Consider the following 122,915-nt stretch of genomic DNA (forward strand, 5'->3'; position numbering starts at 1 on the left):
GTGACTTGTAATCCACAAAGGATGGCACGCTGTCTATCCAGTCTCTCTCTCTCTCTTTTTTTTTTTTTTTTCCTCTGACAGGAGAAGAAAAACAAGACGAGAAGTGTTGGCTAACACAAGATATAGTTGTTTTAAAAGCAGTATTCTTCGATGATACCCGAGATAAAAACACAAAAGTACGTGACACTTACTTTCTCTGTATCTACCCGATCGAAGACCGTTCAGAATAGATGACAGCGGGTGGATATAGCACTGTAGCTCCATGCACTAAAAATGAAAATAGAGTCAGATGTAGGTTATACGGTATATCTGGCAGTAAATGTGTAAAAAAGTCAAAATAGTAAGAAAAAATAAATAAAATAAACCCCCCCCTCCCTCCCTTATGTTGATTGACTAAGTTCAACTGGTGATGGGATGACTCAAGTTCTTTAGAATGGCATGACTAACTCTTCCTAAGGAGCTATAGGGGAGGACCATTAACAGGAAATGTCATGCATGAGACATCTGTAAAAACCAGCAGGGGAGTCGATGTAGGTGACAGGGCACGCTCTAGTTTTGCTGACACTGTCCACCGCCTCCTGTGGGAAACGCACACAAGACACCGAGGTGCTCACCTTGCGGCTGAAAAGCTGTTTCGTGTCTGAAATGTTGGAAATGAGCTGCTGTTTCTCCTCTGTGAAGCTGCGAGGCCTCTTCAGTGCTTGCTGAGTGTTCTTGCTGTTTGTTTTTCCTCCTTGTTGTGTTTTATACAGTCCATTGGAGCTGCCCCATGTCTCTGTGCAGCAGCCGAGGGGAGGTCCCCGGCTGGAGGCCTCCCTGACCTCGCTCCAGTGGCTGTTACCCTCCTTCACCTCGCTGGCCCGGCGGCAGCTGCTGTCAGACGGGCCCAGGTGTAGAGGAGTGGTGCTGGGGGGTCGAGGAGCGACTGTCTGGCTGTGCTTTGCGGAATAGTCTGATTCCCGTTCGCTCTCATTGTCCTCATTGTCACTAGCCAGCCAGTCAATGGAGTTGTCCGAATCTGTAGCAGACATCCTTGGCTGCAGGCTCTAACTAGCACTGACCATCACTGACCTGCAAGATAGAAAATCTTGATTACTTTCAATCAATGGAAAAAATTACGTTTTTTTTTTTAAGTAGCAGTAAAGAAGATGAGAAACTGTATTCACAAGGCAATGCATTCAATACGATAGTGCAAAAGCAGACAAAACAGTTTTTTTAAATGTCCTTGCTCAAACACTGCATGTTAAGTTGAACAAAAAAAAAAAAGCTACAAAAACAAAACATTGGAGGCCAGCAGTGATGAATAAAGGCAGCGAGTTGCGCGGAGCAGATGGTGGCAGTGAGACCACAGTTGTTGAGACCACAATGACCTGTTTGTTTTGCAGCTGTAACACCTGAGCCAGTAAACACAGACCAGCCACCATCAGAGGCAAACACCAAACATTTGAGTCTCCACAGTGACCCATGATGAGCACTCAGGGCCTCAAATCTTTGCCTGTCACAATTATTGTCGCCATAAATCATCTCCACATCAGGACGTCACACAGCAGCTCGGTTCTACACTTTAGCCTCAGCACTTTGAGTACTTTAACCCTCCATTCAGCCTCCGCCGGCTGCCAATGGCAAAATCATTCATAGACATTGTTAGCTTGTTTATTCAAAGGGAGCAGGAGTCTGCCACCATGACGACCAGCACCTTAAACTGCCCATCAAAACAAGTTGACAGTGGAAAAAGGGGGAAAGGATTTTTTTTTAATCAAGTAAGCGGATGCACAGTTTGTTAACCAGAATGAAAGATGCCTCGTGATTAAAAACAACCTACAAACACTCCTCACAGATGCTTTAAAGCTTGTGAGCGCTATACGTTCCTCCCAACGTCTTTCCTCAGTGATTAGAGCGTGAAGGAAGTATGAACTGCAATTTTAACCACAGGAACTATTTTTGTCATTTTGAGCCGTCACGTCTATACATCTATTATTCCGCTTAGTCAGAGTGAAGGGCAGGAGAATGAATTGCCCTTTGCTTCTTTGTCTAAGGGTGACCACCTTCTGATCCTTTTGTTACAGAAGAGGGTGGAGCAGAGATCGATACATTTTTGTCGCTCCCGACATATCACGAGCAGACCAAAGAAATGCTTCAGTGTTTCCTGTTGAAGGTTATGATGTGCCTTCTGGGTAACAGAGAAAACTGTTATATTCAGTACTGATGACAAAATACTGCCATGCTTGAAATGATCAAGAATCAACATTTAAGACGTCTGACATGAAAAAGACGTGATGAAGCACGTGATTTCCAGATTTTGTGTGTTTCAGAAATGTAAGAACACCACACAACGATGAAGCAAAACACTGAGGTCAAATATGAGAGAAATGTATTATATTGGGATAAGCCTCTTGAGGTGTCTCACCTCGTTTTCAAGGGGGTCCCATGTCTAACTGAATTTAAAACACCCAGTTATATCTAAATAGTGAAATGTTCCCTTTATTAAAAGTGACTTATTTCTACATCTTCTTTGAGAAATACTTTATTTTCTCTAAGATCTCAATATATCTGCTACACGTACAAAGTGTCCTCTATCAAGCCTTTCCATTAGGCTATATATATATTAATCTATCTAGCTCTATCTTTATCCCTCTTCATCCTCTTCTACAATCATATTTTCAGTCACAAAACTTCCTGCAGCCCTCAAAAACAATACCTGGGAACAAAAAATTAAACACTGACTATTTGGGGGGGAATAAGTATTACAGTACGCAGCTCATTCAATTCAGCAATATGAGAAAGAGTATGTCAGATTTAGCATTCATCTGATCTTATAAAACATCCCACACATCAAGTACTACACTTGTTCAAAGATCCACTTGTCCCGGGCCTGTGAACGCACCTCACAGGTCTGCAGCTGAGTTTACGATATGAATTCAAATAAGCTGTTCTTGCTCTGATAACAGGAACAAGTTACACATGTCTTCTTTTTTTTTTTTTATGATTTCTTCCATAATATAAATGACTATGATATATGCTTAATGCGCTGCATGTCTCCATGGTCTACCTGTGAAGGTGGGGCACATGAACAGAGATGCCGAGCACCACACAGGCCAGATTTAAAAGAGAACAAAAGGTGAGGAACATGAACAATGTAATCATTCTTTCCTCAAAAAAAAATTTCAGGACTCTCTTTGGTTTAAAAAAAGAGTGAATGAGTCAATTGGCCTTTACATCAGTTTGGTACAGACACAATGGACTTCCTCATCAGTCATAGTAAATTTGGCAACATGTCCTGTTAGATAATCCAATAGAGAACCCCAAACACAGTATTAACCATCATTAAATACTTTTAAAGATGTCAACATAAAGTGTGTGATTCAAATTCCTGTGGAAGATTTAGAAAATAATAATAATAAAAAAAATCGTCTTACCGAGACCAACATGCACCCAATAAAAACGCAGTGATGTTTATCCGGATGCTGTGGTGATGAAGATGAGGGTGAAGTACCTTCGCAGGATGCAGCAGCCGGGTTAAACTCCTCCGGTGCTTGGTGGTTAATCCAGCAGGACTGTTGCGCAGAGAGCAGCTGATGTGTCGGACGTGCGGCGTGTGAGTGAGGGGAGTAGGTACAGCCAGAGATCGGCCCGTGTTGCTTCTCCCAAGGCAACGTGTCTGAGCGGGGCGGGACTCACGCGCGCGAGGCTCTCCCATTGGCTCCTCCGACGAGCGCGACCGACAAATGGGCTTCTTGTCTCGGTGCAGCTGCGGAGCGATAGGAGAGGGCGGTTTACATATGCAAATGACATGGAAATGACACAAACACGTGAACACGCGGATCGGTTACATTTTCAGCAGCTGGGCGAGAAGTCCGTCCAGGTCTAGTTTTGGTCATTCTGCAGGCATTCTTCCTCATTATATCATCGGGATAACGAGGATGCCTGACTTGTGGCGTGCCAGAGAGCAGCTGAACAGAGCAGCATGGTAAAGGCGCGCTCAGCAATTTCAGTAGCAACTGTGAGGGGTTCATCCATGCAAGAGTTGGCTCAAGGACACTCCAGCAGGCTATATTTGCACGGATTGTGTGTGGTTATCTGGTCTAGACAGACCTTTCCCCCAAAATGAAGTGGTGGAAGCAGTAAACCTTTTTAAATAGTTAAGGGTAAAACCCCACTTACATAATAACATTATAATAACATTACAGCAAAGATATAGTAGGCTATATCACTAATAATAATAGTGGTAGTTAGTTACTTCACCTTGGTTAACTATCACAGTACTGCTCAAATGAATGTGTCACCATATATTTTCAAATGACAACATGTAACACTGTATTTTTTTTAATAAAGTACATGCTAGATGCATGATTTTTATTTGAATTACAAGCTTGTCCCATTAGTAAGATGTCCAGAAATAAACACGTCTCATACATCATACGTCTTTACATTTTTATTTAGTCACTCACCCATTTTCATTTTATATGCAGGATAAAAGTTTCTCGCTGTCATCTCAAGCTTTTTACCTGTTAGCTTGACTAAAAGCTTGATGGTCAGCATTTACAACATGGCAACCGCCATAGATGGGCCTCCAAACAGCCCTTCAGACATCAATGAGTGACGTCTCTCAGACTTTGCCCATGTTTATATACAGTCTATGATCTATCATTGCTTCAGTCATGATCCTAAAACTGAAGTGCGGACAGTTAGATTGATGTTTTTATATTTTGCTCTTAGTGTAGTATTTATGTGGCCTGTGTTATATCTGTGCTAAATGTACGCATCCCACTGCTGTACTTCTGGGGACAAATACGTTGAATAATGATTGATTAAAGTCACTCTTAGGGCTTTGAGGAAAGACCTGTAGCAGAGTACAGAGTACAATATTAACCTGTGAAATGTAAAAATCAATATCATAATGGATTACTGTCAAATAACTCAAATGTGTTCATTTGTATAAGGTGCTTTATAACTGTTGATGGATTTTAACATCAATTACAATAAATGGCTTATTTTTCATTGTAGTTCTCCTTCAAAGCTCCAGTCTGTAACACAGTAGGTACAGACTTTTTAAATCCAGTTTGTCTGGTTTTAAGAGGAAGTCAACATGTAGTGAGAGTTATGCTTTGCACTTTTTTGTTGTTTGTTTTAGTTTTGTGAACACATTGGCACATGAAAGGAATGACTCCCAGGACCTCCATTTGACTGCCGGAGAGGGTGCAGATTAGGAGCGCTCTGTCAGAGGCCAGACGAGGACCTGAGCCGGAGAGCCGGTGAGTCACAAACCCTCACACAGCAAACATGATCACGTGCGGATAGGAGGCACCCACTCAAAAGGCATTACAAGTCCTCCTGTCATCGTCTCCCTCCATTGACGATGAGAACAAACACGATTTAAAACGGCAACACATTTCTTTCCCTCTATTCTGTAGGGCAAACAGGTCACATGTTTAAAGGCACTGTGAGATGTTTACTGAGCCAAAAACACTGCTCCCTATGTTACAACAGCTGGGTTCAAATCTGTCTGACACAAAGTGCAAACTGACTTCTTGGGTTGTTTTCTGTGCTTTATCAAAATGAGCGTGTGCCATTGTGATTGCATTCTAGGACTTTGTGGTCATGTGGACATAGAGGAGCAGTATGTGACTACTTTGTTTGTTGTTGTGAGCAGTTGGCAGGACAGGGCCTCATAGTCCCGGGTTCTAATGGAAGGATTTCTCTTTGATTTGCTCTGCGCCTTTAATCACTTCCTGCTGTGAGGAATCCACACCAAAGTCAGTCGTGGTGACACGCCTCCTGGCACAGCAAGCCACGCATGTTGGATTTTAAACCGTCCTGTGAGCTGTTGCAATTTTTTTATTACGTCCCAAAACAGTCTCATGTCGGAGCTGCTCCCCAGGACCAGATCCTCTGCTGACCTCAGACTTTATGACGACCATACATATTCCCAGCAAACTGTCATTTCCTTTTTTTTGTCTTCGAGGCCTCCATGTCTGCGCCAAATACATCACATGGACTTCAAAGCAGAGGAAACAGACACTCTTATGGGAGATTATGGAGGTCATTTATGCACAAGCTTGCAGCAGTTTTACCTCAGAGACTTTGTATACAATCTACAGTCTCTGTGTATTTACGTATTTATGGGACAGATACCTGTTCAGATGTCTTTAGTTAAAAGTGCAAGGCCATGTGATTGTTCTTAATGTTTCCACATTTCTCCTGTATGGTCTCCAGGAACGTTTATGCCTTTACAGTAGTCCCGCTCCATTCAGTTGCGCTGTATTCTGTCATCCACATAAAGACACAACGGCAGCAATTTGCAATCTCCTCACAAAAGGAACTCTTTTATCTGCGCATTCTGCTGTCAGGATGCACGGTGAGTCACACACAACACAAACTGGCACTGTGATTTTCAATTTGTCAGAGAGGCTGGCTGATTCTGTATCCCACAGAGACTGCATGTCTCCCGCTCTCATTCATAAAAAATAAAAGCCAAATCAGAGCCTCACGCCCACTGTATTACAGGGCATACAGCTAACATCTGCTCAGATCAGCCCTTTTAGAGAATCCCAGCACATGTTCGCGGGTGAGCATGAATGCCACACCTCAGCCAATGGGCTGAGAAAATCTGCAGCCTATCGCTTCGCGCATTTGTAAGATCTTCAAAAGAAAATGGGGGGCTTTTTATGCTTCTTTATATAAAACAAGAGACGAGGTAGTAAAAGAGAAAAAGATGAAGGACATGCAGCAAAGTAGCCAAAGGTCAGATTCGATTCGATCCTGGCTTCCAGCTTGGGGACTGTAACCTCTACTGTATATGGGGGGGGGGCATTCACTGTCAGGTCTGCAGATAGCCTACGTTGACCCTGCTGTAAAGTGATCACACGTCCTTAGCTGAAGGTATGATGCAAGACACGGATGTCAGTGTGATCGTGTTTGGGTGCTGCTGCTCGGCGAGCTTGTATGTATGTGTCTTTTCTTACTAGCAGCTGTCCACTGCAATGAGCTGTGTATATGACTCAGCTCAGTGTACCCTGGCTGTGAGCCAATAGCTGCCCTGTACCCAAATCTGGACCTTGTGACGTGCGTGTGTGTGTGTGTGTGGTGTACATGTGTGTTTTTGTTTTTAAATTCAGACTGACCAGTATTGTCAGACTTTTCACCGCATTGTCCAAATTATACCTGTGAACCACTTATTGCCTGAAGTGTAACCCAGGCATGAGTTTTAGTCTTTGCTCAGAGGGGAGAAAAGACTGACTGGAACGTGTATAATGTGTTAATGGAAAGTCAAGTTGCTGCAGGGGAGACAAAACATAAACACAAACATGTGCACAATGCCACAGTGAATCAGACTTTTAAGACACATGAATTGGCTTCTGGACACAATTGAGGTTTGAACAGAATATTCAGCCATTGTAGTTTTCAAAGCTTTGAATAATAACATTACGTAATCGTTTCCTGTAAAGTTGAAGGCGTTGGACCCCGCTTCTCGAGTCATGTCTCGTATTCTGAATTAAATTGAGCATGTCTGCCTCAAGGAAGGATTACAACACCGAAAACTCTCCAAGTGCCCTTGTTTCATAATGATCTCATATGCAGCACATGACAGTCACAGAAAACCGGAGATGTGAAGTGTGCTTCTTGCATAATTTGGCCGAAGCTTTTCTGAGTCTGGACTCTGTAACTCTTGTTAATCTTAGTTAGAAAACGTGTCCTCCACTTCTCACTGGTGTAGCGTACTCCTCCAGATATGTCATCCTGTTACAGTAAATGCTAGTTTGTGCAGAGTTAACCCCGCCCACACACCAGAAATGTGACTGCACGTAGTGTGGGCACACTGCAACAGCAAGTGTGTGTGTGTGTGTGTGTGTGTGTGTGTGTGGAGGGGTTGCCAGTTGTGTGTGGCAGGACTCAGCCAATTGCATTTAGAGCCGATGTTAAAGGTTATGCATTTGGAGGAGAAGTGATACTGGGCACATTTTTGTTTGTGACTTTAAAGGGTTGGACTCCCCGCACCCTGTCATGTACCCTCCCTTCTCCCTTTGTGGCTTCTTCCCGGTCCATCTCCACTCAGTCACATGCGCTGCACTCACAGAGAAACCTCCCTGACTATTTTCCACACACAGTTCACATGCAGGCAGTTGAGAAAGTCTGGCAGCGAACCACTGTCAAATCTTTTGTGTGTGTGTGTGCGCGCGTGTGTGTGTGTGTGTTTATACTCTCTCTAATGTCTGAACGGCTGCCAAAGCAGCTCAACGACAGTGGGATATCTATCTGCAGGACTGAACGTTACATGTGACTGGGGTATATTTTAACTGGGTTATGTAAGTGCTCCAGCCTGCGCTCTCCACGCACAGATGAGGCGGGCTACACATGATGCAGAGGACTGTGAGCTCACCACAATCGTTGCCGTTGCAGCACATTGAATAATTCCTGCACTCAGCTTGTGCTCGAGCCAATAGGCATTTTACAGGATCTGGCTTTTTCTAGTGCCAGGATCTACTTCAAAAACAGGCTTTGCTCTCTTGTGATTCATAGTTATCGCAGGTTATCTTTGCCCTTAGCTAATGTGTTAATATTACATTCAAGTGATGTAACATTTTGAGTGAGTGGCAGTGTAATAATCTTAATGTGAAGGTTAGGGTTATATAATGGGATTTATAAGAGAGAGAAAAAAAACACAAAGAGGTCACAGAAGTTAACCTTACACAAGCACTGACTGCTCTGCGCACACTCATCTAAGGCTGTGATCGTGGTTTGTTTTAGAAGCAGATAATCGGTGAGTCATTACATGTGGACATGAAACAGATACTTTTTTTTTAATAAGCTGATCAAGTCTTTACTTGAGGCTCCCCTGTGGAGAGTTGATTAGATTGCTGACAACAGGCTAGCCGCCAAATCTATGTCCAGTGTAGAAGCTGCCCACGCTCCCTCTGCTAGCACTTTTATGGGATCATTATGTGGGTGTTTTAGCGTGAGATCCAATCTAGAAGTGCTGCGATATGGGCTGATAATTTCTTAGTAGGCAACCATCCAACCTCACTCAGAGAGGAGCTGATGATCATATCGCTTTCATAGCAGAGTTTTGACCCGAAACCTCATCACAGGCCGGCTCCGGCGGCTTCGCAGACGAGTGCTTTATCATTCTTAAAGATTTTTTTTTTTATATCGGTAACAAATGTTATTTTAAGACCAGTGAAGACCAAAGCAGCACTGTATAGCTTTAGACTAATCATGAACCATTAAAGTTTGTTTTACTCTACCTAAGTTCATCAATGTCATGAACAAAATCAAGGTTGTCTTCTTCAAACATTGAGTGCATTGCTTTCATTTTTTTCGTTTATTAGATTTAGAAAATAATAAGAAAATAAATTAAGCCAAATACTTGCAGTCTTAAAAATGTTTCCAAAGCCCGACTTAATATCTAAGATTCTCATCTGTATATAACCTGCTTTACACCAGCAGAGCCAATAACAGTGGGAGACTATTCCTGTCAGACAGGAGGAGGGTCTCAGGCAAGACATATCTGCCTTTATATTAATGCTTTATTTACTAAAATAGAATCACAATATCAACACATAATTGACAAAGAACATACTGGCAACAGTACATGTAATGCAGCAGTTTAATTAAGTACATGGAGGATGTCTCTTGTGTACGGTCTATGGTGGCGAGTACCCCTCCCAGGCACTCGCGGTGAATTCTCCTGATGTCCTGCTGCGTCTCACTTCAGCTTACTCTGACTTTCTGCAGGGAAAATAGGCGGCAGGAAGGAGAAACTCTGAATAAAGTCTGAGTGGAAAAAATGTGTCTGTTTGAGTTCACACATGCAGCTCACGCTGAAAACGTCAGTAGATCTTTCAGGAGTTTTGCACATGAAAGCACTGTGAGAGTGTAGGCTGTGTCCTCGTTCAGAAGTCAGAAAGCCAGAGAGCAGTTTCACCTTCAGATGCCTCTTATTCTTACCTCTCTATGCATTAGTCAACCATTTCAACCATTCAGAATAACTATGGTGCTGTGTCAGACCTCAGACATATCGAACAGATCTTTGGTAGCGGGGGTTGTCTGTGGCTAACACGTGTCTTTGGCCCTACCTCAGGTGTGAGCTTCCTGCTTTCCTCGCCAACAGGAGCACAACAACGCTTCAACATGGGCTTTGTGTGTGTGTGTGTGTGTGTGTGTGTTTTGCTGCTGCAGTCATACACTTGCATAACATCAGTGTGAGGCCCACATTAGGACACATTACGTCGACAGCTCTTTGTTTGAGCATCATCCCAACCTTTTAAAGTAAAAAAACAGGGGGAAAAAACCTGGCACTCATCCAAGAAGAGCAGTGCTGAGATTCTGCCTCAGCCTCAGCGAAGAGTCTACTGCTTCTCCTCCATCACATCCTGTGAAGGAGAATAAGAAGAAGAATAAGAAGAAACACCAAGATGGCACCCTAAGTGACGACTGTACCCTATATTTAGCCTCAGGACACCTACGGGACCAGGAGTGAGGCAGTGCATGTGCTTGACTTTCAAATGTCAACTACATACATTTACAGTAATTCTGCATACCAGCATGTGCACTGAGATTATGTCATTTAAAATCCTCTAGGTAGACCTTCACTGTTTGGCAGGCAGCAGAGAGAATTATTGCAACAAGATGGATTTGATGGGGATTGAGAGCTGGACAGTGAGAAGAAAAAGCTCGGAGGCGAAGTTACATAAGGCAACAGGGAGGACAGGTGTCCGTGTTCTTGATACAGAAAGTTCATACAGAAGGAGAGTGTAGGACCGGCGGGATTGAGGGTCTGTTTTGCTGCTGCTGCTGTGTCCAGAGATCGCCCCGGTGCAGCTCTGTTCTCATTCTGGCATACACGTGACTCTCTCTCTCTCTGTGTCTCTCTCTCTCTCTCTCTCTTTCTCTATCTCTCTCTGTCTCTCTCTCTTGCTCGCTCTCTGTCTTTCTCTCTCTCTCTCTCTCTCTCTCTCTCTCTGTCTGTCACTCTGTCTCTCACTCCCCTGCTCCCAACTTTCTCTCTCAAACACACACATACCTTCTATCACTCCAGATACAGTGCACTAATCCTGCTCCTGCCCCCTCACTGCCCTCTCTCACATTCTAATTCCTTCAGTGATCCAACAGTCACTCCCCCCCACCGCCACCGCCACTAGCACACACATGTGCTAACAGCCGCATCCTTCCATGTGATCTTAAGCATCATGTCTTCTAAGAATAAACCCTACTGCTCGGTTGTACTTCATACATATTTGACAATCTCTGGAAGGAAGGCATGATTCACCGCCTTTCTTGCTTTTCATTTTTTGGTACATTTTGTTCAACTTCACAAATTTCACAAAAAGTGTGAATGTTCTGTTTTTAAATGAAAACACCATGACGATGATGAAGAGAGCAGATATGACATAAGCTGCAGTGTGCAACAGTTTTTTTTTGTTTTTATCAGTGCAGTACTTGTGACAGGGAGCGTTCACAGTTAACAGTTAAAATGCTCCAAGATTCAGAGTGTGAATTCTGCTGTCAATCAACGTAAAGCTAATAACCTGAAACATATTGTTTTTTTGTCATCTTTATTTAGCCTATAAGCCCGTGGTCACCTATTAGAACAAAATTATAGTGACCATAAACAAAGCACATATCTTGTGCGATTTTACTGAACTGCAGGTCCTCACATGCGTTATATATACAGTACATGCAACCTGGAAGACTTAACATTCTTCTGTATGAAAATCTATAGTCAGTAGTGATCAAAAAAGACGGCAGTTGACACAGACACAGCAAAGATCACTTTTCTGGGCACACTTTCTGACGGCACGCAACTAAGACATTAAGGTGTTACTGGTTTGGTTGCTTTGTTTCTGTAAGCCATGAAAGCAACGTGTCATAGAAGTGATTAAAGCATTTTAAAAAAAGCTCCTGAAGGTCTACTTTAATATGTGAATAAATGAATGTGTTAATGAGGGTTTATTTGAGCTCGGGACACTTGAACACACTTGAACTTGAAAAAACTCCAAATCTATATATAATGCAATTATTAATGATCTGCTGTAGTTTTAGAGTCTTGGTATTGTTCAGCCAACAACACCATCAAAATTGTATCACATGCTACAAAAAGGAATAACTGTGTGAACGCGTGCTCAACCCCACAGTGCTGGAACGGTACACACCTTCTTATAAAGCCTCCATGATTAAGGTTTATAAATCATGAGTAATCCTTTCTGCATGCTGAGAGATTCAAACTAACTTAAGCTAATGATAATGTCTCTTTGATCCCACGAGAAAATATTGACAAAATTAGTAATGTATCAATCAACATTTGGTTTATTTAATCAAAGCATTGAAGGAAGAAAGGTTGTAAGAAGTGCTTTCTATATTATAAGACAAAAAATAAACCTGTCACACCGGCTTTAATGGTAATGTCAATATTTGAGCACATGTCAGATATTGTTTTCACTATACTGTCTACACATGTCACATGCTTAAATGACATTTAGTGTATTTGTAAAAAGGATTAAGGCAGGTAGCAGATGCTTATTTAAAACAATATTCTACAAAAGTATAAGAGCCATTGTGGCCATCTTTTGTTTTTTTGGGATTATCACACCGGATGTTATTTCAGTTTAACTGTTCACATTCAATTCTGCTGTCAAGTTGCTGTTTAGGGTTTTGTGGGACCATGGGCTGTCTTAAACTTGGACTTTGTCTTGGTGATGTCAGATATGGGTTGTTGAAAATAGACATTATGAAGCCCAACAATTGAAATCTACAAATATACAATTCGAATTGCTCACACGTTTGTCCAAAGTGATGTACATCAGAGAGTGAGAGCCCATAAAGAAGAGGGCTATTTAGACCATTCATTTTTTGGAAACGGGCTGTTTGTTTCTGCTGTAAAAACGGTGTTTGTTTTGAATGGGTGACTAATGAGGCTTTTGCAGCCAGCCTCAAGTGGGCACTCGATGAACTGCAGTTTTTGCACTTCTACATCGGCTTGCTGCCTGATAAGGAGTTGCAGTTGTCAATCCTTGATACCACAAAAGCCTGTACCAGGAGATATGTTGAACCCTCAGTAAGGTCGGATCCAGTATTACTTATATTGTACAGTGCAGTTGCCATGTTGCTGGTCACCATATTGAAAATGCTGATTCTGACTAACTTATGGCAGCCAAAGAGGTGGAGTAGAGGCAGGCTGAATGATTATCTTTGTTCCTATATAACACACAGTGAAATCTAGCCTCCTGACAAACCGCTACAATATCAGTCAAATTAGCTATACCAGATTAATGCCTAAATATGCATTACGCTAAGCCTCAAAATAATAAAAATAGAGTTTTAAAAAATCTAACCCTTACAGGGTCGGTGTTGGAGTCTCAGAAATAACAAAATCCTGCAATCAGCTAGATGGACTCAGCCCAGGTGTGTTTGCCATGGTTTCTTTTTGGCAGATTTGCCAACCAACTATGTGCATACGACCACTTGCTGTATCGGACTGTGTACATACGCAAGTGTACTTGGGCACGAAACAATGGTACTAACTTGAATGTAGACCTGCGGGGATCAATCAGGCCAAGGCAGGGCACGAAACAATCATACCGAATGTGAAAACGCCCTCAGTATCTCTCTACAATACATTTCTTGTACAGAATATGGAGGCGTTATCATTAATAATGGATAAGAGACCACGTAAAACATACCTGTGTATATGAGACTACATCAAATACAAATTCCTGAAATATCCACAATTTAAGCTAAAGAAGCATTTCATAAATTGAAGATGGTGATTCAGAGTTGCATGAAGGTGTTGAGGTCCATTTTTCCTATAATAGTTTGGCCGCCCAAAACGTTCCCCCCCATCCTCCTCTGTGGGCACCAGCTTGGCCTGTGACCTGGGTGTGGAAAGTATGGAAAATTCCAGGTTTTTCCGGAGAGAAGCAGTTGTGTGTGTTTACTCCTCTATCCCTCCAGAGACATTAACTAGGTCAAGCGCAAATGAATCTGCCAAATGCCCAAAGAGTAGTGGTGACGAGGGGGGGGGGGGGGGGGGGGGGGGTATTCTATGGACTTTGACAAATCTCACACTCCGGATGAAACTCTGTAACCTAATTTTAGCTCGAACTTTCCCTACGACCTATTATTTTCTACGGAGGTCGGAATTCTGGCAGTATTAATTAATTGGTAATTATCTACTGAAGGTGCACGGTGTAACAGAAATTAATATTGGTGTTGTTTGTTACATTAATGAACAAACCTCTGACACATTTGTCTACTGGTAAAGGGGTGTGAACAATAGCCTTTAAACACCGCTCAGCACATTGAGTGTGACAGCTGATCCTCAGGAGGATACGTTTGAGCCGTGCGTTTTAGGCTAATTTACGGCTCTACTTTTCCAAAAGGTCAGCAAGTTCAGGGTGTCACAGATGGCTGAGCCTAGGAGGAGACAACAAGCTGGTATGTCTTAGCAAAGAGAAACGGAGAGGGAGGTGGTCTTTCAGCGGGTCACTGGGGTTGTGTACATTTGTGTATAAGTGTCTGTAACATGTGTGTTAATGTACTGTATGTTTAAGGGGAACGTGTGTTAGTGTGTTTGCACAAGTGTTCAGATTTTTTTAAGAGCAACCACTTAAAAGATTCATAAGTATTCATGAGTAACCCCCCCCCCCCCAACATATACTAATAACTGAACATGAAATAACATTGTCTCATTTTAATGGCATCTAATATTACAGATCGAGCTCAAGATGAAAGTTTAAGAATACTTAATGAGAAGTCATTCACTCAATCAGTGAAGAAATGACGAGGTGCACGCAATAGTACACAAAAAATGATGCTGTGTTTTAATAGCTCCTCTACAGGGAAACACTTGAGGAGTAAAGTGACTGAGCAATTTACAGTGATCTCTCATTGTCCTTGGCCTGAGCGGAGCCTTTTCTGTTCTGCTCTAAGGAAAACACCAGCGACTTTCCCTTCTTCCTTCAGCTGTGACGCAAGTCAAATTCCTGAGATTGTTTTTTTTTTTTATATATATATACAGCTGACTCAAACCCTAATTCCCTCTAGACTGTTTTAATCAAATGCTCATGAGTAATTGATACATATTCTATCTACTCTGAATTATGCCATCATTTTTATCATTTAGACTTATTCTCTTACCTTCCATGAGTTCAATGAGAAAAATGAAAACACGTGCATGTTTGATGGTAAACATAAAAAGCAGCCACTATGAGCCAGCTAGTTTGGCTTAGCATGAATATTGTATGCTTATGGAAACAGCTGGCCTTCCCAGATGGATTTAATGGAGATCTTATCGAACATCTGTTGGAATCTTTTACTCACAGTTAGCCTGTTAGCAGACTTATGCATGACTTGGCAAGTTGCTGTAAATCTCCAGACATTTCCTCTTATTCAGATTAAGCTGGAGAGTAAAACTTGTGATCAATGTTTCTGAGTCTAATTTTTGTAAGGGGGGTCAGCCATCTTTAAATAAAATCTGCCAATGCAGAAGGAAAGTTAAATAGCATTAAAATTTGTCATTTCGTAAGCAGGTGACTTCCTTTTCCATCGTATCATTGATAAAAAAAAATTGAAACAATGGGTGCTACAGAATTTGTAGAAGTGACAAAGGCCACTGAGCTCCTGCTGGAAGTTATTGATGTAAAACCCTATTCTTACCTCACCTGACCTCTGGCTTTGCTTTTTGAGCAGCATGTAACGAGACACGAAGTGAATTGCAAGGTCCGGTCTGACCTGTCAGAGAATTCATTTTCTGAAGCATTGACAGAGAGAGAGAGAGCTCAGCTAAAATGTCACAGCTGAACCACATGTCATCATGTGAATGAGGTCAGAGGTCTGCAGGGTTCACGGAGCAAAGCATCATGTTGCTCCATTGTCACAGAGAGATGGTGGAGCGTATGCTTGCTCAAGTTCTGTGCAGTTTTTATTTACTTACTTTACTTTTACTGGACTAATCTCACTCTCCCAAGCCATATTATAACAGGTTTAAAAAGAAAACCTGTAAGCAGAGAAGGAATTTTTCCTCCTGTTCATTTTGTTAAATGGCAACTTGTTTAAAACAATTTCTATAGTAAATCCCTCACAAAAAACTTGAGTCAAAATTAGTAAATTACAGTTTAAACCATTATTGATAAAAATCCCACTGCACTTTAAAATAGTGCTTTTATGACTCAGTGCAGGTCTAACTGGCCAACATTGACAGTATCAAAAGTGATGCTTCATATAAATAAATCCTGAATAATTGCGATAACTGAAAGGGGAAGATGAGGCACTTTTCATTCTTACTGTGCATAATGCGTAAGTACGATTAAAAGCACTTTTCTGAATGCACTGTTTTAACATGATTACATTTTGACCTTAAGCCAAGGTCCTTCAAACGTCTAAGGTCAACACTGATTGTAATGTCTGGTGGCTTGATTTGATCAAGCAGAACTAAATACCAAAGCTTGTTATCCATAAGCTCACATGCAGGTTTGCAGGTCTGGAAAATGATTGTGGTCACACAGCAGGCTTAAGTCAAATTAAAACTCAGTTCACATGCTGGATCATCTACAAGAATGAAGCTTTGCAAGAACAGTTTAAGGCTTTTACTTAGAAAAAACATAGAGTCAGACAATCAATATGCATCCTGGTTGTAGCTTCTTCATCCTGTGTTATATTCAAGCGATTGCCTGTGATTGACTCTTTGCCACAGTGAACATAAAGAAGACAACAGAGGGTTCAAACAGGAAATCAGCCTAATGCTGCTGCATTCACCCAGGTTAGAAACCTATTACTGCTCTCTGCATTCCTAATAATTTCCCTCCATGTTCCCCCTGCAATTTGAGAGCCAACAACAAAAGAGCGAGCGCATGATGAACTCAAGTTGAAAGCTTGTCATTATAAGCAGCGCTCATGTGCCCATGCTGTGACTCATGCGCACGCTTCATTCAGCCTCCCACTCCTGCACATGTCATCTGTTGCTCTGTCCTCCAACTGTGCTAACGTCAGAGGAGGCTGGCCGTCCTCCTACATCCCCCTGCAGAGTGCGACCAGTTGGATAGGCAGCCGGGTCCAAGTCTTGCAGCCTCTCAATAGTGGGGGTGATCGACAGCAGACACGAGGGGCCCTCACACCGCCTGTCTAATTATCAGGCCACATGTGAGACGAGGAAGCGGCACACGGTGAGTGCTCGCAGCTCAGTGCGCTGCTTCACGTCCTGCTCAGCACTTGAATCTGTCCTTGCCTAAAGCTTGCTTGAGGAGCATTCACCATCTTCCCCTTTAAAGTGCTCCAGTTACTCCCCTCACATGAGCTCTGGCCGGAGCTCAGCAGCCTTTGTGGATGCTCTGACAGACGGAAACAGAAATAGCTCCACAAATAGACTCGTACTCTGAATCACAGGGGAGCAGTAGCCCCACTTCTGTACGCTCTTGCCTCCTTTTCTGTGCGTGCCTCAGGCCAAAACAAGTTAGCTAGGAACCACAGGGAAATCAAATTTGGATTATTAGATCGTACCAGAAGTATCATGGGAGAAAATGATATGTGCACATAAATACATATTGTTAAAAAAGATCTGCTGTTATCATTAACAAACTGTGGAACTTTTTGTTTTGACATAAACAACCTTCAGAAATTGAGTTTATCTCACTGTGCATATGATAGATAGATAGATAGATAGATAGATAGATAGATAGATAGATAGATAGATAGATAGATAGATAGATAGATAGATAGATAGATAGATAGATAGATAGATAGATAGATAGTTAGATAGATAGATAGATAGATAGATAGATAGATGTTACATGTGCTTGTACAGTGGTGTTTGAGGTAGTGCCAGAGGTGTGAGTACAGTCATTAAACAGTCAATGCAGGGATGCAGACTGGGCCATTAAAGTGCTCAGCAACATAAAGGAGCAGTGATTAGCATTAAGTGTCCAAAACAATAAGGTGAAACCAGGAGTGATTAGGGTGATTGTCATTAAAGTACCCAACTATTGAGGAGCAGATTAGCATTAAGTGTCGAAGACAATAGAGTGAAACTTGACCTAGTTAGGGTGATCATGTCAACCATTACAGATGTAGCATAACACAACAGTAGGATGAAACCAGACATGATTAGGGTGATTATTTCGTTAAAGTGACCAGTGCTCAGTAAGGTGACTATCAATATGCATTAAAGTGTCCAACTGGAGGCTGACTCTGAGGTCAGCAGTGCAGATGAGGAGTGAGAAAAAAGTGAAAAATGAGTCCAGGGTTCACCGTGTGCTTCTTCCCTGCCGTGACAGTGAAGTGTTGTACAGTCTGATGGCCAGGGGGACAAAAGAGTTCTTGAGTCTGTCCGTGGAGCACGACTGTGACAGCAGTCTGTCACTGAACATGCTCCTCTGACCGGTGAAGGTGCTGTGCAGAGGGTGGTGTGTGTTGTCCACGATGGAGAGCATTTTGTCCAGAGTCCTCCTCTCTACCACTGTCACCAGTGAGTCCAGCTCTGTACCCACCACCTCACCAGTCTGTCCAGGCGTGCTGCGTCCCTCTTCTTACAGCTTCCTCCCCAGCACACCACGGCGTAGAAGAGGACACTGGACACCACAGACTGGTAGAACATCTGCAGCAGCTTTTTGCAGTTGTTGAAGGACGCCAGCCTTCTATGAAGTTTCCCCATAACTTTAAGTCTTTATCATCAGCACAATACAGTGAGAGACTAGCTAGCTCAGAAGATACATAATGAAAAATTACATTGACCAATAAGTCTTCTACCAATTCTTGATAAGATAATAGAAAGACAGTTTGAGTCTTATTTTCTAAAACAATGATTAATCACTAATTTTCAGAACGTTTATAGAGAAAATATCCTGAAGCCTTTGCGTCGACCAAAATGGTGGATGACTGGTTTCAGAATTTGGATGAGAGAAAAGTATGTATTGTAGAGCTTAATTTCTCTGCAGGATTTGATAGAATTGATCACAAGTTTCTCTTCAACTGCATTATTATGGATGCATCTTGGGCCACTCCTGCACACAGTCCTCACTTTGTGTTCTAACTTTTTTATTGGAAAAGGAATGTAGCTCAATGTATACTGGTGATTTAACTATAGCAGAAGCTTAAATTAGTGATTTTGGGCGCTTTACGGCACCAGCACCACCGGCTAGAAGCCTGTTGTTGTATCTGTGTAGTTTTACAAGTACAATTATTTAAAGGAAATAACCCACAAAGAAATGCTAGTAATAAGTACTAATTCTTTTTAGTGTGATGGTTAAATTAGCTTTCATGCTAACGTGTATTTAATGACATCATAGATTTATTTGGAGCCTTTGCATTGTGAGTTGTCTTTGATTTTTGTCTTTTTGTGTCCCTTGTTATTTAAGTTACCGTAGATGAGATGTTTTTGCAATGCTTTTTGTACATTTAGTGACAATATTAACTGCTGACCCCAGAAAGAATAGGCTTCTGCTGAAGCTAATTTGGATCCAAAAAAAGCTAATTTAAAGCATTTATCAGTTGAAGCGAATGGATTACTTCAGAGCGTCCTCTTAATTTAGACATTTAAACATGATGGTTCATGGGAGATACGAAGAAAGTATTTGAAAAAGTGAACATGCACAAAGCCTGTACAAAGTGGAAGATAGAAAGCATTGAAGCCAGATAGTACCTTCCTCCTACCTCTTTACCAGTTCATGTTTTTAAATCAAAGAGAGAGAGCGAGTTTGCGTTCAGTGAAGCTCTCAATCTCAACTCACGTTCACAGCGTGTTAAAGTGGGAGGTGTGAGACTGTCAGTGACCGAGTCAAACCTCCATCTGTGCTGTGGCTCCTTCCTGTTTGATAAAATTGTGTCTTCTCTGGACTCTTCTTGTCCTTGAGCCTGTATGAATACTGATCTGCATCATACATTTTCTCTTTTTATCTTCTTCTCTGCTGCATGATCTCAGTTCAACAACTTGCATAATAACAGTTCTTATTCTTGTTCCCAGTTTTAAAACATTGATATAATCCTGTGTGTGTGTGCTGGATTGGAATCATTATACAGTGGATTATTAATGTATAGAGAAATGAAAGACTGCATCTCTCTCAGTAATTCTCCTCCACGGCCTCTGCTATGAGGCAGAGACTCCAGAGATCCACCCCAGGACCGAGGCCTCAGGCAAGTATCCTTTGAGTTACTCCAGCAGGAAACATGAGGAATAAATTATCCCAGGACAAGAGAGGGGCTTCAAAGCTGCACTACATCATCAAAGTGGTGTCTCCATCTGCAGACTGGGCCCCAAGGACAGATTCACACCAAAAGGAGCAGGTGCAAGCAAGCATTGACATACACACACAGATGCAACAGGCAACAAAATGTAATTTAGAATGACACTTAAGGGCCAGAATTCTCATCAGTTCTGTGCGGATGTCTCGGGTTCAGAGACGTTTACAGTCATCACTTCATATGTTTTTTTCAGATAAGATTTTTGTGTGAACATCCAAACACTTCTTTGATGAATAGATGTCAACATACTTTTTGAACCAAAATAAAAACAGCAATAACTAAATCCTTTATTAAAAGTCAAAGTTCTGAATTCAAAACTTCTACATAGAAGTCTAAGTACAGTAGCCTCGGCTAACCACCAACATGGACTTTTATAATCATTAAAATGATTTGACAAAACAACGTCATTATTAAATTGTTAACACTGTGTATGACAGAGAAATACAACTGTAACTATAGACTTAATACAGACTAATGTTATTAGTGTGCAGATAAGGTGAGCTACAATGCTAATGAAAACGCTAATGATTCTTAATGAGTTGGAAGAACTAGGAAAGAGGCTGATTATTACTTTAGCACAATGTTACATAGTCTTCTACCACCTTTAGTCCTCTATTATACGGGGGGGGGGGGGGGGGGGGGCTCGGTACCTTGGGCTGCTACCTTGGGATGCCATAGTAACAGCGCTTTAAACAGGTACTTTATTCACACAGAGTAATGAACACATCACACAGCCCCTCTCACTACTTTAGGGAAACAAGCTGATTTGAAAGGACAACTTCTCTCAAGATTAAGCAACCAAGTAGATGTGACAGAAATAGCCTCTCCTTTAAGAACAAAGTCTTTGTTTTGTCTAGGATGGTGGAAGTCCTACTTCTGTTTGGAATTATCTTAATCCGTGAAACATGTTGTTTACTGACATCCCTTTTTCAGGTGTTAAGTTGTAAAAAACAAAAAAAGGTCCAAAGATCGACATAATAATAATAGTACATTTTATTTGTATAGCACTTAACATTCCTAAATCCTAAAGTGCTTAGCATATAACATATAAAACACACAAAAGAAAAATTAGCAGAAGGCCAGTTTATTTATTTTCTATATGCATTAAAGAACACCCAGCGGCCTTCAAGTGTTGGTAAATGCATAAGAAATATAATAAGTATATATTTGGGAACCATGGTGTCACAAGTCTTTGTGTGTCATATCACGTGATGCTGTAGCTGCAAGTAAATATTGATATTGCAACATTGTCAAATTTCAATTACACCTGACTTTGCTATCAGATAAGCTCAAGTTATATTAGTACCATTCAATAAATGTTTAGGGTCTGGGGAATTTACAACGTATTTATGTCCTGTCTCACATGATAGAAGATTACCACTTCCACTGTCTACACTGCACTCATCCCAAGCGTACAGTCTGAGGTTACAGTCTATAACACAGACTGTAAAAACATAAAGCTTTGGGGTTGTAAAATCGTACAGTTACTGATTAGCCACCGAGAACTAGATAAACTACATGTGATATCAAAAGGAGGCTCAGGTGTCCTCTGTTGTGAAAGATATGGGGGTCAACATGACCCCTCCCAGAGTCTGGCCGTTCTGTGACGCACTTAAAAAACAAAGAAGACTCAAAGAAACTAACCCCTACTTCTCCTTTTCCTTCCTCTCCTCTGTTGAACCCTCAACGCCCTCTCCTCCCCTCCATGGGTGAGTTATCAGTGGGTGGACACTGAAAATGCCTCCCTAGTCTAACCTTATAAGGCTGTCAGGAAACTGCTGATTTCAGGTTTCAAGGCTCAAATAGCTACCTCCCTTGTTACCCCCATAGCTCCAGTGTGCCCCTCCCTCTGTTAGCACCAGCATCCTGTCTTTATTGACTCATATTTCACACAGGGGGAAAGGTTTACTATATAGCTCTACAAAGACGGCCACACAGTATGAATTCTTAATAACATTCTGGATTGGTCTTCCTGCTTTCATCCTTAGAACATCTTCTATGGAGAATCTGCCCTGCTAATAGCTATGTTTTACTCTTCCCTCCCTCCTCAGTAAAGGTTTCCGCTGTGTTCTCTTCAAGTTCTTTTTGTTCTGTTTAGTCTTAGTACGTTCAACCTGAAGCAGGAGGAGGTGCAAAATAAGACCTGATAGACAGCATTGTTTGGGTTGCAGAGACATGCAGTTATAGTCCTTTAAATTGGTGGTTTAAAAAAAAACACATTTCTGAGATTTTTTGATAATTGTAGCCATTGACGTAGTGGGAGATTCAAAAACCAATCCAACAATGGTCAGGCCAATGTTTGTACATTTTTGTAGGTATTGTGGTCCAGAGGAGGATTCCAAATGATGGCAAACTACAGTTTAATGATGGGGAAGTCACGCTACAAAGTTTGTTTACAGGCCTGGGATTACTGCGGCTAATGTGGAAAGAGTTAGACAAAGTTGTTTGCTGCTCCAAAAAGAGCTGTGTGAAGTCTGTTAAGTGTCATTGATTGAAATTGAAGACTACAAGTTTCACAATGAAAGACAAAAAACAAGATTAGAGGCATTGGGTACGCCTGAGGCTTGTATCTCCCGACCCCATAAGCAGCTTCTACTAGAGCAGGTTCTCTGAACTAGCAGTTGGTGGTTAAGATGCATTGTGGGTTATGAAGGCTTCTGGTTTTGCGAAAGATAGACAAAAATTTGACTCTCAGGTTTAACAATTATTTTTCTTAATTTTCTTAGAACTCATTTAGGAAAATATTTTAGTTTAGTTTATTATTTCGTGGATAGTCCTCTTTTACGATAAAAGGAACAACTTTAGCCTTTGCTGTTAATTTCCAGCTGTTGTACCCGGCCAGTTGTGAATTAGATGAAGATCTTAAACAAACACATTTTTTGACAGACGATAAAAAAAAAAAAAAAACTATATATATATATATTGTGTGTGTGTGTATATATATATATATATATATATATATATTGTGTGTGTGTATATATATGTATATATATATATATATATATATATATATATATATATATATATATTGTTGTTGTTAATCTGTATCTTATGTTTGTATGTTTCTCACATTTTCTATTTATGAATTAAATAATTTTAAAACTTTAAAACCAAATCAAACACACATTCATTCTTAAAATGAAGATTAAAACTGGCCTCCCAGAACTCAAATTAAAATGAAACGTGTCTGGTCAGTCCTCTCTCCACATGATGCCACTTGTGGATTGCAGAGCAGCTAATTTAAATCAGAATCAGTTGTTTTCCTTGGCAGACATTTTTAAATTAAATTTTGTTATTCTAATGGGGGAATACAAACACGTTTACCACCAGTGTTTTCTATCAGGTACACAGAATAACAATCTTGTTGTCTTTTTAGTTCACATGTTTGGCAGTGTGGCAATTTAGTATTAATCTGACAAATAACTAGAGTTACATTCAGAAATTGGCAAAACACACATAGCAGCTCTTTTCTCACCAGCGAGAGGTATTTCCATCAGTTTAAAATAATCCAATAATTGACATGCTACGTACTATTCTGGTGATGTTACTAGATCTACTGGACTACATCATAGATTTGGCTAAGACTTTGAAAGCACATTCGCAAACAAGTGGATGCAATGATTTAGAATTGGTTACATAATAAAAATGAGAAGTATGTACGTATGTATTTATGTATGTATGTATTTATGTCGGTATGTATGTATGTCGGTATGTATGTACGTACTGCTTTGCCCCGTGGTGGACTTGAGCTGAGCTCAGCTGTCATTGGGTGCGAGGCGGGGTACACCCTGTACTGTTTGCCAGCCAATCACATGGCTGACATATAGAGAGATAACCAGCAACATTCACACCTACAGGTAATTTGGAGTCACCAATTTGGAGGACATATATGTCGAGTATGTCTTTGAACTGTGGGAGGAAGCCAGAGTACTCCAGAGTGAAGAGAAAACGTTTAATCTTAACTGATATTTAAGCCAGAAGGCTGTTGGCTTAGTACTCCTCTGTTCTGGTAAAGGAGGGATATAATTGCAAAGTGTGGTCTGTTTGAAGGCATCGTTTGTCGTCGTCCCCCCCCCCACACACACACACACACACACACACATCCAGCAGAGTGGCTTTAATGTGTTTCAGCCCCTTTACAGTGAATGCTTGGGAAAGCAGCATGCATCCACATCCGAACTTTGATGACTCACATCGTACAGACTGTCTCATGTGCTGTACTTAACTCTTTCAAGCCACCAGATTGTGTTCATTTAGTTTTACATTTACAGTGGATGTAAACAACTAAACAAAGCTAAAATATCAAAACACAAAAACTTTCTTTCTCACAGTATAAAAGGAAGTCATCCAACATTGTGGTTATTCTTTTTCCGGCCTAAACTCCCCTGTTGTTCAAGCACAACTCTAATTCGTTCCTCCTAGACTCCACTGGAGTGAAGGCTGGACTCCACTGTATTACATTCTTAGTCGTTCAAGTAGCTTGAATGAGCTGTTTTGATGAGGAGTCACACATTTGGCATTTTGTGAGATACAAAAAAATGCTTCATCTGCCTTAGCTTTGCAGCATAAAGTTTTCAAAGACAGGCAATTGGGCAACAGTTCTTTTAAAGTTTCCCCTTTAACAAAAAAAAAATCATTCAAGCATTAAAAAAATCCTGCCTGTGGCTGCGACCAGCAGAAGAGCAAAGCTTTGATCTAGACATGCTGTTACATGTCTGCAGTCCTGTTATTGTGTTTGAGTGCTGTAGGCAAACGAATGTGCCTGAGGTGTCCCCCACCTGGAAAACATAACTCCATGTTGTCAAGACTTTCCGATTTAGGCTTATTTCTTTACAGTAAACAATATAGCACGTGTTGTCTGTCTCTTAACAATGAGCCTCTGTCTCTTTGTGAAATAGCTAGTTTGTCTATCAGGTTGGTTCTTCTTTGGAAAACAATGAATGACTGTATATTAAGACCGTACATGCTATACTATCCTCATCCTCCCCTGTGCCTGTCTTTTGTCACTATAATGTGCTGTATTGTGGTTTCAGTAAGCCTGGTACATACTGTGTGGGATTATGTGGATATCATGTGTCCACAGAGCTATCAGGGGAAGAGAATCAAACAATGTGATAATACGGTGATGTTTTATACATGCGTGCCTCCTCACAAAGCTTACATGCTCTGAACGCATTGTATCATGGAGCTCTGAGTTTCATCACAAACTTTAAATCCCTCACTCATGTTGCCTGTTGTATGAGCGTGCGTGAGCGACTTCTTTGACCATGCACAGACATACACACTGTTGTATTTTTTACCTACATGTCTGTCTTAGGTCTTCTTCCCTTATACCTTCTGACATTTATCAGTCAAAAGTGTACAGAGATTTATAATCTTTGATCTCAGGTCCTTTTCCTGTTCCAAAAGTCAGAACTGAACTGGGGAAAGAGGCGTTTGCCGCTCCTTTCATTTGGAACAAGATACAAAAATAGCTGAAACTAAACGATCTGCTCTTGTTGGATGCTCTTAAGAGGAAGTTAAAGGACTTGGAGGCGGACACATCAGGCTGTAGATGCTCTCCCTGATGTGTTTGTGGATGATATGGACAAACGTTTGCTTTTAAAATGTGTTATTTGTGTCTTTTAACGTTTGAAGGTTTGGCTGCATGTTGTTTGTGTATAACTCTGTAAATTGTGCTGTTGTCTGTCTTGACCAGGACAGTCTTGAAAAAGAGATATTTAATTTCCGTACCTAGTTAAATACAATGCTAAAAAATACTTTATTTAAAAATGTCCTGACTCTTCTCAAGTCAGTAGGCAATTTTCGGTCTCACTGGGAAGTGACGTTTCATTCATTTGAGGCCCATTGGTGGTTAAAGTCTTAATGAAGGTTTTATCACTAAAAATCACTATGAAATCTTTATGGACTAATGGAATGAATAAACCTATAAAAGCTCTTTAGTTTGAGTTCCACAGAGGATCATGATCATAATTATGTATATATTATTATTTAAATCAACAATAAAACCTCTCAGATCATTTTAGTGTAATCTTACTAACTTGCGTTATTATTAAAAAAGACTCACATTCACATTTAAAAAAAGTTTATTGTCCATCCAAAATCAATGGAAAATTGTTACCCACACATTTGATAATATAGTAAAAAGTACAAATCAAAAAAAAGTTCATAAAAAATCAATCAATAAAAAACATTTTGTGATGATGAAAGTGAAACAGAAAAAGGAAGTAGATATCTGCCATATTTAGTAAAATAAATATATCCGAATAGTGCACAAATGCTATCAAAGAAAAAAAAGTTTCATTATGTTAAACTGCAGTATAAATATAAAACAAAAATGATGGTTATTCTTCAGTGATGCAGTTACAGGATGGCGCGACCTTGCAGCAGCAGCCTGCAGTATATTTGTCACATGGGCTTTACAGACAGACACACACCTAATCAACCTACTTTCATACATCACCCAGTCTTATATAACTTGAATCCAATCCCAGCTCAGGCACTCTTTGCCCTCTGAGAACCCTTCCTCCAGCTCTGACATGTCTTACTCTTACACAGACGAGCAAAGGGTGTCATCAGGCGCCGTTTGTTCTTCCGCACAGTGTGGGTGTGAATGTGTCCTCAGGCAGAGGTGTGAGCACTATTTGACATGCCCATACACTCAACCACACACCCATACACATTCATGTATATTATTACTGTATTATAATTACAGAAATGACAATATGCAAATTTTTTCCGCTTTGTAAAATTTGCTCAGGCTAGCTGTTGCCCCCTGTTTCCAGTCTTTGACCCGAGCTAAGCTAATTAGCCTCTGGCTTCAGCTTCATGCCTGCAAAATGTATTGTTTGGATGTTTTCCAAAATCTTCAGCAATGTGATCATACAGTTATGTTATTAATATCCCTGTTTGGTGATTAAGAAAACGTGTTCAGACCATCTGTATTTTCATTGCACATTTCTTAATGTGTCTTTTGATATCTTAGCCCAAAAAAGAGACACTCTGAAAATGTAGGGCTGTGTAAGGAAGACTCATATTCCACACGTGTTTTCTAAAAAAAGTATAAAAAGAGGATGTAAAATCAGCACAATAGCACCACAGTGAAGTTCTTCTAAGTCCAACAGTTACAGGAATGCTCCTCCTTGTTGCCCCCGATATGAAAGGATTTCCATCAGGAAAACAGCAGCACCTTCTGCAGGGTCCTCCTGAGCGGCACCCTCTTCTCAGGTTTGCTGTCTGGGATCATGTCAGCGCTCCTCTCTGCACTCAGCTCGATGCCGGGCCTCTTTTTTTTCACAGCCTGCAGCCCTGTCTGAGTGATGTTCCTGCAGAAGTCAATCTTTACCTCCTCCAGACTCGCTCCATGAGCCACCAAACCTTGCAGGCTGGAGTCGGTGACGCGGACGCAATTCTCCAGGTTGAGGCGGCGCAGCTTCCTGCAGCTCTGCAGCGTGGAGATCACATCCTGGTCGGTGATGTGTCCGCAGCCGGACAGGTTCAGGGAGAGCAAGTTTGGACACCTGAAGCACAGACAGAAAACAGTTGCATCATTAACCGGTGACACGTGTCGTAGTCAGACATGTGCAGTGTGGGACCTGTCCTGTCTCTTCGTCACTTGCCATCACCCCTCAAGACATAACGTGTGGCATTGAGGGATTAGCTTGTTTGGAGAAGGACTAAACCTAAGCAAGCAAGGCTATGTGGCCCATGTGCTTATTCCTAAATAACCTTTAAGTGTCATAAAAGGACTCAGATTACAGAGGAGATCATACATATCAGAGCCATACATCGTGAGGTGTAAGCAACACCACTGAAAGGCAGAAACATGATCTGTTAACAAAAGGACTGTTTAATACCTGGACTAGGCTATCGTCTCTTAACACACGGTCCCTCTGGGCATTCATATTTCCGCTCTCCATAAAAAGCCTTTGTGAATATGAGAAGCATGGCGCTATTTCACCAAACAATGACAGGATGTTTGATGAAATATAGCATGACAAAAATGCGTTTTTCTCATGATAAACATTACATCTAAAAAAGGAACTTGAATTGTTGCATTGGGAGGCATGTGCAGGGTGTTTCAGGAGTGCTCTGCAGCCTTCTGGCCGTCAGCACAGAGCTGGCAAACACACACACACACACACACACACACTGATGGCAGAGGCTTGAGGATGTCATTCACGTTCACTGATGCAGATTACATAAAGACTTACATAATCTTACCACTTCAACACATGTGAGCCAAACATATTCCAAGTGTTAAGGGTGCTGTCCCAGTAACCTCTGAACATGAGGAATAGCAGTCGATTCACGTGCTCATCTCTTTGACGCACGGGGGCCTATGTGGGGATTTATCTGCAGATGTAATTGCATGGTATTGACATTGACCCCACCCCCACCCCTGATCCCCAAAAAGAGAGGAAGTGGAGCACTGCAATAAGAAGTCAAAGCCAGTGGCATCAGAAGTCTCTTATTAGTGTCCCAGCAGAAAAGGAACAGAACATAAAGGATGTGAGTGAAGGTAAATATGAAAAGATTCAAACTTCTTCAACCTTTGTTACATAATCCACCCTTTATTTTCAGCACTGATATTTGTGTGTTGTCTAAGTTTCTGCATTTCTTCATCTGCCCTTGTTAAAAATTCCCCTATGATGGCACTCAGATTAAGAAAAGTTCAGTTTGAGCCATAATAAAGGCACTTTAGGTTTTATTTTGTACATAATATTCATGATATGGCTTTGTTGATCCTATTCAGTGTAAAATAGATGAGGAACAGTTTTGCTCTCGAGTTTGTCTACCTTGTGTTTAAAGCTGCGACTTAGTAACCTGAAGACCTTGTTCAGTATGTTTGTTGTATTGTAAGACACTGAGAAGTTAGCTGTATGTTTTCTACAGGAACAGATTAAGGCTGGATTTTGGCTAGCTAATATAAGCATCCACCTTTACTTATCAGTACCAGTGAATAACTGGTGTACGTTACTGGTGCTAGTGTTTTACGATAGCTTACCATTTACTAATGGTACATTAACCCTTTATGACGAGTGGCTAAAACACACAACTGGAGACTTGTACACAGAAGTTTACAAACCAGTGGGTGACAATGTTTATTACGAGCTGTCTGTCGATCGATCTTTAAAGTTTCTGTTTGTCATTTCCGTCTTTGAACTCTGATTTGAGACATGATGTTCATACTGAAACAAACAGTGTGGCCCTGCAGTCTGGTCTGAGCTGAGCACAAGCAGAACACCGCATGGCTAACATGTAATCATCTCTTTAATGACCTGTTTGGTTTCCTAACGGTTATTTTGTCTGGTCAAATTACCCAGTGAACTCTAAAAGGAACCGAGACGTACATTTAACATTCAGCAGCTGTGCCTTTTAACTTCGGACTTAGACTTCTTTAACCATCGAACTTTGGTAGCCTAAAGAAGGTTTAAAACTTTCAACTAAAATAGTAACCCAATCAGGGCCTCAACTGTTTCTGAGAAAGATCGCTTCACTTCACCTAAATGATGCAAAACAAGTATTGGAATGAAATATTTGACCATAAAGGCCTACAAGCTTTTTGTGCCACCCACTGTGCAACCCACACATGGCATGATGGCCATGTGAATTCATGTTGTATAATTCAAATACTTTTGAATTATACAACATCATCTGGCATCAGAGGAGCACCACACTATAAAGAGGCCCAAAGACATGCTATGTTTTATAGTTTTTCCATTAGGATAAAAAAGAAAAAGGGAGACAGACATGAGCTTGGCGTCAGAGTTCGAGTGTAGTCTTCTCCAGGAAGAGGCAGGCAGAGACAGACGCACATGTTCATTCCTCTGACAGCCACAAAGAGCCAATTGTAGGCTCCACCTGCCTGCGTAAATCTCCACTCTGCAGCTGACTGGGAGGGTCTGTGGCTAAAATCACTCTTTATCGCCCCCACAGCTCCTCAGTGTCCCCTCCCACTCTGTCACGTGCGCTTCTTGCTTTCTTCCCTCTTCGACAAATTGGGAGGGCTTACTATCAGTATGCTCAGAGTGTGCCTAAAGGGCGTAGAGATACAGGACCCAGACAAAGTAGGTGGTTCTAGATTTTTGACTGGTCGGTCTTGCAGCTCTCATGTCTTGCGTCTCACATTTCACAATACAGGAAATCCTCACAGGGTCCTAAACTAAGCCAACATCCCAGCCCCTCTTCCCTCCTTTCATCCCAGACAGTTTCGGCGGCCAGGCTAACTCACATCAACGCTTATTACTGGCCGCCTTGAAGAAATTATCCAGAGACCTCATTACGCCTTTGCAGGCTGATTCCTGCATGCATTCAGCCACGCACACAAGGCCAACAGCCAATTCTGTGACCTATCTATTCCAACTGTCACATCATTCATTATGTATAATTTGATATGTGACCACAGTTATGTTAGTTAATAGAATCAGTCTCATGTCCCACAGATGTGTCATTTTTCTGTCTCTACAGCCAGCTCCTGATACTCCCATCTGTTTCTCATGATTTTCTTTCCCTGCTGTTGCCTACAGCTAAACATGGCAGCCTCAGTAAGCCATGTGCCTCCGAATGAAAACAATTCACTTCCTTGTGGTGGGTGTGAATACTGACCCTGAAAAAAAAAAAAAAAAAAAAGCAAATCACGTGATCATCCTCAAGGCAACATCCGACAAAGACTAACATATTTTAAATATTTTTCTTTTGTTTGACCAGGAACTGACTGGCTCTAGTTCAAAGTTTTACCATCATCTTTGTGAAAAGCAGCTTCGGGGTTGGACAAAATGACCTTAAATCACAGTCCGTCTGAAATGAAGCTGCTCATGATACCGTAACTCAGGATGTGTTAGAGTGGTTTTAGCTCTACAGTCATATTTGAGGTTGTTACTGTTGTCAACAAAGGGGTCGTGACCCCCACGATGGATCACAAGACAGAAATGAGGGAATAAGAAAAGTGCCAAAGAATAAAGCAAATAATCGTTTTTTTCACTGTGACTTAAAAAACAGACTTTTGTGTTGCATTTCAACTGTAGGTCTGATCTTTGAGATAGAGGTAGTGTAACGAGGTAATTATATTTTTGCTTCATGAGAAATGGTTAGATATGTAAGATTAACTAAGCAATTTTAAATCTTCATAACTTCAAGTTAAGCCATTTAAGTGAAATGCAACACGCCCATGTTTTTGTGCACCTCCTGTTGTTCTGTTTCACTACAGGCCAAGAGAAGGTGTCACTACAAAATACAAAACAAAGCAGGTTAGAACCACACACAAACACTCACATGTGGCGGACCTGGGCCAGGAAAGTGCTGACCAGGCGTTCATGTTTACTGCAGATGTCCCTCTGAAACGAGCTCTTTAGCCAGTCTTCTATGTTGCACACCTGCAGGACTCTGCTGGAGTGCCAACAAACAGTAAGGTAGCGCAGTGAGGGCCCCAGCACAAAGTTGTCCCTCCTCAGCTCACACGGGGAGGTGAAGACAAGTAGATTCCAGAGGCGGGGGTCCATGAAGACGTTACGTAGCTGATGACAAGTAAAGGACAAACTCCTTCGGCTGTCTTTGTCCAGGAAGGAAAAAAGGTGGAGGAGACATTCGTGGTTAAGCCCAGTGAGATGCATGTTGAGCCGGCACTGAACAGAAAGACAGGCCTGGTCCCTGAGGGGGGTGATAGGCCTGCTGGTGAGCAGCAACAATGAGCCTGTGGACCGTATTGTGTGGCCTAGATACATGATGCCTCCTCAGGCACATGCTGCAGGCCTGCACATATAAGGCCGTGGAGTGTGGGCTATTTTGGGAAGACAACTGCCGGTAGAGTCAAAGATGGAAGTGTTTGAGCCATACGCTCCCTTTCCATCTGTCATGGATCTCAACAGGCAGCAAGCACCGGACTGAGCCAGATGTTTACACTAGCCTGGCCTAGTTCTCAGTTAAAGATTTTTTTTAAAATACTGCAGTAGAGCAGCACTGAAGTACAAACGACTTAAGTTAAATATTCACTTGTTGTGGAGACTCAAAATATGTATTTTTGTTCGCTCAGTTCGGAGTTTGACCTCTTTTACTTTGCAGAATAATGTACTGCAGTTTGACAAAAGGCTGTCTTCTCATTCCTAATTTTTAGATGTGAGAAAGGAAGTGGATGTAGTTTTTATACATCTTTAGCCCGATATTTAAACTTTATTCTGTGTAATTGTGTCATTAATTGTTTTTCTTTCTTTTTAATTAAAACAAGCAGTGGTGTTGTTTAATATCATTTCAATAGCATGAGTGATAAAAAAAAATCTTATATGAAGCGCTGGTATTTTTTACTTACATTTTGGACAAGAAAAACATGTTGATCAACTGAAATTTGACACAGTGAATCGTAACAGACTTATTTTAATTGACATTTGTCTGTGTTGCGTGATTAACTTAAAGCACAACAATACTACTTTAATGACCTACTTTGAGGTCTGTGGAAGATTTACGTATCACGTTCAGTATAATTACAGAGACCAGTGATCTCATAACCTCCACCTGGCAACCCTCCCTGAGAGCCACAAGCACAAACAGCTTCTCTAAGGAGTGCGCCTAAAAGAACATTGTGAACTATGACTCAGGCTGTGCGTTTGAAATTGCTCAATTGGAGGGCAGAGGACATCCTGAAATGGCAAAAAGGAAAAAGAACATTATATCTATGTCATCACTCCAGCTTGCCTGACCAGTTATTTTCTCTCCCACTTGTTCTCACCGATCTCTAGAAAATATCTGATGTTGGGAAATGCCATTGTTCGGAGGCTGATTACAGAATGTACTGTGACTCACTGCGTCATAATGTTCTTTACTAGACCTCTGAGCTGACAAACACGATGCAAAGTGAGCTTATTATTAGCATCTGTGATCGAGCCTCCGAGACAGAAAGAAAAAGGCCACTTGTGTCATTAATAGGGATAGAGTAGCGAGCCCATGGCCACCTGTGAGCCGGCGAGGGAGAGCAGCTGTTCATCATCATACAGGAGTGCTTGTTCCTGCCTCAGCGAGGAGGCTGACTGGCTGGCACGTGTCCCCTGGGTGCTGGTGGGGGGGGGGCTCTTATGTGTGAGTGTTTGTGGAGGCGGAGATGTTCAGAAAAGGAAAAAAGAAAAACACAAACAAAAATGGCAAAGTTTGCCTCTCCCGTTAGGTTGTGCTCGTACAAATCAACGGCTGTTTCCTATTAGGAGCCATAAGAGTGCGGACGATGCTGAGATGGATATATTGGGTAGATGAATACAGCAGTACTGTCTGTTGTTTGTTTGAAATGCAAGCTGTGCACATATGGTCTAAATAGTTTGTACATAAAATGTGTTATTAAAGATCCTCCAAGGGACACAAACCAATAAATAAAACTCAGCCACAGTGCTGGAAGAATTATTGAACCAGAAGACACTCCTGTGACCATAAGCAAGAAGACAGTCAATGTTCACATTTGAAACTGTTTAATACTCACCATTTTTTATTCCGTCATTTCAAACTTTTTTTTTGTTTTAAACCTCATTGGGTGATTATCTCGTTTATTTTACTACTGATACTCGGTGAACCGTATAATGCTTTATAAATCACCTATACATTAAAAAGACCCGATTGATTTAAATCCCACAGCAAATTCAAAGCGAAGTAACAAACTCACTTCAGATTGTAAAGGGAGGGAGATTTGTCTTTCTGAGAATGTTGCAGCATGACTCTTTATTTCCCAACATTAAAATGTTTGAAGCCTAGAATCAAACAGTAGCACCAAGTGGATTCAAATATGTCCTCTAATATGTGATGCGTTTATGTACTGGATCATAGTAAACTAGTTGGAAGTGATGAACCCAGATGAAGTTGGCATTTGTTTTCTTTGTTTTTGCTATAATGTGTTGTGTTGGTATTGGCTGTATATCTTACCTCTTAGTGTTATTTGGTGCAGTTCATGTGGATGGTGCTGTTGTGTTGATGTTTATGACATGCTGGAACATTTGATTGACTCTCAGCCAATGTGTCAGAATAATTCTATGTGGAAAATGTCATGTAATGAACCTGAATCAAAAATAAAATATTCACTCACTTCAGTGACAGTTTTTTTGTTTTCTGGAGTATTAAAAAAAAAGAGAGACATCAAACATTTGGAAAAAAAGATTCTGTATTTCTTTGTTCACTTTCATTTCATCAGGACTTTTTTTTTTTTAAAGTCAACTTAAACCAAAAAAATCAAACATTACTCCAGCATCAACAGACAAAAAACATTGAGAATGATTTTTTTTTTCACATTGGTTCTGATGAAGAAGTTAACATAACTTTCTAAAGCCCTAATGAGCATGTGTCAGTCAATAAATGAATTGTATCTATATCCTAAAATCTTCCTTAAGAACTGGAAATTATGAGGTTCTTGACAAAAGAAGAATCTTAAAATAGCATATACTGTTACAGTGACACAGTGCCTTGACATTATCCATCTCATCATTCTAGGCTAAACATTGGACCAACCAAGGTTTTCCAAGGCTACAGCTTTACTTCATTGTTTTTAACTACTTTCCTTGGAACCCATAAAACATAAAGAAGTCTAAACTCGACTTAAGGATACAACATCAAGGAAAGAAATGTCACGTGAAAATAACTATCTAAATCAAACACTGGAAATGGGACTGAGGTCAAGCTAAAGTGGGGCGAGGAGCTGGTCTGAGGCAGTCTGGCTGAATCATTGTGCAAATGCTTGTGCTGCTTGGCTGGCTTCCTCTGTTGCAGCCTTGTCCGAGGTATCACTATTTGCTGCGGCCTCCATTAAAGCTGCGTCAGCTTTATGCAGTTCATCGCCTTTACCCAAATTTACCAACACAGCATTATCATGAGCTGGTACATCCAGAGTATTGATGTGTGAGGCTGCATCATCCATTAAATCCATGTCTGTGGGAGCCTGCTCTGCTGCAGCCTCTTCCTGACACACCACCGAGGTGACGCCGCACACGCCAGACCTTTCTGTGGCCGTGCTGTTGGTGGCAGTCTTGTCCGAGGCCACCTGGTCTGTCCTCTCCACGTAAAAGAGGATGTATGCCTTGGCCTTTCTTACTGCATCCTCATTGGTCAGAGTCACCGTGCTGTCATTGAAGTGGTACCAGCGGCCCTCGTGGCTGCCGTACGCTGTATAATGCCCCGATCCAACCCTGCGGACACAGACGCATATCTAACCTTGTGCTGTCTGGTTAATGAAAACACTGACTTACCTGCTGCTGAAGTTAGAGGAACATGTGCAGCATGACAAAATATGAGCAGTAGTACATCGCCACCCAGAGGCTGAGGGTGGAACAGCAGATCTGTCATAGATAGTTCTCATTATTGTCTAGGACTCCCGGCCTAATGCCTTTCAGCATTTAGTGGCTACATGAATTTTTAAAAAGCAGCTGTCCACTGTGCTTTGCAACAAATTGAATCACATTAGTTTTGACAGGCTGACTGACAGCTGTCTGCGGTGGGCAGAGCTGGTTGGGAAATAGTAATGCCTTGATTGATGTCCCTGTCTTGATTGTGCTCAGCCCCGTTTCCACCAAGCGGTCTGGTATGGTACAGTTTGGTTCGGTAAAGCCTGAACCTGTTTGTGTTTCCACAGCCAAACGTGCCCTATATGGTAGGCGGAGTTTAAGCAGAATGCCGATAGCCACGTCAGCTAGATAATAGCGGCACATCGTGGCAGCTAATAGCTAACCCGCTAATAAATTCAACAAAACTGAAAAATGTGACACAGTAAACAAAGACCAACGATGAAGACATCCAGCAATTCATCTACTTTGACATGCGGCTCTTTATTATGAAAACGCAATCAAGCTTTGTTTCAGAGAAGGCTGTGAGCCGCGAGGAGAAATACAGACGTAAACAATCGACTGTGTATTTACTGTGTTGTGTTTGCTGCTGTCACAAAGTGACGGTTCTTTGGACCAATCAACGGACCGCAGTGTTTAGCTTCAGGGTTAAATTGATCGAAGGGTCCCAAAAAGTAAGACGGTACGGGTCTGTAAGACGAACCGAACTGAACCGCTTGGTGGAAACAAGGCCTTACTTTAATATGCTATCCTGGTGATAGAAAAGCACAACTTACGAGCGATCAGCTTTAAGATTGAGTGAAGTAAGGATGTAAACAAAACACTGCAAAACTTGAATAATAAATGTGATCGTTACAAAGGCCGATAAAATTTCAAGTAAAAAAAAAAAATGTTTTTACTGGGATATTTCATCCACTCACCCAGATCCATGATGAACTACGACAGCAGAGAGGTCATACAGGCAGCTGTCGGGTCGAGAATTCTCAGGCTGCAAAAAGAAGAAAAAAAAAGTCAAGTATTTCCTTTTGTTTGCCTCTTTTGATCCAACCTGAACATCAGTCCAGAAAGATTAGAAACACAGAAGGGAAGAAGGCAGACTAATAAACTGTACGTGGAAATGATGACACTCTCAAATTCACACACCACTAATCAAGAATATATATATAACAAAGAAAACTTTGAAGTGGGGGGGATGCACTGTGGAGCAGTGGTTAGCCCATGTACGGAGGCTATTCCTCCAGGCGGACCGGGTTCGAATCCGACCTGTGGCTCCTTTCCTGCTTGTCATTCTACACTCTCTCTCTCTCTCCCTGATTTCTGTCTCCACTGTGCTATACCTCCAAACAAGAGAAAAAGCCCAAAAAGCTTTAGACCTTTTGACAGTCGTGGTCAGATAACAGAATCAGTGCAGCCGGTATCACTCAGTCATCACAAGGATGAATAAGATGTGTACTACAGATGGTAGTTTTCGTTAAAGTGGAGGATGCGTTTCTTCATCAGTTTAGTTGTCTAAACGTTATGAATCATTACAGTTCATCAAAAATACCAACTCATTGTAAACGTGAGGAAAACCAGACAAATCCGCCATGAAGGATTTGCACCTGCTGCCAGTCCAACACGGAGCACAAACTTTAAATACATCACAACACGATCTTTGATGACTGCCATGTTTTTGTTCTTTACGAGAAAGAAGTGGATTTATGTGGATGTAATTGTTTCTGTGCAGCTCTTAGCATGTTTTACTAAACGCATCAGAGGTATAGAAATGGAAGTCAAATAGAATTTGAGAAACAGTAAATAGTCTGTGCACCGCATTGAAAAAGTAGCTTTAATTGGCGTTTGTTCTGTGTGCAGCTCATTAAATCAAGTGTCACTATTTTCATTTGAGTTTATAAAGTATCAATGTTGGTGTAATTCATTCTGATCAACGCTTCATATCTGTTCCATTTTTCAAATTGTAAATTATTCTAATCGTCTAATTAAGGGTCTCCTACAGTGACTTTAACATTCACAGAGCTCTCTAAAAATGACTATTCCACTTTAACAAAGAGAAATATTTATCATGGAACAAATACAACAATAGAAAACCCTCAGGCTTCATATGTTGCATGTTTGATTCATTAATGACTTTATTACAACAGTAGCTCTCGCTTGGATGAACTTATCAAGTCGTTGTTACATTGTAGTGCAAAAACAACTCCAACTGTTTTCCAGAAGGCGTTTCTTCTCAGGTCAAGCAGCAGAGGTCGACACTGATCTCCCTGATGGTCATCACGGCACAGCGGAGTGTCTTTTCTTAGAATACGAATCCATCATCCCTGACTGTCTAACAAAGGTTCGCTTTGACTTAATCACCAGTTTGGCAAAACAGCTATTGTAATGATTGCATACAACAAGTTAGACTCTTGATGATGTCAGCTTTGTTTGTGCCAAAGTCAGGATGCAGCCCTTTCAAACTCGTATTTATCATGCTTCAACAATTCCCTTGTCTGCTATTTTCCTTCGGATATGTCCATGTAGTAACTGCTGTCTTGCCTCTAAACCCATTATTACCCAGGTTAAATTTGGCACTTTGTAGGTCATTGGAGGTCTCTTACAAGAATAACTAAAGTTACACCGATTTTATTTCCCACTTTGACTACTTGGAAAATCTTTCATAACGTAGACCATTAAGACTGGCCTATTAACGCAAATATCTGTATGGATGTTATTTTATTTGCATACTATGTAAAGGATGCTGCCAGCATTTTCACTGAGAACAGAACTGAAAGAGCACACTCAACCTCTGACCTCATTCATGTCTAACTTTAAGAAATGACTCTTAATAAGAATAATTTGCAGCCCTTCCATCATCCTTGTGTCATCCTTTTCCCCATCATTACCTGCGAGCTACACGGTTTCCTGACAGGCCCCGTTTGAAAGAAAATATTCTTTGACTCCATCCCATATTTCAGCTCACCTCGAGTAAGTAGCCCCTCATATCCAGGCCTCGAATTGGAAACTCGACATAAGTGTCCACCTTGTTTCTTAAAAAGGCTGTCCAGTGGAACCTCTTCAGGTGCAGACACAAAACCTTCAACAACAAAAAAAAAAAGGGAATGAAACTTTAAATTAGACACAAAATATGTTTTTCCCTGCATCTTCACTTCCATTCAACAGTTAGTTTGAGACTCTTGCGGTCAAAGCACAGAGAATCTCCGTCTCTGACCTTTGGCAGCTTCTGGATCCAAAACTTTTTCGTGGATTTTTGTCGCTTTTTACACTTATGGCAGTAGTACAGTTCTGTTTCATCAAGTTCCTCCAGGTCAGTGAAGCTACGTAAGCAGTCTGAAAGAAAGCAGAGATACAGAAATCAGCTCAGCAGTACACAATAAGACACTAATATTGGTAAAATCTGTTGTCTGAGTAATGACCTGTAGCATTGATAGGGCTTACCTAGTAAAGTGCATGTGGGCCCTGGCTCCTGGTCCTTACTCCTCTTTTGTCTAAACTGGCTAGGAATGTCCAAAGATAGATCTGCGTGCCAAAGACATTAAAATTAATCTCTTGTCACACTTCAGTTGGCTCTTTCTATTTTTAAATGATCCTCTCCAAGTTATTGTGTTTACAATCTTTAATTTACTTCATAGAGTGCAAACAGAAACTTTGTTTAAATACAGCCAACATTGACATGACACTGGGTTAATATATTCTTTCACTCACTGGGTCACAAAATAACTGAGCCCTTCAGGCAGCGTACTGCTTGTGGTTAATCAGATATGTGTTGCTGTTTTCTTACCAAGGAAGGGATCAAACTTGCGGGATTCTGTCCCACATATCAGGCAGTTCACTTCATTCTGAAGTATGCCACCAAAAATGGATGTGACAACACTGGCAGTCCCATTACTGCAAAGAATCAAAGACATGCATGAAGCACATTTAATTCATAATTAGACAGCAAAAAAAAGTGTTTCGATTTTATGATAGAGAATGTGCTTACGTGCAGCATTTGCCTTCTTCAGTGGACAGTCTGACCCCGTCCTGAGGTGAGAGTGGGTGGGACGCCCCGTTACGACTGTATTGGAGCTCCCTGTGGAGGTGGTCCAGAAGGTAACGCATGAACTCATGGGCGTCCTGCTGCTGATAGCCCCTGGACACAAAACCACCCACACACACACAGAGTAAATGAATCCACTCTTGAAGTTACGTTGTCTCTTAAGCAAACTCTTACTTGTACTATACCACACTTCGGCATATGAAAGAAAACAGAAGTGAAAAGGAAATTCTTTTAGCATTTGTCAAAGTGTTTTCGACCTACCTGAAACTTGGCATGATTTTCCATATAGCATAAAACAAAGAGTCCGGACTGAAAGCGGTCTGGCTGCCTTGCCACAGGGAACAAAGGGTTTTCCTGAACTCTTCCACCAAAGATCTGTATCACATAAAGTAACCTTGTTAAAATGCTGCACGTCGCTTCACCCCATGAACCCCCCCCTTCAGAAGAGGGCCTTACACGCTGGTGTCCCCCTGGCTGCGGGTGTGGTACATCCTTCTTCCTGCCGTCTTACCGCTGCGAAGAGCCACCGCAGGCAAGTCTTTGAAGTAACAGCTGAACTGTTCAATGTTGCTGTCAAAGAAACACATGTTAAAGATGTTTGACGATTTAAATCTACATTTAAGCAAACAATGTCAAAGGCAGGAACACCCCATACCAACTCTAAATAAACACTACAACTTCACTGTTCCCACAGCAGCGCACTGCATTCACCAAAGAAAAAAAAATTAAACGAGACACATCATCTCGTCATTATGAGATCCTGATCTCATGATTACAGTAAACCGGGCTTATTTCAAAGACGTTTCTCTCTGAATTTCAAGGAAAAAGCAGCTGCCTGCTTATTCAGTTCAGCTGCTCCTTTAATAAGTAATGACATATTAAAGCAACCATTTATCACACATGATCTGATCTAGTTGTAAAAAGGGGTAAAAATACACAAAAACTATATACAGGGAATGTTCAAACTCATAAGATCGTACTACACAGACATATTTATGTGCATATTGATCTTAACACCAAACTGAGATGAATGGAAAATATTTAAATGGTAAAAAAAAAAAAAAAAGCCTCTGGCATGTTTGGTTGATGGTCAGCAGTGATATAACGGTTACTTCATATAAATGAACTCTGAGAGCACACCAGAATAGAACTTAGGATCCAGGACAAGGACTGTATGTGTCCGCTGTAAAACCTGGCCTTTGGCTGCGTCTTGTTTCCATGCAGTCCGAGTAATTCCCCTGCCTGTGCCCCAGACTGTATTAATAAAGGATGACTGCTCATGAGGCCCAGGGTCTACAGGGGTAGAGCTACTGAACCATGCCCCCCCCCCCCCCCCCCACCTTACCACCCACATACCTCATCTTCAGTGCAGAGCTTACCTGAGAGACTGCAGAATGGCATTCATGAAGCATGTGTTCCCCAAATTCCTCAGGCCTGTAGCACCTAAAGCAGCCCCATCCTGAGACACAAACAGGTGAAATATGTTAGTGTGTGTGAAGTACTGAGGAATAAATCTTCTTCCCACAAAAATATGGAATATCAGAAAAAATGATAGGCACTTGCATGATCTTTCAAGAACTTGCTGTCCTGGTCTGTGCTTTCCTGCAGTTTCCTTTTTCTCTGTCTTTCACCCATCAGTGCTGAGCTGTAGGAGGAAATAACACATCTTGACACCGATCTTATCTGAAACATTTTATAAAATGTTGATGATCTCAATATTTTCTGGCGGGGTTGATGCAGCTTAAGTTGATTTTTTAATGGTCAGACTATGTAAAAACATTTTTGGAGGGTTGGAAGGGTTAATGATGATGGAGTAATGAACGAAGTCAGGCTGAAAAGGAGCTTGTTATTGAAATGTGTACTCACTTTTCTAGACTCTGGAGATGTTCCCTCACCTTCTGCACCTGCCCCAGTTTGGTGTCATTGACAACAAAGTCGTCACATCTGTAACTACAAAATCCGTAACAGTCAAAACACAGAAATAGTTGGAAATAAAAAAATAAAAAAAACTTAGCACATTCAAACTTTACTTTAGAATTGTGAGACTATGTGATACTTAACCACAGCTATAAATGTGTCAGCAAGCACTTTCAAGTCATCGTTCTCAATAGAGTTTGCTAATAATAAACACTTTATCCTATGATCACATCATACTGATCTTTGAATGTTAAAAGCTTTTATAAGTGTACTTATAAAGCAGGCCCCACAGTGAACGGAGTAGAAAAAGTCAGGAAGGATACTCACCAAAACACAGTGTAGCTGCTGCAGTCCATGCAGACAGAATGATGGGGTTTCTCTTTGTCTTGTTTCTCGCCCTTCTTTTGAGTCATACCAATAGATTGGCTCTCTTCAAAATGCTTCTTTGCATGTCCATTGACATATCTATAAAGAAAGATGACAAACATTATCTCTAGCTACTTGTAGATAACCTAGTACCATATTGGTATAAGAACGGACTCGTGTTATGAAAGAATCTGCCAAGTAAAACAGAAACTGTAGTTTCCATCTCGAGCCTCATGGTGCTCCTCGACAATGAGAGCATCGTTTATTTGAGGAAGTGTCCTTTTTGACTTAGTTTTTCCCCATTGAAACGCTTCACAACATTACAGGACTGACATGGTTGTATAATTAACATGTCAAAAATACTTACTGTAAGATCAGCTAAAGTCTTGAAGTCACTGAAAACAGCAACACACTCAAACTTACCTCCCACAATGGACCACCAGGCAGGTAAGGCAGATCCATGGACTCTTATTAGACCTGCAGTCTGACGATACAACAAGAAGCTGCCTTCAATCACGTGTGTAAACTTAAAAAAACATAATCATGGGATTTGGTCGAGTCTGCTGTTATGTTGTCTTGAAGTTAGTTCATCTACCTGTATAACTCAAATGTAGTGTTATCAATGACAAAAGAGGATGGGACACAAAACTGTTGTTTTCTCTCCATGCATGTTAGTTTTATAAAATGAAAGACTAATGCGTTTCTATGGTAACTTACCATTGCAGCACCAGGAGGACGGAGTGCCGTTGGGGAACCGGGAGGACTCTACGGGACTCACGTTTGAGTTTAGATGAGGGCACTCCATCACTTTACAATTGTCAAATAAGTTAACGTGAACAAAAATTGAAACACCACCAGGGAAAACCAAAAGCCCACAATAGTTAGCCAATTAACCTAAATCAGCTAACTAGCTCGTGTTAGCTGAACAACTATTTCTGCGGACGCACGTTTTTCTTGCTTTGCTAACGCTAACACGTTTGCTCGCTGCTACGTTTCCTGCATAGTTTAGGCTTTATTAGTTTACATATGATGTGCCAAATCCCGTATCCACTCTGAAATGCTGGAAGTTTAAAAAACGGATGCTATCTTTGGTGTGTAAGGTACTAGATAACCGCTGGCGTTTGCCACAAACAAATGGAAATAACTAGAGGAAGTGACGCAAGTCTGCCGGCTCGGCCGCAAAACTACAAAACAAAGATGAAAACAAGCTCATAGGAGTGTGTTAAGGCTACTTCCGCTTTCGTTCACGTCTCTTGGTAAGTTTGATTCTCAGTTGAAACGGCTTTTTATATTTTAATTTTCAAAGTTGGTCTCTGGAAGTCCTTTATTTTAGCCTCATTGAACAATGTTAGGGTTAACTTCTCTTACGAACGCCGTGGCACCGCGCATGCGTAGTTGAAACGACTTATTCACAGATACATAGATATACAGTATATAGAATATCTATGCACAGATACACCACCCTCAATCTATGTTCTGGTCAAGTGGGCAGGCCAACATGTAGAAAAGGAAAATAAATATCAGTAAACAGCAAACCTTCTTACCATATGTGACAACTCAGTATTGTTTTCCACATTTTTCTTTACAGGTTGGCCAGTGAGGGAAACTGAGGTCTTGGGGTAGGAGTGAAAAGCTCCTTGTTATTTCTTCTACTGCAACATGAAACTTACTTTTTGTGTAGCCTGACAGCAGTCATAGCTTTAACCAGTATTTTTAAACTTGACTTTCTATTAGCATGAAAAACTAACTCCACAGAAAAAACAATAATGATGAAAATCTTTTGAGCTACATTCCAATTTGGCAACAATTTCAATGACAAGTGTGGGTTTGATTTGTCCTACAGATGTTTTCAATTCTGGAAGAAGCTGTGAGACTGTCATTCATACTTCCTTGTCAGAGTCCAATTTGGAATTGTGGTAGCCTACTTGTTAATTGAGGAAACTACAGTAAAAACTCATCTCACACAGGTAGGTGTGTGTCTCTTTGTGCCCTGAATTGCCCCCCGGGGACAAATAAAGTTTTTTGGAATTGAATTGAATTGAATTTATTAACCACTGTTGTACAGTTGAAGCAACATTGCATAGAGCAATATATGACTCGTTGTTCCTTTGTTTTTGTAGCTGTAAAAAAGACAATATAACATTGAAAAAATGTGCAATATATTTATCTACTTTTGTTTTTATATCTATTCACATCTACACCTTATTTTGTAAATAATAAGTCTAAGTCTAGTTGTGATGTCTCGCGTGGCTTTATTGTCAGCCCTGTTTACCTGGAAGTTCACTCACAAAAATATGGTGTGCATTGTCTTGATTTAGTCTTGCTGTCCCCTTGCACTTCCCACACCTTCTTCTTAGTGTCCCCAGGTGCCACTTGGGTAATCTCCTGCAATAACAGTCTTTAAATACTGTATACTGTGCATGATACATTTTCATCATTAATAGTGGGAAACATTAATAAACCACCTTGTCTAAATGTTGAAATATTAATGCAACTTTTAAACATAAAAGCAAAACAAAAAGAAGGTAATGCCATGTATTTGGTTAAACAACAGTTTTTAATAGTCAGACAATGTACAGTGAATCTGTGAAAAGTTGTTAATTTTATATCCCAAACACAAAGCTTGAGCACAAGACTACATTCAAAGATAAATGTCAGGAAATTGGAAAGGGTTTTTTACTCTTTAGCGACGTCTCAACAGCTTACAACAAGACTCACAAATGCTGAGCAGGGAAATATAATAACAGAGAGACTGCACAAACTGGGCAGCACTTTACACAAACAGTTTTAAATATATGTGTTGGATTTTCAAGGTCAGTGTCTTCAGAAGACTTCATACAGTTTTTAAGGAAGATATTTAGCCAGGTGATGATGCAGTTGTATTTTGTAAACAGTGAAATTACCATGTGATAACAGAGCTTAAAGCATTACAGGTAAAGGTGCACAAACAGATGAGGAAATAATCTGCATCTGTTTAGCTTAAATGTTAGTCAAAAACATGTTGCTATTTTCGCATTGGTCTGCATCTATTACATTTGCAATACACAATCAACTAAGTTATTGTTTAATGCATCCTTTTCCTGGATTAATTTGTTGGGGATATGACACATCTGGTTGGAAAATAATTATAAAAATCTGTCATCATATCCTGGAACCTATATGGCTAGTTCTTTATCTAACCCAGTCCGAAGCCACAATATGGATAGTATTCCTAAAATGTGACATGGAATACTTTTATAACTTCTTTTACTCTGTAAAACACTTTGGTGAACTTTGTTTGTTTTAAATATAAATGAAGTTGACTTGACTAGTATATAATCACACAAGACAAATAAAAGAAGGCTGTGCTCCCACTTAGATATTTGGTGAAAAAAAGAAACTTAAGTTGGTAATTCCTTTAACAAAATTAATTTTATTCTTTTAGCTCTTTTTTTGATAGTTGTTGGACAGTGACGAATACATTTTACATTAAAAAACATACAACTTCATAGACTTCATCTTGAATATGTTGTAAAGCTGAAAAACAAAACAAAGCTAAACCAAAGTCCTTCCTACAAATGTCAGTAAAAAAAAATTTAAGTTTAACTTCAATGTTATAATCATTTGATATTGTCTTTATCAAAGCTACATGAGTTATATTACAAAACCAAAGCGTTAAAAACTCCACATGTTGATATCAAGATGATGCACTTTTCTAAGACATTTCGATCCTCTGGTCCTGAAGAGGAGTTTCCGACTGGGGCTCTTTGCTTTTTCCCCCTGACTTCTTGGAGTCCTTTTTCCTAAAGAAGTAAGATTCATATTTGAATGATTAAAGCAGGGTAATTATGTCCTTTTGGACATTCTATTATTATTTCTTTTGAAGTCCAGCCTTAGCTAAAAGGAAAATGGTCTTACTTGGACTTTACGGTCAAGACAATCACTGTTGTGAAGATGGCAACAATAATGACAGCGAGCAAAACTCCACAGATAATTGCTGTAAAAAATAACATCAGTCAGTAGATTCATGTTAACGGATTACATATTAAAACATCTACAAATTCTAACTTTACAGTTATCACAAATTAAGGTCTGATCAATGATGAATAAAAAACATTTTGGACCAAAACAAACCCATCTAAAACCTTGTTTTCTGCTATCAGTATCATTTAAATAAATTGAATAAATCTAAATGTTTTCTTAATGAAGACTGTGTGTAATTAGATACTTATTTAAGCTAAATATAACATGCAGTTCATGTGTGTCAACTGACCAATGGGAGTGTCAGGCTCATCGTCTTCCTCGGCTACCCCATTGTCATCTAAGGAGGGAAACTTGAACATGTTAAAAAACATGTACCGTAATTGTGTCATACATTTAATAGTATCATTACACACTCACCAGTTTGTAAACATGCATGGACGTTTTGCTAACGTTTGTTAGTATGTATAACTATCAGGAGTGTATACATGAGAGACAGATTTGTGCTCACCATGGACTCCAGCACAGGTTTTGTTGCAGCTGTCAGAGTCAAAAAACCTGTTTCCGTTTCCGAAGCATCCAGTCCAAAGGAATTTTTTGCACTTGTCATTAACAGCATCATAGTAGTATCTCAAATGCTGACCACTGCAACCACCTGCCAGCTTTTTTAGGCGGCAAGCCTCAGTAGCTGTGAAGAGAAAACATCATGGTCATGAGCACCTGCATCATCATAAACTTCTCAATTATGAATACAATAGCGTATTAGATATTTATAACTTTATCAAGCAGCATTTAAAGCAGCAGATGTTTGCCTTCACATTGTAATGATCTGTCTTGAGTTATCCCCATCTTTCACCACTTGGTGGCGTAGTGCTAATATACAATGCTGGCTCTTCTGCAGCCCCTGAAAAAACTGTACCAAGGTTTAGAAAATAATAATGATGAAGTAACTAGTTGAGTCATTTGGCTGTATTAAATTGATAAACAGAATAACAGTGGCTCTGATTATTCCACATAATAATAATAATAATAATAATAATAATAATAATAATAATAATAATTTACACTTTATTAATCCCACAAGGGGAAATTCAGTTTTTTTTTTATTTTATTTTTTAAATAATGAATATGCTCCTCATTACAGAGAAGAGAGGGATCTACAGTTTCAGTTTGACCATGATAATGTTCCCTTTCATGGTTCAAGGCCATAAAACTCTAGTTATGTTCTAAAGTCCACAGAAAACAGTCAGGATGAAAACTGTTTACCCACTTTAAGGCTTTCAACACCATACAATTAGTACAGCGAAAAAACATAAAAAGTGGTTAAAAAAATAAGTGATTTTATCAATTTTCTATCAAATGAAATTCATAAACTCACCATCCATGGGGTAGAGCGTCTCTGCATTGGCAGAACAATTTCTTATGCATTCTCTCTCATTTGCAAAGCGGTTGGCATTTCCTCCTTCGCCCTTGTACAGAAAAGGACTGCACCTACTGTTGGCAGCATCATAATACAAAGAAAAGATAAAGTTGGGCCCTGTGCCTGGATCTTCTGGTTGAGAACAGAAACCTGTGGGATCATATAAAGAAAAGAAAATGAGTTGTATGGCAAAAATGATTTGCTTTGGTTTTCAAACAGTATTTTGAGCAGCATGTCTAAAGCAAATGTAAGATGAACATTGCACTGAAACTATATGATGGGTGTTTCTGTAGAAATCATGAGCCAGTACCTGTTATCACATAACTAATGTTTAACTAGCTTCATCACCAGAGACCCACTCCCTGTTTTTATCACGGCAATAAAAAGGGCAATTTATGGTGCATTTTCAGTCGTCCCGCCCTTTATAGATGTAACTGAAGGAAAATGGTTTCCAACTGTTTCTTTAGAACCACACTTTTTTTGTATCCCCTTTTGATTTTGGAGGGAAACTGGGCCCAACTTACTGACACGATATCACTGGATTTCAAAAACATTGGCCTCAGCATAGTATGCAGGTTTTGGAGACGAAGTGACGTTTCAGGTAGACGTAGCTTCAGTCTTCTTACTTAGACTCAGACAGATCTCACTGTTTAACGTTTGTAATTACAGAGGCAGACGATATCCAGTCAGCTTAGCACACTCATTAGCAGTGTGTAAATAACATTTCCAGGAGAGTAATTTTACATTAATTACAATCTATTCCTTTTGTTGACGACTGGAGACAATCATCGCTCACTGCATTTGCAAGTTACACCATGGGCATGGAGTCAGTGAAAAAGTTACTATACAATGATATCCTGCTGCAGTCTAGACATGTATGAGCAGAAATTACTTTTGACAATCAAGTGTATGGATTTCTTGTACAACTGAAAAACTCAAAAATAGAACGGCCATTTTTCACTGTACATGAACCCACCTACAGTTTATTCAGTCAACCACCAATGTAACCGCCATGTTGCTTTGTTAAGACTAAAGGTGAAGCTGTATCTCTTTGATCAAGGTTGAGGGAAACAGACCCAGTACATCGAATTAAAAAAAACGTTTATGATCACAATGAAAACACAAATTTCTACTTGTAAAACAAATACAAGAATGTAAAGGCTACCACATCACAGTTAACCACCAATAATGAGTCTAAACTACAGCTTAGTCTGAGAAGTAAACTTAGGGCCCATGCACAAACTTTCACAGTTTTAAAGCAGTATATGTAAGAAAGAGTATGATGTACCTGGAACTGACTGGCTTATGTGAAATGCAGCCAAAGCAATCCCAAAAAACAGCAGGTGCTTCATCTTGCTGCTGGTCTGCGTGCTGTCCGTCCCGGAGTGAGTGATGGTTGTAAACTGCAATGGGAGTGGGTTGTCTTTTCTGACCTTTGGACCCTCACTTCAATATGGTTTACACCTTCAATTGAAACACAAGTTTACAGCAGGGACAGGCATCTTCCTCTTTTTATTACTTGTATTGCAAGTTAGAGGTGGCTGTTTTATGTATTAGGGCGTTACAAGATATACAATGCCCCATAAGCAGCAATCAATAATATGTGATAATGGTATAAAAGGTAAAACTTACTGTATGTTAAAACTGTTTAAAATGGGTGAATGATTTTACCTGAGCGAAGGTTGTCTCCTTCAGTTAACTAGTTTATTCTTTCCTAGAACTAAGAGGGCTTGCTTCCTACCGACCACTAGTCCACTATTTCCTAGTAGTTAGAGCTCATGGTAAAATAAAATAACACCAGTCAAGAATGAACTGCAGAGGTGCCTTCAGAGTTCACTGAGGTCACTTCAGGATGTCATAGAGAATATGAACTTTCAGAAGCACTTGAGGTTGCTTCACCTTAAATACTCTTCTGAGATGTCACTGAGCAGTGGTTTTGCTCAGGAAATGTTGTACTGAGCTTATGCAAGTGCAAAGGCACCTAGCGAATGCATGCATGATCAATGTTAAATGAAACAGCAATGAAAAGCAGATATGATTACATGATATATGAATTAAATGATGAAAAAAAATGGATTAAAAAATAATTCAACAAATTCAACAAGTGCATAACTCTTTTTTGATCTCTCAACAAAACTACTCCTTGTTGTTCCAAAAAAAATGTTTTTTACATCAAGTTAGAGGACTTCAAACCCTCATTGAAGAAACATTTAACCTCTTACAGCACAGCAGCAACTTAAACACAGACTGACACTGGATTTTGAGAAAGGCATGGGTCGGCAGTTTTACTTTTCATTAGTTTCATATTCTTATGGAGTACCTTGTCTACACACAATGCATCAATCTCTGCAGAAAGCTTGATGACAGAACATGTTCACTAAGTTCAAATCTTTCTGTCATTATTACGTTAAGGAGTGGCTCTATCCTATTTTGTCATTTTGGCTGTCAGCTTTACATTCTATCAGTGGAAGACTGAGATACTCATCGCCATAAGCAGAGGTAAATAAAAAAAAGAAAAAGCGAATTTACAGTTGTATTTGAATTCAAGAAAGATGCATCAATAAATAGATACTTTCACTTAAATAGTGGTGCATAAATGAAATACACTACTAATAATGAGTTAGGGATATTGTGAGCTTCTTAGTGGGTTTCATACAAAAGGTGTTTGTTTCACTTCAGTGATTTTTAGGATAGAAAGGCAATTGTATTAGGGTGATAGACACACCTCATTTTGTGTTTTCCTGGTCTAACTGTGTACACTGCGCCTTACATATTGGGGCCAATACAAAAAAAAATAATTCCCTGTTCGTCATTCAAGCAGCCATGAACACACAATGTCACTTAACGGACAAACAGCGCTACCATAGCCCGCCTTCAGGTTGGTCACAGGCAGTCAGATGTTGCTTGTGAACTTGCCGTTTCTCGAAGTGTCATCAGCAGACTTGTAACAAGACACAGAACTACTGGCAGTGTTCATGACAGACCCAGGAGTGGAGCTCCACAAGTGATGGATTGCAATGATGACCAGTACCTAAGGACCTATGCACTCAAACACCATTATGCTACTGCCACACAGCTGCAGGCCTGTTTATAAGAAGTGAGGGGTACGAGGGTTTCCAGACAAACCATTCACAGCCGACTCTTCCGCTTTGGCTTGAATGCCAGACGACTGTTGCAGATGACTCCACTGACACCAAGACACCGCTGTGACTGTTTTCAGTGGGCACAAGACCATGTGACCTGGACAATGCAGCAGTGGTCTACTGTCCTGTTCACTGATGAGTGTCGGGTCACCTTGCACAGAAATGATGGTCGTCAGCGTTGCTGGAGAAGGCAAAGTGAGCGATATGCAGAGGTCAACATAGTCTCCTGGGTTCGCTTTGGTGAAGGAGGTTCAACAGTCTGCGCAGGTATCACCAGTCAGCGCAAAACAGATTTGGGGATTGTAGATGGCTCAGGCACTGCACGTTCTTACCTCAGACACATCATAGAAACCATTATCATCCCCAAGTTCCACCAGCACACCCCCAACTTTCTGTTCATGGATGATAATGCTCCACCACATCATGTCAGAATCATCACAGCTCGACTTCAGGAAGTCAGAATGCCTCAGATGGTATGGCCAGCAATGTCCCCTGACCTGAACCCCATAGAGCACGTCTGAGACCAGCTGAAGCAGAGACTGGATGCTCGTACCTCACCCCCACGTGACCTGGCAGAACTGCATGTAGCACTTCTGCCTCAGAACAACATCATGAGGCTAGTTAGGAGCATGAGACGTCACCGTCAAGCTGTCAACAACCGCTATACTGACTTTGTCAATTTAGTTTATTTGGGGCTATCTTTGTTACTGTCTAAATAGTTGGGATACTAAATATTGCACTAATGAAAATGGTGCTTCTTCTCATTCATTAATAGTAATATCAAAGGGAACTATTACTAATTTCATTACAATTCAGACTAAATAGGAAAAGCACTTGCGTAAATAGCAATATCCCTAACTTAATGTATGAAGTGTATCTTTGATTCAATATATGATTTTAAGATAATCTACTGTGAATGGAACAAACAAATGGAATGTTTGTCTCAAATGTTTTATCATAAAAAATGACAAATACTTCTCAACAGCTGAAAGCACAGCATTTAAGCACATTTAATTTGAACAACATTCGACTTGCTGTCTCTTACTTCCATTCTTGAAGCCTTTGGCTTTATCCTATATGATCAAAAATGCAAGACCATTTGACAGTGCCTGTGTTTTTTTAAATTGTACTCTGAAATCACATCTTCTGCACTTTATCTCCGAACCCATTTGCACACTTTAACTGTTGTTGTTTCAAACTTATTGTTTGTGAACTGTTTATTAAAAAATATATCAGTATGTGGACATTTTCAAGTTCACAAATCTAACTGAAATGTTCAGGGCAGGGGTGTCAAACTCCTGAGACTTTTAGATGTCTCCCTGCTCCAACACACCTGCTTTAAACCAATGTGTTGTCGCTCTGCAGGAGCCTAATAACGAGTTGCTCATTGGATTCAGCTGCACTGGGGCAGAGAGACATCTAACAGGAGGAAGCCAGCCCTCCAGGACTGGGGTTTGACACCCCTGGTCAAGAGGGTAATTTAACTTTGGTATCAAGGAAACTGAAGAGAAGCAGATTTTTGTGACACCGGTGCACGTGCTCTCAGCCTGTGCGCGTTGGTAGCTCGAGCCCGAAATGAGTGACTTGGCTTAGATGCGGTCGATGCTGTTGAGCTGTCACTGTCCAGTGACCAAATGACTCTGTAGGCTGGTTTTGTTGTTGCTCTGACGTCATTGTGAGCGACCATGAAGCTGCCAGCATGGGTATAAAAAGCCGGTTTGAAGACTCGCGCTCCAAGCTCCTCTGTACCAGGTTCACGTCAGACTCCAGCACGAGGGAGGGCTCAGGGAAACAAAGATGCACTTTCTCCGCTTCACACCCATCCTGCTGCTCCAGCTAACTAATCTGGCAGTGTTACACGGTAAGAGCTTTGAGGGGGGCAAAAAATAAAAACAAGTTTGTAAATTAGGCTACTCCAAAGACTGTTATGTGTGTGAAGTAGAAAAGGATAAAAACAAATTTCTTCCAAAGCAAGGCTTTCAACACTTTCTTCATGGCAGGTGTATCCATCCATCTGCGTGTTCCCTATTCTCTGCCATGAGGGACATGCATCAGTCTACTTGTCTCTGTGATTTAATGTTTGATATTTGTTCCAAATTAATCGTTTTATCCATTTAAGTATTTTCTGAATATTCAAAATTTGTCATATTTAATCGTTAGATATTTGTATTTTAAATGTTTGTGATAACATTTATTTTAATCAATTTATTATATTTCTGTTTGTTGTAGGTGCCCAATGGACATATACTGGTAAGTCTGATCATATTTTGCCCCCAGTTTGCTGATGCTGGACAATGAGTAGTGTTTTTTTTGTTTTTTTAATTTTTCACCTTTTGTGCATTTGAAATGGAAGCTCATGTCAACTGATGTGTCTTTGTTACTCACAGTGGTGTTGTAACCTAAAACCAGCATTAACCAAATTACTGTTAAGAAGTTAATGTTACTCTCTGACATGCTGTAACTGAGTTTTAGAAGTTGGTATTGTTGTTATGTCTCCACTGGAACGCTTATAATTGGCAGGGCAATAAAAAAGAACAAAAGAAATTTGTATTCAAGTTTGTGAAAGAACCTCTGCAATCCTTGTTTGACCTCTAAACAACTAGTTCTGACATCTTCCCGTCATCTTTTGTAATTGCAGAGTTCATTATCAGACTCGGCAATCACAGCATTCATGAGTTGTCAAGGCTGAGTGCCTTTGTCTCCTGCCTTAAGGACTCTGGGCTGAGACTTCTTGAGCCGTGACTATATCTTACATAAACTATGCTGAGAGTGTGACCTCTTGTCTTTTTTTCTAGTATTCCACACCGTCTTCATGAACAATTATTGTTAAAATCAACAATTAGGCAATTGAATATCATTGTATTACTCTAAATAAACTTAGGGTTGCTTTGTTCTTTCTCTGTTCTTCCAAAAAGAAAAATAACTTGTGAAATAAATTTGATGAAATTATAATTCTATAATAAATTACCTCTGAGAGAAGTTAATCTTCTTCTCTTCATTGGCTTGGAATTAATACTAGAAAATAGACGTTTGTGGATTCTGTTTATCTACCAGTTTGTATCATTTGTCAGTGAAAGTAATACTTCCCAGTATTAAGATAAATAGTATTTTAGTTCCAAACTGTGCTATATTAGAAGAAAATCTTGTATTTGTTAGCACATTAACAGTCCCAAAAATTGTGTGCATCACTTTACCTAAATATCAAATCAAACTATGTTCTATTTTAAAGATGAGACAACAGCTGGAAGTATAAGTGAAGAGACTGATGACCTCTGAGTTAAGATGTTAGATATATAAATATAAAAAAATAACCTCTGGCTTGAGCGTAGTGCATTTCAGCCTCAGTTACAGTCAAACCCTGAGGAGGACTTGTCATAGTAGTCAGTAGTGTGGAAGGCTGGTAGCGCTTTGTGTTGAAGAGGGAACAGCTGAGTCATGCAATTTAACTCCACCTCAACACTCAAGACAAACTAACATGAGAAGGAAAACAAGTTATGTTGATTGGCTGCTGTTGCTCTCTGCCTCCTCTGTTCATATTTTTCTAGTCTGACCTGTGATGAAATGTTGAAAAAGTTATTTTGTAGAATTAAAAAAAAAAAAGGCTGTGTGCGATCTACCAAGCACCGCCAACAGGCCACCAAAGGCCAATGAAGGCCATTATTAAAGGACAGACTGGGTCTAATTAAAACAGCAGTTGAAGTGGACACAGTAATGATAGCCATAGGAGTATATTTCATTCTTATAAGGATGGTTTGCCTGGTTTGAGCTTTGATTTTTAGCTTCAAATAAATATTTTATTCCCTACTGCTTCACTGGATGCCTTTTGGCAATGTCTTGTGCAATCAATCCACATTTGTCTTGGATTTGACACTCGGGGTGCGGGCCAGCCTCATGCTGCATCATTCATATTGAACCACGGTCATCTGGCACATGGTGAATGGTGTATTTTACATGAATTCTGTACTGATACTGAATAAGAGGCAAGTATGCAGAAGTGATTTGGAGCATAGTACATTCAGGGCCTATCACAGTGCTTCATATTGCCCTCCACTTCAGATTTGATGGTGCATTTTCTTTCTAATGTTTGAAAAGCTCAGTGTGGATCCTTACACTTCAGTCAACACACTGAATGAAATCAGGAGTGTCCAGATTTCCTTATTGGATGTACTGTATTATTTATTCGATCAGTGTGCTTCATTGCTTCTGCAAACATGATTTTGAGAGACACCCTCCTGAAGCTGACGTCTTTTGTGAACAGCGAGACTTGATCTGAAAATGTGGCCGTTCTCAGTATCCTGGACTTTAGGGAAACCTCTCATTTGGAGAGAGACGGCGTTCTCCCTGGCTCTTCCCAGAAAACAACAGCCGGGTTCTCACTCTCAATGCTTTAGAAAAAGAGCCAAGAGCAGAGTCACGGCCTCTCCCAATGCCGCCTTGTGCATAGATAATAATACTTCACTTTGATTACGGATAAATGTTTAGTAAGTCGAGCCCTCTTTGGAGCCATATCCTCCTCAGCTTCCCACTTGGGCACGCTGTGCTCATTTGCCCTTTAAGATGGAACAGCATAACATTTATAAAGACATGCAACAGATCTTTGCTACTGATCTGCAATGAACTGACTTTTTGAATCACTTGGGGGTTTTTTTTTAGATCATTTTTTAAAAGGTGAAGATTAAATCTAGGGAACATAAAAAAAATACAGAGAACTCCAAAAGATGTCATTTGTCATACTTTACATTGATGCTGTTGCAGGCCCAGAGGGACAGCAGTACTGGTCCAAGCATTATCCGTACTGTGGTGGATCTTTCCAGTCTCCTATAGACATCGAGTCAGAGCTGCTGAGGTTTGACCCAACTTTGGGTCCAATTGAGGTTCAAAACTACGACCTGTCGCCTAATGAGCAGCTTACTCTTGGAAATAATGGACACTCTGGTGAGTATAAATCATCAATTGTAAGAGGAGTGTACAGTTTATGTATTTTAACCTCATTTCATCACAGTTAACAACATAAAGCCCTTTCTCTCCTTGAAATCTAGACGTGTCAAAGTGCTGCATCATTAGAAATGCCATCACTTAAGTATACTGGATTCCTCTTTTCCTGTACAGACCTAACTTCTGGGTCAACTTTAAGATAATGATACGTGGATCTTCTCTCTCCATCTGCCACAGCAATTTTCCATAATCACTCTCTTATTATCTCAGCTGTCCTTTCACCCAAAGAAAAGAGCTCCTCGTTTAGTCGGATAAAAAAATATGAGCAGAGAGATTAGTCATCTTCTCTGCCACCACTGGCTCTCATGCATCTAAACAAAAGAAAACGGCTTCACTTAAATGTACCATATCTGTTTATGACGCAGTCTTAAATGTAACTATTTGGACGCAGACTGCCAGGCAGATGAATGTTGGGAGTCCACAAAAGCGTTGTTGGTTAAGTGTTTTTGTATTATTAGAAGATAACAAATGAGCAGACAGAAACCTGTGACTAAACGGTACGCTGCAGGACTGATGTCATTTATTTGTTGCTTTTAGCATGGAGTTAACGCTGCCATTTTATTTTTGCCGAACCTAGTATAGCCAAACATGCATGTCATGTCTGTGCTGTTGAATACTCTTGGTTCTGTTTCATCAATGTAAGGAAACTCTTAACCACGGACAGTGCAAAGACAAGACAAGTGCTTATGTGTGCATGCCTGACAGGCCTCAACGCCACAAGCTGAAGGGCCTCATCATTGTGACGTGTGTCTGGAATAAGCTGACGGAGGCTTTTTCCACTTGCAAACATTCGTCATACACTGAAGGACATGTGGAAGGCGCCCTGCGTCACCCACACATAATGCGTCTTAAACATAGCTGCATAGTCTTTGTAAAAAGCTGTTGACATCACATATAGTAGTCCACTCTGCCTCCCCCAGTTTAGGTCAACTTTAAGATGATGTTTCTTGATGCACATGATGACGTAACCCCTGACCTGCTCTGTTTCCTCTTGTGGGGTGTCATGTCTTTTGATCCGCAGTACAATTATCCCTGCCACGTAAGATGCACATCTCTAGCCTGCCTCATCATTACACTGCAGCTCAACTCCATCTCCACTGGGGCTCCACAAGCAAACCTGCAGGCTCAGAGCACCTGGTGAACAGTCGTCAGTATGCAGCAGAGGTAAACAAAGCAAACTACTTTTATTACGCGCTATTGATGCTAAAATAGTCAAGACAGTAACTCAGCACATTAACACTTCCTCCAAATTTTAGATCCTCAACTTGATAGACTGGTATAGTAATGACGTGTTTTTGTAGGCCAACCAGAAAAAATAGCGCTGGTGTTTCCTACGACAATTCGTCTATGGGATTTTTGCATTGGATTTTGGATCATTGCAGAAAATAAGCTCTGTGTCAAACACACGTTTATGTGTAGCTGTTTTGTTCAGCGGGATAATATTTCCAGATGAACATCATTTATATGAAGTTTGAAGAGTTAATGCAGCTGAGAGAAGTAAAAAGTTAACGTTATGTTCTAGCGAACTACACCGCGATCGGTTTATAATGACGTCTCGACCGTTATGCTTCATCGATCTAGTCAGCGAATTTCACAAGATAGCTAAACGTTAGCTTAATAAGTTGTTTATTAACCTAATATTTGCAAGAACACTGAAAAACATGACTAGAGGCTGTAAGGAGGATTAGGGAGAGAATTCCCGGCGTGATGACGTGTAATGTCTGCAACAACCACCGTAGTTTCAGTTAGCTACTCGTTAGCAACCGCTGTTTAAAGTTCGCGTAAAAACTTTAAAATTCACAAGTGGGGTCTTGGCTAACGTAGTTTGTCTCGTCTAACAAAACATCGTCTCTTCATCTTGTGTTAACCACAGACCTTATTTCAGGCGTCTAAACACAAACCCATTCAAAATCCCCATTGACTTTTAGAGGTTAGAACCACGGCGCTAAAATGCTAACTCACTTCCTGGTTTTAGGACTCAAAACTACACCTATTGGACCTGTAAAAAAATTAGTTTTATTCTACACAAGATTTTACATATAAAATACAATCAATTTTTAAAGCTATAAGTTATCTATTATTTTCAGTTTATCGGATGAACACAACTCTCTGAATGGCGCCATTTTTACATGAGTACTTCCTTATATCTTAGCACTTTATTGCTAATTATAGTAATGAATTTTTGCTAAAATCATATTTTATATATTGGAGTTTCTGTACAGATGGCACATTTTTTTTTTTTACTGGATAAACAACTGCTAAGATCTCAATATTTGGCTTAAATGTCAATCAAGTTGTAGTTATTACCGAATGAGGTTAAGCCAGTTAATTCCTTTTAGCCAGGTCTAAAATCTGCAGTTTCATCATCTGTATTCTTAATGACTTAATCGTGTGACATTTGACTGGCAGAGGAAAAAGAACCTCTGACACTCTTCAAGCTGCACCAGCCATCTTTCTTCCCTGCTTCTCCGTTACTGTTCCAGCTTCTGGACAGCCTTAAAGCTGAGTCTGCAGTCAGACAGTTACAGAAAACACTCACTGTGCATCTTTCATTATATTCTGTACTAGATCTAAAACCGTTTAATGCTTGTGTAAAACATATTCTAATTCAAGAGATTGTAAACAATAAAGAAGTTGTGAGCCTTTAAAACCAGAGTACTGCCATTTTAAAGTGAGGACAAATAAGGTCATCGTGGTTTTTATAAAAATAGTTTGACATGCTTATGGAATTAGCATGTTTTATCACATACTGGAAGGCGAAGATGTACTTTCAGTCAGCCTCAGAATGTACAGAATGACAGTGTCTTCTTTCTGCAGGGATTTAGGGGATTAGACGACCAGACTATTATATGCTGTGGTAGAAAGGAGTGGCTGTCTGTGCTTTAATGTGTCAATCTGTGTGAGAACTTTTCACACACCAGTTCACTTTATTTACTTTGTGCTTGAAGTAAAGCAGAAATTGGAGTGTAACAGTCAAACAAAAAAACTTGTTTTTTAAATTTGAGATGGTTTCCTTTTGAATTACAGAGGGTGGAAGCTGAAATGGTTACAACCTGTGAGCTTTCAAATGACCGTGCCCATGCTGCTGCACAGCCACAAATAAGGTGCTGTGGTTTGACCTGGGTTTCTAACTGGACACGTTGGGAGTATGCATCTTTTCAAGTCTTTCCAGACTTCAGAACCACAGGGCTTTCATGACGTGTTGTTTAGAAAGGATGGGATGATGGGAAATTGAACATTTCCCTGAAATAGTTCAGAAGGCCACCTAAATTCTCAAAGATGCACAAAGCTCTAATGATGTATTACATTAGAAGTGGGTAGAAGAGAATGTTGAGAGACCAACTTGCCCTTTTTTATATTGACTACAACTGATTTGTTAATGATGTAAGTGATCACGTGATACTTTTCACTTCTCACCTTGGATGTAATCCAAATTTTCAACCAGTCAACTCCAGTTTTTTTTCACTTTTTGCAACTAAATGCTTCTCCTCTCTTACAGCTACATGTAGTACACTTCAATTCAGACATGTATCCAAATATGTCCATGGCTGTTGACAAATCTGACGGCCTGGCTGTGCTGGGTGTCCTGATAGAGGTGAGATTGTGGAAACTCTGTGGATGAGAACAATACGTGATAAAATATCTGTAGAGCATAAATATGTAAAAAAAAAAAAAAAAAAAAAATAATTTTTTTTTTTCAGGTTGGAGAATTTAATCCAGCCTTTGAACAATTTCTGAAGTTCATCAATGGTATCAAATACAAGGGTGAGTTTAAAATACTGTTTACTATAGTAAAATCTAAGACTGTAGACTGACTGTAGTCATGTTGAATTTGAAATGTGGAGATAGGAGCCTTTCTTTCATGTCAAGAACTAATTAGTTGATTCCAACATGCAGATCAGAGAGTGCAGATTCCAGGTTTTAACATCAGAGCGCTGCTGCCTGTACGTTTGGATGAGTATTACCGCTATGATGGGTCCCTGACAACTCCTCCGTGCTATCCCAGTGTCCTGTGGACCGTGTTCAGGAATCATGTGACAATATCTCACAAACAGGTGCTTCACCTCTGAAACAGAATTCTTATCAGACTAAATAAGCCAATGATTGATATTTTAACACTGTGCAATCCCTGCTCCACTATTCTTAATTGGTGAAAAATTTGCTTTTTTTTTTTGTTTATTTTTTTTTTGTCTCTACTTAGTTCCTTGCCCTGGCGACAACTCTCTACTCCTCCCATACCCAGGACTCAATCCCTGTGCCTCTGAACAGCAACTTCAGGAAACCACAGTCCGCTGACAGCCGAGTCGTGCTGGTATCTTTCAAAGAGGGTAAGTATGTTCTTCTAGTTGGGCTTGCTATATTATTGAAGCATGAGCGCAAAGGGCATATGAATGACGGGGCCGCTGTGCTGCTTTCAAAATGGCAAAAAGGACGCGCTTGAATGATGGATGACCATTTCCCTCCCCCCTTCTGCAGAGGATGGGGCTACCAAACTTGTACAGCCTCACCTGTTTGTGGTTAAGCTTTCATGTTGATTTCCTTTTGTAATTATCTTCACAGTTGATTTGACTTTGAGCTTTCAGAAAGTAGGCCAACATTTTAGACGCAACAAATTAACCATCCTGCTGACATGCAAAGAAGTTGGCGGTGCTTAAATTCAACAATAAAGGCTTACTTTAATGTGGTTGACCACACTGTGGTGTTTAGATCCATACAGTGTAGTATAATGTGCATGTTTCGCTCATCATTTCTTTCAGAGCTTTGCTTCCCTAGTGGTGAATGTGTTTAGACATGGCAGTGTGGACTAGTCAGCTATCTTAAGCTGTTAGCAGGAGCTGGCTTGTGCTTTTATTTTACTGCTACAGGCAGCGCTTCTGCATGCTGCGTGTGACAGCCCAAAGTAATTCCAAGGAATATCCCACGAGCTGGGACGTTTAACAAGCTGTAATTGGCTGTGTGTCTGATGCAGGCAGAGGACTGCATGGTACTCTAACAGTCACATCTCCATTCATGAGGAAGCGAATCGTCCAGCAGCTGCTGGTTGGTGATCTAGCAGACCTGGCAGATGAAGGGCTCCATCAGCTTCTACCGAGTGGCCCTGAGCAGCTTCGTGTTGGCAAGAAAACAGCCCTCAAGGACAAGCAGCGTGACAGTCTGGCCAAATACAAACAACAAAAGCTGATTCTATCCCTGCCGAAGAAGAGCCAGACCGACCGCTCTGTGGGAAAGTTTGGACTGGCTGAAGACACGCTAAGCTACGTCTCACTGGAGCAGAGAGTTTTCAATCAGCTCAAACAGTCTCACTCGAAGAACCAGCTGGTTCAGGCTCTCAGAGATGTAGTTTTTCCTGAGCTTAACCTCAAGAGCTACCTTGACTGTAGGTCAGACTTAGCCCTCCCAACTATTCAAAATATTCTGCGCGGACGGCCAACAGATGAGGCGTTTGAGTTGGATCACTCACTGACGAAAGCCTTCATGGATCAGGGGAAGACTCCTACAGTGATGAAGAAAAGTGTGCCAACGACAAACTATGGCCATCCATCCCCTGCTGCTCCCAGGAAATCATACAGCCAGGGTTATCCACATCCTTGGCTTTTGCCAATGGAGTGGGAAGACTAAAGAAGTTCCAGTTGTAGTTGAGACTAACGTTATGTCACATTTCTGTAGCAGACATCAGTGATGTCCGCCAAAACGCAAGCCATGTTTTGTGCCTTTTGGCCAATATTATACATGTATTTAATTTTAAGTTATTCTTTCTGAACATTGCATAAAATCTGACTTTTGCATGACTTGACTTTAGTTAACCTGTCATTTTTCAGTGACTATGAACACATTCTGAAACTTTGAGTCCATCTGAACATCCACAAAAACTGGATATTACTTTTTCCGATGGCCTTTCTTACAGTGCCTGCATAATTTTGCCTTTTTTTTTTTTGTCAGTGTTTTGAAATAAACTCTGAGCACATATTTCATGCCTGGACATCTGTATGTGTCAAGGTATATATAGTTTGCAAAACATCTTGTAAAAGATATTCATACTGTTATAATGTACTACAACTATAGTATGCTTATTTTGGAGATATACTTGTAATTATCGACTTGCACAGTATAGAAATGCAACTTAACCAAAGGTATTCACAGACATTTCATTACTCAACAACTCACAGTATCGTGTTTTTCTTACACCAGTTTTTTTTTTCTTTTGTTCAAAATACTCCTCACGATAAGTAAGGAAAAAGTATTTGGGAGCCATTTTCAATAAAGCATTTTTAAATGAAACGCATACACTTATTTCCCACTATAGATAGACACTGTTATTCTGAGCTGTTCTCATGGCCTGGTTGTAGTTGTAAGAACTATGTATATATTTTGTTTAATTTACTTCTGATGTCTAGTACCTTGGTAGCGCTTAATTCCTCTCAGCTTCAGCAATCAGAGGAGGAAAATAAGCCCGTATTGGCATCCATGCCCAAAGGTGTAAAGGTCCTGTGAAGAACATTAGATTTGCATTGATTTTGGCGACTCATGGGGGCAAAGCGGTACATCTCTCCCTTTACTGATCTTATGCTGAAGTCATTTAAAAGCAGTTCCTTCAGCATTCTGTAAGTCTTTGTAAGAACATGTTTTGACATTGACCCTGCAGCAGTTAAAGGCATTTAAAACGACTCCAAAGAAACGATCCATCCTCCCCACAATGCTCCCTACAGCTTTTCTAGGCCTTATACAGGATCCAGTATTCATTTCAGTCTGTGTCATGACCAGTTTTAAATTCGCTCCAGAAGTTTTGATCGATGCAAAGCATACATTACCAGTCACACCAACTCTCTGTGGTGTGATTTACATCATGAGATGTGTGATTTATTAACATTTTATAAAAGTCACTAATGTTCTCTTTACATGAAATATTTAGTTTGATAAGATTCAGGAGAAGCTTGTTTTGAGGGATTCTGTTTGTGTGCATATGAACTTTATGTTGGCAGTGTGTGTACTAGACAGTAATACAAATCCTAGAGGAACTTGGCACTTGACTTACGTGAGGTGATTTCACTGATTTCATTTGAATGCAGACATGATAGCTTTGCTAAGAGCAGAACACAAACTAAAGGTAGTTGAGGTAAAAACTTTCCTGCAACACCGAGTACGTCAAGTCTCAATCTCAAACAAGATGCAACTTGTTTGTTAAAGAAGCCATTAAAGTGTTTTTTTTTTGTCTTTCATTGTTTTGTATTCTATAAACTTTCTGGTTTCTTGGATGGTGCCATCTTTGAGACTTCTCTTCCACCTTTGAAAATCCTTTTCATCCTTTTCTCTCCTTCTTTTCGATACTCAGCTGACGCATCTTGGATAAACACTGGTATGTTTCTTTCGTACATTCTTGTTTCATGTTTTCTTAAATGTCACATGCAGCGCTGAGGTTTCTTCAACTTTAAAAACACTCACACCTTGTTTAGTTTAACAGATTTATAATCACATTTTCTCTTTCTAAAGTCAAACTAATGAACTAGTTTAGAAAGGAAAGAAACAACTGCTGGAATATCAATATAAATGACTAAACTAAAGCAATAATCAAATAAATGTGACTATTAAAGCAATACTAAACTTTCTAAAAAAAAAAAAAAACATAAAATTTGTACAAAGGTTTGAATAGTTTGTCCTGGTCAAAGTAGTTTTTGGTGCTTGATTTATTTTATTTCTTTTTTTTTGTCCATCTTTATACGCGCATGCAGCCCATATACTATATAAAACCATGAAGAAGAATGATTCTGTAATATTTATTTCCTTCTGTTGCATCATGCAGGTTTACTGGTTCCCATACTGGTGGGCTCTGCATTGGGAGTTGTTCTCATTATGTCTTTAATATGCTGTCTAATAAGACAAAAAAGGTAAGGTGTAAACAACCAGCCAGACATAATTTGCAGGTAACTCTTTATTTATGATTGAGACGCGTCTACCAACCTGACTCTACTCTCTTATTGTTGAGGTCAAGTGTTCAGGGTGTCCTTTAGATTTATCACCAGTCTGTAAACGTATTGACTGTAAAGCAGATAATTGCAGAGGATATTTAAAGAAACTGTAAACCTTAACTGACACACGTTTTTTTTTAAAAAGCTTTACAAAAAGAACTGGGGACTTTACAGGACTTAAAACCTTGTCACCTTGACTTTTTTGGAATATACACTCACCTATGCTGCTCTAAGTCACCCTTCATAGGGTGACGTGGTTGAAATGATGCTATGTATGTAAAGCAGTTCCCTGGAAAAGAGCCATCTCTGCAATAAGATATGTAAACAAGAAGCACTGCATGAGGTAAAACTTGACTGCTCATTTGCAGTTATCACTTCTCCCTGTTAATTAATGCTGATGACGCACAATCTGCTTTTGGAGGTGAGAAGCTGCGTGACACGTCTGGGTTGGTGGCAGGCTTTATGCTTTAAAATGTGTCAAACGTTCCTTCCATCTTTAAATGTGTCTTTTCAGCCTCTGACTTTCACCGTCTAAACAAAAGTATCTTTCCTTACACTGAAAGAATCAGAATCCACAGCTCTCTGTTGCGTCTTCAGTTTACGGAAATGGATGACTGTTGTGGGAAAATTAAAGTTGTGGTGGGAAAAGATAGCTCCTACTTTTAACCGCAACACTGAAAAAACTCAGTACTTAGAGGCGAGCAATTTCTTCAAGCTTGCAAATGCACATTTGATTTAATCGTGTTCTGAATGCAGTGTGTTTTGTTTTTTATTTTTAAGGGCTGGACCTCGGCAGGACAAAAACAAAGGTGCAGGATACAATATTGGAGAAAAAGATGAGTACGGCTCGAGAGTGTAGCTCATTCTTCATTACCTAATCTCCAAGGAGTGTGTTAAAACAAGACCCTGACACCATCATTCCTTTGATAACTTCTTTATTCACAGTAGAGTTTGCATGCAGCTCTTGGGTTTTTTTCTCAAACCACAGCCTGGACTTCTTGCTGTGTTGTGGCCAACCGAGCATGGTAGGCCTCCGGGCTGGAGTGTTTTGTACTTCCTTTGAGCAAGAGGAACAGCTGTCCTCTCTAATCCCCCTTTATTTATCGGACGTGATGTGGTCAGTTTCTGAAGGATCGCCCCACACAGAAGCTTCCAGGCAATCACAGTGAGTTCAGATCTGAAATGGTAAGAACCATAGGTCAAGTCCGAGCATGGCACCCGTTCCCTTTGGCTGTCCTGGTTGTGGTGGAAAGTCCCACCACAGTCCAAACAATAGGGGGATAGGAGTTGACAGACATCCCTGATGGTAGGGTGGCCTGAGAGGGATGGGCTATACCACATTTTCACCAACCCTGTACTTAGAGCCTCTCTATGGACTTTATAATAAAAGGGCACATAGCTGCAGACAAACACAGAAACACACAGCCCTCTGCATGAGAATAATGCCGAGGGAAAAAAGGTTTTTTTGTTTTCAGGCTGCACGTGGGCTGACCTTTAACCCCTGTCCGCCAGTCCGATCACAAGACTCACTCCCCAGCACTCCTGAGTGGCTGTTCAGTTCAGTTTACAAGACCATAGAAGAGCTAGGCTTACATCATCATGACATCCTCGCTAGGTTTCCCCCGGGCCAGTTTATCATGCATCTATTTCATTCATAGTCTTGTCTGCTTATTTGAGATATTCCTGGGTTTAGCTTGTGTACAGTAATTGCATGATTAGGACATAGAACATCAGACTTTAGATTCATTCATTACTGATGAAACAATGTACCTGTGACAAACGAGGAAATGACGTGATAAAGAGAATCTCAGAATGACTGACTGTCCATTCTGAGTAGTATTACAGCAGGGACGACAGAACAAGTCATAGCTGCTTGAGACCTTGTTACACTGTTTCCATACTTCAATCAAAAAAAGTCACTGTGTTTTTAAATGAAAGGCAGGGTTGGTAATTTTTGAAAACTTGCATGATTTTGGAAAGTAGCATTCCCTCAGCGCGACATCTTCACATGCTTAAAACCTTCCTTTATCAGAGCACAGGAGTTATCTGTCAATCAATCAATCAATCAATCAATCTTTATTTGTATAGCATCAATTCATAACGGGTGTTATCTCGAAACGCTTTACAAAAGCAGGTAAAGGACCTTACTGTTTGTCTGTTAACATTAACAAAAGAGCAGGTAACAAGACCATGCACATTGTTATGTTTACAAAAAGCAGGTAAAGGACCTTACTTATGGCTATATTACAAGAGCCCAGCTTAATCCGTCATAGCGTGGCAAGAAAAAACTTCCTTTCAACAGGCAGAAATCTTCAGCAGACCCGGGCTCATGACGGAACAGCCATCTGCTAAACTGTCAGGGACTAAAGACATCCAAAATCTTAAAGAGTGTTACTGGAGAAAATGACCAACCCTGCTTTTATTTATTGTCAATGTGCTGTTAGTTTCTACATTGTGTATAGTAAGTGTATATAACTGCTGTGTCTTAATTCAAAATAAAGTACGTGTTTTTAAGTTGACTGTCACTGTCTTACATTTATGTGTTGATAACAACTTTGACAAGTCTTGGACATGTCTTATCACGTATGTCCTATTTGATTAATAATTTAACCTAATCTTAGGCAGAGAGCTTTAATACCTATTCATAAAATTTTAATAAAAAAAAAAATAGGGCCATTTTTTTTTTTTTTACCCAAGTGGACAGTTAAAAAAAAATACAGACAGGTGAAACTGTCCTTACTGAGGACGCACACACATGCAGTAAATATTGGTTGTTATACAGCTGCGCCATCTAGTGGCGGTGTAATGAAAGTACAACAACCACCATGTATCACTTCCGGGTCGTCTGTAAATTTGTTTACAGACGATCCAGTTTACTTTCCGGGATTTGAGTGCTGTTGTGAAAACTTGCAGGTGTTTTTTTTTTTTAATGTTTCGTCATGTATCATCAGCCTGTGCTGAAAAACAGGCGCACACTTCTCGAAAGAGCAGAGAAATTCATCTCTGATATTTATTTCACCGATTGCAACCTGAGAGGACGGTAAGGCTTCTCCATACTACATGAACTGAAGAATCAGATCGAACACCGTGTTGTGGTTTGTGTGGTAGTTTCTGCAGAGGGTTATTGTGTTATATGTGATCACACTGACTGCACTGACTTTCTAGATGTGCACACGCTGAAATGTATTCTAATAAAAAGCTTAAAATGTAGTCATAGTTAATAAGGTTGAAAATTAATGTACCTTTGATATCCACAATCATTTATTTGAAGACATGCATTATAGGACCCTGTGTACTGTACCTGGATCGGACCTGTTCACAGCATCTTAAACAATGTAAGGGGAAGTATTCCTCGTCCCAGCCAGGGTTTCATGCCACATCCTAAAAATGGACCTTTTCTAGTCTGATTTAGGCTGTGATTAGTCAGTTTGGTTACATGACTATGTTACAGAGTTTGATTAGAGTTCTTGACTGATTTCATCTCTGCAGACTCTATGGAGACTCTTGCCCACTGGAGTCCATCGACTCCTTCTTGTCCTCAAAACGGATCACATTCTTGGAAGCTGTCCAGCAGATCTTTGCACCTCATAAAGTGGGTGATACCTTTGGACCCACGTAAGTCATATATTCAGATTGATCAACCTCACATCTTTAGTTACCCTCTGCTCTTGGCATCAACCCAAAGCTTTTGATGCTTGTTGAAGGTGGTGGACGTGCTGGTTCAAAGTGACCCTGAAAATCCCAGAGTCCTGGAGAGGGAAAGAGGTCCATCTTCTGTGGGAAAGTGATGGAGAAGCAATGGTTTGGAGAGATGAGCAGCCAGTTCAGGTAATGAGCAGCAGATGCAAAGTGGCCCAGATTACACAGCTGAAATTATTTTTACACTTTTACATACAGACATTTTACATTTTAGGGTCTGACTAAAGAGGGAGAAAAAACGAGTTACATCCTGTCTGATTGTCTGAAAGATGACGAGCCGCACAGGTGAGATCACTAAAATGTGTTGGCTGCTTTAGAAACTAAAATGGTCTCTGCTCTTAGCTAAAATCTTCATATTTTCTCTTCATTTCAGTCTCACCCTTTATGTCGAGGTTGCCTGTAATGGGCTGTTTGGCGCTGGTCAGGGGACCTTTATTGCAGCACCAGACCCAAATAGGAAGTTTTCTGTACAAAAAGCTGAGCTGGTGGTTTTGAACCGAGATGTACGAGAGCTGCTGACTGATTTCGAGATGCTGCTTGACATTGTAAAGGTAGAGTTACTCAAAAGGTAGACGTCGCAACATTTCTAGACTTTATTTGAAGTTAATATTGATCTGTTTCAAATCTTTGCCTGTCCCCTCACAGGAACTCGGGGAGGGAGAGCAACGAGGCTACCAGGCGCTCTTCACTGTCAATGAGATGGTGAATCTCTGCGACCCATTTGATCCAAGCACTTTTCCGAAAGCTCGCAGCCTGGCTCACAACTTCTTCAGCCAGAAGAATGGAGAGAGCCAGCACACGGCACACGCCATGGGTCACTGCCACATAGACTCGGGTAAAAGTTTGATTTCTTTTATTTGAGCTGACAAACTGTTGACTTCCTGTAAATCTTATTCTTCATTATTTATTTTAAATCAACCAACAAACCAGAAATCCATCTACAGTACACGTAATAGCAAAATGATTATAAAAAAGAAAACTAAAAAGAATTGCACACCCAAACCTTGCATCATTCCTTTGTTTTTATCAAATGAAGTTCTTTAATATTGATGGCTCTGTTGGCAGCTTGGCTTTGGCCCTATGAAGAGACGATTCGCAAATGTGGCCGCAGCTGGGTGACAGTGATTCGTTTAATGGAGAAGAACCCAGACTTCGTCTTTACCTGCTCTCAGGTAATTTCTCTTTAATACAGCTCTGTGCGAGCTGAAAATAGGTTCAGAAAATCTGAGCTTTCCTTTTGAATTTTGACCTCTAGGCCCAGCAGTTCCAGTGGGTAAAGAGCTGGTACCCCGGACTCTTCTCGCAGATTCAGCGTTACGTCAAGAAAGGACAGTTCATTCCAGTCGGGGGAACGTGGGTGGAAATGGTAAGCCTGAATTTTCAACCTGTAATTCACGTTTAAGCTTTTGATAATTGATTTTAGATTTACCACAAAAAAGATAATAATGTTTGTCGAGGAAATGATCAAGAGTTGACTCCACACAATAAGACTCCCGAGACTCAGATGGCTCACGTTGATGAAAGTTTATACATCAGATGAATACTGCAGGAGACATGATTCAACATCACACTTGTGCTTCAGTGTCATGCTCAAACTTAACTGCCAGACACTTCCAAAGACTTTACCATTATCAGGGTCATGCCACGTTAACCCACCTAGACTAATCTATGACGTCAAGAACCCTGGAGCGAACAACAACGCTCCCAGACATCCTTGCAGATATCAGGAAGAGCCGACGACTCTCTCCGCTGTCCTTGGTGTCTAGATAAAGCTGAGCTCTGACTGAGATCAGCAACAGTGAATTAGCATTACACATTAACTGAGGAATTACAGAAATTCCATGACAATGTGTTAACCTATGGTTTAAAAAGACATAATAAGATGGGTAAAGAAAAACAGACGAGAATAAGTAACGGGTAATAATTCAACAGGTATAATAAAGCCATGTTTTTTTAAACAGAGAAGGCGGTATAAGGATCCTGGATCTGGATGTCAGTCTTTAAACACTTCACACTGTATCATATCATCCATTTACTACTGAAAACATTTCTCAGCATTATCTGATGTCATTTTTTTCATAGTATAAAATGTCTCTTATGATTTCTCACCATTTTGAACAAGTTGTTTTGTTATCACCTCTTTTATGTCAGTTACATCTTGTTTAAATATCTAACACACAATCCTTTATATGTCTATGGTCAATCTTTTTACAGGCCGTAGGTATTTCTTGTTGACTTAATCTTACTACATTCATGATATCTTCATCTAAAAAGAGCTAATGACATGTTTGTCTTTCAGGATGGTAACCTGCCTTCAGGTGAGTCCATGGTGCGGCAGTTCCTGGAGGGTCAGCGATTCTTTAACCAGGAGTTCGGGATCATTTGCAAAGAGGTAGAGGGTTGAGCAATCTCTGTATTGTGTTTCCTGCTGCTGTACATTTTTGTTTTTACAAATGTATGAAACTATAATGCTATCTCCGTTTTTAGTTCTGGCTGCCCGATACATTTGGCTACTCATCCCAACTTCCTCAAATAATGCAGGGATGTGGAATTTCCAACTTCCTGACACAGAAGCTCAGCTGGAACCTGGTCAACACCTTCCCTGTAAGAACTTCAACCAAACAGTTTTCAAATAAACACTGAGTGGATACCATTTCATTTTCATTTTTGATTTCTCTTTCCCAAAGCACAACACCTTTTTCTGGGAAGGTCTGGATGGCTCCAAGGTTTTAACTCACTTCCCACCAGGAAATTCCTACGAGATGAAGGGCAAGGTTGAAGACGTGAGTTTGTAGTTTTTTTTGTTCACTTGGCTTTGTGAATTTTGAATCAGTGAGAAGAATATTTACAATCCTGCACAAGCTTACAGTCATCTGGGTTCTCTGTGTCCACAGCTGGTGAAAACTGTGAGAAACAATAAAGACAAAGGAAGAGCTAACAACAGCGCGGTGCTGTTTGGGTTTGGTGATGGTGGGGGAGGACCCACACAGCTCATGCTGGACAGACTGCAGCGTGTCCAGGACACAGATGGACTTCCCAAGTCAGTTCCTGTCCCACACTTTAACTCAGCGACCGAACCCAATCTGTGCAGGGAGTGACATTTCCTGCACTGGGGGATTTGTTAGGTTTTCATGTGGGGGTGTTTGCACGTACACTGTAGGAAGCAGCGTCATCCAGACTTGTTAAATACACAGGGGTATGAGCTACGTCGACTGATGTCATTATGGTTTTATTTTACAATGCTAGTCAATACAGTCACCTATTAGTCAGAATGAGTAAGAGAGTTGTAACCAGAGACGTCAGTGTGTGGTCACTTCCATCTTTGATTATTGTGTTTCCCAGGGTTCAGACGTCGAGTCCTCACCAGCTTTTCTCTCAGCTTCAAAGTGACTCAGCTCTGCTCTGCACCTGGACCGGAGAGCTCTTCCTGGAGCTGCACAATGGCACCTACACCACACAGGCACAGGTAGAAGAAGAAACCTTTCAGAGTCATCATTTAAAGGAGAAAAGCCAATCTTTTCATAAATACGAATACATGCTAAATACATAAATACTTATTTTCCCTAATAAAAGACCAGGCTTATTTTAACCAACCCATTTTATATAGGCTGTTATATGAGGCAACTGGTGAGTTTCCATCACAGCAAAACAAGACAGAACAGAGTTTAAAGTATTTATCCAGTTTCATGCTAAAAAAGTATGAAGCCAAACAACCATAAGTTTGAATCTTTTCATAAATAGTTGTCTTCACAGCTTATCTGTACATGTATGTGTCACCTTCCCTTTGTTTGTTACATACAAGCGGGCTAACAACACAAATAATCCAATCCTATTCATCAACACTTACTTCACCTACAGCAGGAGTAAAAGTGTAGTATTCGTTCAGAATGTACATTTGTGACTTTTGTGAAGTGTGAGACAGCTGCAGTTAAATGAAGGATAAAACATTTTTAAATGCAGGTCACGTGTTAAACGATTGAACATTTGAGTTTTCAATGCCGTTACTTTCACAATTGCTTTACTGATTCCAGATTAAACGAGGGAACCGTCAGTGTGAGACGCTGCTTCATGACGTAGAGATAGCCAGCAGCCTGGCGCTGTGTCGAGACAGGACATTTCAGTATCCTGTGGAAAAACTGCAGGAGCTCTGGAGGTCCAGACACACATTTCATAGTTCAATGATGAGTCTGAATCAATAAATACTCTCTGCTATTGTTTCATTTAAAACCATGTTTCCCTTTTCCAGGCTGCTTCTCCTAAACCAGTTTCATGATGTGATTCCAGGCAGCTGTATTGGGCTGGTTGTGGAGGATGCACTCAGGTATTATGAAGGTACAGTTTCCAGTAGCTGTCCATTCAAATCAAACATATATTAATTTGCTGTTTTACAAAAGAAATAAAGTCAACACACTGTGTTGTAGAAATTCGTAGTGACGGCGCTACACTGCTACTTGATGCCTGTGGAGTCCTGGGCTCAAAAGGAGACTCTGCTGGTGTGTTCAACTCTCTGCCGTGGACGCGCCATGAAGTCATCCAAATTGACGAGGGTGCTGGTAAACCTGCTCTGGGTATGTGAGATATTTATATTTGGTTGTCGGCCTATTAACAACTGCATATCTGACACTCAGTGGCGTTTGTTGTTCTGTAGCTCTGGTGAATGTGCCCAGCATGGGTGTGTGTCCGGTCAAAGACACTCGGCCTGTGGCTCCCGTCTCTGTGGCTGTTCAAGTTTGTATCACATCCAGAGAGCATTCAGTTCATTTAGCTACGATGTAATCATATTTGGCTAACAGAGATGTTGTGTGATGGTACAGGCTGACGGCACTGTCGTCATGGAGAACGGGATTTTACACGCTGTTATAAGCAAAGATGGAACATTGGCGTCATTGTGTTTGATCAATACAAACAGGTAAGGTAGAACCCCAAGTGAATATCTTTCCGTCTTCTTCTAAAGCATCATTATTTATTAGTTCATATTTGCTCTACCTCTCTGTTTTAGAGAAGCCATCTCTGAGGGATGTCCTGGGAACCAGTTTGTCATGTTTGATGATGTCCCTCTGTACTGGGACGCTTGGGATGTCATGGACTACCACCTGCAGACAAGGTGTCCGTCATTACAGTGAAATCTATGTGTCATACAGCTCGTCAAATATCACTGTGTAAGCTTGTTTTTCAGGTATTATAGATAGGCCTAAAACCTACAGAGTTTACCCCATAGGAAGCCAGTGCTGGAGGTGGTGCAGCCTGCTCATGTGCTGTCCTCAGACCCCCTCAGAGGCAGGGTCAGCTTCACCCTCAGGATCAGTGATAAGAGCACCCTCACACAGGAGATTGTCATGGATGCCATGTGTCCTTACATTAAGTTCAACACTGAGGTACGTCTCTGTGAATCTTTGATCCAACAGTTCAAAATTGTTTCAACGCCCATGAAAAAACATCTGCATGTTGATACATCCTCCAATTCCAGGTGAAATGGGCTGAGTCCCACAAGTTCCTGAAGGTGGAGTTCCCTGTGCGAGTACACAGCCCCAATGCCACCTATGAGATCCAGTTTGGCCATCTGCAGAGACCCACACACAGAAACACCTCATGGGATTGGGCCAGATTTGAGGTACAAGCCTTTTAATCAGCATTACCGAATTCTAGTCCAATGGGGATACTTCTCAAGGGGTTATAAAGTCCTGCCTACTTTCGTCTGGATCTAGTGTCGACAGTCAGGCAAAATGAGTCTGCTGACTGAGTCTGTGAAAGAGTTTTCTAAAAGCTGCCAATTTTCAATCAATAGGGAATGATCATTGCTTATCGAACCACTCTTGTGTCGCTGTACTTCAGAAAGTTCTAGTCTCAAAGCAGGAACCATTTGGCATTGTTATAAAATCCCAGGGATCTTATTAAGAGATGGGCCTCGTTCCTCCTTGAGTTCTTATCACCTGGAGGAAGTTCCTGCAGAACAGGATAAAACAACTTAAGACGACCTTAATGTTCATCTTTTATGAAAAACCACTTAAGATCGTGTTTTCGCACCGACATCCGAATCAGTATCAATATCATTGCAACGAAAGTTATGTTGTTGACATGTTTGATGTAATCCATGCTGTTTTATCAACACGGTTTCCTTCTCAGGTTTGGGGTCACAAATGGGCGGATTTGTCGGAGCACAACTTCGGAGTTGCGCTGCTGAATGACTGCAAATACGGCCACTCAGTCCACAAGAACACTATGACTTTGTCCCTGTGAGATTCTTCACTGTGTAGTTACATCTGTTAAACAAGCATCACTGTTAATGTTACCTGAATGTTAATTGTTTATACTTCTAACACCAGATGTGTCTCTCAGGTTGCGAGCTCCAAAGGCCCCAGATGCCAATGCTGATATGGGGACTCATCATTTTACTTATGCAGTTATGCCACACTCAGGTAGTGTACCTCAAATAAGTATCCTCAATAAACCCTAAAACTCTGTCTTCTCAGCGGATATTTTAATGATCTCTGTTGTGATTAAGGATCCTTCCAAGATGCCTCTGTCATCCAGTGCGCCTACAACCTCAACTTCCCTCTGAGGTCGATACAGTGCCTGCCTGACACCGAGCCCTGGAGTGCTTTTTCCGTCAGCACTGCAGCCGTGATCCTCGAGACCATTAAACAGGTGAACCTTTTAAAAAGGTGACCTCGCTTGACTTGCATCACTCGAACCATTAATGGATGTTTCTACTTTATTTACAATGATAGGCAGAGGACAGGAAGGGGGCACTTGTACTGCGTCTCTATGAGTCACACGGGAGTCACGTGGCTGCAACTCTTTGCACTGCACTTCCAGTCCGGGAAGCTTGGCAGTGAGTATTTCTTTCTTTTTATAGTTTACTGCTGTCTGGGATCTTTTGTGGTATTGTCTTCTAAGAAAAAAGTTTATTTTTTTTTTTCCATCTCCCCTTCAACTTTCAGTTGTGATCTGTTGGAGAGACCAGATCCTGCCCAGCCAGCACACATGACGTCAGAGGGAATCACCATCAGCTTCAGCCCATTTCAAATTGTTTCACTTCTCCTCGTCTTGTAAATCAGGGACTCAGGGAAAACTCACTCTGATTATTATGAAAGCATTTAGAATCATTTTCAGTTTTTTTATAAATCAGTAAAAGAACGTGTTACCCTGCCATCAAATCAATGAACATTTGCACATATGGCAGAGCACTTAGGTTGCGCCTCTCATACAGAGGCTTTAATTTTTTAGTCGGTGGCCCGAGTTAGAGTCAGACCTGTGGCTTCTCTCCTGAATGTCACCTTATCTCCTGATTTCTGGCTCCATCCAATGTCCATTCCATTAAAGACACAAAAGCCCAAAGATAAATAAATAAAAAACATGTGTACAGCTATTTGTAGAAATGTATTTTATTTAAAAAAAAAATAGATATTCAAGAGTGTAAAAACATAGAAATGGTCCTTTTATAGAGGGTTAGTTAATGCTGCTCTGTCTGGTCACTCTTCCACTGCGAGTCTGTGCACCTGCAACAAACAGTAACAGTAAGATTAACACTCTTCTTCTAAAAGTTTGCAGGACCTAAAGGGCTACTGAGGAAACCAGCTTATAATTATCCATTTTCAAAGTCTCTGCACCTGAAATGTTTGGCGCTGCACTGCTGCCCTTCCTCCTTCGGGCAGCGGAGGTCTTTTCATCACGGGGGAAATTTTCGTCTTTGTTTTTTTCTGTCTTTTTTCTCTTGGATCCGGCTTCTGTCTTTGCCTTCTTTTCTTTTTGAGCGGTTTTGGTCACAGTTTCCTGCTTGAGTGCTGTTCTCTTTGTACCGCCTGCAGAGCGACTCTTGGTAACCTGATGAAATGAAACTGGTATTAAGAGTTTATTCTTTAAATATCAGGGGTTTTTTTTTTAGCAAATAATAAGATGTGTGTATACCTTTTTCTTGTCTGTGTAATCATGGTCATCTTCTTTCTTTGCTTTACTTTTTTTCTTGGGTGACTTAGAATCTGTAGTGAGAGACAAACTGGTTTGGATTAGATGCATTAATTATTAGATACATTTTATATGCTTAAAGAATTGCATACCTTTAGGCGCCATAGGCCCTGTATCTCCCTGAAAAAAGAGCAATAGTATTATAATCCAAAAAAGTTATGTCATGTGCCTAAACATTCACTTGGTATTCTCTCATTCACTCTAAAGCTCGCTCTAGTCTCACTCACTGAGACAGGGAGGAGGAAAACTGTGATCTCATATCATTGTTATTGAAAAGTCATAATGAACTCACTGTGAACCACATAGTTCTGCCGTTGTGGTCTCGGATAGATTTCATCCCATCCACGTAGTAACACTGAAGCCAAGCCTTAAACTCTGAGTAATCCTGCTTCTGGGGATCGTAGCCTTTTCCACCTGATTGATAAATGTTTCAGAACAGGCAGTATGAGATTGGATTTCATTTGATTATCTCTGATAACAAAAGGCTCTGACTTAGAATGAAGGGGGCTGATTCTTTTTTTAATGAATGAGGGAGTGAATACCCATGTTAACGACCTCCAGAGGAACTGTATGACACAGCCTGAGCAGGTCACCTGTCTCCTCTTTCACCTTTTTCCCTTTCGTTCTGTCTGACTTCGGCTGCACATGAAAAGAAAAGCAATGTTAGAAAGACAAAAGTCATCCTCTGGTGGTTTATAAAAAAGAAAAAGAAAAAGTTCTTATGTTTGGCTCCTTTCACCTTTTTGTCCGGGTTCTCATTTTTCACAGGCCTCTCCTTTTCACATGAATCGACTGACTCAAGGCCTTCCAGTACAGTCCGGGCGGCCACAAAGGGGGGGATGTTCAACCTTCAAAAAAAAAAAAGAAAACCCCACACAACTTAAGGTCCTTTCTTTTGAAAACAAAAAGGCTCTTTTGTTTGAGAAGTGAGTCTTCTTTATTATGCCTCACCATGGGAAGTAAGACACAAAGGCGTGTAAGAAAGTAATTCCTTTTTGAGTCTGAGGCAAACAGACCTCGACACATAATCAGTGCTGTCTGTTCTGTAAGTGTCTCCTTTTGAAAAGAAAATAATGTAGCATTGACATTAGATACGTTTACTAATCATTATTTACCTCTGTTTATACTTATAAAAGACAGATAAAGACCATATCTCTCACTGGTGGTTTCCATACAAGGTCACAACTTTGTGTAAACTCGGCTTTAATAAATTGAAGATGAAACTGATCGTTCAGAGCTTGAATCATTAGATAAGTATGAAAAAATGTACTGTATTGCCAGAAACATGTATATTATTAGTTCAGTTATTTTAGCCAAAAAAAAACAAAAAACTAACTAATTGCAAACAGGTTCTCAAATGTGAAGGTTTTCTAGCTTTCTCTTTTTTAGTTTGATTCAAACTTTGTGTTTTGGGGGATAGTTTACACCCAATCCCATGAAAATGCTAAGTATTAAAACATCACTAATGCATGTCTGGATATTGCGTTGCTGGATTATGATGCGTGTGCCAGTGTATGACCTGAAAAGGATTTCAGCCCTCAGGTAGTTCCCGATACCGTTGAAGTACTTCTGATTGAGAAGAACCTCACATATGGGTTTGTCAAAAGCGTGGTCAGCCAGATGTGACAAAACATTCTCCCTGCAAAATGATGAACAGGTCAGTGTGGCAGTGGTTATTTGGTTGTGTAGCTGACACTTCAAGCATTACTAACCTGAAGCTGTTGTATTCAAACATGATGCAAGGCCCTCTGGTGGGCTGCCACGTCCCATTGGGCTGCCAGCTGCCAAACCTGCGTACATCCACGAAGCTCAGCACTCTGCAGGGCTTCTCGTTGGTGTAAAAACGCAGGTGGGAATGTTTTGGCAACTCATCCTCTGTGGTGAAGCGGAATAAACCTGACATCCCAAAGCGGAAGACTAGGTCCATTGGCTGGTCAGCCTGCCTTGCCTTCACCCTTTGCTTCGATTCATCACTCTTCATGGGTGTCAGTGTGAGCTTTACTTCCTTCCCTCTGGAAATGGCTGTGATACGATAGGAATCACAGGTGAAGGGCACATCTGGACTCTTGCTGACGTCAGATTTTCTGACTTGCCCTGTAAACACCACACCCTCGCACATTTTGTTCACGTAGAGGCTGGCCAGGTGGAGCTCTGGTCCCTCAGGCATTTTGTTGGGAGAATAAATCAATCAGTGCTGCAAATATAAAACATAAAGGTAGCTGTGCAGATATTACAGAACAAAATCAAACGTCCAGAGCCACAGGCTATAGACACAGAGGACAAGTGTATTTATTGGTTAAATCACAATAAGACTATCATGACTCGAAAATCACGAAACGCATCCGATGCTTTGTCATAACATCGTAACACACATCCTGCCACAGACTACAGAATGAGACTTTACAACATCAGACACGCGTGTCACGATGAGTGCATAGTTTACTATGAAGCCCAGTCTTCTCAACCTCATGAAGTTTTTCTACTGCACAGGTTCTAACAAGTGTGAGAAAGCATCCACCTGAATACACTCTGGGGTACAAAAAAAAGTGTACGTTTCTTTTAACCTGCATGAATGGAAACAACCACTAAATAGATTCTGGTTAACTCACCGCTGATTAACTAGTTGACTTGGTTGCTTGTTACGGAGTTTCTTTAGATTTCTCTGCAGGATTGCCACGGTGGACAGGTATGGTATGCCACAAACCCAACGCTTTCACAACATGCATGTTATCAAACATCTTGTGCAACAACCAGCGTAGCAGTAACTTGTTCGCAAATCTCGCGAGATCTGTGGCTTTCTCCACGGGAGTCTCGTGTATTCTATTTTAAACGGTGTCCTTCGAACAATTCTTTGAAAACAGCTAAATAAACTGCAGATATTCGCGGAAACACATTGAGTAAACCGTCTGTCAGTGCAGAACAGCGCAGGGATATGGCACTACAGAAACCAAGAAGAATTAGAAATCCGCCATGTTTAACACGTTTTATTTTGATGTATGCATATGAAGGTAAAACACACATTTTCAACATAATTCAAATAGAAAAGCACTAATTACTATACAATAGTGTACAAAAATTCAGTGACAAATCATCCACTCTAGAAACGTGGTAGAAAAAATACAGTTTCATATCAGTCAATACATATGCCATTTATATGACATTTGAAAGGACTTTAATCTTACAAAATATTTCACTGACAGGATATGAGTATGGCACCTAGGCAGCCTATCAGCTCATTTTAGTCCAGTGGTCTGACTTGTCCCCCCACTCTTTACTGTAGAGCATTCATCATTGCCTGGGCCTGTTTCAGCTCTGTGGAAACACATGCAAGAAAATATTAATCATAACATGATTCTGGATCATAAAGTTTTTGAAATGTTCAAAAAATCTAAATGTTCGTCTTCGAAAATATTTGACAAGCTGCAGAATTTACCTGCGAGCAGGACTCTGAACTTGTCAGCAGAAACAGAAATAACAGTTGTTTCCGGGGTGCCTGACTCAGCTCCTTGTGCCTGCAGTTTCAGCTGAATCGTTGGTGCATTCACCTCTCTCAGCTCACTGGAGCTCAGAGTGTAGTCTACACGCCAGGACACCGCCTCCAAACGGCCTACTGAAAATTCATTACATAGCAGACAGCAGCCCCACGGTCAGTGTTCAGTCAGCGATTAAATTAGCCTTCCTCTTTGAAAAGAGCAAGAGAGATAGAAATACTTACATCTCAGGCTTGTCTCTCTTAGCTTGTCTTGCAGTGCAGAGTGCTTATCTTCATATGATTTGCAGAGCCCTGTTGTGTGTTCTATAACAAAAGATATGTGTGTGGTTAAAAATGCTTATAAGCAAAAGTATCAAAACTTTTATTAAAGCATTTAAAAAGGCCAATAAGAGAAACATAAGGTATTAAAGAAGTTAAAAGGAGTTAACCTCTGTATAATAAGCTAATATCTTCACATCAGAAGACAAAATAACATAGTTCCTACTCTGGCAAAGATTCAGTTGTGTAATTTATTCTATTTATTCACAAGAGTCACAATGCACCTCGCTCAGCCAACCCAGCAGCATTGTTCCTGATTTACTGGAAATGTACTGTGTCCCCTTCAAGGGCCGCCTGAGGACAATGTTTGTTCATACATCTGCACTTGACTTACATAATTGACAATAAACAATGCTATAAGCCATCATAAAAACACAATAGGCTTTGATTTGAGAACTGTTTCTGTTTTGAAATAAGTTCATTGTTAATGTTATGATTCATCGTGTACTTCATATTCTGATCAAAACTTATCTTAAAAAAAAATAATATCTAAACCTACCGACTGCCATGAAAAATGACAGTTCATTAAGTAAATGAATTTTAAGAAGTCTACGCATGAGTGAGTTCAAATCAGCCAACGTAATCATCTTTTAAAGACCAATTATGAGGAGCTTCAGTGGACTTACCTTTAGGCAGACCGAGCTGCTGCAGTTCACTGGACAGAGATTCACTGTCAACATCATGCTTGGCTGCGCTGGAGAAGATGAAGCTGAGCACTGCCACACTGGCTTTAATGTCTCCACTCTCTGATACAGGATGAGATGTCAGGAGTTCATGTCAGAAAACAGTAAAATATATGCAGCTCTGAGTGTTGAAGGATTGTCTGTAAAGCATTTGAGTTCGATTGTAATGCAGTAAGAGCTAAAGAGGAATATAACACAAAAAGAGATATGCACTTTTGATGTATCTATATAACCCCATGTTAGCCTATTCATACTACTTTTCTCTCTCCAAATGTGTGTGAGCTATAGATCCTAGTTTCACTGCAGATTGAGAATTTACACAAACCACATTAATAATCCGCACTTCCTGGATTTGAGTGGGAAGAGGGACGAGGTGTAAGAAGAGGGGATGTGGTGAAAGGAAGAGAGGAGGAGGAGGAGAAGTACTAAGGATTTGAGATGTAGTCTGTGGTCGATGACGTGTCGCCTCCTTGTTTTTTGTTTTAAAGATTAAGCCATGCAAGTCTAAGCACACACAGCTGGTACAGCAAAACTGTGAATGGCTCATTAAAACCGAATATTATATTATTGAACATTAGTATAAAATAGTGGAGGATAATGTTTTTCCATCTCTTTTACCATCGACATTATCTACATCTTTCTACTCACGCTCAGTCACCTTTAATCCAAAGACATACTTTGATGCTGTTTTCTTAACCCAGTACCAGTAGATGATTACTTACCAAACTTTGCATCTGCAGTAAGCTTTGAAATCTTGTCATACTACAAAGAAAACAGACAGCCCCGATCAGTGTGAGTAGATTGCATAAACAATGTTGTAGTTGATTTAGTGTGAATATTAAACTCTTACATCAACGCCTTCTCCCAGCAAATCCTTCAGCACTTGAGCACAAAGGAGTTTCGTTTTAACACTTGACTGTTAAAAAAAGTACAGCAGGAAAAAAACACGTTTAAGCTTGTCTTTTAAGACCAAAATATTTCTTAATGGTGCATGTCTTGAACCTGACATGAATACTCACAAGCTTGGCTAAAGTGCTGATTTCAGCGAGTACCCAATCGGGGCAGTCCAGATCTCCACAGAAACGGAATCGCTGCAAAAAGCCAAAAATTAATATCTTCACTGTGACACAGTTATGTTGTGACACCATGAAACACTAAACATTATTAAACATTATCACTCCATCATTACAGCTACTAACTAGCTTAGCCTGCTAGCTGCTTAAAAACCAGATAAAAATACGTCGAATTAAAGTAAACAGTTAGACAAGACATGTATAAATCATCCGACGATAATGCCATGTGAATGTAAAGGCTTGTAAACAATACAATTTGAGTTAAATAATATGGTTTTTTGAATTGTTTACCATGGCTGTAAAGTCAGCTGAGCTGCAGCACAGGGAAGAGCTGAACAGGAAGTCAGCCTCCTCGCGTCTGATTGGACAATGAAAAAAGGGGCGGTACCCTTTAAGATTGCGTTTATGGTGCTGATGTTGCATGGCACCTTGCTCTATTTTGTCCCTGTAACAGCTCTAATACCCAGACTTCTGCACCGGTTATTAATCATTTGTATATGTCATTACAAGTCCACTCTTTTATTAGGAGTTGCTCGTTTACTATTCTTAAAGAAGCAGCTTTCAGAAAATGGGACATTTGTACCTCTTCCCACTCAACGGTCCCTGCTGTAGCCTAAAGCAGGGTAGTGGGCTTTGTTGGTGTCATTTTCTTATGATTTGCCTAGAGAAAGACTAAAGGGATTAAGAGCTCTCAAATCCATTACGTTGGAAACATTGATTAACTTTCCTTTGAATGTGCTTTTAGTCTCATGTTACCGTTAAAAAGCTACACATCTTGGATAGGTAAACAGATAGACTGGCACAAACCCTTTTATCAGTGGTTGTGGTATAGGTTTCTTATATTATTTTGGTTATGCCTGCAATGTTTCATCTCAATTCAAGTCACAAAAAGTCTGTTGTTGTGAAATCTTCTTTTTTTTTGGAGCAATTACATAGATTTCTGAAATATGAAAAAACAAAGTTGTAAACAACATATTTTGCACCTACAACTGTCTGTAGAAGTTTTTATTTCTTTGTTGGGAAATCACCTGAAGGAAATGTTATTACAGGATAATGAAGAAAATCAGTCATGTTGATCAGATGACTGATAACATTTATAGCCCATGGATGAGTCAGAAGATCCAATATAAAAGGAGTCTGTTTTCCAAGTTAAAAAGCCCCATTTGTTCTATCAACCTTTTAAAAAAGCACTTTAGGTAATGTCAGTGTGTAAGCACTTGGCCTTGTGATAGGATTGCTGTGCAGGCAGAACCCTGATTAACCGATCAGACTGCAGCAGTCTGCTCTGACACAGTGAGCTTCTTTTTTCTGGTTCTTGTGGATTTATGGTTAAAACAAAAATGATTGTTGTCGTGATTGTCATCATTATTAATAAAATAAGAGAAGGTCAAAGGAAAAAACGAAACTATTAAAGCAAAGAATACAAAAAGTATACCCTGTAATGAATGATTCAGTAGTCATGTACATTTAATTTAATATATACATGTATATTTAATATATGTATAATATATTATTATATTAAAATGTATTCAATATAAATGCGTCCTTGATTTTGTGGCAATTATTTAAGTAACTTTCAAACAAAAATGTTTGAGATAGTATCTGCTAATTTTGGTTGCATTAAATATTATCGTTATGTTTATGTAATTCTAAATGAAGAGAATTTTTAGTAAATCCAATTCAATAGAATTAGCCAGTTTTTAGTTGATGAGCACTTCCTGTTATTTTTAACCTTTTTTCTGCTTTTGAATTCAGCAGTTTTTGTCTGGTCACAAGACATTAAGAAAGTGCAGATGATTTAACTCAACAATTTCATATGGTTGACAAAGGTAAGGAGAGTTATTTCATACTGTAATGTTAATGGCAACCTGTGGGTGTATGCTGCATGTAATATTTATGGTCTATGATGCTACATTACAAAATGAAACTACCAAGCAAAGTAATCCAGAAAGACAGTAGCAGCAGAAAGGTAAATTATGCATGTTATGTTAATGTAGGCTATAGTGGTATTGCGATGTAGTGGTACAGTGATGGTATTACGCCATGATATCAGAAAGATATCAAGAGTATTTGCACTAAGAAAACAATAAGCTTTATTTTGAAAGTTACATTGTAAGCTATTTGTCCATGATTTAGTCTTGATTTCCTGTCTTGTTTTTATTTCCCATGTTTTCCCCCTATAGTGTTTCCCTGTGTCTAAATGTTTTCTGATTTCATATTTAGTCCTGGTCTTTAGTGTGTTTCCCTGTATCCTTGTGTCCTTTTATGTTGTCTGTTTGTTTCCTGTTTTGTTTGTGTGAATGATTCCTGGTTTTTACGCGTTTTGTCTTTAGTGTTTCCAGTTATGTTTTGTAATGTCTTCTCCCCGTGCTTCTGTTTTCTTATATCCTTTAGTTCCTTGTGTTTCTTCAGTGTTCCGTGTTAGTAGTATTGTCTGGTTTCCTGCCTCTCTGTGTTTCCTTCTTGTCTTGATAACCCTGATTGTCCTCACCTGTCTTATTAGTCGCACCTGCATCTGATTACCCCATGTCTATTCAGCCTCTGTTCCTTCTATTGCTGTTAATCTATGGCCACTTTTCAACAATAAAATACTGTTTTGATCTAAAAGAGTTAAGAACTGTAGTTAGCAATGCAGTGGGATGCTTACCTTGAAGCAAACTGACATAAACAGTATAATGTTTTAAATTATAGGACACTACAGTATTTTTCTTTAAAAAGAGGGTGTTGCTTAGAGAACTTGGAACTCGAGCAGTAGTGGGATGTTACAAATATGTTTTCTTTTACTCAAAGTCATCAACTCCCGAATGGAAAATCTTTAGAGGATCATTTGAATAGCAGTTTTCAGAGAATGAAACACAATATGGGAGAACATATGCTACACATGAATGAAACCTGCTCCACCAACATTCATCGGATTTTACAACTACAAATTAGATGCTCTTATTGAGATCTTATTTCATTTTTTAATATTTCATTGATATTCCAGAGGATGTTTGATACAAACACATCCTCATTAGCACGAGCTTGTCTATGTATTGATTTTAACAAGTAATTTATGAGTGAGACTTAGATTTACATAGTGTAAGATTATTACTTCTGCAGGTTGTGAAGCCGGCTCTCCAGTACTGGAGGACTGGAGTTTGACATCCCTGAACATGGTCAGGCTCGAGGGAGGAAGTCTTTAGTGGGCGGGGTTTTTTTCTTAGATAGATTGTCTGCCACTGGACTAGAAGACGCGCATTAGACGAGAGGTCAGTTTGAGTCAGAGCGATAACATTAACAGTCGCTGTCTGAGGTTCAAAATGAGGCAGTTTGTTTTCATTTATATTTGGTTCGCTCGGGATTTTCATCCAGTCCTCGGCGTCGTTTTGAAGGACACGCCGATTCTCGGATCCAAAAATAACAATCCCAGACTTCTAAGCAAAGGTATCTATCACCTGTTGGGCTACTTCTTTTGCTTTACTATTTAGTCTCAGTGGTTCTGCAATGTTTTATATGCATGCGTTGTTTTAAACGTGCATTTCATTATCACGTTGATCCTGTCTTTTAATCCGTTGTAAACCCGCGACAGTCTCAGTCTGGATCTTGGCAGTAAGCGATCATTGCAGGTGTAACAAATCATTTTCCATTCCCTTAGATATGTTCAGCGGTGGATTTGATTACCATGTCGCTCAGAACCACAGCGTGTTTTTCTATCAGGATGACTTTGAGGAAATGTACGTTGGAGGGACTGATTTTGTATTAAAACTTGATGTGGATGACTATCACATTATAGAGGTAAGTGTTTGTAGAGTTAAAGCCTAACACCGTTTTGATTTGTATTTTCTTTACTTTATTGCCTGCATTGCAATATGTGCGCTTTATTGTACAATCAACTATTTAATAAGTTGTCTCATGTTTTATTGATGGCTCACAGCTTGATGTCTGGATGGTTCATAAATGGCCCTTGTCCTGCAGCTGGGGTCATAATTAGATGCTGTGCTGTACCAGATGGCTGTCAAAGACCTATTGTTACACTGTCTGGAAGCACCCACTTACAGGCCTATGTTCTTTCAGAGCCAGCTGATGTGTAGCTTCAAGTCCAGAGAAGCAGTCTATAATCTGCTCGGCAAGGCACTTGTTTTGCTTTAAAAACAGAACCAGACTGCATACACATTTTCTACAGTAAAAAAGTACCCTAAAATCTTTCTTCTCAAAGCAGTGAATGAGTACTCGTTTATGTTTTCTAAAAAGTTAGAGAACATTTTATGGAGCTAGAGGCATTACATATGTTTTTTTGTTTTGTTTTTTGTTTTTACATTTTGTCAAAGATACCTTATCATCCCCTAGAAAAGGTTGAGTGTCTTCTAGTTTCTTTTTTTCCCAGGAAGGTATCTACTAATGTAAAATCACTTACAAACTCCACATATTATGTAGCCTATTTAATCTGTCTTTTATGTGTGTGGATGAATAAGTCACTGAGAAAAAAAACTTTATCGCGGAAATACTTTTATTTTATTATTATTATTATTTTACCCTTTAATTTGTTTTTCTGGCTTGTTTCAAGCCCATCTTGAGAAACTTCCCTTTTGCTGACTTTGTTCTGTACATGCCCCATCACTATAACTGTATGCATCTTTTCCGTGGAAAAAAATGCTGTTCCCCAGACTGCAGTAAATCGTCTCCTCCGACTCATCTGACACCTTCCCCTCAACAGCGATGTCGGGCATTAAAAATATCTAAATTATCATTGCTTTTGCTGATGGTCTCATTTGCCTTTTTATGGTCAAATAACTGTCATCAGTCAACTTCAGTCTGTTTCATAAACCGTAAACACCCTTCTCACGGAGCCTTTGAAAGATTCAATTAGTAAGTCAAAGTTGTGGGAGAGTAACAATGAATATCTATCTACATTTTTTCTAACATGCCTCTCAGAGGTTTTCCTGTTCTCATCGCAAGACAGACGTAGATCCTCTTTCAGAGACAGACAGATCCCATTTCACTAATGGATACGAGCAGCTGTAACCGTTTCAGCAGAAGACGTTATCTTGCGGTAAACAGGCTTTGACTTAGAATGTAAACCTAAGGGGGAAAACAGCCTTGGCTTGTTTTCAACTATTTGATTTTCACCATCACTGAACTATGTCAAATATTCTACAGACACCATGAAAACAAGGTTGTTGGTCTGATTTTCAGGTGTAATTTACTTGTACTTTTTGTACAAAGACAACACAGTTCACTAAAGTCAAACTTTTTATGTGTGTACTGTAAGCAGACCTGGCCAATGAAGCTGATTCTTCTGATTCTGGAATCTTTCAGACATTAGTTGTTTAGTTTTTTTTGCCAGGAACTCAGTTTCAATTCATGGCGTCTCATTTAAAGCTCACAAGTCATGTGGAAACATATGTTGATTTCTCTACACACTGATCTCCCCCTGCAGAAATATCCTTTGAAAGCAACAGGACAACAACACTGCCAAGAGGTCAGTACCTGGAGAAAAATGATTGATGTGATCAGAAGTTATGAGTTTGAGTAAACCATATCATTCATGTAATGTGATTTGTTTAAAAAACAGCGTTTGTGTTTCAGGGTCTCTGTGAAAATGTCATCACTGTCATCGAGAAGTTTCAGGACAGCCTGTTTGTCTGCGGGACGAATGGACACAGACCGCAGTGCTGGAAGCTTGTGAGTGTTTGCATATGTTTCTACATGTGTGCTACACGTTTGTTTAACATACTGCAGCTCTGGTATTTAGTTGAACTTCACTGACGACAGCAGAGTCTAGCTGATTAAAGTATGGAACTCTGGTGAAACGATTGTACCGCTAATTAAACTTTAATGTGCAGCATGTGAGTGATCTCAAAAGGGTGTCGGGTGTTTTTTCCATCCCCTGTATTAAACTGACTATCACAGTGGTCCGTTTTCTTTCTGTTGTTTTGCAGTTTGCATCAGTCAACAACCAGTCTTATGAAATAGTTGAGAGTTATGAGGGGACTGGCATCTCACCATTCACTTACACACAGAACTACATGTCCCTCACAGTAGGTATGTTAAATATATAGCTTCTTCCTCGACCACAAACAATGTTTCTTTTAGCTTTAAACATGTGACTCTTGACTTCAGACTTATATAACCACCTACAGTCATGTGTGACAGCAGAGTTGGAAACCAAGTGTGTTTTCGCATGACTGAATGAAATAATTAAACATGTTTTCTCCTTTCCACGTGATGTCTCTCTGCTATTTTTAGAGGAAGATCTATATTCAGCAGCGCCTTTGGATACAGATGGAAGTTCATTACAATTCAGGAGGAAAGCTGGAAGCAGAACTAATGTCTGGATGTATGACAACTGGGTCTCAGGTGGGTTCATGCATGAAATCGTTGTAAAATCAAGTGTTAATCCATTAGTTTATAAATGTGACAGCACCAAAAGGTCCTATAAACAGGGAAAACCAAACAGACTTAATATAATACGCATGAAAATGTATACCTTTCATTTAAACCATGACTGTTGGTTGAGAAACTGTTCAAGCTTAATTATTATTCTTTCCAACCAGCTGTTTTACGTCGTATGTTGCCTGCTGACCTTGTCCTGTGCTGTTGTTTGGTAAACATTTCGTCTTCTCACAGAGCCCACATTCATCTCCGCATCCTGGGTAAGGCGGGCAAAAGACCCTGATAACGAAAAGATTTACATCTATTTCCGTGAGAAGAACTCGGATCACAGCCCTGAGGCTGACCCATGGATATCAAGGGTGGCCAGAGTTTGTAAGGTACGCTCAGATGGACACTGGAGTCGAGGCAGCTTACGTCAGTGAAGCACTCATGTTACTCCGAAGTAAATCTAACCAAGCACGCTGTATTATTGAGGGCGAGGGCAACTTGGTCATCAGCAGTTCAAAACAATCTCACCTCAGGACTCATTTAGTAGCTGTTTGGAAGCTTTTGCTCCAAAAACATGACCTTCATCAGCAGATAGTGTTTGCCCAGCTGTCACGGAAATGTAGGTGTCCTGATTTTCCTGTTAAGCTAGTCTTGTTTAATGTTGACTCAAATCTTTTATTTTCCAGCTACAAAGGTTAAGTTCAGCCTTTATTTGCAGTTGAATAATTTCAATATCATAGTTTGTTGATATGTTCCTGCTGAGGCCTCAGGCTGTCATCATGAATAATATGATAACTTGGGTTACTTGGATCGTACTAAAAAACAAAAGGGATCCAGAGGTAAGGTGGGCGGAGCGACATGAAGTCTTTAGGTGAATAAAATGTCAGACTTTAAAACCTTGTCAAACCTATGCAGCATGCACGCTATTGAGTGAAGCTTCTTTTCATTAATTAGCCGACCAAAAGTTCTTTAAACATGCTTACATTTCAGCTTCCTCTTTATTTGATATGTTAAACATGATAATGGTCCTAGATGTGCTCAGGTTCCAGATGCCACAGTCATATTAAATAACCCTTCGCTTGATGAATTTCAGTTTCTTCTTTTGAACGAAGGAGAGAGCGTCTTCTGGTGTAATTCATTGGGGTCATTTTACAGGTCGATGAAGGTGGATCAAAAAGATTCTTCCAGAACATGTGGACGTCGTTCCTCAAGGCCAGACTTGTCTGTGGGTTTCCAGAAGAGTCTTTGTATTTCAACCGACTCCAAGATATTTATGTGATGGAAAATGAAGACTGGCAAGACAGCAGAGTCTATGCCCTCTTCACAAGCAGCTGGTGAGCACTTTCTCTTCCTTTATTGCCATTACTTAGCAACAAGATGAGCACACCACTGACACAGAGAAGCTCTTATTTTAAGTTAAAAGCTCAGCATTTTGACACCCTTTTGCCAACAGAGACTAAACTAACCCCGACCTAACGGTGTTTTTGTAATACACATTATTTGAAAAAGTATGATGCAGAACACTTAATTCAAATCAAGACTGTGTTGGTTTTATACCCCACTGTAAGAAGATGCTCAGGAGACATCCATGTGTGTTTGTAAAATTGTTTAATGAAACTTTGTCATGGATAAATGAACATGTCGTAACATGAAAGGGATTCTTTGCATGTGCTCACCTTAATTCTGAAGAATCTGGTGACAGATATCAAGTCTCAGTGTGTGAAAAGGGCAGAGAAGCCATCTGTCAGCAACCCTGTCTCCAATGACCTTAATACAAAATGTGGGGATGGTCATTTTCACTGTAGTCCTTCATTCAGGCAATATACCCAAGCTAAAAACCAAGGCTATTCATGCAACTTTGATTTGTGATATTACCAGCCTTATAGGACTCAAGAAAGGGAGCTCCAGGGTCATGGATGGTCGAAGTTCTCAAAGAATCAATCTAGCCTTTATTATTGCACTTTTTTTTTTTGAAATAAATAAATCACTTGCGAAAGGACATGTTAATATAGGACAAAAAACAAAGCAGTGAAGGCAGAACAACCCTGAATTAAAGTCCTTCTGTAACACGGACATAGTTTGTAAGTTTAATGATGGGTTTTCTTCAAATAAACAACACTCTATGGTTCCGGTTGCATGTGAGTGTTATGGATGTAACAGGTCAGAGATAAAGCAAGGTGAGCCCAAAAACCTGACTTAGGTTAGGATACAAGTCTTAGTTTCCTTTGGACAAATGCCGTGCTAGGCTCAAAACCTGGTAGACAAGAAGATCAGACAAACAAATCCAATCAAGTGCTGGGCAGTGAATCTCAAAGCGTGGGTTAACCTATATGTCAGCCAGGCAGAATGTAGGCTGCAGAGAATATCTGGCGCATGCAGAGTAGTGCTAGATACAAAATCTATTTCCTGCCAGGTGAGGCAGGGAGATGTCGAGCAGTGAAAATGTGGTCAGTAGTGGTCAAATGGCATCAGTTTGTTCTAAGACGGGAGCTGCGTGATTTGTAATGACAGGGGGAAGTAGCTCATACTAGACAACAACAGAGGCGGTAACTTTAACTGAGTTCTGGCTGAGGTCAAGGCAATGTTTCATTTTGGAAGTCCCACACCCTCATTTGAGGTAATCTGTCTGCTGTTGACAAAAGAAGCCATTGGGATAAAATCCTAATCCTGACTTTGACCACTGTTATTGCTCAAACCAAAACAAAGCTGTCTATAAATGCCAACTATGTCTCATCTAGGAATGCCACAGCAGTGTGTGTCTACACTGTAGGAATGATTGAAGATGTATTTGAAAACTCAACTTTTAAGGGCTATGACAAAAGCATTCCCACACCAAGGCCAGGCACGGTAAGAACATGTTTTGTTGCTATGTCTGCACAGAGACACAATACACCATGTTAATATCGTATTTTTGTTCCCGCCCTCTAATGCATTTATTATGGTTACATTACTGTATTTCAAATGGCTCAAGTGTGGCTTTTCTACAAAAACATGGCATGTTACGTAAATGGGTGGAGCAAGGAAAATATGTGTCTGCTTTTCTTATGTTTCCATCTTAGTTTTTTTTAGATGAAGTCTATTTGGGTTCAGCCCTGTTGTTGAGGAAGTAAGAATGTCCTTGTTTTAGTAACAGTTTATCAGACTTGTTGTTGTGTTTAGATAAAATAAATTATGTGTCAGTGTTGCATATGTAAAAACAACAAAAAGCACTTAAACAGAGCATCCTGCAAAGGTACTGTTAATCTCTCTGTTTCCTGCAGGTCACTCTTGAATCATAACATCTGTGTTTTTTCAGTGTGTTAAAAACAGCAGGGGACTACCGCTGGACACTGTCAGTATGGTGAAGGATTACCCAGAAATGACAGACTGGGTTCACTCTGTGCATTCTACAGCTCCGTTTTATATAAGCAACAACAACTACACAAAGATAGCTGTTGATCAAATCCAAGGAGTAGACCAGCACATGTATAATATTCTTCTTTTAGCCACAGGTAAGTTCGTTTTGTGAAAATGTGAACTGTTAAACACAAAGGCAGTCTTAAGTCATACATTATCTGTCATCTCGGCTCCTAACAATGAGCTAAATACTGAAGCTACAGCATGTTCCAACAATAAAAGGTGCTTGAAAATTGAGCTTTTTTTTTTTTTTTTTTGATGTTCCAAACAGATTCTGGGAAGATTCATAAGGTGTTAGAGGCCGGGTCGGAACCGTTCATCATCTCAGAAACACAACTCTCCAGTTCCTCAACGATACAATCAATGAAACTGGACTCCAAGAGGGTACACCAAGTTGAAGATGACATTTTAGATGTGCATTCTGTGTCATCAGTAGGGGGTTTGAGTCTCTACTGTTGGGTGAAAAGTGTTGCTATAAAAGTGAAATTCTCACAGTTTTGTTTTCCATGGTTATCTGGACTAATATGTAAAGGATATTTGACTTGCATATGTTAAGATGAAACAAATCCAAATGATAATGTTGCTTCATGTCACATCCATAATAGTTAAATCTTTAGTTGCACCTACTCCAGGCATTCCCTATGGCAGTGTTGAGCTTACAGCTTGTTTCACTGCACTCAAAGAAACAAAAAAAAAAACCCACAGGATTTTTTTTGCAGGATTGAAGTTTAATTGTGTTCTGTTTTTCTTTGTGCAGAAAAAGTTAGTGGTAGGATTTTCTGAGAAAATATCTACTGTGGACCTGCAGAGGTGTCAGGAGTACAACAAATCCTGTGAAGAGTGTGTTCTGGCCCGGGACCCGTACTGTGCCTGGACGAAGGATGGATGCACACCCACTCTCCCGTAAGTATGGACAGAGTTTATACCAAGAACTTTTAGCTGGGCTTTGAAGTACTGCACTTAAAGCATACTAAGTTTATACTTTTTTTTATTATTGTTGTTTACCAAACTGCACCAAAACTGTGAGAAAACTTCATTAAAGTGCCCTGACTGTTAGAAAATATAAACCATCCAGAAAACGGGTGGTTTCAACAGTTTCAAAGTTACTCAATCAACTTTGGTTTTCTTTTGCTCACAGTGGAGGGATACAAAACATCATGACTGGGGAACCAATTGTGTGCTCTACAACATATTTAACAGAAGGTAACAAATACTGAGATTGGTGCTAACACTGCGCACTTCGCTAGAAACATGTCGGTCTCACCTCTTTCTCTTTTTTTCCCTCCAATAACTTAATCATTCTTTTAGAAATTAAACAATTAAACCGGACCAAACGGGAGACAGTTCCACCATCACCAGCAGATTTACGGACAGATCACTCAGTCCCAATGGGAGTCCCTTTCTACCTGTCCTGTCCAATAGGCTCTTACCACGCTGTCTACACCTGGGAGCACGAAGGACAAAGCAGTCCTTGCCTACAAATGCAGTCAAACTGCCTCCACTTAATCCCCTCTATGGCACAAGAGAGCTACGGCAGCTACAATTGTGTTTCGAAAGAGAAAAACTACACCAAAGTGGTGAAGAACTATCAACTTGCAGAGCAGAAGATTGTCGCAGTGCAAAAGTTTGTACCTGAGCAAGAGATTCTTACAAAGAAAAAGATCATGGAAACAACTGACAACCCTTTCAAAAGAAACGATGCATCGGTTTTTGCTCCACAGCTTTGGATCACCGTTATCGCAGTGTTGGGGATGTTGTGATTACATTCTTCCCGTTCTGACGTTTTTCTGTTGGTCCTAACCAAATGCAGCACCACCGCACTTATTTTCAACACCTCTGTTTATCTGTCCAGGACACAGGCAGCACTATGGGAAATCTACTCTAACACCTACATGTACATGGCTTGTAATTCAGAGGTTTCTGTTGGGAAACTGCTTGAAACAAAGCCATCTTTGCAAATTGTTAGTCAGCTGTGTTTGGCAGAAAAGGATGAGAAGATCTGTGCTATTACCAGCCTTATAGGAGAAAGAAGCACAATCAATTAGCAGTATTCATTCATTGTCTGAATGATCTGCAGCACCCTGATAATGGTTGTTTGAATCGGCTGAAAATCAACTATTTCAGCATCCTGCTTGAACTGTTAGCAGTGTTACTTTTTTCAAGAAAGTGCACGAGATAATCTGAAGGACTTCCTTTTAACAAGGATGTACGACTGTAACACTCATGGTTGTGGTTTCGAGTTCATGGATGAAAAGCCAGTGCAGCACACAAAGTGTTGTTCCATTTGTCTGATGGTAGAAGGGCGTGCACATGTTGAGGTCCAATCTCAGCTCTTTGGTCCATTATAGGTCAGAACAATGCAAAGTTCCTGTTTAAACTTCCTCTGTGCCTCTGTTAAAAATAATCTGTCATCAGTGCACTGGACAGAGTGTTTAGGGAAGGGTGGATATAGCCAAGGACCCCCCCTGTGGATTTCTCTGTTTTGTTCAACTCTTTGAATGAAATAACAGAGAGCTGTTTATGTATTGTGCAATGAAAAAAATACCCTAACCCTTACTATACCTTCTAAAATAATAAGCACTTTGTTCGACCTACATGCCAATTTAAGAACAAATGGCATTTCACATTAATCAACAGTAACTAAGACAAGCAGGAGCTGCTGCGAGTGCAGGTATCAGTGATCAAAAGTTCCACTTTGCACTTTAAATAGAACTGATTTGACATAGTCAAACAGTTGTTTTGACTGAATCTACAGTGTGCACAAATCTGATATAGGGATTTTACTCTAAGTAAGATCATGTAGCTTTAGTGAAACCACAGCAATGTCAGATCATGAAACATACATGCCAAGAGATCTTGCACAGCGATGTCCATGTATGGAAGCCCTGAACTGACACACATCCATTTATTTTATTTTATTAATTTTCCCGAATGACAAGTTATATCCTGTAGTTTTCTGAGGATCATGACTTATTTATCTGCTGCTAATCAACGAGGTAAGTTAAGCCTTTTTCTGTTTGTTTTTGTGCTTTTGCAACCCTTTGGAAACAAAGAAGTCAGAATCTTGACTCTGCATGTCTGCTTGGGGCTCTTCTGAAAATCCAGCTGATGATGCCTTTTTTTAATGAACTTAAAAAGTTCAATAAGCTTAAATTAGCTAAGATTTAGCAACCAAAAGCTGCTTGAAGTTCAAATCCCATTCAGTTTCAACTTTTATTTTCAGACTTTTATTTCTGGTATAGCATTGGTCTATGAAACACTGACTCTTTAAAAACGGTAAGCTTAACTTCTTCACTATGCAAATAATTTTGTGGTATATTATTAATGTTTAATTTATTGCTGAATCATCCTATTTATTTTTATACATTAAAGCAATATATGTCACTCAAATAATATTTTTGTGTTATGATCAATTTACACTTGGAAAATGTAAGTGAACTTTGTTTCTTTATATTAAAATGAAGAATAGAACATGGCTTCATAGTGTTTACATGGAGTTTTCATACCTTTTTTATAAGTAGAAGTAGTCATTTCTTCTTCCTTAGCTCATGTGTTCATCAGACATGGCACCGAGTCAACAACGTGCAGTCTTACCAGGCCTACTGATGACACTGTAAGGATCTTTACAGTAATCTGATTTATTCCAGGATCTTCTAATTACTTCAAAGTAAGAACAGCGTGTTTTCACTAAGTCCAAATCCCAACACCACGCCCTGTTTATCTCTTTACAACTGTTCGGAGGAATATGCAATGTTCTCAACAGATTCTCAGAGATGCAGTTAAATTGCAAGAATGCTCTGCTTCTGTTTCATCTCAGATCTAAGACAAACAAACTGCTACACTTACCAGTGTGTTAACTCTTGTTTGTAACCACACCCTTCTGGTATGTTGAGTTGTGTTGAAACAAAAATATTTTCTTTCTTTCAACACAGCAGTGATTAAATGTAATATATATTTTTTTTCTTCAGTCGTGGTTACAACACAGCCTTAAACATTGTGTTTACAGTTGAGTTTTTCCAGCTTTAAGGTCACAGTATAAATACTCTTGGCCCCTCTACTGTACTGTTACTGCAGTCAAGGCACTTTAATGAAGTGTAGGCCTATGTGCTCTCAAGTTTAAGCCGGAGCTGACCCAATGATCTCACAGCCAGAGGTCTCCAGTGTTTATGTTTAAACCCGTAATGCAGACTGTTGCTCATAATGTTACTCAGAATTTAGGTGGAGATGTATAAAATGTTTATTTGAGATCTGTGGTGGATATAATTGGTCTGCAGTGTCTTTATGAGTCATGATGAGTCGCCCCATTTGATTAAAGCCAGACTCTCATACTGTCAGATGTTAAAAAGGGTTCCTTCTAATTGACTCCATTTAGTTTATATAAGTATAATCTGATTCTGTATGATTTCCTGCAGGGCACCTTTAAGTATATTCTCTTTACTCTCAGTTTGAATGGCGCCAAAACTGCTGTCTAAACTGATATGGAGACCGTGAGCTCTGATATGCTCTCATATGAAAGCACAGACCTTGGTCCCCAGAGACGTGCAGTGACAATTTGTTGCTCTGAGCTTTCCTGTTGTGCCTCTTTAAACAGGAGCATTAGTTAAGCCAAAGTGCAGGCAATTATGGAACAAAAACAAACAAACACAAGTCTCTTTTTAGCCTAAGGAAGCCAACATCATGTTTTGGAATGAACCCCACCCTATGCCTGATGTAGATCCAGTCTTTTCCAGAAGAGGTCACTGTTGTCTTACAAAACCTATTACAACCACACCATGCACTATTGAATCACAACCATTACACTTAACTAGGCTAAATAAAGGTGAACTATGAAATAAGTCTTAAACACATACATAAAGGGAATCATTATTTAACACAATGATGCATGTCTTTTTTGCTTGCTTATCAATATTGTTAATTGCTCAACACTTTGAGCCATTTAAAGATAGATCTTTTACATTCCACCATTGTAATTAATAAGTGGCTAAATACAAGGACCGAATGAACTCCAATGCTTATTTAATTTTAATTGACTTGTTATTTTTATTCAGTTTTACCTCTATCCAACCAGAAAAGGCTGATTAATTATAAATGTAATCTTTGATCCAAATAATGTATTTTTTTTTTAAGTTAAACACAAACTGTTTATATCTTTATACACTTTATAATGCAACCAGCCTGCACAGTTCTGTTACTTTGATATTTAATTTCTGTGATGTTCTTATTGTGCATAATTTTCGGATCTAATGGTAGCCAATCTAGCCAATCTTATATGGACTGAGTAACACAAATCAAAGTGTGGAGGATCAAGATTTATAATAAACAGGAGTGTTTCGTTACCTGATGTTTGATTTTCTAGTAAGTGGGTGTGTAGTCTACTGTAGGTACCTTTTTTAACCAGAAGATGGCAATATTGGAGAAGGAAATAAATCTCCTTAAATACCAACACAGATTCATTTGACCGAAACATATAAGAAACTATAATGACTTGCAATGTTTGTTTTGCATGTGTTGTCTAATGCATCATTTATAATAAATGTTCTTTTTTAAAGTAATCCTTAGCAATAGGCTATAGATTACTGAAAACGTATTGTGTTAAAGAGATATAGGCTATTAAAACAAATGTAGTTGATCTTTCACGGTTTCTATCATCTTCTTTTTAGCCTATGCTTTCTCCGGAACAACATCCTAACTAGACCAAAAGCTAAAAAAAAAAAACCTAAAAGAAACCCTTGTCAGACTCCATACAACCTAAAAGAACGATTAACGATCTCGATCTGCTTTGGGGTCTTTTCCTTTTTTGTTAGTCGCTATCCTTCGTTTCCCTTTTTGTTTTGCAAAAATATAGCCTATTTCTGTCGTTTTGGAAGATATTCATGCACATGTCAGCGTAATTTGATTTCTATTAAACTTACAAGCTGCCATTGCGTTTGGAAACTCCTTGCTGAGTCGTTTATTTAAAAACAAAGGATTGCAGTTGAACTGAACGAGGTCAAAGATTAGACATCAGGTCGGGTTAATAAATTAAACATCGCATCTTAAATTATGAATATTCTTGGAGGATGGTGGCCCCGGAGCTTCTGTATCTTTAATAGTGGGGAGAGAGATGGGAGAGGCTGCGCGTTCACGATTTCCTTTTCTCGCTCCTCGGTGGCGGGGGCGCGCAATGGATCGCACACCTCGGGCTGGAGAGGAAAAAGGTGCTTTCGGACTGCAAGAGCGTCTCACAGGGAAAAAAATGCTCCCTTTACCGACCTCCATCCATGCTGATACCGCCGATGTCTGCAAAAGTCACGTGAAAGGAGCCACAGCATTTGAGGACGCGTGTTTTTTCGACCATTAAAGTTCTTGCTAAGGATTTTAAACTTCAATAGTGATTAAAAGATACAAGATTGAAGTTGACATCGGACAGGTAAGATGATTTTGTAGTTTATGAGTTAGTTACTGCAGGTAATAGAATGAAAACAAAAAATCATTATCCTGATAAGATGTAAAGGAAAACATCGCCCTGTAGGTCAAATGTAACTGAATCACAAGGGCATTGGTTAAGGAGTGGAAAAGCTATAAGCCTCTATGTGAACCAATAATGAAGATATAGCATTTTAACTTTTGTGCAAGGTAAATAGTTGAACTGCAATATTCTGAAATTTCAGCACTGCAGACAGCGCCTGGTTTTATACACCGGACTTCAGAGACGCGCTCAGAAAAAAGCAGAGACCCATTGACCCTAAAATGACTGCAAAAATAAGACACGTATATATACACCTGCATATACACTTCAACAGAGTATATAAATGTGCAAAACCTACAAAATATATATATATATTTATTTTTTTCCAGTGCATTTTAGGACAGGTACTGTTTTCACATATTGTTGTTTCTGTTTGAGTTACTTTGTTTTCTGTCTTCAAAATGCATTTTTGAGTTGTGTTAAAGAGCTTTGATGCCATTTAAAACAAGGAAAGCTTCTCAATAAGCACATGATTGAATTTATATGAGAGGTGAAACCTCTCACAGTACATTTCCGCTGCTGTGATGGGCATAATGGATCGTAATCTGAGGATCTGATGTGATTTTAACCTTTGGCTGAGGTCTGCTTTTTTTGCTTCTTGCAGGAGCAAAAAATGGCTTTACGGCTCCTGCAGCTCCTTGCTCTGTGGACTTCCATGATCGCCATTGTACAGAGCTGTCCTGAGCTCTGCAGCTGCCAGGATAAATTTGCCCACCAGTTTGCTGACTGTGCTTACAAAGACCTGCTGGTGGTTCCTGTGGGTCTCCCTACCAATGTGACCACTGTGAGCCTTTCTGCCAATAAGATTAAATTGCTGAAGAGCAAAAGCTTTGTCAACATCACCCAGGTCACCTCACTCTGGCTGGCCCACAATGAGATTGTTACCATAGAGACAAACACCTTGGCCCCTCTGATCCAACTAAAAAACCTGGACATCAGCTACAATAAAATCGTAAACTTCCCCTGGGAGGATCTGCATAACCTCACGGCCCTGCAGCTCCTTAAAATGAACAACAACGAGATGATAAACCTTCCCAAGGATGCTTTCTCCACTCTTAAAGATCTGAGGTCGCTGCGAATTAACAACAACCAGTTCACCACCATTGTGCAGGGCACCTTCAGTGCTCTCTCCTCCATGTCCCACCTCCAGATCTTTAACAACCCGTTCTACTGCTCCTGCAACCTGGAGTGGCTGAGGGACTGGATCGCGACCACTAAGATCTCCGTCCCCGAGCCAAACACTATTTTCTGTGAGACCCCTGAACACCTGAAGGGCACATTGGTTACAAATATTCCCAAACTGGTCTGTGAGTCCCCTTCTGTCACAATCACCTCCCAGCCTGACATTGAGAACACTGAGCTCTATGAGGGTTTTATGGTGGTCTTGAACTGTGAGACAACAGGGAGTCCTAAACCTCAGGTTAGCTGGGAGGTCACTGCAGGAAATCAGAATTATCTCTTCCCATTGCCCTCGACTGGAGAGATAAATGATGCTCCAGTTAATGACAAAACAACCAACAATAGATTCCTTGTCTTTCGAAATGGCTCCATCATCATCCCTCGTCTGAGTAAAAAGGAGGATGGAAACTACAGTTGCTCTGCGGTGAATGACTTGGGTAAGGCTGAGAGCAGCATTAAGGTGTCGATGGCAGCCAGCCAGAAACACACCAGCACACTGCCTGGGTCTACATCTGAAAAGATTCAACCATCCTCTAATAAGCCCTCAGACCCCAAGACCTCCAAAAACAATGTGATCAACAGGACAAAGCCTGGTGACAGGACAAAGATCAGCCCTGAAGGTTCATCAGACAAAAATAAGGGCGCAGAGCTGGCAGGTGGATTTTCAAAGGACACTGCTTTTGCAACTAAGTGTGGGGTGAGAGACAGCAGCGAGTATATATCAAACCACGCCTTCAACCTAAGCCTGGACGATTTGAAGCAGTACACTTTTGATTTTGGGGTTATTGCATTAGAGGTGTCTGAGACAGAGGCCAAAGTTCAACTGAATCCCCTGCAGCTGCCAAGCAGCAAATCTAACCTCCATCTGAGTCAAACAGAAAACCAAGAAATAGTAAATAAAGAGCCAATCGGTCTGTACCAGTCCTCAAACAGTCAAACCTCCTTAGACATGCTCTACCTCTGTGTGGATACAGGAAATGGACACTCAATGGTGCAGTGGTCCAACATAGAGGAGGGGGTTAATGCCTACAGGTTTCATGGTTTACAGCCTGGCACCAATTACACCCTCTGTCTCACCTATGGAGGGCAGGACTGCCAGGTGCAGGTCGTTTTCACAACCAGAAAGAAGATCCCCTCCCTCCTCATCATCGTGGTGGTCAGCATTTTCCTCCTGGGTTTGGCCACCGTGCCATTAATGGGGGCCACCTGCTGCCACCTGCTCTACAAGTACCAGGGGAAGACCTACAAGCTCATCATGAGGGCTCAGAATCCGGATCAGATGGAGAAACAAATGGCGGGAGATTATGATCGCAGGGCGTCTTTTGTGGAGTCTGAGAAAACCTTCAACCCGAGCGAGGGGGAGGGGGAGGCCGAGAGAGAGGGAGAGGAGGGAGACGGAGAAGAGGAGAGAGATGCAGAGGGCAGCGTAGTGACTGAGTCCATCCCCGGATCTTCATCCAAAACCAACCCGGAGGAGTTCGAGGTGGGCTCGGAGTACAGTGACAGGTTACCGCTGGGCGCAGAGGCGGTCAACATCTCCGAGGAGATTAACGGGAATTACAAGCAGCCGAGCCGTTGATCATCCAAAATCTGCGGCAAGATTGTAAAATATTTTACTTTTACGTAGCCAACATTCAAGCAGGTAACTCACCCACCATTATTACACGCAAATGCTTCTGATAAAGAAAAGTGTATCCCTTCATTTTTTTTTAAACCTCAGATCGTCAATCACTTCAGATTGTGTATTGATTTGTGTGATATCTGTCGTCTACTGTATGGGTTTTTTTTGTTGGAAAAAACAACAACATCAAGTTTACAGTGCGAGCACAAATTATACAGTTTATCAGACCTTAAAAAATGAACGGACAGCATGTTTCCTCCCTGTGGGACGGACGCGGATGGGCACCGATAACAGGCGCAATAACATGTGCGCGCTACGGCGAGACGCGGAGCTCTCCGGAGTTCTGCGTAATTTCAGAGAAAAAAAAACATTTTTGGAAAGAAAGAATCAAGTAACCATTTTTGAAAGCACAAAAATATATAAACTGAAAAATAAAATGAGCAAAGTGACAAATGTTTTCGAACTATTTGGACACAATGACATCAGGTAACAATTGTCATTTCTTAACTGTTTGCGTCTTTACAGGGATGTGGATGAGGAAAAAAAAATCTGTCAAGGCTAATTCTCAGGATTCGTTTGTCTCGCTCATAGACCTGCTGTTTCAGATTTTAAAGATAGAATAAATGAAATAATAGAACCAAATTAAGATAGGCCTATAGGCTGTTAGGTTTTAGAGTTACTGCGCCTGCCCGCAGTCCTGTGCCAAAAGGGAAACTTTTTTCAACTGTCGTGTCTTTAGAAAATTCCAGGTTATTTGCCAACAAGAAATGTGGTTTGACGTAACATAAGGCTTTAAAAATGTGCGACTTTAACCTCTTTATCAACGGGTGCTTGCTATGTATTCTCGCTTTTTACAATGAACGTGTCCATGGCATGTCACACGTATTTCCTTGTGTGGTTTTTCTTAGTGTAGTCTATAGATGACTGTAGATTTGACTGTCAACACGTGATGTAAAGCCATGTGAAATGAAATTCTTCTTCTTTTTTTTTTTTACGACGGTAAGTTTCTATGAAGCCTGAACAGAAAGGGCGCGTCAGTGTCCGGCTTCACTGTCTTGTAAACTGATGCATATATGCATATGTGTTTTTTTGTGAACTGTTGTAAAACGAAACGAAAAAGACGCAGTGACCTTTTCAGAATTTTTTTACATTATTTTATGTAAGTGGAATTAATAAAATATGAAACTATAAAAAACAAATTTTCCTGTTTTTTGTTTAGTTTCTGGAAAAAAAATAATTTAGAGTTCTATTAATTGACTTATTTTAGAAAATGATATTTTTCTGGTTATTGTCATGCCCGTTTACAGAAGGGTTTCCGGTCAATGACTTCATATGTTCTTTCTAATTTTAAAAACAACACTGCGGCGATTTCAGTCGCTGATCATTTTCCTTCACTTGGATATGATAGAGACGAAAGGACAAAAATGACTATTTCGGTTTTATTTATTCACAGTGATTAGAAGGAAAATACAGAAATAGAAATGATCACTTTAAAGTCAACATTTTAGATGTAAAGATAGAGACAAACGAAGTACTGTTGATGAACAAGAGTTTGGACAATAGTAAGAAAGACAATAGTAAGAAAACGCTGGAAGCAGCAAGTGGTATTGTACCTTAAAAATCGACAGTTTAATTAGATTTTTAGGTCATGTACTCCACAGGTTATTGCTAATTTCACAAAATGTGTACAATTGAAAAAATAAACGTTTTACTCAGCCTATGAAAACAGCTCATTCTGTGAATTCATAAATAGTGAAATGCTCTATGATGTAATACATTCTTTAAAATGAAACTTCAGTGAATTGCCTGTCATGTGTTAAGTTAGGGCAATGACAAAAGTGTGTTATCTGCACTTTATGATAATACCAACATAGTGGAAACGTGATAAGTGTTATCAAAAAAGAGGCACATAAATGTGTTGAAAATGACTTATGAGAATGGATGGGAGGTCAGTGCCACGCAAGCTTCCATCAGGCTGCAGACTGTGGCTCAAACATTTAAACAAAGACACAAAGTAGACTCACAATCTTCAGACGGGGAGGGCTTTGTTCATACCTCTACATGTGGCACTGACCTATAAGTGCATGTTTTTCACCACATCTACAGCAGGTATGAAACACAATATGACTGTAGGATTTCCCCCAAAGCAAAAAAGATTGCAGCCAATCCTTAATTAGGTTCAGTTGCTGGCAGCAGGCTCTGTCTCCTTGTTGCTGCGGTTGAGACTTCCATTCAGAAAGCTCTCTGCAGTTTGACACTGGAAGTGCTTCCTGGTGCCCACAAGGGAGGGGTTGTTGACCAGGGTGTAGAGGAGCTGCCAGTGCCTGCGGGCCCTTTTGGTGCATGACACTTTAAGCTGTTTCTTCTCCTGCTGGACCAGCTGGATCCCTGAGGACACAAGGACATCATGATATCACCAATTGTTTGCAAGAATATATATATTTTTTATCCCATCTAAAATGAGAAAAGATTATTTTTAAGGGCACCCAGGAGCAATTAGATACTACAAGAAGAGTAATAATGGAAAGCAATCACAGCATGTTGGGCTCGCCATTAATGCACTGAGAGCTTAAGCCCCCTGGGCTACATGAATACGAAAAAGGCAATTAGCATAGCTCATCTGTGTAATCAACTACTCAAGAGCTAATCTGTGTATTACAAAAGATTATTCCTGATAATGCATTATTCTCTGGGTGCAAACAAGCAACATGTACACTACATGTTTGTCATTGGACTAGATAACAGACATAAATAGAGGTATGTTTCTGCTCACTTCAGTGACCCCGACTTCCACCCACCTTCTGTTTGAGTCACACTATCACCTATTCACTTTCTTTTTCTTTTTGAAAGGTTTATTTATTTTTTGGCCTTTTAATGCCTTCATCTAGAGATGGAACAGTAGATAGAGTCAGAAATCAGGGGGACAGAGAGAGTAAGGAATGACATGCAGGGAAAGCAGCCACAGGTCGGATTCAAACCACAGCCTTCGTACTTGGGTGGCATGCACTAACCACTAGGCTGCTGGTTCCCCCAATTTAATTTCTTTAGTTAAATAAATGTAGAATTGTTACCAGTCTAAAGTATTATATTGTCTATTGGTAACAGAAGCTGAGGAATCGGGTGAGTGTGGGCATGCCATATGGACAGCTGATTAGTTTATGACAGATTTGATTAAGACCAGCAGCAGGCCTGTAAATTATTCCACAGTGTGACTCAATTTGTTCCTGACATATTAAATCAGAACCACCGAGCTCTCATTTTTTCTGCTCGTGCAATACAGTGTTATGATCTGATTATGTGTTACAGTGACCTGCTGCTGAATGCTAAACCTCCCTAGAGAAATTAAAAATGTCCCACAGACTGTAATATAGATACAACCACACTGTTTATCTGAAAAGGGAAGGCTGTATATTCTTTATTTTTCTTATTCGTATGGAAAACCCATACCAACGCTCACCTGACTTAGTATCTTCCTTTTCGCAAAATCCTGTAATTGCCTATTAATCTGTAATATTGATCTTGACTCTTTCCAGAAACTGCTAATAACCACAACCTTAACCACAGCCTCAATAAGCTATTCTGGTCCACTGTGCCACATTTTATTTTATTCCTCGAACATAGATATTATGGTCCACTTTGGACCACGATATCTGCAATAGAAGAATGTTCCAAAAAATGCACAATAGTCTATTGTTTGGATTATGTTTGGCAGGAACAGTGCCTCAAGTGTTTGTTTTGGTCTTTTTCTGGGATTTGTTGACAATATGAACTTAAAAAAACCCAACAGTTTTAGCTTTAAATACACCGACCCAACAGGTAAAACGTGTCATCCGTATCACTAGCTGTTTCTGGATGAGTATACTGTAGGTAAGTGTTGTGTTACAGACCCTCTTCAGCATCCCGTGACCTCTGTGCAGAGTTGTTCTCCTGGCCAACAGACTGCAGCAGCACCCCGCAGAAGGCCTTCATCACCGGGTGGGACTGGTTCACTTCAATCTTTAGATAATGAGCATAGCAGCGGTAGGCTGCAGGCAGACAGAGAGAGAGAGAGAGGGAGGGAAGGGGGGGGGGGGGGGGGGGGGGGGGTCACTGACTGGGCAGAAGCAATAAACACATAGGACTGCACCCCATGTTGGATTTGAGGCAATCACACATAATGGTCTTACAATCACATTTTTTTTTTTTTTTTTTTTAAACCACCTGCTTTTCCTGACAATAGACGTCTTAAATCTTCACCCATTTTCAGAGATCGCTGCACAATTACAGTTGTACGCAGAGCACAAAATACAGATCTAATAGGTGCTGCATTGAGCTCTAGCCGGAGTAAAGTCGACATAATGCACATTTCTGGCCTCTGAGTGGGATCAGAAGAAATGCATTTGCTCATAGATAATTGCTTCTCTGAAGTCTCCATAGTGGGAGTGAAAACCCCCCCCACTGAAAGCATCTAACAAAGGCAAAAGTACAATGATAAAACCAGGTGAATATATTTGCCATTGTCTGAATGATACTTAGCAATACTAGAAAATGTAAAATATAAATTAGTATTAATCCCGAATGACAATGAATTATTTGATTTCAGACGACAGTGAGCTTGACGTGATGCATCGTTCTGGTCAGCAAACAGGACCATGGAATTGTGTTTGGTTCTTTTAACCATCTTAACAGAGTGAATGATATCTGGCTCACCTGGGTCAAAAGCCTCCACACTGCGGTTCAGAAGACTAATATCCATGCGTCCCATGTGGACGATGTTGTACAGTGCCGTGATGATCATTCGCCACACCGAGAGCAGCACCCCGATCAGAACATTGACTGGAAACAGCAGGTATGTGAGCAGGAACAGATTACCCCTGGAAATGAGATTGATAGAATGCATCAGAAATCCAGGACTACGCTGCAACTCATGCTAACACTTGAATACAGGAGTCAACAAATGGCAAAGATTACCTGTTGTCTAAGTCTCGTGTGCCTCCGTCTTTTCTGATGAAGCAGAACCTGCTGGTGATGTGCTGAATCAACACAGCCAATATGATCATCAGCCAGAAGGGCCTGAAAAGACAAAATGACCTGTAAATCATGTCCTTCAAAAAGTCAGAACGATAGCAAAATACTTGGAAAAAAAGCCATCACTATACACGTATAGGACAGCAACTAGATGTGTGTTCCGTTACAGGAACCGAGATAGTGTCAACTCATCCCCACAGACATGAATTTACGAGCTTATGCAGTCAAATCTTCAAGATAAAGTAAAACCAAAGTTATAAAGTTCTGGCATCGCAGCATGTCAAACCAGGTCTTTTTTTTTCTGAAGACATTAACTTAACATTCGGAGAGGTTTAATGGCAAAGAGATGCTACGACCCTCACCACATGCTCAACAGGATCTTAAAGAGGATCAGGTTCTCTTGATACAGGACAGGTATGATGATGAGGAAGACGGCGACCAGGAGGCAGAGGAAAAACACCAAGGTCTGGATCATCATGCCTAGAGGGGAGAGACCAAAGTTTCAAGGTGGATTCATCTTTGTTTTTAGTTTTTTTAAAAAGTGTTTTTAGAAACCAAAAATAAGGAAGCCTTTTACTGGATGAAATATCACAATGCAATGGCTGACTGAAAATAAGATGAGGATTTTTTTGTATGTCACAACTTTATCCAACACCTGATGAGCAAACATTTTACAGGTCTGTAAAAAACAATGTCATACATAACATCTAAGATTAACCAGCATTTCTAAAGAAATAAAATAATGTACAAAATCAGAGCATTGCTGATAATATTTTTTTTCCCCTACAATTTATTGTTTCTTTAGCTTTACCGATGCAGATGTGAGCTGCTGTGAAGCTTGAATATCCCATCCAGCAGACGAGTGCCGGCCGTGAAGCCCTGATGCTTCTCTGGCAGTTATAAACATTATAGATGTCTCCTCTGTACAACCCCTTCAGATTTGACCTGCAGAAACAAAAACACAGTAAAAAAAAAAAAAAAAAAAAAGCAACACTATGCAGAACGTAAACTGATTCATTAGTGTATGTAAAACTTGCGTTGTTAATTAAAGAGCTAATTTAGCATGGGTTAAGACCGAAATGCAATCCAATACTGGATACAGAAACCCATTTCTTCTAATAAGCTGTAATTTATGGTAATGACTCCGTTTTTCATTTCTTATCTTAATAGCCATTTCCATTCCAGCAGCAGTTAGCGCAGAGTGAATGCTATTCTGTCTGTCTGGGATATTAGTGCTCCATTATGTTATAATAACTCCTGTGTGAGACACCACATTATAAATGAAAAGTTCAGAATGCAAAGCGTGCTCTCTGTTCTTGGAAACTTTGAGAAGGGAATAGAAGAACGACCAAAAAAAGAAAAAAGAAAATAGAGTTGTGATTTCACACCTACCGATGCAGAACCATAGAGCGCATGAGCATAGCCAGGTTTACCAAGCCAGACAGTGTTATAGCTGAGATGTAGCACACTGAAGGAAAGGAGCACATGTCACTCAGATTAATTATGCAGCAGAGATATCATTTGTCGACATGTACTTTCTGCAGATCGAAGTCTTAATCACGAAAATGAACAAAAATCACACAACCTAATCAGTCAAGAACATTTCAATCGAATGGAACAAAAATAAAAACCAGGCTTGAAAAAAAAAAAAAGATATAACTTAATGTATATTGTGTTTACTATATTCTTTAGGCTACTTCTAAAGAGTGAGAACTTTCTCTGTTCACCTGCTGACCAGTAATATAGTGATTGACAAACACAAATAGATTAACACATACTGCTCATATACAAAACAATAAAACATTTTTTGGTGCTATGGATGTTGAAGACCAATACTGTTTTGTTTTTTTTTATCAAAAAGCTGCCTTTTGTTCTGCGATATGTCTGTTTAAGATAATCCGCTCTTTGTGAGGATCTGGATGATGTATTATTGGGAAATAATAATATTGGGGAGGGAGATGGTGTGCTTCATTGAATTAAAGAGCGGCTGAAACAGTTTGTACGTGCTTTAAGCATAGAGACAATTAGAGCAAGCAGGAGCATTCACTTCCTGTTTTTCCTGTGTTGGTTTCTTGGATCTTTCAGTTTTAATTGCAAATGCGTTTATAGCTATGAATATGGACACAGGAGCAGTGATTGTCACTGTGGACGAGATTGATGAAGGAAAGACAACAGAGTAAAAGACTCTGTGTGTTACTTTTAAAAATCTCTTCAACTGATTTATGTGTAGTCTAAAAGAAGATGTAAGATATAAGCACTAAAAAAGTACTAAAAAGTAAACGTCAAAAATATTAAAAATATTTAAAAATGTAAACTATCATAGCTTGCAGAAGATTAACAAAAAAAAGCAGCTGCGAGTAACTCAACTAAATACTAAAAGGTGATTCTGCATTGATCGTAGAACTAAATGGCCCCCTCTGCTTCTCCACTCACCTTCCACGCACCACATGTAATAGACCACTATCCTGACCACTTCAGATTTGTCTGGAGACAGCATTATCTTGAAGCCAGCTAAAAGGTTAGCAACGTCTTCAGTGACTCCTGAACGGGCCGTCTGAAGCGTTGGGACCACACCAGAGATCAGCAGAAGAGCCATCTAACAACAAACAAAAACAAAGCAGCACATGTTCGTTAAAGAAACGACTTTTGTTCCAGCATGGGGGGAACGCAATCTCACCTTCACAGATGTGGAAACCTAACTTAGAACCTGTGTTTTACTTGGATTATCCACTTGAGGTTATAAACTAACTATCAGGTGAACACAGTGGAAAGCACATAAAGTCCACTGGTGATACAACTGCCAAAAATATTATCCAGAGTCTGGATTGTAGTGATAACGCCATATTTTGGATCATGACTGGACATTTTAAATGTAGAGCAGATGTAGACATATTAAAGTATGCTACAATGTCTCAGTCATGATTTTATTTAAACGTCTAACAGTATAGTGTACAGTTTATGTGGCATTTACCTGATACACGACTATAAATGACACGACACCAGAGACTGCCAACTTCAGTGGAAAACGGAAAGCTGGATGAAAAAAAGAACAAAGGCAAAGTTTAATAAAAGAGGTATCAATTAAAGTCATGCCCACAGACAAGACAGAGACTGTATGTTTACCTTCCTCTGGTGTGTAAATGTACGACTTCACAGCGTCAATTATTCTTTGAGGGAGCTTTGGTGTCTCTGTGCTTGTTGTGCTGAAGGGAAAGGTAAATATGGTATGAAAACATGGCATTTTAAAATGAACATTAATCAATCAGACATTTCTGCACATCGTCCTTGAATATATATGATTAAAGAAAACGTGTTTCCCCCAGACTGCATTAAAAAAGGCTCGTTAGATTTCACAAGAGATTCCAAAAGACTTAAAACATGAAGCAAAGCAGCAAATCATGTGTTTTTGATAAAAAGCTCAAATTCTCACCTCATTTTTGGGCTCTTCTTCTTAAACAATTCTTTCACATAGTCCTTATAGTAGCTGCTACTCAGATCCTGACAGAAACATGAACATTATTAAAGAAACTAAATGATTGGTACATTTCATATAGAAAAGGACAGGAGTGAAAGAGCTTGAGTAATTTAGTTGTTTTAGGGTAGATAAATAAGCCTTTACATTCCTGATCTATTTTACATTAGTGACCGTTTTATTTATTTCATTATTAAAACACTTACATTAGGCTTTATGGTAAGTATCTTGACAGATTTAAATCATCGTGTAATTCCTTGGGAGGGGGGTTGGGGGGGGGGCAACTCCAGACAATCACCTCACACCAGTTTTGTCACACCCACACTGAGATTAGCATCAAATAAACATGGCATTGTCTCTCCTCCGAGAAAAAAAACAAGGCAACCTTTTCATAATCTGATCTCCAACATAACCTAAACCAATTACGTCAAATCTCCTTAAAATGATTAGGCAACTCGCACGCTGCTTTGGCCTCCACATTTTCCCCTCAGCCTAGACTGTGGGAGCATGGTAAGCCCCTTCTTTAGCAGGCAGCTTATAAAGAATCATCACGTGCACGGATTCAGGAGAAATGTGCGTCTTAGGGAGTTTTTTTTTTTTTTTTAATCATTAAAGCTGATGCTCACGTAGGCTACACACTCACTTGTACACTTGTATCTACTTTGTTATGTAAGCAGGCCAAACAATTTGTTCTATAAATGGGCTGTCCAAGCCTAGAGCAGGCATGCCAAAAGAACTATTCTCAGATCAAAACTTACCTCGGTGGCGTTGTCCTTCTCAGTGCCCTTTAAGCCCTTGAATAGAAGCAGGGGATACTGGAAACTGAGGAATGCCAAGCAAGCTATCTGGGGCAGGCTGGAGAAAAGGGAGTAGTGTTTGTGTATCTGGAAAATAAGGAATAAGAACCCTTCAAATCTCCTGGCAACGTATGGTAAGAGTTTTAATGGGGACAAAATGGCAATTAATGTAAAAAAACCCCCCCAAAAAACCATTGTATTGACACAAAAGCCAAGCACAAATAGCTCAGTATGTTCCAGTGGGAGTCTGTGAGGGCAGAACTGGATCCAAAATACAATGAAAACATGCAAGACTTCCAAATGACAACTCAAATAGATTTGGTGCTAGAGGCATCTATTATTCAAATTATATATATAACCCTTTCTGGATTAAAACTGTATTTTTGAAAAATATTCATCTCCTTCTTGCAGCTCAGCTCAGATGCTCCCCTGCAGCTCTGTGTGTGCCAGCTCATCACAGGATAAAAACAGAGAAAAGACAAACTATCCAAAAACTGTCTCTTTCAGACCGAACTGATTAACTGTGACAAAGCCTTTTAATTGTGTTCAGCAGAGAGCACAACTAATTTCTTTGAGCTGTGGCCATTCTTTAAACTACTTCATTTATCCATGAATCAAACAGAAAATCCTGATATTCATCTTTTTAAGACTTATCTCTTGCAATTAACTAAACATCACCTCTGATAGGTTAGGCCAGACCAAATCATCTTTGTCTTTGAAATAAATCAGATAATTGGACAGATAACACATCATAACATCGAAAATATAAATATGCATCTTCTACATAAAAGGACTGAAAGTCATATTGACATACCAGTGGATCCTTCGGACAGTCGATTTTCTGCCAGACAAGAACACCAAAGTGTGTCCATGACAAGAGGCTACCAAGTACGAAGCCAACTTTGTTATGTAAAGTGCCGCATGCCAGGAGGGGGTAGTACAGTGCGGGGTAGTAGAAGACTCCCAGTATCACCCAATATTCTGCAAATAAAGCAAAAGTGTGTGAAGAGTCTGTGTGCCAAAAAGAAACATGTACTGATTTCTGTGATTCAGGTCTTAAAACTACTTCTGCTCCACGTTTACACATCACACAAACTGAGTCCCCGAAAATGTGGAGACACAGAAGCATTAACCATAGTGATTTAAGATCCATCTTTCCTGAACTGGCCCCTCAAACCTCACAGAGTAATGTGTGGTTCTGTAAAATTCAACGGACCGACTGAATACAGTCAATTCTTACAGTAATGTCACTTACTTACTTACCTACAATAACATTCCCAAACTGAAAATAACAGAGGCACATGGGAATAAATACATAATGTGAAAAACAGCAATGGAGAAATATTTTAAAAAGCCTACAATTCTTTTAGTACTAACAAACGAGTCTAAAAAACACAAAGGTTGTTATAGATGATTTACATTCTGTAAAGGGCGTTAACGCAGATGATGCTAGTGCATAAAGAACCAAATAAATGTCCTTACGTTTATTCCCTGTGTCTGATGTGAAGGGTAAGGGGTTTGGCGATAAAACGAGACCCCACAGTTTGCACAAGAGCACTCCAAACACGGCCACTGCCAGGCCCTTGTGCTGCGTATGATCCAGGAAGTTGACTGGGCTGTGAAATCAAGCAGCAGGTATTTAGAGCCCCCGTGTTACCAGCCTCACATTCGAACGAAGCAGTTATTGAGCAGAAATGACAAACTTCAAAAGGAACCATTTGAGGGCATAAAAAGTTCAAGTTAACAAACTACACAAATAACAACATGCTTCAACTATATCAGACTCTTTTTTACTGTGCTTTAATTTTTATTTCACTGAGATGATGTCAGAGTATAACAAACTAACTCATAACAATGAAGAGTTTCAGTGAAAACCTCCAAGAACACACATACAGGTTTCCCTAAAGTGCAGTGTTGTTTAGGCCTCAAGAGAATGGGCTAACCAATCTAATTAATTAGGGCAAATATATTCATGGAATTGTAAAAAAACAACTTGAAGTTAAGAATATTTAAAAACTTGATGTTATTTTAAGTGTTCTGAAAAAAACACCAGATATCAGAATTACTTTGAGTTCCTTTATAAAAGTTCCACAATGACGCACTTTTATTTCAACATCTTCAAATGTTTCCATATTGTCAATGTTCTACAATCAGAACTCGTCTTTCAATGGCTCCCTCTGTTTAGAATGTGGTTAAAAGCAAACCAAAGAGTTTTCTCAGGTCAACAGATAAATGTACAAAATGTAATCCAATGACTTGGACCACACAGTGAGCAATATGGTGCGAAAAAGCTAGCAACTATTTTGATATCACATTTAACCATGTGGTTCATGTCATTTAGGAAAACATCAAATAAAGCGTCACCTGAGTAAACCCGGGAGTCCTTTCTGTCTGTACCCCTCCTTTGTGCGTCTGGCTAACACTGCAAGGATCAGCATGACAACAAACTGGGGGGAAAAGATTCATCAGTTAGTTTTCTCTGCAACTGTGGACTCCCTGGTGTTCAGGTCTCATTCTGCTCCGCACTTAAAAAAGAGTTGATGCCACAAAATGATGTCTCATTAGTGTTCCCTGTGGATGTGGTGTGAAAGAATTGTCATCAGTCAGGATCACTGACCATTAAGGGTTCAGTGACCTGTCATGACCTGTGAAACGTTTAGGAAACACAAGGACAGAAAGTGGGTCAGTCTGGGGGGCAGCGGTGGTGCAGTGGCTAGTGTGTGCGTCTACATGTATGGAGGCTATTAGGCCTCAACATGGGCGGCCCGGGTTCGACTCCAGCCTGTGGCTCCCTTCCTGCACGTCAGTCCCCTCTATCCCTCCCCGATTTCCAACTCTGTCCTCTGTATATCTCTAATGAAGGTAAAAAGCCAAAAGTAAATCTTAAAAAAAAAAAAAAAGGTCAGTCTGGACCAATAAGTAACACAACACACATCACAAGAAGGGAATCATTATGGGAATTTGGCACAGGATAAAACAAAGTGACAGTGATCATTATTGAAATTTTACCATTAAGAGCCCAAAGGTTAACTTTGATAAACACATGATCCAAGTTCTTTGCTACAAATAGACAATATCAGTAAGATTACCAATAGCTGACTTTTACAGTAAAACAATGTTCTACGTTATGTTATCCAAGAAACCCATCTCATCTCAATGAGTTTATTCAAAGGAAAGCTTTGTGTCTAAACACCCAGCGACTCTCAGGACTGTGTAATGTCGTGTCACATTAATCCAACAGGGAAGTATACTTACAGATATGGCAGTGATGCATATGTGGTAGAGTCTGTCATCAGCTGTAGGGTCACATGGAGGGATTATTCTAAAAAAAGGGAACAAAACACTCACACATGAGCAAAACAAAGTTCAACTTAAGACCAAAGGATTTCAGCGGTCCTACACCTCACTAAATCTGTTCACACGTCACTGTGAGCACCATTTGTCGCTGGAAACTTCGCAGCTGAAATCCTGCAGCAGAGATTTGCATTTTAAACCGGATTGGTATCAGCGTGACACAGAAGAAAACAACAAATGCCTATGTTCACGTTACAGGACACTGAAAGAGGAGGAATGCTTGGTCATAGAGCGTTTTACGACTCTGATTTTCAGAGACAGCCTTATAAATCAAAGATCCTAAATTGGCAGATGTATTGAGAAAAATACTGCTATACTACATGTTAATGTTAACGTAAGAGAAGGCAGCTTTCCAGAGTTCATTTTTGGATTTTTTCCTCCAGCAGTTTCGTCCTTCCAAACAATGTGGAAATTTGTAACTCGGCAGTCGGACAGCAGATCATTTGCAAATGTAGGAAATGTTAAATTAAGATTTGAATACTCAGAGGAGGTACAGCAGGACATTAAGCATGAACTAAATCTAACAGTTAGCTACAGTTGAGGCAGCACAAAAGCTTTTTCAGACCACAACTCAACACGGTGTATTCATTTAAATGACAACTGTATTCATTTAGCTAAACAAAGCAGCGGGTGACAAATTACATATCCATTATATTCTGTCGTGTTGATCATCTGAAGCTTTAATACACATTGTATTTCTTGCTAATAACCGCGTGGCACCACTGTCTTTATGGGGACTTTTTTTTTTTTAAATGGTAAAACATTAAGATTAAGTCATACAGCTCAGAAGGAAATAAATGCATATGCCCAGTTGCATTATGGGTATAAAGAATAACGTACAAGACCAAGATCAATAACAGTTGTGGAACTTTGCATGGTGCCATGAGCTACAGCTTAGCTTTCTGAGGCTAAAGTTTGTAATAAAACTCTTAACGGTGAGTTATTTTAGGCATAATGCACTTGTGTTATGATATCAGTGTCATAGAGTTTCTGGAAGGTTACATGGGCAAAACTTCCTGCACAAGATGTTCACTCCAGGCATGAAAATGAGACCACTTCTACTGTAAGAGGACAAGAGATGTGAACAGACACATTACCTCACACTGATACTTGCACAGGCAAAGTGTGCCAAGCGTCCTTTTTTTTTCAGAGTTAGACAGTTTGTGGAACTAACAGAAGCATTAACCATAGTTTACTTCTTTAAGACAGGGATTGTATAGAAATAATAAAAGTATAAAAAAACTACAAAAAATAACACTTAGTTGTTAAGTCCTGGTCTGAAGTTCACAAACAAAGGATAAGAATGGACTTACTCTGCTTCAATTTTGGATGGCAGAGGATCCAGGTCTGGGTACTCATAGTCTGCACCCTGATCCATTGTGCCGTCTCTCTTTCTATCAGATCCAAAGTCTTAAAAAGTAGCCAGAGCACTTTTTACCCCAATCTCTGGCGTCACGCTGCTGCAATCCCCTTCACTCAAGAGGAAAAAGTTTCTCCCAGGTCCGAAGCTGTACTCTCAGCTGCAGCAGAGGGGCGTCTGGCACTCTTGTAACCCTCCCTCACAGCCTGTATTCAGGTGCCTTCGTCCCGCTGTAGAGCTGAGAGTAATGTGACAGGTCCTGGCTGCTGCGAGCGTGCTGCCTCCACCCTGCAAAAGGCCCTTTTTCAGCTGAGGGTTACCACCACACTGGGAGCCTAAGGAGAGAGTGAGAGGGGGGCTGTGTGTGAAAGGAGGGAAAAATGTTGAGATCCAAGTAGCCAATCTGGAAGGCCACCTGCCGCTTACTGGGATTACATCTACTTTTGGGGAAGTGTTATTAGACCTGTGGCCTGTGGTTGAAGTGGAGAGGTGTGCAGGGTTATGAAACTCAAGTTAGGACCGCAGGCTGCTGGAAGAGAGGAGTCTCTTCTGTCAGAGAGGAGTTCCACATTGATAACAGGGAAATTCTCGCTTTGTTCCCTTTCAGTCATGGATCAGTTACATTTTGGAAAGGTTACCAAAACTAGGTTTATGTAAATTAGCAGAACAAAAAAAAGGAATCAAGTCGAGCCAGATAGACAGACAGTTGGACGACACCTCAGTGTACAACTCTGCACCTTCAGCCTGATAAGGATCAAGGAAAGGTTCATTCAACCCAGCACTTTGTCTTTCACAGATACATTTAGATAAAGGTGTCCAAGGGCATTTCCATGTGAAAACTGTTTTATAAACCAAACACTTTGCAATAAGGTTACAACACTGGTTTTGGAGTTTAACATGCTGTTTACAAGAAATTGTAAAAGCAACATTGTTTTAAGGCTTGTAATTTCCAAACGGTAGGTCATCTTCTTTAACCCTCCAGTTTTACAGCTTTATATGTGAATCAGACTGATTTATCAGTAAGTACAGTAACACTGTCCCGAGGAATTATTATTTTTTAAATGACAATGGTCTTTAGTCAACTCTTTAATGTGCGCTAATCCAAATATCCAAATTATACTTTAAGAGAATAATTTGAAGCTGCCACTGCACACCACATAAAGTTATCACATGCTGTCTCAAACAGATACGCATCAATTTCCAATCACATCCCCTTGTGAATGTGCCCGACATGTTTCTCCAACTTTTGTTGTTTATATGAAATTTAAACGTCAATGTTAAAAAAATTTTTTTATATTTTACCTAGAAAAAAAACAAATGGGATTTTCACTTTTTATGTTTTACACCATTGGACATTTAATATTTTTGTAGTTTTGTTGTTGCACTTAGGGCATTCATCGTCAGCTATTTAATTCCATTTTATCGATTGATTAAGTACAGGTTGTTCAGTCGTCCCAGTATTTATTCATTGCAAAACTTACAAACATTCCACGCGTTTATATTTTTCTAAAATGTATTCATATGGCATTGTGTGACCTTCATGGCTCATCTAAACCCACCAGGTTGGATCTTTGCCTCAGTGGAGTCCTGACTCCTGAGTCATGACCAAACCCTGTAACATATTAAATCCTCTTGGAGTCTTGGACCTCAGGTAATAAACCAAACAAAAAGAAAATCTAACCATCACATGTAATGTTTTTTCTTTGAATTTTGCACTACGTCATAGTTTTTTAACTTTTTTGTCAATTGTTTCTCCTCTTCTTCTATTTACAGCGATCTAAATTGGCGTTTCCCCATGCCTCCTACAAAACGTGACAAGATCGTACAGCGGTTCTTTCTTAGGTGACATAACAGCTGGATTTAGGCAGCAGGGGTTTCTTGTTGAATTCAACAGATTTAATCATGGGAAGATCATTATGAAAAAGGGGAAACTGATCACAGAGCCTCCAGAGCAAGTAAAGTACAAGCATGTGAGGGCTACACAGACAGAGGGAGGCCGTGGGGTCATGGCAACACCTTAACTCCAATTATTTTCTTCCTGCAACACGGTTAATCAAGCAACAACAAATGCACTTACTTTTCTTTTTTATATGTACCTTTATGTAAACAAAGGTTGTAAAGAGCTTGTGCAACATGTCTGCATTCCTGCACATTTCAGTTTTGCAACACTGCCTCTGTGTCAGAATACGCTCATTATGCCGGGATTACAGTCACACTTCTTTAAAAAGCAACACAATTTCCCCCCTAAAACTCCTGAGAAAACAGGGTTTCTCAAGCACATAAGCCACAAAATCAAATGTGCTCCTGAAGACAAAGCAGCCCAAATAAAGGGGTCACTGAACAAAGAATGCTTTGAACAGTTATAATTACATCACAGAGAAGTGGTTTGATCAAGACGGACAGGTCAGTTGTGTTTGGTTTAGGATGTCAGCTATAAAGCCTTTTTGTAGAAAATATCAATAAATCCTTGTAAAAACAGACAGTTGAATCATGCTGATCCATTAACAGTCTAGACAGGAGGTGTGGGATGTGACAGTCTGTCACCATCCCTACTCTTTAGATACAATAATTAAATTGCTGGTTCAAAATATTAATATTTATTTATTTTTCTAAATATGGCGCTCTGCTGATTTCCCTGCCAATTTGACTCACTGCGTCTTTACTTCAAGACTGCTAATGGTGGGTAAAGACACAATGAGCATACGGCACTGTGGTGAGAAGTTGATTGGCAGAAGAAGAAGTTGAAGAAGGGAGAAGTATGGAGATCAAGACAATGTCAGACAGCAGTATAAAGAAAAACAATAATTAAGTGTTTTTTTTTAAAGGTGACATTGAGACCAAACTGTATTGAATAAATAAATAAATCCTGCAATTTACCTTTTTAGGGGGCATTTTATGTTCTTCACTCATATACACATCAAGATTTATCAGTTTGCCTACATAGGATTGTCTGATTGTAAAACATTAATTATAGCAGAATCACTGTATCCAGACAATATTGTTATCTTGGGCCACAAATGGTATGGAGAGTTACCCTGTGATTCCCTTCCCTATTGGACAGCATCATCAATTAAAGCATCCATAAACACATTCAAAATGGAAGACGTTATGCAATCATTCATAAGATTTAGGCTACAACAAAGACTACCGCATGAAAAGGCCTGTAAAAACAGTGGGTCTACCTTTAAGGTGACTACTTTTTTATTTTTTTTGGCTTATTATAAAACTGGCTTGATTGAGTGCTGGACTACAACACTGGAGTTTTCCATGTTACAAATATTACAGTTTCAGCAATCCAGGGTACATCACAGATAGATTTCCCCCCTTTGAACATAGGGGCACTTTATTTTGACAAATACATTGTTGGTGCTGTATTGAAGCAGGCGGATCATTGTTGGCCTAAATCCCCCAGCTGAGCATGCTAGTCTGGTTTTGTGTGCAGAGATCAGCCGCAGACAGATCCTCTGGCTTTGGTTTCATCGTGGACAAATTTCATGCCTTTGAAGTTAAGATTGATCTCCCGACAACAAAGAGACTTTCAGCCTGAAAGCAGCAGGTAACAGTCACCTGTGCCCATTCCATGCACATGCTCTGAAACGTCTACCATCTCCACAGCAGCAAGCAATTCAACCTGAACTATTTGATAAATTAATCGACGAACGTTCGCTTTGTGAAAGGCAAACATTCATTATTTGCGATCTAATTCGCGACACACGATCGTTCTATCGTGGATGGACTTATTATCAATTACACCGGCTCGTAAAAACCCATGTCAGCCTACTTACCGTCCGCGTGCAGGTGTGCTGCAGGGCCAGACAGGTGTGGCAGAATGAATCCATTCAAAGCTGAACTCAAGCTACCAACATCTTTAACGCCAGAAATGCAAAGATTTTTAAAAGGCTTTTTTTTTTTTTTTTTTTTGCATTACCTGACCTTGTTGCATTCCCTCAAACAGAACCTTCAGTCTACAATGCACTTTACCTTGGAAATGTCTTACCTTATGTGCACCTTGTGTCTGTCTCGGTCTGAAGAACCTTAAATGACAGAGTCTGCATCAGTTTTTGCTATACACTCTCAATGGATCAATAACTGTCTTAAAAAAACAACAATTTCAAGAGCAATCTTTCTTTTTCCTGCACACCATTCATGTGGAGTCTGGCTGGGACTTTGACCTGCCTCTATCTTGTTGTGGGGAGAACACCATAAAAAATGCTGCTGCATGCAAAGTTGTTGTGAAACATATGAAGAGGTGAATTATGAGTTCACATTCAAGTTAAAACTGAGGCAGTATTTTATATTCGAAAAAAAAAGCAATCCAAGATATGTACTTTGTCATGCTATTGTTAACTCTCATTTGTGGTTTAAATCAAGGTGAGCATTTGTGTTGCAGCTATATTTGAATGTAACTGCATACTGCAAATGCAACTGCTTCTGTTGGAATAAGAGAAACTGCATCTATGAAGTAAGAATATTATGTTCAGCTGTTTTATTTTGATAAACCCCAGACTGTCATTCCCTCAGTACAAAGCAGTTATCTTACAAATGTCAAGACTTAAATTAGAGTAGTGCAGTATGAGCATCATTTTATCAAGAGTGTGGCAACAAGATGACCATCAAAGTTTATGACTGAAGCCACATGACTCTTCTGTCTTTTAAATGTCACACTGACACACTGACTGTATGACTGCAAAGCATACCTTTAAAATAATATAATGATTTTCTATGGTCCCATCTCATACCTGTTCATGCTCATCGCAATGCTGTTATTTGTGTTTAACAATTTTACATTAAGGGTTTAAAAACTGCATGACATTTTTTTAAATCTAAGAACTGTTTGTTATTCTTCCCTCCTGTAGTGTAAGAAAAGGCACTGAAGTGGAGATTTCAAGTGTAAGCTATTGATGCTTTTCGACTTCAGACTGGGAAGACGTGACCTTCTAATGACCTTCTAATGAACATGTAAGTACACCAACCCCTCTGACTGCTGTTCATCCGTTTTCATGAGGAAAAGCACAGCGTTATAATTATTAACCAGCTGACTCTCACTGTCATGACTTAAAAAAAAACTGAGTTAGCGATCTGCTTTATGACTTCCCTTTTAAAGAAAGTATATTAGATTGTGGAGTTTGTGGTATTGACTTGAAGCTGAACATACTTCTGACACAAGCTGTTTTCAACCCATCAGTCTGGTTTTGATTTAAGATTCCTCAGATGAATAAAAGAAATGTAATTGTATCTGCTTTGAAATAAGAATAGTTTTTCTTTCATCCTTCATTTGCTTCACCGTAAAATATTAAGATTTAATTGTTGGAAAAAGTCAATTCAAATTGAGTAATATTGAGAATTATTGCCTTCATATTAAGTCATGCCTGCTGAAGGCCTCCTGGGTGCAGCACGGCTAATTACTAGGGATATATTTCTGCAGCTCAGCCTGCTGCAGAGCTTCTGTCATAATCAATGAGCCTTGTAACACTCAATTAGAAACTAATTGGATTTGTGTGTGTTCGAGGTGGAAAAACATGTACATTTGAGCGGACATGAAAGAACTGCTTATCTGTGTTGACAGCTGTGATGAAGTTGAATTGGGTCGGCCAATTGTAGATTTCAGGAATAAAAAAATACCAGTGTCAGCATTTTCCAGCTGCTGCTCTGTTGGCTTAGTAAGAAAAGGTTGAGTTTCTACTCAGATATGTAATTAACAATGTACTTTGGCACTGAGCTAAAAAAAGAAAAAAAAGAGAGACCCATTATTTCAGTTTGAGAGTTTTTACAATACTGTGCACAGTTTAGGTGGAGTACTGTGGCAAACACAGTGGATTAGTTCACTGTAAATCTACTAACTTGAACAAATTGGGGATTTTTGTTCGGACACATACTGTGTTTAGTATTTTTTATTAAGTACACAATTTGAGCGAAGCAAAAGCCTTCAGGTGTCTCAACTGCAATCTGTTTTTATTTTAATAGACTCTGTGGTAATAAATGTGATTACATCTGAGCCACTGATCCAGAACAGTTTCTGGCCCTTATGGATTTTAATAATCTGTTTTTGTACTAGACGAGCTTACATATCTTTCCTGATCTAACATAAATGTCCACTGGGGGGGTAGAATCAATTTTAGTCCAGTGGGTCGTTTCTGTTGTGATCTATTGCTGTTATTGTTGTAGGCCGAGAGGGGAAGATTTATTTCCCTGCTTATGAGCGCTGAGGATGGGATGGTTTATCTAAGCAGCCAGTGACAAGTACAAATCTTCCTGATAGTTATTAAAGTGGTCATGATCACTTTGCCGCATACGTGCTGGTGTGCAGTGCTCAGTCTGTCACATTCCTGCTGCGATGGCCTGACAAGCGCCTTGTATTTATGGCGGTGAGGCCGGGGCGAGTCTGAGCCTCTTCGCAATATCCTCATTTTATAACCGTTTGGACAACACCTTGGCAAACACGCCATACACACTTAAGAATTTAATTGCATTTTTTTGTTTATCTTGAATTATAGTTTACATTTCAACGCTCTCGACATCATAGCTGTGTATGTGTCCACTCAAACAGACGTACCTGTTTATTAGGTACACCTTTATGTGGCTCTTTTACACACAAAATGGAGTAAATTATAGAAATATAACCAATAAGTCAAAACTGTAAACCTTATAATACACAGTAAGCTTTGTCTTTATTACCGTATACTGTGTTGTTGTGAAATTAAAAGGTCAATGAGTGTTTAAAAAATGGAGGGAGAATATTGGTTGTTTACTGGTCTTTGAAATTGTGTGTGTGTGTGTGTGTGTGTGTGTGTGTGTGTGTGTGTCTGTGTGTGTGTGTGCTGATGTCTCTTTTAGTCGGGGTGTTGTATGTGTCAGTGTGATAGATGATGTCCTTGCCATGGCCTCTGTTTTGTCATTCTGTGTGTGTGTGTGTGTGTGTGTGTGTGTGTGTGTGTGTGTTGTTAGGGAGGTCTGTGTGAACATATATTTACAGGCTTTGGTGATGTGGGTTATGTGTGCGTGTCAGCTTATTGGTTTGTTGTTGAATTTCAGATGTTGCGGTCTTATCTCATTACCTGGGAAACTGGAGGTTGGAAAGTTCATTCACATTGATGTTTTCATGGCCATTAGTTTTTCATGGAAACGGGAGAATAGTTTTTTTTGTTGTTATGGCTGCTCTTTAAGAATGATATTTCCTCACTTTGGTGTGATGAAAAGGCTACATGACTCGACTTAGCCTTGATGCATGGCCTTTTATATCAAGGACACAAAGCAAATGTCTTGTTTCAGAAAATAAAAAAATGAAATGTGCTTCTTCCATTTGCACTGAAATGAAACGCACACAATTTATCCCAGGAAACACGCCATGAATATGAATTTCCTCCACAAAGCAAAACGTCCTGTCTCACTCTGATGGGGGATTTGTATTTCTTACATCTCAAGAGTTTTTAATTATGAAATGAAAATCACAACCCAGCATGCCTCACAGAATAACTGTCGAATGAGAGATTTGTCAAATTGTCCCAAAAGAGCTTATTGAGGGCAGATAATAGTGATTTGTGCGTATGGTTTGGTTTTCTTAGCACACGTCTTTCTATAAAGTGATAATGTTTCTGTAGGTTTATTGTTTTTATAGGTAGTTGCATACACACATGGTGTCTGCTTTTGTTCTGGTTTGTAGTAGCTCACCCTATAAGTTGGAAATATTCAGTCCTTAATGAAGTTTTTTTGTTTCTCTGATCACCTCTGTTTTAACATACTAATTGGAAGGTTAATGTATCTTTTCGTTCCTGGAATCAAACCTCATGTTGATCAAGTATGTGGTTTGTAAATCCTGTGTCTTGTTATTTAGCATGCCTCTCCAGTAGAGCATCGTCTAAGCCACAGGGTCAGAGTCGGACCAGATTTCATAAGAGACGATGCCACACCGGGGTCTGCAAACGTTCGAGTTTTCTGATGAATAATGTATTCAAAGTGTAAAGCTGCAGACGTGTCTGGCTGTGTGTTCAGAGATGCTTGACTTTCACACGTCTCTGCTGGAATGAGGCTGAATCAAGCGCTTCGGGGAACGCTCTGCTATATTCACAAAAGACAGAGGGAAAATGTCTGAATGTTAGGATGCTCTCTAAGGCTAATGGGGAATGTAGAAGCACCCACTGATTGACAGCACTGATGGAACATTGTCGGATAGTGAGCTAGATAAGTTTAGTTTAGTGAAGTTTGTATTATCACTGTAGATATCGTCAGAAATAGAAACAACAGCAAACATTTGCATTACAATAAAACAGATGAAATCCCATTCTATGAAGCTCACAGTTTGAATGTGGCAATAGACATTAACAGAAATGGGATCGGGATTGTTACGATGCGACAGGAGATGATGCAACACAATCTTATATCTGTTTCATAAGAGAGTTTTTGTTTGACAGACTAGAAGAGCATCTTTTTTGACTATTGATACAACAGGGATTCTGCAGTCTGAGGCGACTGAGTTCAAACTGAACTGGATCAATATTAAGGATCAAATTTGCACAAAGGAAATGTGATCTGTTAGCCTGTCGGATAAGAAAGGTGGTTTCTTATCAACCCCGGTGTTTGCTTTACCAGCAAAGGATTTTGACCGGGAGTCATAAAACGTTTCTCTTTTGCGGCGTGTTACTGAAGTAACTGTTTACTCCAAAACAATTCAGAGCTGAATAGAATTGAATTTGACAGAAATGAGATATGGGTATTTAACACTTTGATGTAAGAATGGATACATTAGCTTGTCGGTTGATTTCCTTAAATACTTTCTTGATGGCTATATAATATCTAGATTGTAAACTTCCACAGTGATGAGACTGTACAGAGATGTTTAAACTTCTCTCATCCCTTCTGGTCTTCTTAATGGATTGACCGCTTCCTGGTGCTTTGAAGACCAGGAAGTGGTCAGCAGGATCATTTGTAAAAGTCGGTTCAGTGCAAATGGCCAGGCGAGCAGGAATCTGTATGTTCCCTCACACCACGCAGGTCTCCTACAAGGATCACTCACACCAGACTCCATTAGCAAAAGGCTGCTCTCCACATGTCCCTGCCTGAACAAAGGCACACGTCTTTGTCCGTCACATGAGGGGAAAAGCTCAAAGTCATAAATAAGGATTGTGTAAACACATTCTGACTCAAGAAAAGGCTTGTGTAATTTAGCCAATGCAATGTTGCAATGATATCCTTTAACAATCCTGTTTTCTGATAAGGGAAGGTGACATGTTTTAGAGTAAGGTTTAGATATTAAATAAGAAAGCACCGTTTCACAAATAAAGACAGGAGTTGAATCTCAAAG

At 40.0% G+C, this 122,915-nt stretch overlaps 11 protein-coding genes and 1 long non-coding RNA gene across 16 annotated transcripts in view; 5 read left to right on the forward strand and 7 right to left on the reverse strand.

The window, feature by feature from the left end:
* The window catches only part of ciartb (circadian associated repressor of transcription b), an 8,964-nt gene extending 4,804 nt beyond the window's left edge, over positions 1-4,160 (reverse strand). Inside the window, exons 1-4 of one of the 2 annotated variants that reach the window (XM_079345377.1) lie at positions 3,831-4,160; positions 3,494-3,748; positions 615-1,071; positions 192-267 (exon numbers count right to left, since the gene is read on the reverse strand). In XM_079345377.1, coding sequence (XP_079201503.1) covers positions 192-267; positions 615-1,031 — 493 coding nt within the window. In that variant the 5' untranslated portion in view covers positions 1,032-1,071; positions 3,494-3,748; positions 3,831-4,160. Of the gene's footprint in view, positions 1-191; positions 268-614; positions 1,072-3,416; positions 3,749-3,830 lie in introns of both variants that reach the window. The other variant, XM_079345376.1, reaches the window with a different exon arrangement.
* A 2,064-nt stretch (positions 4,161-6,224) lies between these two features.
* On the forward strand, positions 6,225-10,278 carry LOC306825984. Its single transcript, XR_013779338.1, has 2 exons — positions 6,225-6,355; positions 10,079-10,278. It is a non-coding gene; the product is annotated as an uncharacterized lncRNA (long non-coding RNA).
* A 16,078-nt stretch (positions 10,279-26,356) lies between these two features.
* On the reverse strand, positions 26,357-32,074 carry fbxl22 (F-box and leucine-rich repeat protein 22; the record flags this gene model as incomplete). Its single annotated transcript, XM_079346625.1, is given in 4 exon segments — positions 26,357-27,746; positions 31,501-31,877; positions 31,879-32,025; positions 32,027-32,074. Coding segments are annotated over 4 exon segments (921 nt in total). The 3' UTR covers positions 26,357-27,397.
* Positions 32,075-34,339: 2,265 nt separating this feature from the next.
* Positions 34,340-43,251, reverse strand: usp3 (ubiquitin specific peptidase 3). Of its 2 annotated transcripts, none has more exons than XM_079346406.1 (15): positions 42,565-43,251; positions 42,271-42,331; positions 41,809-41,946; positions 41,431-41,514; positions 41,128-41,209; positions 40,944-41,023; positions 40,021-40,134; positions 39,826-39,939; positions 39,508-39,657; positions 39,307-39,413; positions 38,964-39,044; positions 38,737-38,855; positions 38,488-38,601; positions 36,449-36,516; positions 34,340-35,375 (listed from the first exon to the last, which is right to left on the reverse strand). In XM_079346406.1, the coding sequence occupies exons 1-15, from the start codon at positions 42,650-42,652 to the stop codon at positions 34,913-34,915; spliced, it is 1,863 nt and encodes a 620-aa protein (XP_079202532.1). In that variant the 5' UTR covers positions 42,653-43,251; the 3' UTR covers positions 34,340-34,912. The 2 variants fall into 2 exon arrangements, with proteins under 2 accessions (XP_079202532.1, XP_079202533.1); XM_079346407.1 differs by lacking the exon at positions 42,565-43,251 and adding an exon at positions 42,443-42,549.
* Positions 43,252-45,239: 1,988 nt separating this feature from the next.
* On the reverse strand, positions 45,240-48,624 carry LOC306825674 (kunitz-type serine protease inhibitor bitisilin-3). Its single transcript, XM_079346557.1, has 6 exons — positions 48,516-48,624; positions 47,186-47,377; positions 46,319-46,495; positions 46,100-46,147; positions 45,745-45,823; positions 45,240-45,629 (listed from the first exon to the last, which is right to left on the reverse strand). The coding sequence occupies exons 1-6, from the start codon at positions 48,577-48,579 to the stop codon at positions 45,542-45,544; spliced, it is 648 nt and encodes a 215-aa protein (XP_079202683.1). The 5' UTR covers positions 48,580-48,624; the 3' UTR covers positions 45,240-45,541.
* Positions 48,625-51,777: 3,153 nt separating this feature from the next.
* Positions 51,778-61,332, forward strand: ca12 (carbonic anhydrase XII). Its single transcript, XM_079345599.1, has 9 exons — positions 51,778-52,231; positions 52,600-52,620; positions 55,126-55,305; positions 56,387-56,529; positions 58,865-58,960; positions 59,067-59,130; positions 59,263-59,420; positions 59,567-59,693; positions 60,335-61,332. The coding sequence occupies exons 1-9, from the start codon at positions 52,168-52,170 to the stop codon at positions 60,982-60,984; spliced, it is 1,503 nt and encodes a 500-aa protein (XP_079201725.1). The 5' UTR covers positions 51,778-52,167; the 3' UTR covers positions 60,985-61,332.
* A 4,873-nt stretch (positions 61,333-66,205) lies between these two features.
* man2c1 (mannosidase, alpha, class 2C, member 1) lies at positions 66,206-74,397 on the forward strand. The gene is made up of 26 exons (XM_079347245.1): positions 66,206-66,369; positions 66,819-66,944; positions 67,034-67,157; positions 67,243-67,313; positions 67,402-67,579; positions 67,674-67,863; positions 68,094-68,200; positions 68,284-68,394; positions 69,328-69,420; positions 69,516-69,632; positions 69,716-69,811; positions 69,923-70,068; positions 70,371-70,494; positions 71,060-71,181; positions 71,275-71,360; positions 71,450-71,596; positions 71,677-71,756; positions 71,843-71,937; positions 72,028-72,132; positions 72,247-72,403; positions 72,496-72,639; positions 73,152-73,261; positions 73,365-73,444; positions 73,531-73,673; positions 73,757-73,860; positions 73,970-74,397. Exons 1-26 carry the CDS (start codon positions 66,269-66,271, stop codon positions 74,079-74,081), a joined length of 3,069 nt encoding a protein of 1,022 aa, XP_079203371.1. The 5' UTR covers positions 66,206-66,268; the 3' UTR covers positions 74,082-74,397.
* Positions 74,398-74,421: 24 nt separating this feature from the next.
* neil1 (nei-like DNA glycosylase 1) lies at positions 74,422-77,770 on the reverse strand. Its single transcript, XM_079347246.1, has 10 exons — positions 77,603-77,770; positions 76,706-77,187; positions 76,513-76,632; positions 75,733-75,841; positions 75,536-75,632; positions 75,286-75,407; positions 75,086-75,113; positions 74,937-75,007; positions 74,639-74,852; positions 74,422-74,527 (listed from the first exon to the last, which is right to left on the reverse strand). The coding sequence occupies exons 2-10, from the start codon at positions 77,158-77,160 to the stop codon at positions 74,478-74,480; spliced, it is 1,266 nt and encodes a 421-aa protein (XP_079203372.1). The 5' UTR covers positions 77,161-77,187; positions 77,603-77,770; the 3' UTR covers positions 74,422-74,477.
* A 192-nt stretch (positions 77,771-77,962) lies between these two features.
* Positions 77,963-80,949, reverse strand: commd4 (COMM domain containing 4). The gene is made up of 8 exons (XM_079346423.1): positions 80,852-80,949; positions 80,507-80,578; positions 80,338-80,403; positions 80,210-80,249; positions 79,431-79,550; positions 78,709-78,789; positions 78,427-78,603; positions 77,963-78,305 (listed from the first exon to the last, which is right to left on the reverse strand). Exons 1-8 carry the CDS (start codon positions 80,852-80,854, stop codon positions 78,265-78,267), a joined length of 600 nt encoding a protein of 199 aa, XP_079202549.1. The 5' UTR covers positions 80,855-80,949; the 3' UTR covers positions 77,963-78,264.
* A 2,845-nt stretch (positions 80,950-83,794) lies between these two features.
* Positions 83,795-93,691, forward strand: sema7a (semaphorin 7A (JohnMiltonHagen blood group)). Its single transcript, XM_079345817.1, has 14 exons — positions 83,795-83,986; positions 84,198-84,337; positions 85,980-86,021; positions 86,129-86,224; positions 86,482-86,584; positions 86,789-86,899; positions 87,170-87,312; positions 88,079-88,257; positions 89,662-89,770; positions 90,219-90,414; positions 90,591-90,703; positions 91,077-91,222; positions 91,458-91,522; positions 91,628-93,691. Exons 1-14 carry the CDS (start codon positions 83,863-83,865, stop codon positions 92,077-92,079), a joined length of 2,019 nt encoding a protein of 672 aa, XP_079201943.1. The 5' UTR covers positions 83,795-83,862; the 3' UTR covers positions 92,080-93,691.
* Positions 93,692-96,429: 2,738 nt separating this feature from the next.
* Positions 96,430-100,826, forward strand: islr2 (immunoglobulin superfamily containing leucine-rich repeat 2). The gene is made up of 2 exons (XM_079346402.1): positions 96,430-96,728; positions 97,432-100,826. The coding sequence occupies exon 2, from the start codon at positions 97,441-97,443 to the stop codon at positions 99,583-99,585; it is 2,145 nt and encodes a 714-aa protein (XP_079202528.1). The 5' UTR covers positions 96,430-96,728; positions 97,432-97,440; the 3' UTR covers positions 99,586-100,826.
* A 226-nt stretch (positions 100,827-101,052) lies between these two features.
* On the reverse strand, positions 101,053-117,794 carry stra6 (signaling receptor and transporter of retinol STRA6). Of its 3 annotated transcripts, XM_079346405.1 has the most exons (19): positions 117,759-117,794; positions 117,615-117,651; positions 113,571-113,952; positions 112,159-112,225; positions 111,268-111,350; positions 110,386-110,519; positions 109,718-109,884; positions 108,865-108,990; positions 108,065-108,132; positions 107,758-107,837; positions 107,606-107,667; positions 107,068-107,230; positions 106,027-106,102; positions 105,446-105,579; positions 104,997-105,114; positions 104,578-104,679; positions 104,317-104,480; positions 103,515-103,652; positions 101,053-102,015 (listed from the first exon to the last, which is right to left on the reverse strand). In XM_079346405.1, the coding sequence occupies exons 3-19, from the start codon at positions 113,633-113,635 to the stop codon at positions 101,807-101,809; spliced, it is 1,956 nt and encodes a 651-aa protein (XP_079202531.1). In that variant the 5' UTR covers positions 113,636-113,952; positions 117,615-117,651; positions 117,759-117,794; the 3' UTR covers positions 101,053-101,806. The 3 variants fall into 3 exon arrangements, with proteins under 3 accessions (XP_079202531.1, XP_079202530.1, XP_079202529.1); XM_079346404.1 differs by lacking the exon at positions 117,759-117,794 and having other exon boundaries at positions 117,615-117,743; XM_079346403.1 differs by lacking the exons at positions 117,615-117,651; positions 117,759-117,794 and adding an exon at positions 117,403-117,492.
* Positions 117,795-122,915: the final 5,121 nt, after the last annotated feature.

The sequence above is a fragment of the Symphodus melops genome (genome assembly GCF_947650265.1).
Source record: "Symphodus melops genome assembly, chromosome: 6".
Classification (NCBI taxonomy): Eukaryota; Metazoa; Chordata; class Actinopteri; order Labriformes; family Labridae; genus Symphodus; species Symphodus melops.

Excerpts from the sequence above, each read along its gene's own strand:
- stra6 (XM_079346405.1), bottom strand. The coding sequence starts at position 113,635 with ATGGATCAGGGTGCAGACTATGAGTACCCAGACCTGGATCCTCTGCCA. Across the intron at positions 111,351-112,158 it reads TATGCATCACTGCCATATCT|TTTGTTGTCATGCTGATCCT; the intron begins GTAAGTATACTT and ends TTTTCCCCCCAG. Across the intron at positions 105,580-106,026 it reads CGCTCTATGGTTCTGCATCG|GTCAAATCTGAAGGGGTTGT; the intron begins GTAGGTGTGAAA and ends TTGTTTCTGCAG.
- islr2 (XM_079346402.1), top strand. The coding sequence starts at position 97,441 with ATGGCTTTACGGCTCCTGCAGCTCCTTGCTCTGTGGACTTCCATGATC.
- LOC306825674 (XM_079346557.1), bottom strand. The coding sequence starts at position 48,579 with ATGAAGCACCTGCTGTTTTTTGGGATTGCTTTGGCTGCATTTCACATA. Across the intron at positions 47,378-48,515 it reads CATAAGCCAGTCAGTTCCAG|GTTTCTGTTCTCAACCAGAA; the intron begins GTACATCATACT and ends ATGATCCCACAG. Across the intron at positions 46,496-47,185 it reads GACGCTCTACCCCATGGATG|CTACTGAGGCTTGCCGCCTA; the intron begins GTGAGTTTATGA and ends TTCTCTTCACAG.
- man2c1 (XM_079347245.1), top strand. The coding sequence starts at position 66,269 with ATGTATCATCAGCCTGTGCTGAAAAACAGGCGCACACTTCTCGAAAGA. Across the intron at positions 69,421-69,515 it reads TCGGGATCATTTGCAAAGAG|TTCTGGCTGCCCGATACATT; the intron begins GTAGAGGGTTGA and ends CTCCGTTTTTAG. Across the intron at positions 71,597-71,676 it reads TGCTGGTAAACCTGCTCTGG|CTCTGGTGAATGTGCCCAGC; the intron begins GTATGTGAGATA and ends GTTGTTCTGTAG.
- commd4 (XM_079346423.1), bottom strand. Across the intron at positions 79,551-80,209 it reads TACTGCAGATGCAAAGTTTG|AGAGTGGAGACATTAAAGCC; the intron begins GTAAGTAATCAT and ends ATCCTGTATCAG. Across the intron at positions 78,790-79,430 it reads GCAGCTCGGTCTGCCTAAAG|AACACACAACAGGGCTCTGC; the intron begins GTAAGTCCACTG and ends CTTTTGTTATAG.
- ca12 (XM_079345599.1), top strand. The coding sequence starts at position 52,168 with ATGCACTTTCTCCGCTTCACACCCATCCTGCTGCTCCAGCTAACTAAT. Across the intron at positions 58,961-59,066 it reads TGCTGGGTGTCCTGATAGAG|GTTGGAGAATTTAATCCAGC; the intron begins GTGAGATTGTGG and ends TTTTTTTTTCAG. Across the intron at positions 59,694-60,334 it reads GCTGGTATCTTTCAAAGAGG|GCAGAGGACTGCATGGTACT; the intron begins GTAAGTATGTTC and ends TGTCTGATGCAG.
- usp3 (XM_079346406.1), bottom strand. The coding sequence starts at position 42,652 with ATGGAGTGCCCTCATCTAAACTCAAACGTGAGTCCCGTAGAGTCCTCC. Across the intron at positions 41,210-41,430 it reads CATCTCCAGAGTCTAGAAAA|CTCAGCACTGATGGGTGAAA; the intron begins GTGAGTACACAT and ends TTCCTCCTACAG. Across the intron at positions 39,045-39,306 it reads CAAGTTTGATCCCTTCCTTG|ATCTATCTTTGGACATTCCT; the intron begins GTAAGAAAACAG and ends TTTGGCACGCAG.
- sema7a (XM_079345817.1), top strand. The coding sequence starts at position 83,863 with ATGAGGCAGTTTGTTTTCATTTATATTTGGTTCGCTCGGGATTTTCAT. Across the intron at positions 86,022-86,128 it reads GACAACAACACTGCCAAGAG|GGTCTCTGTGAAAATGTCAT; the intron begins GTCAGTACCTGG and ends TTTGTGTTTCAG. Across the intron at positions 86,585-86,788 it reads CTACATGTCCCTCACAGTAG|AGGAAGATCTATATTCAGCA; the intron begins GTATGTTAAATA and ends TGCTATTTTTAG.
- neil1 (XM_079347246.1), bottom strand. The coding sequence starts at position 77,160 with ATGCCTGAGGGACCAGAGCTCCACCTGGCCAGCCTCTACGTGAACAAA. Across the intron at positions 75,842-76,512 it reads AGGGCTGAAATCCTTTTCAG|GTTGAACATCCCCCCCTTTG; the intron begins GTCATACACTGG and ends TTTTTTTTGAAG. Across the intron at positions 75,008-75,085 it reads AGGGCCTATGGCGCCTAAAG|ATTCTAAGTCACCCAAGAAA; the intron begins GTATGCAATTCT and ends CTCTCACTACAG.